Genomic DNA, 140,152 nt, shown 5'->3' with positions numbered 1-140,152 from the left:
TATTCTGAAAACAAAACAAAAATATACACAAAAAACGAAGGCTTCCCAGAGGAGGTGGGTTGCCCCCAGGGACTGATGCTGAGAAACGGACCAGAGGGAGAGCAAGCTGCCCACCCAGGACACCTGCCCTCTGCACAGACTCACAGGAAAGGACAAGCTGGGGCGGGGACGCAAGGCAGAACCGCGGGGCCTGCTCCCATGGGGCAAGGTGAGCAGGGGGGACAGCTGGCAGGGAGGGCCACTGGGCACCACTCCCAAGGCTCCGCAGGCCCGGCACACTCCTGGCCTGCCCGAGCCTGGGCCAGGCCCTGCCCTGCCACCCGCCTGTCGATGCTGAGTAAGAAGGGGAGGAACCCCACCGAGCCAGGTGAACAGCCTGGCCTCGGCAGTGGGGCTGCCAGCTTGCCTCCAGGAACTGGCAGCGAAGCTGGCAGGGGCAGGACAAAGCTCTGGGGAGTGGAACAATGTCCTTTGTGTGCGCTGGCCACTGTGGGCTTGGCTGTTGTAACTTTCCTAGAATGACTTGGGGCCCAGGGGCAGGGCTGGGGCTGCCTTTACTGAGAAAGCCTGACCCTGCCCTCCACGCAGGGGACAGCAGCCCCTGTCCCAGCCCTTGCCTCTCCATTGTCAGCCGGACCTTCCACAGCCTGCCCCACCTTGGCTCAATTCACACGCACACCCTCACCCGTGCCTGGTGCACACACACGCGCACACACATGCATGTGCACACGCGCACGGGCACATGCACCTGGGCAGGGACTACCCGGTGTCCAGTGGGTTTATGCAGTGAGGGGTTCCCCTTGTCCCAAGCAGCACCAAGAGGCCACGATGTGGGGGCTGCAGAGAAACAGACACAGAGAAAGAAAGAAGAGCCTGACGGGAGAGTCGGGGCCAGAGAGGAACAGAACAGGAGGAAGAAGAAAGGGACGGAGATGGGGGTGAGGGAGAGGACAACAGACACAGAGGCAGCGAGGGGAAGGACCTCAGAGCAGGAGCAGGGCACTGCCCCACGGGGCCCTGGGGCGCCAGTGGCGGCAGCAGTGTGCTCCGCCATCTCTTGTCATGGTCCCTCCCTCGCCCCATAGCATGCTCAGGTAAGGCATTCAGGGGTCACCCACTGCTTCAAGGGATGGGAAGACTCTTCCTTCTGCAAGTCCCGAGCGGCCGGGATCAGCCTTCAAGGCTGGGAACCAGGCCCTCGGCTGCCGCGCGGTGGTCCCCACAGCTACGTAGATGGCAGGGGCCCTCCGGCGTCTGTCCACGCTCAGACACTCACTCGAGGCCCCCAGGCGCATAGACCCCCAGGGATACCATCTTGGCCTCTCACTCACAGGAGGCCCAGCACCCAGTCACCACAACTCCATCTTCTCCCTAGAATGCATTTCCTTCCCTTTGGAGGAAAACACCCGTCCCCTGCTTTCCTGGGCCACCACGCCACCCCGACCCCTGATTGTTCCCGTTGCCTTGACTGGTCTCTTTCCATGGAGCTTAGTCTCCGCTGCATGCTCGGAGCTTCCCATCTCCTGCCTCCTTCAGACGCCCAGGGAAGCTGCTCACTGGCCTAGAAGAGTCTGGTCATCTTCCTCCTTCGTGTCCCGCCTCTCAACCAGTCCCCTCTCCCTGACAAAATAGTGTTCCCAGTCCCACCAGCAACTTGGGGGTGGAAGCCTTGCAGGGGAGGCTTAAAGCCTGACTGCTGTATGTTCTCACCTTGCCCTCGCCTGGGGCACAGGATTCCCCTGTAGGAAAGCAACCACCTTGCCTTTCTTCTAGAAAGCTAAAGTGCTCAGGGCTTCAGTGCCAGGCCCTTTATTATGAATTTTTCCAACAGGCCTGGCATGAAAACCAGACTGCGGAGTGGGGCCGGCCCTCCAAACCTCCTCTAACCCTGGCAAGGATGAGGGCTAGCGTGCACAGTGGCCCAGGCCAAGCCACCTGCTGCCCCCACACGACCTCCTCCTGCTCTCTCATTCCCCAGCACGGCCAGGGAACCGCAGAAAGAGAAGGGGCCAGGGATGGGAATGGGGACTGAGACTCGAGGGAGGGAGGGCAGGGGACAGAGATAAAAGGTGACCAAGAAGGAAGGAGGGGAAGACAGGACCAGGAAAAGACAGAGACAGAGACAGAGAGAAAGAGAGAGAGGAGAGACAGAGACAGACAGAGAGAAAGGGGGGATGGAGAGAGGGGGGAGAGAAAGAGATCAGGAGAGAGGCAGGAACAGAAATAAGAATCATAGTAAGACAGAGACAGGAACCAAGAGCATGAGCGTCCTGGCCCCTCCTGACCTCTCCAGTAGAAGTTAAGACCTAGAGCCATCCCGAGATCAAGGTGGAGGCTTGGCCTGGGGCTCGAGGATGAAACTGTCTCCCAGGAACTGATCCCACATCCCAGACCCAGCCCCAGTGGCCCGGGACAGTAGCTGGGTGGGGAAGGGCTGGGAATTCCCCTGCCGGGGCCTCCAGGAGACCGGGAGGAGAGACTGCAGGCCCTAACTGTGGTCCATGTCCACCAAGGACGTGCAAGAATGCAGCAGGAGAGACTAGGGTTAGACAACAGGGAGAACTTAGTGACAGCTAGAACCCTGGGACTCATCCCCCACAAGGGCAGGGAGGTTGAGGGGCTTGGGAGGGAGGAATCTGCGAGGAGGGAGCTGACGTCCTGGAAGGCTGGAAATGGAGCACAGGCTGCCGGTCCTCTCCCACCTCCCTCCACCCCCAGCGATGAGTCAGGGATTCCGCAGAATCTTGAATTCCTGACTTCCTTTGGTCAATGATACTTGACACTCTCCTGGGTTTTTTCTCCTGCCACAGAAGTGAAATCTTTAACCATCCTCAAAGACTCCTTTCCCCGTGGCTCCCGGGCAGGCCCCTGCCTTCCTGTGAGTCACGGCAATGCAAAGCCCCTTCCTGCCTCAGCCCAGGGCTGGCCTCCCATGGCTCTCCTCCTCCTGGCTTTGCACATGCTGTTCCTTCTGCCTGGAAGCCCCTTCCCAGAAGCTTCTTCTCATCCACCCGAAACCATGGAGACGGCGCCTGCCACTGCGGGCCAGTTCACAAGAGCCTGGCACGTAGCGGGGGTCCCTCTGGGCCCCAGGCAGGGTGAGCCTTCCCCCGTGGTCGGGCAGGCCCACGCTGCCACAAAGGAGGGGCCCAGGACACATTTCTAGGAGGGATGGATGGAGGAAAGCAAAGGAAGGAAGAGGGGGAGGAAGGCAGGAGGGAAGGAAGGAGGGAAAGGAGGGAGAGGAGGAAGGATTCTCCGGTCCTTTGGCTGTTTTTGAGGCATGCACTCTGGTTAAGGGGCTCCCTGGTGACTACAACCAACTGGGCCTTTTCCTTCGCTGCCCAGTGCCAGGCACGGGAGAGCACAGAGCATGTGCTTGCAACGTGGTCTGAGAACAGAGTTGAGCTGGAGGACTCTGAGCACCGAGAAGTCAAGCCTCAGGCAGGCCCCGGGCCCCAGCGACAAGGGTCCCTTGCTCTCCAGACCCACAGTGAGCACAGCCAGAGTGGGGAGGGGGGTGAGGCTGCCAAGACTCCAGGGTGGCCTTGGAGAGGACCAGGCAGGGCTGAGGGTCGGAGCCCTGGTGGGATCTGAGCCGGGGAGAAGGGAGAGGCTGGCGGAGGGGAAATGCCCCCACCACCCTGCAGGCGAGCAAAGCCCCGCACGCCCCCAGCCCCGCAGGAGCATCTGCGACTAGATCACGATCGCTATCTCAGGAAGACGAGTGAGTTTCCCGAGTGAATCTCTTCCATCCTCAGAACAAAACCGAAGTCCCCAGCCCGGGAACCAAAGCTGCCACTTGCTCTCCCTAAGCAGGAGACGGATCTCCTGCTGCATGTGGTACCTCTTCCCGCTTCAGGCCAGCCTGGCGGGGACGAGCCAGGACGGGAGACGCTCTCCGGAGCCTGGGCTCCATGTTCTGCGGTGGTGTCCCTGCCCCAGGACCAAATGGGGGGGTGGGGATCTAAACCCTGACGGAGGGAGCGAAAGGTCAGACTTCCTGGGTCTCTGGGGGGTAGAAGCTCAGTGCCAGGGAAGGCAGAAGTGTTGTAGGGTGACACTGGGGCTCAACAGGTCCCGCACCCACCCCATCCACCGATTCCTCAGTGGGCCACCACTGGAGAAGTGACGGATCTATTTAAGCAACACGTGTGCAGTGCACGGTAAAGCACAGGTGCCCTACAAATATTAACTCGTTGAATCCCCAGAGCAAACCTGGGAAGACGGCACCACCATCATCCCCAGTTACAGATGGGGAAACTGAGGCCCACAGGTTCCCTGACTTGCCCAACTTCACACAGCTGGAAAGTGGCTGCACCCGGATGCAAACCCAGGCATAATGCCACCCACTGCGCCCTGCTGCTGCCGTGATTGCAAGGCCTGGCCGGGGCCAGCGAAAGTCAGAGGTCGGGGGGCCGGGAGCGGGGATGAGTCTGTCCTTCAGGATGAGTCCTGCCCTTTCGGGGAGCAGGTCGGGGCCTCTCCCAGCAGGGCCGGAGCTGGGGAGAGCAGCTGACAGAACTGCAGCCGCTGGCTGGGGGCGGGGGGGGGGGGACTGGGCACAGGGGGTGTGCCTGCAGGGACAGGGGCCTGGGCCAATGGCAGGGGCCCCAGCCTGCCCCAGCCTGCCAGGGAGAAGGGAACCCCTCCCGGGTATTTCTATTACTCTGAGGAGAAAGCGAGGTGGGAAGAAAAGTTGGCCAGAAAGCAGACTGAACTCGCAACTTGGTTAATAACCAAGTCCCGAGTTGCGAGTTAATAACCAAATCCCAGTTCTCCCTGTGGGCCGGGCTCCCTCCCACTGTCCCCTGGAAAAATCCAGGCCAGGCCTGGGGCTGGGAACAGCGAAGCCCGTCCACACAGCCTGCAGCCTCCAGCTCCCTACTACAGCCCAGAAGGGGGTGCATTTCCCGGCCCCCAGCCCCACTCTGACCGTCAGGTAGAGAAAACATGGGTCTCAAAGAGAGGGAGGGTCTCAGCGACGGGCGACTGCACTTTCTACCTGGAACATGAAGCTGTGTGGTCAGAAAAATAAATGGCTGCATGAGGGCTGTCCTGAGAAATGCCGGACACACGGTCCTCGGTCCCCAAGAGAGAGGTCAGGGCAGCCACCACGCAGTCAGAATGGCCGGGTGGGGCCGAGGGGAGAGGCAGGCAGGCCACAGCCTTGACACCTCACCACTTCCAGACCACTCACACCCACACACTCATTCACACATTCACACACACACACACACTCATTCACACATTCACACACACCCACACACTCATTCACACATTCACACACACACACACACTCATTCACACATTCACACACACCCACACACTCATTCACACATTCACACACACACACACTCATTCACACATTCACACACACACATTCACACAACCCACACGCTCATACACACAATCCACACGCTCATACACACAACCCACACGCTCATACAACCATTCGCACACATGCACACACTCATTCACTCACACCCACACACTCATGCACACATTCACACACACCCACACACTCATTCACACATTCACACATACCCACACACTCATTCACACATTCACACACACTCATTCACACAACCCACACGCTCATACACACAACCCACACGCTCATACACACAACCCACACGCTCATACAACCATTCGCACACATGCACACACTCATTCACTCACACCCACACACTCATGCACACATTCACACATACCCACACACTCATTCACACATTCACACACACTCTTTCACACACTCATTCACGTACACCCACATACTCATTCACACATCCACACACTCACACACTCATTCACACATTCACACACACTCATACACTCATTCACACAAACCCACACACTCATTCACTCACACCCACACACTCATACACACATTCACACACACACACTCATACACACATTCACACACACCCACGCACTCATACACACATTCTCACACACTCATTCACACATTCACACACACTCTTTCACACACTCATTCACGCACACCCACACACTCATACACACATTCACACACACTCATTCACATAGACCCACACAGTCATACACACATTCACACACACCCACATACTCATTCACACATTCACACACACCCACACACTCATACACACATTCACACACACCCACGCACTCATTCACACACACCCATTCATACAACCATTCACACACACACTCTTTCACACACTCATTCACGTACACCCACATACTCATTCACACATCCACACACTCACACACTCATTCACACATTCACACACACTCACACACTCATTCACACAAACCCACACACTCATTCACTCACACCCACACACTCATACACACATTCACACACACCCACGTACTCATACACACATTCTCACACACCCGCACACTCATTCACACATACCCACACACTTATGCACCCATTCACACACACTCTTTCAAACACTCATTCACACACCCCCACACATTCATACACCCATTCACACACACACTCTTTCACACACACACTCATACACACATTCACACACACCCACACACTCATACACACAGTCACACATACCCATGCTCATATACTCACATACACTCATACTAATACACATACTAATACCTCCACACACAGACACACACATACACAAGCACTTATTACACATTCACACCCTCATATACACATTCACGCACATTGACACTCTCATATGCATTTATATGCACATCTACACAGGGAGACACACTAGGTGCTTCTATACACACACACACACTCATACATACATGGATTCACCCCCTCATGCGTGCACACTCACACACTGAGGCACACGCAGACACACATGCACCCTCACGTATCCCTCAGAGGGGTAGGAACAGGCTGGAAAGGAGAGGGCCTTCTGGAAGGATGGCATGGCAGGTCACTGCCAGGAGGTGGGCCGAAGCCTGGGACTGGGCGGGAGCCCAAGGGCAGGGGCGGTGCTGCAGGCCACCGTGCAGAGGCCAGGACTACGAATGAAGTGGGCACTCCTCCTGCCCTTCCTGGGCTGCTTCTGGCCAAGCCAGCCTCCCTCCCGGCATTGTCCCAGGCACCTCAGGCAGGGTGCCCAGGGCTGGCTGAGCTGGGGACCTGGCCAAACAGCCCTCCCCTGCCCTCTCACTCCCCTCACCCTTTGGAGGGAGGGGGTAGGACAGTAGGGGAAAAGGAAGCTTCCCAAATCCCTGCATCCCCAGACTACACAGGTGGCTCTAGGAGGAGCTCAGGTGCCAGGGTCTGGCCCCAAAGCCCCAGACTTCACAACTCCCCATTCCTTCCTTCCCGGGGCAGGCAGCCTTGGCATTCTAGCCCTCCTTCACCTGTCCCCTTGACCATGACACTCATTTCTACCTCCATCCCTGGTATCTCATCTGCCCTCTTCCACATGCTGGGTTTAGTCTGGGGCAAGCTCCCGAACCCCCGCGCAAAGCAATGGGAACTACATGCATTTTTTAGTCTTAGAGGCCAAATGTGCGCCTGTGTGCATGCGTGGTGGGGGGCAGGGGACAGGCACTAGTGGACTGATCTAAAGCAGCTCCTCTGAGGGCTGGCTCTCCCCTGCCTCCTCCAAGATGTCCCCCCTGCTCCTGGCAGCCTTTGCCCAGAAAGGTCCCCTCACCTGTCCCCACTGGTGCCAGAGAGCCAACATCACAGTGGCTGCACCCCAGCCACAGGAAGAGACCCTGTGGGCAAGACAACCAGCCATCGCCCCCCGACCTGGGTGGCCTCCCGTAAGGGGACTTAGACAGCACTCCCTATGGGGCCCAGTGGGGGCACAGCAAGACCACCATGCTGCCTTCACAGTGCTTGTGTCCAGGAGGGCTCCTCTCTGCCCTGGACCTGAGCCTGGAGAGCTCAGGCGCCCTCCAACCTGTCCCCTACCTAAGCCAAAGGGATATTTCCAAAACACAAATCGTATCCCATCCAGCCCTCGCTTAAAACCTTTCAAAGGTTTCCCAGTGCCCTCCCGGTAACTCCTTGATGCAGCACAATCCTCAGGGTCTGCCATTGTGCCTCACCTCCTCTGTCCCCGCCCCATGCCATGATCTTCACCCATTGAAAGGAACACTCCCCTCATTCTGGGATGCCGTCCCCCACTCCCAGCTCACTCATCATCCTGCAGGGCTCAGCTCCACCTCCCCTGGGACGTCTCCCTAGACCCACCCCCAGGTTGAAGGCGAGGCCCTCCTCTCTGCTGTCGGGGGCCCTGGGTCTCTTCTCTCCTGGCACTGATCGCAGTGTGTAGGGATGGCCCGTTTGCTCCTCAGCCTTCCTGTCTCGACCAGGGATCCAGGAGGGTGGAGATACATCTGTCTTACTTGTCATTAAACCCCTAGCCCCAAGCACAGCACCTGGCACAGAGGAGATGCAGGATAAATGCAAATGAGTGAATCAATCAATCAGTCAACAACCCATCACTACCCAGGATTTAGGGCCATTATTGCACCTCTGCTAGGGCTGGCCTGGGGCGAGTGTGCCCACACCCTCTGCGCGTGCCCCTCAACCCATAGCTTCCTACAGCGCAGGGAGGCTGGCTCCCCGCCCTCTGGAAAGAATCCCCTGTATAGATCCCCCCCATCCAAACCCCACCACCCTTCAAGGAAGGCTCAGCTCCAGCCCAGGACACCACCCCAGGAAGTCCCTGACTGCCCCCATTCCTGCCATGACCTCACCTGCTCCAAACCCCTGCACAGCCCTTTTCTGGGGCCTACAGTGTAATGTACCTGTTTGAGTGGGTTCACTGTCAGCTCCCCAAGGGCTCCTGGACTCCCCTGGAGAGTGGGGCCCTGGCAGACAGAACCAGCAGGTGCTACCTGGGCTGGGCTTTTAGGTAGGCCCTGGGCAGGGTCCTCTAGAAAGAGAGACCAGCCTGGCCCTGCCAAGAACTGGGGGTGCGGTGCAGGCTTGGGAAGCCAGGGGCTCTGCCATTTCCTCAGACCTGGAAAATGAACATAAGAGGAGGAAGGCCGCCGGGCGCGGTGGCTCACGCCTGTAATCCTAGCTCTTGGGAGGCCGAGGCGGGCGGATTGCTCAAGGTCAAGAGTTCAAAACCAGCCTGAGCAAGAGCGAGACCCCATCTCTACTATAAATAGAAAGAAATTAATTGGCCAACTGATATATATATATAAAAAAATTAGCCGGGCATGGTGGCTCATGCCTGTAGTCCCAGCTACTCGGGAGGCTGAGGCAGAAGGATCGCTCGAGCCCAGGAGTTTGAGGTTGCTGTGAGCTAGGCTGACGCCACGGCACTCACTCTAGCCTGGACAACAAAGCGAGACTCTGTCTCAAAAAAAAAAAAAAAGAGGAGGAAGGCCTCAGTATGGAAGGGAGAGGGGGTATCAGCTGAGCAGGATCGTTGTGTCAGAAGCCTGACTCCCAGCCCTGGGGCAGGAACCCGGGGCAGGGGGGCGGGGGGGGGGGGGGAGTTAGGGAACAGTCCCAGCAGGAGAGGAGAAAGTGAGTGGGAGGCTTCTCCCCATCCTCCTTGGCTGCTGCTCAGCTGGGGAGACCCTTACAGAGGTGAAGGGCTCACTGTAAGGGTAGCATTGGGCCAGGTGCCGTGGCTCACACCTGTAATCCTAGCCCTCTTGGAGGTTGAGGTGGGAGGATTGCTTGAGCTCAGGAGTTAGAGACCAGCTTAAGCAAGAGTGAGACCCCATCTCTAAAAAATAAAAAAGAAAGAAAGAAAAAGAAGGGTAGAGTTATGTGTGTGCCTGTCCCACCCCCCTGAATCCCCACTTGTCCCTGCACCAGCCCACCAGCTTCCTGGGGTGGCTCAGTCACCCCCTGCGTAAGTCACCATGCTCTCAGTACCAGTCAGCAGAGGACAGATGCCACCTAGCTCACGCTGGCCCCTGGCAACAGAAGCACAGAAGACCTGGTGCTGGCCTGACCGGAGGGCCCTTGCACAGGCGTGCTCATTCCCTTTGCACACACGCACACATTTTCAAGCTCAAGGACGGGGCTTGAGAAGGTTGTCTAGTTCCCCAGGCAGCCACGGGATGAGGACCTGTGTCCCTCACTTGCACTGGGCCATCCATGGTGATGCAGGCTGGGAAAGCCAGGTGAGCTCCTGGCTCCCCCATCCACTTGGGCGACCCTGGACAAGCCTTGTCCTCCTGTCTGTACAGTGGGAGTGATGACCCTGCTCAGCCCACCTCACGGGGTCACCATGATGATCAGATGAGGTTACGCCCATGCAAACATGCAGCGGACTTTAAAATCTGAAAAATGAAAGGTTTCTGATGATCACTCTTGTCATTATCATCTAAGGGAACAAACTCTGCTGTCTCATTTAAATACAGCAGCTTCATCTCCCTGAAGGACCCCCTTGCAAGGCATCTGTGAGCAGCTCCCTTGGCCTGTAGGATGAAGGCCACGTTCTGCCACCGAGGTGTTTGTCTGGTTAAGCAACTGCTTTCCGATTTTCTCTCCCTTAGACCTCAATCCCGGTCCTTTCAGAGTCCCCCCAACACAGTGTCTGCCTTCCTGCCTCCATGCCTTCACCCCTGCTGTCCCCTCATCCTGGAATGCCTTCCCCATTGCTACCCATTGAATTCACCTCTGTCTTTCAAGACCAAACTGTGGCACCAGCTGTTGCATGAAGCCCTTTTCTCAGCTCAGCCAGAAGTAACACCACTTATACCCAATGCCATGATAGTTTCTAGCAGAGAGTTGGCGCTCATGAAATGAGAGTTGTAACGAGCACACCCTGGGCTCTAAATACTGACTCGTTTAATCCTCATGACAACCCCATGATTGTGTACAATTAGTATTCCCATTTTTCAGAGAGAAAAACTGAAACATAGAAAGGCTAAGTATCTTGCCCAAGTGAGAATAAGTGAGTATCAGACCAGGGTTTGTACCTGGCAGACTGCCCTTGGAGGTCACATGCCTCTAAGTGCCACAAGAAACTGCACCACATCTGCTTATTTATCTTGGTCCTCCTCCGCCCAGCCCAGGACCTGGCTCAGAGCACATGCTCAGTAAATATTTGTTGGTTGCAGCATTCATACCTCAAGCCTCCTACACACTAATCTCACTGTGCCAGGAGCCCCCGAAAGGCAAGTCCCAGTGGCTGGCTCAGAGGGGACTCCAAGAAGATGGCCAAATGGCTCCACTTACCTGCAGATCCACAAATGTCCTCAGGCATCAGAATGCCAGACTAGGGCTGGAAGAGACGGAGCAGCAGCCCTTTGGCTAGCAGCACGGAGCTGCCTGGTAGCACGCTTGCTGGACAAGGTCAGTGAATAACCCCTCCCATTGTGGTCTTGACAGGGTGTTGGGGGAGCCCAGAGCAGGGTAGGAAGACAGGTAGAGCCATTAAAGTTTGAGTTCAGGGGACTCTAGGAACCAACAAATCCAACTGTTCACTCCCACTTAACAGATGAGGAAATTGAGGGCCAGGAGTTGGAATGACTTGCTCAAGGCTGAAGAGCACAGCAAAGGCCTGCAAAGGTGGCAGCATTTGGGGGCCTTTCCTTCCCACCCTGCATGAGGGCCTGGGCTCCCTCCTTCCCTCTTGCGGAGCTTGATAGTTCGCCCCATGCAGTAACCAAGAGGCCTGAGCCCTTCGGTGATCCCAGCACCGGAGAAAGGGGTGCCCTCAGACGGCTTCGCCAGCCCGCCGTGCCCCGCCAGCAGCAGCAGGCTCTCCAAAGAGCACTGGGAGGAAGGTTGGGAGAAGGCCAGCCACTAATTATGGAAAATAAATCAGGGACATCTAAACCATGCAGTTGAAGAAGGGCCAGTTGCGCATAGACGTGTTTCCTTTTGTGTTCTGCTCACCAAGTTTAACAGTTAATTGAAAGCCGTGAGTTATGTAACTTACATGGACACCAAAGAAGGAGTTGCAACCGGCTGTTGAAAATAACCCACTTGCTGAGTGGTTTGTGGGGTGAGGAGGGGTCTCAGAAAAAGCAGGCATTGGGGGAGAGCAGCAGACCCCAAGAGGACACCCAGGAAAAAAAACGGTCCTATAATGACAGTTCTCTGGATCTGCAGCCACACAATTCCTGGTGTTTTTAGAGCAAAGGCTGTGTGCTCAAGCTGCTGATTCGTCACAAAATAATACAGAAAATCAAAAGTGGTGCCATGATATTAATTGTTCAGTTTAAAAGAGGCAAAACCTCCCATATCTCTGACCCTGAGCTACAGGAGGACAGGGTCGTGGCTCCCCTGAGACTGGGGCTCCCCAGGGACAGGGCCGTGTCTCCTCCTTCAGACTAGGTCCGAGATGCATCTCCCTGAGACTAGGGTCCCCCTGGAAACAGTGACTATGTGACCCCCATCAGATGGAAGGAGGTGTTTCCCCTCTCTCAGATTAGCAACTGCCTTTGGCAGGTGCAAGGTCTCTCCATTAAATCAGCCCCCCCCCCACTAATGTGGGTTGACAAACCAGAGACCTGGAGCCACCTGTCACTGCTGGAAAATGTCAGGACACGTACTGGTGTCAGAGTGGGAAGGGTTAAGAGAAGGCTTGGAAACTGCCACTTGCAGGGACATCTTTCTCATTAGCCAGCCCTCCCCACCCTGCCCGCTTCCAGGGTTTGCTTTGGCCTCTGATGGGTTCCAGCTGACAGCTGGGCCTCCTCCATTCTGACCCAGGGCAGCAGTGTCCTGTGGGGAACCCACATGGGTATCCCCAGCCGCCTAAGCCAGGGAGGGCAGGAATCAGGACAGGGGCAGACACAGGGAGGGAGTGGGCAGCCATGGGATGGGGGGAAAGAGAACACAAGGAGTGCAGAAGGGATGCTGGGGCTCCCGCTGACCACGTGGCCCCAGGGCCTGGAGGCCCAGGGTCGGGTGGCGGGAGCTGCCCTGCTCACATGGGCTGTTTCTTCCGCTGCCACCAGCTCATGGGGAGAGGCCTCCTATAGCCTCCAGCCTGGGCAGCAGCCCATGGCTCCCCTGAGCCCATCTCTGCTCTGAGTCATTCCCAGCAGCCTGTGCAAGCAGAGGCAGCAAACCCCGTCCCACAGCCTTCAGAGAGCAGGGGACACATGGCAGGACTGGCCAGATCCAGGTGCCCAGCATGGGAGCCCCCAACCTGGTCTGGCTGAGGAGACTGAATCTCGGATGTTGAGAAATCCTTGGTTTGGTTTCCCAAACACCTTCTCCACCTTTTGCCAGCCCCCTTCCTGCCCAGCTCACGGAGATTCCGGTGCCTTGCTCACTGTTACCCTTGTCTCCCACCCAGGCCTCCTCTCAGCATCCTCAGGCCTTTTGGGACTCAGCTCAAAAGTCACCTATCTTGGGAAGCTCCCCTGTTGTCCCCTTCGCACCCTTGGTGCCGTGGCATCCTTTTATCTGCTTTCTACACCTCTTCCCTGTTGGACGAGCAGCTGCAAAAGGCAGCTGGGACTCCATTTCATTCTTTTCTGTGTGCCCAATCCCCGGCACAGTGCCTGGCACATAGAAGGTGCTCATGGTAGTGTTTCCAAAGATGGATCCCACCAGGAGTTAAATAAAATCACTCTGACCCTAATCACCAACATTTGCTGGTCCCGGATGCTTACAAAGTGCCAACAACTATTCCTGGACGTGCCTACGGGGTTCTTCACCTGGTGCAATGACCTGGTGTCACACTCCCTGAGGACCATACCCAATGGACACCGTTGACGTGCCTGAGCCCCCAGGGTGCCGAAGCTGTGCAGTGGTGTGTTGAAGAGGGGAGAAGTCTTACTCCCCTTCCATTCCTCTCTCAGAGCTTCCAAACACAGAGCTGTGGGCCCGGCAGCACACAGTAGTTTAGGATACAGCGTGTGCTGGAGATGGCAGACTGGTTCTCGACATCCATTCTACTCCTACTATGTGCCTCCCTGGATTGCAAAGACAGGAAAGAACCCAAAAAACTGCATTTCCTGGGCTGCTCCTCTGCTCTTAGGATCGGGAAGTAATTCACGTTTAGCTGATCAGATGCACTTGCGTGAGATTCGGAAGGCTGCGCTTCTGCAGCCCCTGCTGCTTTCTGAGAACAAAGGAAGGGGGTGTCTTTTTTACTGTCATTGTTGTATCATGTTGCAGTAGTACTGGCAGAGGGGTCAAGAGGGGAGGCATGGAGCACCTCTCTCCCGGGGCGGATCCCAGCAGGCGCAGCGTGGGGCTGGCGGCAGCGGCAGCTTCCTGATCATGGCACTGCAGTGTCGTTGTGCAGCTGGTGACCTCACGATTGCCGAGGGGGCAGCAGCTCCTCAGTGGCCCGGTTCTGCGGTGTGGCTTCGAGAGTTGTTTCCAAAAGCTCAATCTTGAGTCTGTCTTTGGCCCTCCCCAATAGTGCCGTAGCCATTTATTACTCTGTAAGAAACCCTTTCTACTTAAACCAGCCAGAGTGGATTCTGTGCTCTGCAATGGAACCCCAACAGACACACGATGCCTTGCATTCTACTCCCAGCTCGCTTGCATGCTCTCTGTCTCTCTTTCTGACCCAGCTCATAGTCTGCCAGAGAGCTGGTAGACCATAGCAGAGCTAGTGACGGTCACCAGCCATGCACATATCCTAACTAACTACCCTGGACCTCTCACAGGGAAGCCTTGTCACTTGGCCAGATTGTCTAACCCAACTCTCTCTTCCCTTTGCGTGAGTTCTCTCCCAGGAGTCTCCTTAGATCCTTATGCAAGTCTGAATCCCAGTCCAGGATGGTAAATAGATTTTCGTGTCATCTGTCAACTCTGATCGGTTAGCAGTGACGGCCTGGACCATCGTACGAGAAAAGCGCTGGGCTGCTTCTGGGCTCAGGAGGGAGAGCTGGGATTGGCCAGTGACGCCCGGCATGGATGCAGAAGTGGATGTCGGCAGTGGGCGCGCTGTGTGAATGCTCACATATTGGAGGAAGACATGAACAAAGGTGCGTCCTGCTTAAGGCAGACTGGGATTCATCTAGCCATCTACTCCCAGACGGCTCCCCAGCCCTAATTAGCCACCCCAAAGGTTCCCGGCACTGCCTACCAGTTTCCCCATTTTGTCAACTATTCCTAAGGCTTCCAACCTCCTGATTCCTTTTCCCCAACTTAAGCCTGCTCCAAACGACAGTTCCCAACCCAGCATTCCAAGTTCACCCTAACTCTCACACTCACCAGGGTTCTGACCTTGGGAATTGGCATCAGGAAAGAGCTGGAGCTGACAGGATTGAATCCTGGAGCTAAAGTAAGTGCACACCTCCTCCAGGAAGACTGTTGACCTCTCAGACTCCCCAAAGGCCCTTCCCCCTGTGGCCCCACTCACACATCCCGGGCACCCAATCAGTGCTGGGCACTTGGTAAGTGCTTGATAAACCCGTGGATCAGTGGAAGAATACGCAGATTGCTCAGGGCTGACCTCAGCAACCGCTGGCTTCCCTTTTCCCATCCCTGCCTCCTGCCCATTCCTGTCCTCAGACACCTTTACTGACACTGACATCTGGCCTCCCAAATCTCCAGGAAGCCTGCACACAATGGGGCGCCCTGCATCCCATCTGAGTCACCACTGAACCCAAATCCAGCCTGCTGCAGAAGCTAGCTGCTGGGTGTGCCCTTGGGGGGGCTCCAGGCTCCCCTTTGAGGGAGGGGCCCTGGGCACTGCAGAGGTCAGGGCGGGTGGTAAGTCATTTCCCAGAGAAGAAAACAACTCCTGAGCCCACCCTACGACATCCCCACTCTGGGATCTTGCTCACCCACCACGCCGCTCCTTCTAAAGGGAAACAGATGGTGTGGTTAACTGGGGTGTCGTAGTGGGCTCTAGACCGCATTAAGGCCAAGGGTGGGGACAGTAAGTGATTTACTGGGTCATAAACAGCTCAAGGGGGGCAGGTGCTTGGTGCCACGGCCCCCAGGGGCTGAGGGAGCAGTGGGCAAGCCACTGGTCTTGGGCCGCGGGGTCAGGCTGGAGCCCAACCTCTCCCTGATCACTGGGCTCCGAGCCAAGACAGCCTGGGCAGACAGAGCCCAGTGACAGCTCCTGGGGGGTCCAGATGCTCACAGCTGGAGAAAGTGAACACTGTCAGGGCAGGGGGGAGCAGGCCGGAAGCGGCAGCCGCAGAAGCCCAGGGGAGGGTGGGCAGGAGCTGCTGGAGTCAGGGAGTCCCCTAGAGGCGCAGCTGGGACCTGCCTCTTCCCAGCAGAGCCCTAGCGCCCGGTGCACACAGCCCAGCCCCAAAACGCCCTCAGAGGGGCGTGAAGGTAAGGCACAGCCAGCCCTCTCTCCAGGGGACCCCGTGCCAGGGAGAGGCGGTGGTTAAGAGCCAGGCTGCCTAGGTTCAAGCCCCAGACCTGCCAATCACTAGCTGTGTGATGCCGGGCAGCTGCCTCAACCCCTCTGTGCCTCAGTTTCCCCACCTGTAAAACGGGATAACATTTCCTCTTGAGAACTGCACTAGTTAACAGACTCAGAACAGTGCCTGGCATACAGTGCTATGTGTTTGGTTTAGGTTATTATTATTTTTTTTTTTTTTTGAGACAGAGTCTCGCTTTGTTGTCCAGGCTAGAGTGAGTGCCGTGGCGTCAGCCTAGCTCACAGCAACCTCAAACTCCTGGGCTCCAGTGATCCTTCTGCCTCAGCCTCCCGGGTAGCTGGGACTACAGGCATGCGCCACCATGCCCGGCTAATTTTTTATATATATATCAATTGGCCAATTAATTTCTTTCTATTTTTAGTAGAGACGGGGTCTCGCTCTTGCTCAGGCTGGTTTTGAACTCCTGACCTTGAGCGATCCGCCCGCCTCGGCCTCCCAAGAGCTAGGATTACAGGCGTGAGCCACCGCGCCCGGCCTTAGGTTATTATTTTTAAAGTGAAAGTCCCCATGTTGGTGAACTGGGGGGTATCCTCACCCCTCCCTGTCACCAGCACCAGCAGCCTCTCAGGAGTTTCCCCTTGCACAACCATCATTCCCAATCTCTGCATCACCTCCCTCACCCCACCAGGACCTCAAGTGATAGCAGAGACAGGGGCACAAGCATTGAGGGGCCTTTTTTTTTAAATGCAGAGTCCTAAGATCCTCCCCAGAGCTAGAGAAAGCAGAGTCTCTGCGAGTGGGATCCAAGCCTACATCTGAATAACCCAGCTGCCCCTGGCTTTGGGCTTCCTTCAACCCAGCATGGCCCCCACGGCAGACAACCGAACCACCCAGGAAGGTGGCGGAGATGGAGCCCAGCAGTCTGCACCGGTCATGGCGGGCGGAGGGACTCGCACCGCTTCTGTGCCCACCGGCCCTCACTCTCCCCTGGAACCTGGGTTCCAGCAGGCAGAGCATGGCAAAGGAGGGCAAGGAACTGTCTCTGACGTGTTTTGGGGTGGGGTGGGAGGGCCGAAGCACGGGGGGTCAGAAGAGCACTAGGTCGGGGGGCCCACCTCCTCCGTCCACTGGGGGCTACAGGTGAAATGCAGGCGGGAACGACACTCCGGGCAGTACCCAGCGGCCTCATCAACGGGGAGTGGAAACCAGCTCTGGGGGCAGCAGGGGTTTCTTTTAGACTAGCCCCACTGCCCGTTGCACGAAGGGGAGCCTCTGTCCTCTCAGGCATCTCCCCCAAACACCCCTTACTTGATAGGAGCCACCCCAGGCTCCCCGCGCTGCGGGGGCAGCAGACGCGGGCCCTCCGCGAGGCACGGAGAGGCATCGGCACACATCACATCACGCTTGGCACGGCCCCCATTGGCGGGCAGCGTGCCACCGTGGCGGCGAGCCGTCTCCCTGCAGAGCCCTTGCCGGCGGCAGGGGAGGGGCTGCCAGGGGAATCAGTGCCCACCGGGAGTGGCACAGCCCGAGGACGCCAGCCGGACCCCCTGACCGCACCCCAGGCCCCGCCTTGCCCGGCCTGCCAGAGCGGGACTGAAGAGAGGGAAAGGGGGAAGGCACTGAGGGCAGGCTGGGCCACTGGCACTGGAGATCTCGCCGCCAAGCCAGGGCTCCGGTCCCAGAGGGAGAGGCCTCTCGCTAATCGCTAATCGTATTCAGGTGATCGGAGTCTCTGAGCTGCCTGGAGATGCTGGAGAGGAAGGGGAGGGAGGAGTTCCTCGGCTCCGGGCCAGTCCACAGACCTCTACCCAGAGGCCCTGAGGTGGCCGAGGGTGGGACACAAGACCCACCATAGACCCACATTGCCCGCCCAGTCCCAAACAGCGCCCAGCCTCCCGAAGCCAGGTCCCACAGGGTAGGTAGGGGCAGCCCACAGCCTCAAGGGGGAAGCACTTCCTGCTTCTGGGACCCGCCAGTCTCGGGGCAGAGACGTGGCCGGTGTCCCTCCAGAACACCAACCTCCCAGTCTCCTCATTGTCCCCAAGCACGATTGACACTCTCCCGCTGTCCCCTCATCCCAATCCCAGTCCTTCCAGACTCAGACGGCGTCCCTCCTCATCTCCGCCAGCCTTCCTGGACCAGCACACAGCCCCGAGCCCCCACCCTGGCACTCCTAGAGCAGTTGACTTGGTAGTGGATAGACAGCTCCTAATGGCAGGCGAAGAACTCGTGCTGCCCGGGCACCACCGGACCCAGGCCTGGTGGCAGGACTGTCGCCATGCAAACATGAGACACAGTCCAGGCATGCAGGGAGCTTCCAGTTCAAGGGCATTAGGACAGACCAAGAGGATGTGATAGCACACTGCCATTTAAACATGATCTTCTCTGGGAGGCTGAGGCAGGAGGATCACTTGAGGTCAGGAGTTCAAGACCAGCCTGAGCAAGAGTGAGACCCCGTCTCTACTAAAAATAGAAAAAATTAGCCGGGCATGGTGGCACACTCCTGTAATTCCAGCTATTCAGGAGGCTGAGGCAGGAGGATCGCTTGAGCCCAGGAGTTTGAGGTTGCTGTGAGCTAGGCTGATGCCATGGCACTCTAGCCCAGGCAACAGAGTGATAAAAAAAATATAAAATAAATAAATAAACATCATCTGTTTGTGGACATGTTCACATGTGTGCATCTCCCCAGCTAGCTGGGACTCTGCGAGGGGAGGGCAGGAGCTCAGCTTAAATGTCAGACCACACCCCATCCAAACCAAATCACTGGGTTACTCTCCCACAGCCTGGGGTAATTTTCCTTCCCCAGCACATAGCACAGTTTGTAATTCTCTTTTGTTTGGGTAACTATTTGCTTTAAGTTCCCTTCTCCAGACTCTACAAGAGCAGGACTGAGTGCATGGTTTCACCAGTGTATCCTGAGCACCCAGCCCATTTGCTGAATGAATGATTGCCTCAGATGAAAGTGCCACATTCCTGTCCACACCCTTGCTCCTAGCATAGAACCTGCAGGGGCTCAGCGCTCAGACGTGGCAGGACGATAAAGTAAAAAAGGGCCCATCCTACCAGAGCTAGGAACTCAAGGTCAGCCCCAGAGCAATCCCATGCAGTCCATCAAGGAAGACTTCCTGGTGGATGAAGGCAATAAGCCGGGGCTTCCAGTGTCACGTCTGCTCTTCCTGTTTATCATCTGTTTCTGGCGGGAACTCCTGAGAGCAGAGGTTATGTCTGGGTCTCGGGCCATCCCTAGCACACCCCCACTTGAGCTGCGCATGGCTGCCCCACTGTCGACTGCCAGCTGTGACTCACGACTCCTGAGCAGTTCCTCTTGGCCAGAGATCAGGGAGAGATATTACAGCAACATTGCTAACCGCAAGTCCAAGTGGTGACCGCGTTTACGCTCAGAGAACCTCCCCCCACGCCCGAGACCAGAGTAATGACCTTACACTCAGGGGTCAGCAGCAAGCAAGGACAGTCCTGCCTGGAGACAGGGGCATGGCACGGATGGCCCTGGTCTTCCTGAGAAGCCCAGCATCTGGCCCCTGCACTCAGAGCTGGTAGCACACTCTCCCCACTTCCCCACCAAGCAGCCCAGCTGGGGCAGGGGCACAGTCCCCTGCTGCCCCCTCCCCAGGTGAATGAAGGCAGAGGGGCAGCCCTCCTCCCCCACCAGGGTGGGCTGGAGAGAGAAAGGGGAAGTGAGGGAGGCTGTCCTTCCTATCCCTGCCCTTCCTCACACTGGGTCTAGGATGCCCGCACTGGGCAGAGTGTCGTCTGAGCATGTGGCTGCAGTGGCCAGCTCCTGGCGCCAGCAGAAATCCCCAAGCCCGTCAGCAGACCCTGTTCAGACGTGTTTGCTGACCATGGCACTGAGTAAGTACTGAGAAGACACCTGCGGACTGAGGCCACGCCCCCGCCTGCCCTCTGCTCCCAGACAGGCCCTTCGTAGGGCTCCGACCACTCCTCTTCCCCCTGCCAGGACCTGAGAGGGGCCAGGGCATCCACTCCTACTGGGAAGGCTCACAGGGAAAGAAAGGAACACACAGGAACTGGGTTCAGAGCCCAGCTGCATGCTCTTAAGCAAGCTACCTAACCTCTTTGGGCCTCAATTTCCTCAACTGTAAAATGGGACTAAGACCAGCCAGCTATTGGGCTGTCATGAGAATAAAAGAGTGCACTGGCCTGGATCTGCAGAGGGAGGACAGCAGCCAATGGCAGCGGGATACAGCATTGCACAGCTGCCATTTGCAGCTCTAGGCAGTAAATACTAAGTATCAGGGAAGAACTGAGGCCTCAGAAAAGGGAGAGAACCAAGGTTGCTGGAGACAGCAAGCTGAGAAGACCCCACCTACCTACCCTATGCCAATTGGAAATTAAAGAGAATAAAGGGGTTTCGTGGAAGACACTGTCTCCCAACATCCATCCTTCCCAGTTTTTAGCGGGACACCCTGGGCATAAAGACTATATTGCTCAGCTTCCCTTGCAGCTAGATGTGACTGAATGACTGAGTTCTGGCCAATGTGATATAAGCCATGTGTGTGACTCCCGGGAGGTTTCCTTAAAAGGAAGCATGCCCTTCTTCAGGCTTTCTTCCTTCTTCTTGCTGGCTGCAGTTCCAGCAGACATCTTGGGTTACCAAGGCGACCTTGGAAATGGAAACCACACCCAGCAGATCAATAAGATAGAAGGAGCCCTGGTCCCTGACCACATGCAGCCATCAAACCATCCCAGGTATGTTTACTTCCAGAGTTCAAGCACATAAGCAAACAATGCACATGTATCTTGTATAAACCAAACTTTAACAGACACAAGCCTCTCCTCTGGTGGAGCCACCTCACGACTCACGTGTGGCTGGGTGGGGTGGATGAGGTGCCTGCAAGAGAAGAGTTGCCAGGGATGTGACATCCCACAAGGAGCACTTCCTTCTACGTGCCCCGTGAGCCCAGGAGGAGCCCTGTTGGAAGGACTTATCCAAGAGGAGCTGGGGATGAATGGATGGACGGATGATGGATGGATTTTTTTTTAGAAAGGAAGGGAGGGAGGGAAGAGCCCAGGTAAGTGGCTGAGATGAGGAGAGGAAATACCCTCGGAAAACACTTCAGTGACAGAGAGCCAGGCTGGGGGTGGGGAACAGCAGAGCAGGACAGCATACCACCTGGCTCGCTGCCAAGTCTGACTCAGTTTTCCCATCCGTGCTTTGGGAATGGGCCTTATTGCTTCACTCAGGGCAAGTGTGAATTGATTCAAAACAAAAACAAAACAAAACAGAGAATCGTTGCAGCCCATCCAATACCACCTCCTGCCACAGCCCCTCTCTGCGCCTGGGATTCCTCGCCTGTAAGCTAGGGACAGTGACGGAACCCACTGCACTCGGTTGTCATGAGGATTCAGTGGAAGGGCTCCTGTAATGCGCTCATCACAGTGTCCGGCGCAGGGCAAGTCTCAGTACGCTGTCAGAGGTGCTCATTGCTGCTGCTGTCGGAATCCTGCCCTGGGCTATGAGGGACAAAGAGCAGCCTGGAACAGCATCCCCAGCCCCTGGGGACCAAAGGACCCAGCAATGCCCTGGGAGCCCCACACCTTAAACCCACGTCAGGATCCTGGGGGCACGGGGTGGGGTGGGGGTGGTGGGGAGACCTGGCAGGGCAGGACTTTAGCCTGTGGCCCAATGCCTGGGGATCCCCCCGCAAAAACAGCTGTCAGGTCAGGCCCTGACCCTGAGCCCTCCCCGCCCAAGCCAGGTCCACATTTGATCAGGAGAAGCTGGCAAGAGGCCAAGCAAGGCCACAGAGGCCGGGTGGAGGGCAAACACAGGCCCGGGGGGAAAGGGGAAAGGAATCAGGCTTGTTCTGCCGGGGGGAGAGAAGGCTCAGGGGTGGCATCAGTGCCATCTCCAGTCCAGCAGTTAGATGAGATAATGCACAGCATGCTCTTCCTAAGACTCCCCAGAGAAAGCCAGGAGTTAAATTGTGAGTGTGACTGCTGTTCGCGATGAGCAGGGACTTTTAAGAGGGTAGCCGAGGAACTGCCGTGTCTCTCTGGAGGAGCAGAGGAGAAGAAATGGTTTTACATTAAAGTCAGCGTGATTCCGGGTGACCTACTCCCCCCTCTGCTAAATCAGACAAGGTAATGATTAAGGATGTGGATTTTGGAATCGTATAGAAGTCAGTCTGAAGCCACTTTGCACAGTTACCTAGCTTCTCTGTGCCTTTGTTTCTTCTTCTGTTAAAAAAACAAAAAAAAACAGAACTGGGCTCAGAGCGCTGCTGGGAAGATTAATTCAGTGGATGCCAGCTTAGAGCCTGGCACCCAAGACAAGCTCCATAAATATTCTCTAGTGGGGCTGCTATTTTCTCCTGTCTGGGCAGGGATTGGACTAAAAGTGTCTCTCGAGTCCTTTTCAAGTCTAGAATTTCCTGATTCCACAATCCTCTGATTCACTGATTCTGGTTCTAGGATCTGAGAATGGGGGACGACCCGGCTGCACAGCCCTGCCCCACAGGGCCCTGGCCCGCACCTGGGCACAGCCCAGCTTGTAGCCTACATCGCTTTATTTCTGCAGGTAAGCGGGCTTTGTCTCACCCATCGTGTGACCCCAACCCCGTGGGCAGCCTCGTGGCCACGGGTGGCCCTGCCAGCCGTCTCTGACCTCTGCTCTGCACCCTCACCTGGAGCTGGGGCAGCGTGAGCCCCTCTGGCTGACTCCTTCCTCACACCTACAGTCCCCTGACTATGTCACATGCTGTGGAATTTGGCAGGGCCAGCGGGGCCACAGATGCCAACACAAACACCATTCCTATGGAGGGAGAAGAGCCCATGGGGGTTATTTTTAACCTGTTGATTAGAGGCCACAGCTCTGGCCCTGGGAGGCCTGGGGCTGGGGGCTCTGAGGGGTGTGAGCTGTCAGGCTCTACCTCAACGACTCCCAAGGGCTTGGGATGCAGGGACCCCTGCCCTTACACCGCTGTGATGGAGCCGGGGACAGGGAGACACAGATCAGGACGTGCCCCATCTTGCCCCCGACCTTCAACTGGGGCCGAGCCCTGCCGGGAAGAGCAAGGGTGCCATGCACCACAGAACATTAAACCTAGAGATGGGTCCTCGCCAGTCCCTGCGTTGTCCAACTAAGGAAACCGAGGCCTGAGAGAGGAGGCCCAAGGACACACAGCTGACCAGCACAGCTTCCTGTCCCCTTGTCCACCTGAGACCTGGAGTCTGACATGGACATTTCGATCACTCTCCAAGACCACATCCAGGGTGTCACCTGGCCCCACCCGCCTCCCAGAGGACCCACCTTCCCTCGCCCTCTGCCCAGCTCAATGGGCTGAGCTCTCCACAACCTCAAGATGAGCCCCCCAAGCCCTGGCTCATCCTGCGAGGACTTCCTGGGTGCCCACGCAGTGCCCCCTGGAGGGCAGTGGCAGCAGTGGCCAGCACAGCGGGCGGCGCCATCGTGGCTGGAGGCCCAGGAGAGGACGTGCGGGCTGGGGCATGCCTGCGTGGGGGGAATAGGACCAAGCTTCTGCCAAGGGCCTGCTGCTGACTGCTGCTGAGCCTGTGCTTGCCAGAGAGGGGGTGGCAGGGTAGACAATGGACCCCACGGCCCAGCCTCCCGGCCTTGGCCCCTTGAGCTGGGCAGGCAGCTGCCAGCCAAAGCAGCCGCCTCCAATGGTCCCTCACGTAGCCCACGTCCTGCCTGCTGGGTGGCCCTTATCACCGGGTACGTGTCAGGAGCCCACATGCCCACACTCCAGAGTGGGGAGGGGACTGGGAGCCCAGGAGGGCTGGGACCAGTGGGAAGGAAGCCTCCCTTGTCCCCGCCAACTCCTGAGCAGGCCTTTGGTCAGTCTCCCATTCCCAGAGAGACCTTAGCCCCATCTTGCCAAGTCCCAACCCTCAACTACTCTTCTCCCCTGGACTGAGGAGCTGGGAGTGGTAAGCAGCGAAGAAAGGAGGGGCCCCTGTCTTCACATGAATACCCAGGGTCACCAGTTCGTGAATACAGATTATGCCTCTTAATGGACTCACATCATAAGTAGTAGCACATTATCCCCAGTACTGTTTGGGGCAGGAGGAGCACAGAGAGACTGAGGACTTCCCCACAGCCATACAGCTGGTAGGGACAGGCCAGGATTCAAACTCAGGCAGCTGACTCCAGAGCTAGCTCACTCCCCAGAAGAACGCAGCAGGAGCGGGCCAGGACTGGCCGGAGCTTAGCCCCCTTACCCCGCAGAAATGATGGTTTTGAGGTCTGGCAGACACGGGCTCGGGCCTGGAACTGTGTGCTTTAGGGCCAGTGAAGTCCCCGTCTGGGCCCGGGTTTCCCGACCTGTAAAATGGGCACAGGGATGTGGGGCAGAAGGGGCAGCGGCTTGTGCCTCCCGAGGGGAAGGTGCTCTGTGAACGCTACTCCCCTTCACTGGGTGGAGCTCAAAGTGCTTTGATGGAAAGACTAGAATGTCCCCTGCTTAGCCAATTGAAGCCACCATTCCAGCCTCCACTCCCTCAGTCCAAACCTCAGTCCGTTCCCTGGCACTGGGACTCTCCCGCAAGGCCCTGACATGCTGGCCAGGTGGCCCTCGGTTCGCCTGCTGAGCCCACACACCACCCGTTAGCCCTCTGTGGGCACTGGGTTCTCCCCGTCTGCTCTCCAGGAAGACTGTGAGCCCTGCGGTGGGGCCAGGGGGCGGTGGGGCTGGCGAGTTCCCGCCCCCTCTGTGCCCGGACACAGTCGGGCCGTATGCAGGTCCCAGGTCCCGCAGCCGCCCGGCTGGTCAGACGGAAGTCACATCCCCTGTCCAGATCCCGGCTTGTGAAGACTCGGTGAAGCCTCGTCTGTGACACATCCCCCCCCCCCACCGTGACATTTCCTCATGACCTCTGCGAGCAGACGAGGACCACGGTGGGGGGTGGTCAGGGAGGGGGCCGCCCGGGAGGACAGCAGAGACGGACATGGGTGTCAGAGAGGGCGGCAAGCAGAGGGGTTTCCCCACCCCGGTGAGGCCGCCCCGGCAGGGGAAGGAAAGCTGAGGGCTGAGTCACCCGCCATGTCCAATCTGCTGGGAATCTGCTGCCTTCCCAGCCACTGAGAGTGGGGTGACCACAGGAGCAGTCACAGGAGACACAGCTACACCTCGGGGAGGGAGGTGGCCAGGATGCAACAAGGACGGGAACTGCGCAGGCCCTGTCTCAGGGGACGCTAGAGAAAGCAGGCGGAGGGACCCGGAGCTGGCGGGCAGACCCAGCTTCTGCCCTCTGGACCCTCCGTCTGAAGGAGGAGACGATCTTTTCTCTCGGGGAGAGGAGGGAGATCTGCCTTCCTGCAATCCCCAATCGGACAGGGGAGTTTGGTCAACTTCTGCCTGAAGGGAAATCACACTGCGACGGGGCTTGAGCAAGGCCATGCATTTGTGCGGTGACACCTTCCCAGCTTCCTCCAGACCCTGCAGTCTGACAGGGGAGGCAGCCCTGCCCTCAGCCCCGGCATCGGGCAGCCACCAAAATGAAAGGGGAGACTTAGCTCCTGCCCTCTGTCCTCAGGGAGCCCTCTGTCTGAGGGGCGTCTGCACCCAGAGCCCTCAGCTTAAGCATGTGTGGAGCACGTGTGTGCATGCATGTGCATGTGTGGAGACTCTGTTCTAGCCCTGTCAGGGACCACTCCCCGTCTGCTGAGGGGAGAGGACTCCTCCCAGTAAGCAGAGAGAATCCTTGGCTGGGCCCAAGGCAGGGGGACTCCCCGAGAAGTGCTCTGGCAGCCTGGAAGACAGGGGTAGGAGACGTAAGCGCCTCCACATCTGGTCTGGAGGTGGCTGCGCTCGCTGCCCTGAACAGCTGGGCTGCATCTGGCTTCCAGACATCCACCTCCTGGTCTGTGATTCACCCCAGTCTCACATGTCCGCCGAGACGTGGGGCGTGGGCGTCTCGCTGGGCTGCACGTGCTCTCCCACACGCATGCGCGGCTCCAGCACACGGGGGAGAGGGCGGCTGGGGCTGAGGCTTAGCAGGAGCCCCTTTTTTCCTTCCCTCTGGCCCCCATGTTGCTTCTCACGCAGCCACTCTGGTGGGGGGAGAGGGGGGACCAGTTCACCCCTGAGTCACTATGACTCAGTCTCCCCGGCTGGAACCCTCACGCTCAGGCTTCGAAGGCTCCATGCAGGGACAGTGAGCAGACTGGGAGTCAGCAGGATGGAGGCCCCAGAGCAAGCTGGGAGCTCTGAAAGCCCCCCACCCACTCCTTCCAGGCAAGGAAACCTCCAGGAGAGCAGAGGATCGGGCTGGGAGGGAAAAGAACACGTCAGAGAAAGAGGAAGCAGAGAGCATGTGGCATTTCCCCTCAAGTGGGAGTTCCCCAAGAACAGGGCTATGTCTCCCATCAGACTGGGGCTCCCCAAGAACAGGGCCATGTCTCCCCTCAGACTGAATTCCATGAAGATCAGATGGGTGGCATCAATTCCATCAAACTGGGTCAGAACTGGATCTCCTTTACCATCTAAAACAGGTGACTCTGGCTGGGCACAGCGGCTCATGCCTGTAATCCTAGCACTCTGGGAGGCCAAGGCAGGTGGATTGTTTGAGCTCAGGAGTTCGAGACCAGCCTGAGCAAAAGCGAGTCCCGTCTCTACTAAAAGTAGAAAAAATTAGCTGGGCATGGTGGCGCACACCTGTAGTCCCAGCTACTCGGGAAGTCGAGGCAGGAGAATCGCTTGAGTCCAGGAGTTTGAGGTGACTGTAAGCTACGATGACACCACAGCACTCTAGCCTGGGCAACAGAGTAAGACTCTGTCTAAAAAAAAAAACAAACTTAAAACAGGTGACTCATCCACCATCTACATCATTTGGGGGTTTTCAGACGGGGAGGAGTGGGGGCTCTACTTCCCAACAAACCACCTTCCTGAGGAAGGACAATCTTGCTCACTCACAGAGGCTCTCTGAGTGAGCAGCCTGTTCCTAGCTCACCCACTCACCCCCCTGGGTGGTCCCATGGGCAGCTGGGCAGGGAGGACTCACAGGTTGTACGTGCAGGGCCTGCCTGGGCCTGGTGGGGTGAGTGTCCAGCTGAGAGACGAGGCTTTTCGTAGCATTATCTCATGCCCGGCTTCATTCATCTGCGGAGGGGGCAGTGGCCGCAGGACCATTTGAGCACGAGGAGGGGGCGGACAAGCCTGGGCATCTTAGGCCTGTGGCCTGAGGAAGCTGGGCTTGGCAGCTTCCTGCTTCCATTAGGCCAAAGCAGCACAGGAAGTGGGTCCCAACCCCCATCAGCTTCCCCTTACCCTATGCTCCAGCCCCTGGGTTAGAGGAGGAAGAGGCTTCCTACCCCAGTGGGTCACTGGGATGGGCGTCCCCACCTTGGAGTGGATGTGCTTGGTAGGGAAGGAAACAGGAAGCAGCCGGACAGACCTGGGAACCCCTCCCCACCCCCTTAACCACCTCAAAACCAGGAGCCAGGCTCTCCCCAGCCCTCCATCCCCATTCCTTCCTGCCTCCACTTCACTGCCTGCACCTTTTTCAATGAAATAAAACATAAGGCCAGGCCAGGCCAGGCATGGTGGTTCACGCCTGTAATCCGGGCCAACGCTGAGGCCTCTCGAACCAAGCAGCAAGACTGAATATTTGCCCTCCCCCAGGCTTAGGGTTTTTAATAAAAACCTTTTATGATCACGTCAAAAAAAAAAAAAAAAAAAGCATTCTGGGAGGCCGAGGCGAGAGGATCACTCAAGGTCAGGAGTTCGAGACCAGCCTCAGCAAAGCAAGACCTCTTCTCTACTAAACATAGAAAGAAATTAGCTAGACAACTAAAAATAGAAAAAATTAGCCAGGTGTGGTGGTACACACCTGTAGTCCCAGCAACTAGGGAGGCTGAGGCAGGAGAATCACTTGAGCCCAGGAGTTTGAGGTTTCAGGGAGCTAGGCTGACATCATGGCACCCACTCTAGCCCAGGCAACAAAGCGAGACTCTGTCTCGAAAAACAAAACAAAACAAAACAAAAAACACAGAAGGCCATGCAGAGACTGGGCTGGAGTGGTTGCAGTGGAAGTGAAGACTCCCGGGCCCTCCTTGTTCCACTGACAACCTCATCTGCAGGCTGGCGGGATCAGAGTCGGTCCTCCCACCTAGCCCTGAGAATGGGGCATTGCTATGGCTGAGGGTGCCCTGAGACATCAGCCCCACGATACCTATGGGGAGACCGAGGCCCACGACTGCTGCAGAGTCAGGACAGATCCTGCCCTGGGGTGACCCTGCCAGGCTTGTGGTCGACACTCACTCTGCCTGCGTCGGGGTGGCTCCTCTCCCAGCCTGCCTAGGAGCTCTCTGAGGTCAGGCATTGGTCTCCAGCTTCCTCAAAGAGGCTGGGTAGAGGACTGAATGGGGACATGCTAGGTACAGACCTGGGCTGGCCCCGAGGTGGGATTCTGCAGCCCCCTTAGCCTGACCTTTTTGGCTGCAGCACCTCCTCACCTCTGGGCCCCTTCTTGGCCCCCTGCTTGGTTCCTGGCAGCCCAGACTCCTGGTGCCTGGGGAGGGAGGATCTAGGGTGGCACAGGCAGCTGGACATCCAGGCCAGAATGAGCCCCCTGGAGAAGCCCCCAGAGCCTGGTGCAGGAGCCTCTCTCTCAGCTGGCAGAAGGGCAGGTGGAGGCCCCCACACTGTCCCCTGCTCCTGGGCCCCAGCCAGCTGGCTGTGCTAGGCCCAGCATGGCCAGGTCCTCCCCCATCCCGGGTCTCCTCTCCTCTCACCGCCTCCCCACCCTGAACTGATCCCCTTTTCAAGTACAGTCTTTGCCCCAGCTGTCTATCTGAGCACAGACTTGTCCCCAAGACACCTATGCCCTACCCCGCCGACCTCTGCTCATCCCACCCTCCATCACGCCTCTCCCCCCAGGAGTCACTTTCCCCAGGGCCACTGGGCTCACCACACTCTGGGCAGAGCTCTGACCCTCTAGGAGAGCTCGGCCTCCAGCCCAGAGGAGGTTCTCAGCAGAGGCAGCAGGGAAGGGGCCAGGATCCAGCTTCCCCAGTAACCCAGCGTGCCCACCCCCAGGAAGTCACCCAGCCCACTCTCCTAGCTGTCCCCTTTGTCAGCCTATACCATCCCTCAGGCAGCAAGTTCATTAGGTTTGGAAGCGGCCTCTCTCTTATCAAATGCCAGGAGGCTGCAATCAGCTCTCCGGCAGGAAGGGTGTCAACAAGCCCAACCCTCACACTAATTCATCCTCTGCAATCTAGATGGAGGCTCGCCACCTCGCCACAGCACTAGCCCTACTTGGCACACCTTTCCAGTCAGGTAGCTTTTAAAAAAAAAAAAACAAAAAAAAAAAAAAAAAAAAAACTTTTTTTCTAATTGTGGTAAAATGCACAGAACATAAAACTTACCATCTTAACCATTTTTAAGTGTACATTCAGTAGCATTAAGGACATTCACATTGTGCAACCGTCACCACCATCCATCCACAGAACCCTTTTCAACTTGCAAACCTGAAACTCTACCCATTAAACACTAACTCCCCACCCCTCCAACTCCTGGCAACCACCATTCTACTTTCCGTCTCCATGAACTTGACTCTGCGGGGTACCTCATTAGAGTGGAATCGTACAATATTCAGCCTTTTGTGATTTGCTGATTTCACTTAGCACCCTGGCCTTAAGGTTCATTCGCACTGTAGCATGTGTTAAAATGTTCTTCCCTTTTGTGCCTCAATGATACTTTATTATATCTATGTACCACTTTTTGTATCTCCATTTGGGTAGCTTTTTTATTTACATGTTTAGAAAATCAAAGTAATGTAATCTCACGGTAACAAGTCTGAACATATAAGGTGAAAAGTAGACTTTTCCACCCCTCTCCACTCTGCTCATGGAAAGCCATTTCTGGTGAATCCCTGACATTTTTGAGGCAGAAGGGCCAATCAATAGGTTTATATCCATTTTTTACACATACAGTGACATGCTCCTCAGCAGTGCTTCTCAGAGGTGCGTGTGCCTCAGAATCACATAGAGAACAAAGCACAGGGCGCCAGGCTCCAGCCCCCAGGCTCCTGACCCGGCAGTTCCAAGGTGGTCCAAGACTCTAGGACAGGGGTCCTCAAACTTTTTAAACAGGGGGCCAGTTCACTGTCCCTCAGACCGTTGGAGAGCCGGACTATAGTTTAAAAAAGAACTATGAACAAATTCCTATGCACACTGCACATATCTTATTTTGAAGTAAAAAAAAAAAAATGGGCAAAAACACCCGCATGTGGCCCGCAGGTCGTAGTTTGAGGACGCCTGCTCTAGGTTTCTAACAGGCTCCTATGGGGTGCTGATGCTGCCAAAGGGCATCCCCTTAGTCGAGTAGCTCTGTCCCAGTGATGTCCTGCCACTTGCCTTTCCCCTTAGTGAGTATCAACACACAAAGCTCCAGCTCACTCTTTCTAACCACTGCACACTACTCTGGTGCTTGGACTTCCCATAACATATCTATCTAATCAGTGCCCCACTGATGGGCTTGATGCTGCTTTCAGTTTCTCAGGTTTGAAAACAAAATTGCAATGAACACACGTGTACGCATACTTTGAACACTTGTGACATTTATACCTGTGTATCTGATAAATCCCTAGATGTAGAACCCTTGCGCCAGTGGCTTGTGAATTAATTCTCCTTGTGTATACTGCCAATCACTTCCACAGACGCAGGGCCTTTCCAAGGTGACTCTGAGGATACCTGCGTCCTCACGGTGAGGGGCTGCCAAGTTTAGCTGTTATCAATTAAATTGGTGAAAAGAGAATCTTCTCATTTCTTTATTTTTACTTTTTGCATTTTGACTGAGGGTGAGCATTCTCACCTGCTTGTTAGCCATTAATATCCCCTTTCCTGTTTATGTGCTTTGCCCATTTTTCTATTTTTCTTTTCCTTTATTGACATTTAAGAACTCATCTGTCATCTATGTTGGTTTTTTTTGTTTTTGTTTTTGTTTTTTATTTTGAGACAGAGTCTCACTTTGTTGTCCAGGCTAGAGTGAGTGCCATGGCGTCAGCCTAGCTCACAGCAACCTCAGACTCCTGGGCTCAAGCGATCCTTCTGCCTCAGCCTCCCGAGTAGCTGGGACTACAGGCATGCGCCACCATGCCCGGCTAATTTTTTTCTAAATATATTAGTTGGCCAATTAATTTCTTTCTATTCATAGTAGAGATGGGGTCTCGCTCTTGCTCAGGTTGGTTTTGAACTCCTGACCTTGAGCAATCCGCCCACCTCGGCCTCCCATAGAGCTAGGATTACAGGCATGAGCCACCGCACCCCGCCTTGTCATCTATGTTGAAAATGTTTTTTCTAGTTTGTTATTTGCCTTTGGACTTTAGGACGTTATATTTTTTAAAAAAATTTTTTTAAAGACGGGGTTTTGCCATGTTGCCAGGCTGGCCTCGAACTCCTGCGCTCAAGCGATCCTCCTGCCTCAGCCTCCTGAGTAGCTCAGACTACAGTCGTGCGCCACCACGCCCAGCATTACATTTTAATGTAGCCAATTTTTTTAAATAGTTCCTTTTGTGACTCCTAGGGTTTGTGTCATACTTTCCCAATCCAAGAATATATGCTTGTAGACTTTCAGATGTTTTCTTCTAGTAATTTTAGGGTGTTTCTTTTTACATTTAAATCTTTGCTCCATCTGGGATTGATTCCCCCTAAACAGGTAGCCAGTTGTCCAATTTGATTGAATTTGATTGAATAATGCATCTTTTCTCCTCTCATCTAAAATGTCAATTTATCATATATTTAATTTCCATTTGTTCACGGGTGTGTCTGGACTCTACTCTGTTCCTTTGATCTGTCTTGTCTGTTCTTCTGCCAGTACCCAACTATTTTATTACTGGAGTGTTCTACGACATTTTAGCAGCACTAGTCGACCCTTATAATACCTCTTTTTCAGAATTTTCCAAGCTCCTTTTGCTGTTTATTTCTCCAGATGAACTTTAATATAATTTGTCAAGTTCAAAAGATCTTGTTGTTTTCCGCATCTTCTAACAGATGTGATTTTCTGATTTCTCAGCGCGCGGCCAAACAGAAACAAGTTGAGAGGAATGGGGTGGGTTGGTGGTCGGCTTGAAGCAGGCAAAGAGACAGTCCCAGAAGTGCCGGCTGACAGGGAGGGAGTTGATGAAGTGATGAAGAACTACACAAAGCAGACACAAGAACTCTGAAAATGCAGCCATCAAGGAATGGGCCTTGAGTGTGGGGCCAAACAAGGCCCTGGATTTCCACCGTGTTACAACCAGGACAGTGATGGACACTTGTAACCACAACCCTGAGTCATGGAGACTCACATGTTCTCTAACCTCTGATTAAGATGACCGGAAAGTGTGTAATACCCACTAGTGATTCCTATCCAAAATGTCTCTTTTTAAGGTTTCAGATATTAACGTCTGGAAAATTAATGTGAAATGGCTCATTCCCAGGTGATGACATAAATATGGTATGCAACTGGACTCTCCATAGTTTTCCCAAAACCCACCTTCAAGTTCCAAGGAGCTGCCAACGCTGGGATTTGAATTCACTCTATCAGTGGAAACAGAGCTGAGGGAAATGTCCCCAGCCTTTCAGCCAATCCAAACACAGAAATAAAAAAAAAGTTTTACCTCGTTCTGAGCATCTGCCTCCAACATGTGAGGCATGTTACAGGCAGATTGTGCTTTAATCCTCAACAGCCCCACTAGATAAATGTTGTGCTCCCATTATACAGAAAACCGAGGCTCAAAGAAGCCAGACAACTTGGACAAGTTCAAGCTAGTATGTGACAAAGAGCCCTCAGCCACATTCACTGCCACATTCCACTGACCAGTCCCCCCCAACTCACTCCCACTACCACCACCAGGAGGTTCAAAAGGCAACCGATCCTATTGTGACATTCCTCTGCAAGGCCCTGCCACCTGCCTGGCCCAATGCCTACCGAGCTGGGGGAGGCCTCATCCCATGCACGTAAGTGGCATGCGCAGCAGACAGGTTGGAGAAAGGTGCCAACCTGGGCCATCCAAGGAAGGAAGGGACAGCCCCCAGGTGCCTACCTGCCAGCCCCAGAGATCAGGGATTCAGGAAGTGAGGAGGGTGCCCCTGGGTCTCAGGAGCCAAGATGAGGGCACTGGCTGCCACAGCCTGGCACAGCCTCCCCAGGTTATCCCAGGATGCAGACCCTGTGTTCACCATACCACATCTTTGCCAGTAGTGTGGGCAGAGCCCAAATGGGTCCTGGTCACCCCAGGAAGTAGGAGCTATACATGTGACATACAGAGGGAGGAGGTGACAGGGAAAGGCACTCCCTTGGGAATTCCCCAATCCCAGAGGAAACAGAGGTCAAAGAACTCATTGTTTTTCTTCCCAAGCCAGGCTTTATGACGCCTGCCTGGGATTCAGGTAGGATTCAGGTACGGGGAGGTGGGAGGGTGAAGGGCCTTCAGACTGAGAGCTCCTGGGGCAAAAGTAGGACTATTATGGTCATGAATACGGTCATGAATCTAGCCCCCAGAGGCCAGTGTTTTCAGTGCTCTGTGAACCCCCAGCCCTGGATCCGGCTGACTATTGGGCAGAAACCCTGAGGATGAGGAAGGCAAGCGAATGAACTCATTCCAGCACCCTGGCATGAAGTACCTACTACGCGCAAAGGACTGCGCTATAGGGGCGAAGATAAAAAGCGGCCTGGCAGGGGCACAGAGTGGAGACTAGAGCCTGGGAGCCGGTGGGGGGCAGGGGCTCGCGGCCGAGTAGCCCCGGCCCCAGCCCCTGCGCACGGAGGAGCCGCACGCTCCAAGCTCGGCGCGCGCGCTCAGGCCCGGCGCCGCACGCGCACGCGCACGCGCGCCCGCAGCCGCTCCCCCGCCCGCGCGGCTCCGGCTCCCGCGCGCGCGCGCGCACTTGGGGCCTCCCTTGTGCGTCTCCTCCATTCGCTACGTGCAGAATGGTCCGTCGGCAGCAGCTGCAGCGCCGGGTGGGAGGGGGGAGGAGGGGAGTGGGAGGCGGCGCCCAGGTCTGGGGGAGGGGCCGCGGCGTGCCGGGCGAGAGAGGGGTGGGGGAGAGGGGCTGCGCCCCCGGAGCGGGGAGGGCAGGAGGAGAATACGGGTGGGCGCGTTGCTCAACCCACGTCCCCCTGCCGCCTCCGCTCCTTTCTGCAAGGCCATCACGGCCATCTCCCCGCCCGGGCGTCCTGGACCCGAGCCGACCTAGAAGGTTTTTCTCCGTGTTGACGCCTCCCCCAAACCCAGAACCCCGACCCAAGAAAGAACCACTCTGTGTCCCCTCTCCCCACTTCCCGTCCCAACCACATGCCCAGGCTTTTGTATGAGATGACCCAACAGCAAGCCCTTCCCCACTCCGCCTTTCATGGGGTGGGGTCCCTAAGAGGTTCTGCAGTCTCACTCTCCTTGTCCTCTCTCTTACCCAACCTGGACGGAGAGGCACGGGCAGGATGGACCAGAGCATATCGCCCAGCCATTCCGCGGAGGACAGCCCAGCATCTCACATGTGCACTCAACACGGCTAAGGAAATGCTGAGTGGCCCAGAGGAGCAGGCTGCTGCCCAGCCCCTATACCCCTTCTGGAGGAGCGAGCGTCAGGAAGGCTGGGTTGCTGTGAATTCACTCGAATTATGGGGCTGTGCCCTATAGCCCTATAAGCCCGTTTGTAAAGGGCTCCCCAGGAATGTAATGATAAGGGACCACCAAGGGGTGGATCTGTAACCCTCGAGGATCCCAAACAGACCAGCTCCCCTTCCTGCCAGGAATCCAGATGTGGTCCAGATGTCCACAGCAGTCCCTCCCGCAGGGTGGGACACCAGCTATTCTGTGCAACCCCAGGATCAGGGAAGGAAAGCCGGCGATCTCCAGCTTCCCCATTTGTGCTGTTGGAAGGGGGCAACTCCCTCATCCTCTCATCCTCTCCCTGCCCAGAGCCACCTGAGTTCACCTCTCCAGCAGTCACCTAGGTTTAACCCGTGGTTTGTCTAACGTCTAGCCCTCCACTAACAGGTGAAGTCTAGATCACCAGGAAGGAAGGCACCCTGGGTCAGTTTCATTATACACACACACCCTCAAACCTGTGCTCCTGGGATCTGCACCGTGGCTGGACCCCAAAAAAGCGGATTCTCCTGTTTCCTAGCTGGTGGCTTCAGTTTTTTGACGGCTCCCTCTGCTGGCCACTAGGAAGCGCAGGAAAGAACAGGAGTCTGCAAATCATTCATGGAGGGTCTGGGGAAGGGGACAAGGGACAGCAACAAGTGAAAACTGGAAGCTGAGAGGTTCCCCTGGGCTGGCCACAAACAAGGGAGGCATGATGAAGTCCTCCTGGAGGTGGGGAGCTTTGGGCTGGCTTTATGTGGGTCTAGAGGGGCAGGTCAAGCTGGCAGATGGGGGCTCAGAACACCCCATGGGTGGCCCTTCCTGTGTGCTGAGCCCTAACCCTGCCCTGGATGGATGGCTCACACACCTGCTACCTCTGTTGTGCCCTGCCAGTCAGCGTCTATTGGGGCGGTGAGCTGGGAGGAGCAGCCATGGCTGGAAGCCCTGAACCTTACAGTCATGGCCTGGTTCCTTGGGGATGTGAGAGAAGGTGACCCCAGAGAGAAGCCTGCAATTGACAAATCTCTGCCCCACCTCACATGCACACAGGATGTCCCAAGCCCAGGTTCTTGGCATGGTGGGGCTCAAGGTAGGGAAGGGGCCTGAGTCACAGCCTGGCATGACCCTGCCCAGTCCCCGGAGAGGCCAGCTCGCTCAGAGGTAAGACTTGGGTCAACAACCCATCGCCCTGCCTCCTGCCTGCCACCAGGTATCCTCCCCATCACGTCCCACACGTGGGCCAGAGCAGGCCAAGGCAGTGCTGAGCAGGGCTAGTTCTGGGCCCCGTGCCTCAGGGCCATGGGGGAGGGCAGGAGGAAAAGAATGAAGGGGTTCTCACTGCCTAGCAGGCGGAGCCAGAGGAGGGGGGGTAGAGATAGGACGGACTGGACGGGCCCCGGGCATTTGGAGTCTCCGCCTGCCAGTGCTGGGTGAAGGAAGCAGCAGGTGCCAAGGATTGGCAGTTTCTAGGACCCGCCCCCAACTTGCTTCTCTGAGGAGAGTGTCCCAGGACTGCCCTCAGGGCCTCAGCATCTGCACGGGCCCTGCTCCCAGGTCTTGCCTCCAAAGACAGCACCTCGCCCAGCCTTCCCAGCCTCCACTAGGGCCCAAGTCCCCAGACCGGACCTCAGCTCTGCAACCCCGCAAAGTCAGAGGGCCTGGCTGCTCCTACCACTCCCAAGCAGTAAATGACACTGTGGGCTTCCTTTGTCCCCACCCAACCCCGCCCCACTTCACTGATTCACTGACTTCCACCTTATTGGCTAGGCCGCCTTCCAGACCCTGCCTGGGTGAACTGACTTCCAGGGGCGGGGAGTGAGGCCCCAGAGCCAGGTGCTTTAATTGGAGGTAATTAGTTAATTTACTCTGAAAAGCAATGGCTGCAGAGGGGAAGGGAGAGGGGGTTGTGGCCTAACGGAGCTCAAACTCTCAAAACTCTAGTGCAAGCGTCCTCAAACTACGGCCCTCGGGCCACATGCGGGCCACCTAGGACATTTATCCTGCCCACCCAGTGGTTTTTGCTGCCCCGATGCCTGTCCTGCTTAGCAGCCGACTAGTCCCAGGCCCATAGTGCACATGTGTGGAATGTGTGCCGCACTCTCCAACGGCCCTCCAACGGCCTGAGTGTCAGTGAACTGGCCCCGAGTTTAAAAAGCTTGAGGACCCCTGCTCTAGTGAGTCTATTTCTGGACCAGGGCTGACCTGAATGTACCCAACCACCTAAGAGACCCTCTCCTCTGCCCCAGGTCAGAGCAAGGCCCAGAGCAGACTGAGGTTGCCCTACAGAGAAAAAGCAGGTGCCTGGGGTGGTGGGAACAGGCCTTTTGAGGCTAAGCAGGTATGGACTGGCATGAGAAGGGAATTGGGAAAGTGGAAGGGGCCCTGGTATGGGAACTGGTCCGTCTCCTGTTACCTATACTTCCATCCTTCCCAAGGTCTCTGCCCACCCCCACCCCCACCCAAGTTAGGCACCCCATCTCCCTCCTTTGGTCAGTGACATCCCAGGGCAGCCCATCCTAAAGGAAACAGGTCGTGAAGGCTAACTTCACTCCTTGCTGCTGCAGGAAACCGTTCCAACAACCAGAGAAAGGAGGCCCAGAGGACAGAGCCCCTGCTGGGCCCCAGGGGGCGTGTCGTAGGCTCCAACGCGTCGCCGGCCCGGCGGCGTGGCGGGGACTCTGGCCGGCAGCCTCCCGCGCTCCGGAGCAGCTGACCCGCTGGCGGCCGGCCAGGTCTCGGCGGGGCCTGGAGGCAGCAACGTGCGGCGCGGCATGTCGCGGGCGCAGCGGCAGGGAAATGTGGGGGCGGGCCGGCGGGCCCCCTCCCCCCCACGCTGGCCCATTCATAAAACCTGCAGGCGCTGCCCGGGCCTGGCAGCCTTGGTCTCCTAATTGCAAACTCATTAGGGAGTTTGCATCTCATTTGCATGGAAATCATTTCCTGGCCCTAAACAGAGAAACTCCCGGCCACTCCATCGGCCCCCTCTGCCCTGCTCTACCCATCCACAGTCTGGGAGAGGAGAGGGGGCCCCCATGCTGCCTCCTTTGGCCCCCTTAAGGAATGGGGGAGGGGGTTGGCAGAACACCCACCTAGCAGAGAACCCTGCCCACGCCCCAGGTGAGCCAGCCCTGCCCTAGTGGGTCCAAGTGAGGGGAGGTGCCTGCCAAGTCATTTGCCCCCCGGCCTGGCCATGCCCAGGGAAGGGAGGAGGCGGTTGGTCGGCAGTCAGCCCCAGCAGCTGGTTGTACCTGGCAGAAGTAGGGCTGGTGGGTGAGCTGTTCGTGCCCAGCCTCACGTACATGCCCTGCCACAGGCCATGCCCCCACCCCCACACCCCTCGCCCCACAGAACAAGTGCCCAGTGACTACGGAAACAGACACCCAGTCATGGCACACAAAGGCACCCACACCAGGCCAGACATCATGGCTGCCACTCTGGCAAGCACCCTGGAGGACAGACAGATGCCTTCACAAGCCATTTTGTCATTCTCCAGCATGGTGCCAGGATTGGGGGGAAGGGGGTTCTCCTGAGACTTCCCTGAGGAAGAGGGCCCATAAAGGGGTTTCCGCGTGGACCCCAGGTGTGGCCTCTTGCCTGCCCCTCCTCTCCTGCAACTCATATTTATGGAGGCCTCCAAGGGCTGTGCCTTCATGACGACCTGCCCAGGCAAGGGGGGCACAGGTGTCTCCAACCCAGGAGGGGAAGTGGGAGATGAGGCCCCTGAGGATGGGACACCTAAGTGCCTCCCAGCTGGGCTCTGCCTGTCCTGTCCCAAGTGTGCGTGGTTGAGAGAGTGATCCCCGACTTGCTGGGGTGGGAAGGGAGGAGCATTTTAAGGCTTTGGAAATGGAATAGAACTGTGTAAAGTACATGAAATCAGTACCTGGGACACAATGTCCTCATTTTATATGACCTGAGACAGTGTAAAAAGTGATCACAAAATTTTCAGCATCAGAGTCTAAAATAAAAACCTGCTACTTGTCTGCTCCCCACCCCCCACCCCCCGGAAACATGGCTCTGCTTTTGCTTCCTGTCTGCCCACACTCCCACCTGCTGCTCCTGAAGTTTCTGCCCTTCTTTAGGCCATAAAGGGGTGGGCAAGGATGTTCTGGAACACTGACCACACATCCATCCAGAGTGGGGTTGGACTGACTCGACCCTCCCAGCTCCTGGAGCAGTTGGGTTTCAAGTGCCATGTGTGTGCTTGGTGCAGGGGTGCTGGAAGAAAGTATTAGAACACCTATTTATTTTTTATCTCATCCTTTTTTTCATTTAGTACGAGCATGTTTTACAAGGTAAACCATATAAAAATATACTGATATTACAGGTGTGTTCAACAGTTTTTTTATTGCTGAGGCACATGATCAAAGAACATCGGAGGCCACTGGTATAGACTTCAGGTGGCGCAGTTTTGGGCAGGGGATGGCTTGTCTGTCCATTGAAGTTCATGCCCAGTCATGTCTTGAAACATGATTAGCTCAGAGCCTCGCAGGGAGCAGAGGTCAGAGTCCAAGTGTTGAACGAACAAAGTCCATTCCTAGAATTGACAGATGAGGAAACTGAAATAAAGCCGGGGTGGGGAGATTGCTCAGAGGAGGACATGAGCAGGTTAGGAGTCTCTCCTTGCTACTATGTCTGCAGTCTGCCCATGCCCAACACCCGGGACCACATAAACCCCACTTCCACCCACCCCGGTGAGCATAGCTTCCCGCTCTGCCTGCTGGCATAGTGGCCTGCCTGAGCTCCTTACTGGCTCCTGATTAGCAGAGCCAGGCAGGGTTGCCACCTGCCACATATCTCTCAACCTGGCAGAAAGCTCGTTGCAGGCTTCGTGTCCTGGAAACTCTCTGGAAGTCAGTTTAGTGTGGGAGAAAGAATTTAGGCTCCAGATAGCTTTCATCCAGCCTGGAGCACAACATGTAACTGGTATGTGCCTCAGTTTCCTCATCTGTAACTTGGGACTAATAACTGTGCCTAGTATACACGGTTGCTGTGGATACTGAGTGGCCTACTGTGTGTACAAGGTGTGGCACATAGTAGGGGGCCTATAAGATTCTCAGCCCTCTGTGTGTAGCAGGTGCCCATAAAGAACCTGTTGAATTGTGGTTTGACATCAGCACGGGAAGGAGAATTCTGCAGGCAGACAAGCCTTTGCAGAGCACCTTCCTGCAGAAATTAAGCAGCCACCCCAGCAGCCTCGGGCCGTCACCAAGCTCACCCACTCCCTGTGTCCTCCCCCTCTTCTCCACCCAGCTGTTTCCCCCTTTCTGTACCGCCTTCACTTCAAGCATGAGCTGAGAGTGACACCTGGTGGCCCATCCTATAACTGCAGCACCTTGATCAGTGTCACTCCCTTCTGGAAGGACAGGAGGGCAGGTGCCTGAGGGAGCCGTTCTTTCCAACACCTTCCCTGCACCTCCCAACTTTCTCTCGGAGCCCTAAGGAGCCACCCTCCATCCTAAAGCTCTAAGCTGAAGGGCTGCACCTGCCTGATGGGCAGGGACGATCAAGGAGGTCTCTGCCCAGGCACTGCAGCCCCAGCCCTTACAGGCACCATTAGCTTCTTATCACTGGGGCCTATTATCACAAAGAGGAAACCAAGGCACAGCAAGGCTAGGCAATGTACCAGTGGACCACAGTTCCTCAGTGGCTAAATGATGAAATGAATACAGGTGACACTCAATGGGACACCAGCCAATCCTCGTGGGAACAGAGGAAGGGGCCTGCCATGGGATTTGGAGCCCCAAATTCCAACCCAGCCTTGCCCCAACTAATGGGGTGACCTCCATCAAGGGCCTTCTGCTCACCCCTCCACCCCTTGAGGCACTGGATAGAGCGGTGATTCTCAACCTGGCTGTGCGGGGGCATCACCTGGGGAGGATTTTGTAAATACCCATGGTTGCCCAGCCCTGACAAGAAGTCGAGGAGGACACGGTAGGGGTAGGGATGAGGCATGGATGTTTAAAAAATATTTCTAGGTGATTCTATATGCAGCCAGAGTTGAGAACAGGGATTCTGGGAGTTTCCCATCTTCAGACTTCCCTGTCCTCAAGAGGTGGGCTCCCCAGGGCTCCCCTCTGCCCTGGGGCTCTCCAGAGAGACTGTCTTGACTTGCGCACCCAGGCCTCCAGGACGGTCTGCCTCCCCACCCCCAGGAGACAGTGGCCCACCACCCCTTTCCAGGGAGAGCACAGCTTGAGCCTCCTGAGTCTCTGACCTCAGGCCTGGCCTCTGGTGGGGGGGTGGGGGGAGAAGGCCCCGTGAGCTTAACCCCAACAGGATGAAGGCGCCATAATTAGGGTCAGGCGGTTGGCTCAGCCTGCGGAAATCTCCAGCTTAGTGGGGATGGGGGTAGCGCTGCAGCCTGGGAGAAGGGGTCAGGGCAGAAGTGAGGGGGCAGGGGAGCCCAGGCACATGGAGAGCCCAGGGCCTAGGCCCTAGCGACCACCTGAGGGGGCCCTCTCGGGGCTCCTGAGCAGTCACCCCCACTCCTGGGTGGCTGACCCCCAGGAGGTAGGGCAGGCCGGACCAGACCCCCAACCCCAGAGGCCCTGCCACTCTCTCAGGCTGCAGTGCCCAGATCATCCCCCACCCGACCTTTGGCGGGAGGAGGAGGGCTCCAGTGGGAAAGGGCTACGTGAGCGTTCCCAGGGCGACCCAGGCTTCGCTCCTGCCCGTAATCCTCAGGCCTTGAGTGAGGGATCACTTTCCACTGTGGAATGTAACACCGAGGGGACAAAATGGGGCAGGAAGGGGGCAGGTGCCAGGGAGGGAACCTTGCTGTGGGATACTTTCCAGCCCCCAAAAGGCCCTCAAGGAGGTGGCAGCTACAAAGAGAGAAGACCCCCCATCTCCCCCACCCCTGGTACTTCCCAAGGCTGTCATCTGGGCTCACCCCAGGGCACAAGCTCTCGGGTTGGGCTGACCAGGTGTCCCGCAGCAGACCCCAACCCAGAATCGTAACCTGGGGGTGTTGGATGATCACCATTGCTAGCCACTCATTCTGCAGGGGAGGAAGCATGGCAGGGCAAGCAGAGAGCAGATGCACAACAGTCACAAGCCTGTGACAGCTGGGACCAGAAGCCAGCCCAATGGCTCCCACATTGAGAATCAACATCAAAATTCCAGGAAGCCTCCCAGGTTGATCCCCTAAAGAGCTGGCATTCGCCCCCCACACACACACAGCCTTGGCCTCCCAGGGGATGTCCTCCCCCAGGCTCAGCCCATCACTTGAGTCCTGTGTGGGCCTCAGTTCTCCTAGCTATGGGCTCTCCCCATACCTTGACCCAGGAAGCCCCGTGGGCAGGCCCGCTCGGGACACAAAGGTACTGGTCCCAGACCGGCACCACTCACAAGGAGGCTTGGGAATAAGGAGGGGCCCTTGGGAAGGGAGCGGAACTTGGCTCAAGCCATAGGACCTGGAAAGACCTCAGTGGGAAGCCATTTGAAGCGTGGTCTGGTCCTCCAGTTGTGAGGCAGCCAACTTCTGCCTCAGTACTTCAGAGATGGGAGTCTCTTCACTTATTCATTCATTCATCCAGCGAATCCTGCCCGACCATCTTCTACGGCTCGGGAGTGGAGGCAACCCAATCTATTTTCAAGGGCACTAGCTAAATCCTTACCAGATAGAGTCAATGGTCCATCACTTGTGCCTCCTAGGCCTAGCACGGCGCTAAGTGGCAGTCAAAGATGCAGATCAGCAGCAACCCCATGCTTAGGTTGCACCGTGGTGTTCACGCCGGCTTGCACACCTTGGGCTTCACTTCGGACTCACGACCACCCCCGGGCAATGTTGGCCCTCAGTGACAGGTGGGAATCGGAGACTCAGCTGGTGAAATGGCCTTGCAGCTAGAGAGGCAGGGCCAGGAGGCAGCCCAGGCAGCTGAGCTCCCAGCCCTCCACCAGCTTGGCTTTCACATGGAAGATAGGATTTACTCAGGGGGCAAAAAGTGTGATTTGGGCCCCTAATTATAATAGTAACAGTGTAGACGAATCAGAGGCCCAGCACACCGCTGAGTGTGTTAAATGCACAGGAGTCAAGTGCTAAACACAGAACCCACCCCCACCCCTCCTCTGGGCCAGGCCCACAGTGCCCCGGGCTGGCACAGCTGCACACGCCGGCACGCACATACACACATGCACACACGCATGCACGCCTGGGCACCAGGAGTTCCTGCACGTTCCAGGAGACGGGATGTCCCAGCCGCTTCACTCCCGTCTGATAACCCAGCAGCTTGCAGCAGGACAGGCACGTACTCTCCAGGCTGGCCACGCCGGGCACGTGCCAGGCCAGCTGCCAGGGCCCGGGGCCCCAGGCCGGCTGGGCCCTAGAGGGTGACCTGCTCCATGACCCTGCTCAACCTCGGGAAGGGGGGTAACTCTCTGGAATGTCTGGCCGGGAGCCTCCACCCAAGCCCGCCTCAGAGCCAGTGTTCGCTGCAAGGTACGGCTTAATGAGGGGCCTCGGGGACCCCCCCAGCTTCCTGTGGGCACCCACCCACCCAGGCTGGGCATTCTCTAGGGAGAGGCAGAGGACGAAAGAGAGGCTTGGGAGCAGGAAAGCGGGTGAAGCTGGGAAAGGTGGAGGTGTCTGTGTGGGGGAATCAAGGAACAGCGTGGAGGGGGCTCAGTCGAGAAGTGCTGGCCGGGCGGCCGGAATGTGCGCGTTAGAGACAAGACCCTGTGGCACGGGGCGTGGGCTCTGATGCAGGCAGAGCTGGGTTTGGACCCTTGTCCCGCCACTCACAAGCTGGGCGACCCTACCCTCTCTAAGCCTCTCAGTGTCATCTGCAAAATGGGGACAATCATCCTACGGAGCCTATAATAATAGTACAGACTTGTGAGAAGTGGATGAGGTCCTCGGTATAAAGGGCCAGACATCGTGTCTTGGCACACGGGACCCGCTGAGTTCACAGTGGCTGTTCTTAGGAACATACAAAAAGCCCCTGAAAGCAATCCCTGAGAAAGGAGCCACAGCCTGGCCTGGGGCCTGTTAGAAAGGAGGTTTACAGTGCTGAGGGGCAACAGAGGTTCTGGGCACAGGGACTCAGGGCAGCCTGAGCCCTCATCACCCTGTCCTTTGACCCGTGTAACAGGGTGAAGAAGAGGTAAAGACAGCCCCTGCTGCTGCCCTGCTGGTGTCTTTCCAGGGGATTTTGGAGGATTCTGGGGAACTTCTCTCATCCATTGCCCTCATTGTTCGAATGAGGGGGCTGAGGTCACTCAGAGAGTAAGGACAGAGGCAGGTCTGCCAACCTCCCCCCACACACACACCAGCTTTCTCTTGCCTTTGAGACACTCTGTGCCCTGCTCAGAAAGGGAAGCCAGGGGGCAAAGACCTCGCAACCACACTCCCTGGGAACAGAGATGCAAAGCTCTGCTCCTATTCCCGCTCAGGGCTTTGACTGAGACCTTGCTGGGGCCTAGAGAACTCCGGTGCTTCCTCCAAAGCCCAGACCAAAGGCTCTTCCTCTGGGAAGCCCGCCCTGACCAGCAATGGCGGTCCTGCCAGGTGCATTGTTTTGAAGCTTTGGCCTAGCCCCCAAAGCTTGGATGTGGATGTGTTGTTTCCCCATACTATGCTTCGAGGTTTTGAGGCCAGGGGCACAATCTTAGTCAAATTTGAGGCACCAGGTCCAACACCATGATCCAGCTTAGCACTTGTGTGTACAGAATGAAGGAATCCTGACCATGCTGGGCTGAGACCCATCGGAGGCAAGGGCCCGAGGAGTAGGGACAGGGCTCTGGGCATTGCCATCCTGCCCTGGCCTGGCTTTCCCCCTTGCCCGGGCCCCTTGCTAAGAGCAAGTTCTTGGTGCAGGCTGTACCCTGTCTCAGACACCTGGCATTTACCAAAAGGGCAGAGACAGCGAGAAGGGCTTCCTCTGTGCCGTCCACTCACGAAGGAGCCGGGCGGCCAGGAGGAGCGAGAGGAGTCGGATTTCAGTGTGCCTGAAGATGACAGAATGACAGCAGACGCTCCCCATGTCAGAAACCAACCAAGGAGGCCGGAGGCGGTGGCTCACACCGTAATCCTAGCACTCTGGGAGGCCACGGCAGGAGGATCGCTCAAGGTCAGGAGTTCGAGACCAGCCTGAGCAAGAGCGAGACCCTGTCTCTACTAAAAATAGAAAGAAATTAATCAGCCAACTAAAAAAAAACATATAGAAAAAAAAAAGAAAAGAAAAAGAAACTGACCAAGGAGCAACATCTAGACTAGACAATACAAGGAATGAGCGTGGAGCAACCAGAGGACTGCAACCCTACCCCCAAAATGGGCGAGAGAGATGAGCAGGCAATTAAAGGAGATAAGACCCCCAAAGCTGACAAGCATAAGAAAAGATGCTGAAAGTCACCAGACATCACTTTATTTCTGATAGATGGGCAAAAATGCAAAAGCTGGATAAAGTGCAGTGTTGGTGGGGGTGTGAGGACATAGGAGCCCTCTGTTCTGCGACAGGCTGGGCTGGGCAGCCACACGTGCCCTGCCATCCAGCAACTCCACTCGTGATTGCATCCTGGGGATCTCAGCCCGGTTCCCACGGGAGGGTCGCGGCAGCTGGTTCACGGTGCGAGTCGGGGGGACCGTGTGTGGCTGCACGTCACGGGGCTCCACGCAGCAGTCCGAAGCAGCAAGCCTAGGTCTCATGAACAGCGCTACGTGAACAAGATCTATAACACAGTGATATTTACCAAAGGGGAAAAAACCATGTTTACAAGACAACAGTACTCACCTGCAGGAAGCATGCAAACAGAGGCATCCGTGCGGGACTGCGAGGGGACAGGGAAGGGTGTGGGGAGGGATGAAAAGGAGTAAACCCAAACAAAACAAGAAAGGCCAGTGATGCCAGTGAGCCTGCTGTGGCCTGAGTAAGTCTAACCACACCTCGGGTCCACACCTGAGGACCACGCCTGAGGTCTGCAGGGAGGGACAGTTCCCAGGTCCTTCAGCACAGGCTCAGGCGGAGCCAGGAGCCACGTCCACAAGGGTCAGAGCTGGGGCCTGACCTTGGAGGCTGCCCCTCCCACCGCCCTCCGCGGGCAGAGGAGAGTCTTTGCTAAAGGCAAGCGCTGCACACCAAGCCCCACCCAGCCTGGACTCCCTGTATGCCCTGGAAATGGAAGATGGAACCTCAAGCCAGCGATGGGGCTGGCCTGAGCTGGGTGCCAGGAGGAAACGGGAAGCAAGTCCTACCTTCATAAAACAATGCAGGTAAGGAAAAAAAGTTCCTGGAATTCAGCTGGTTTTTAGTTTTTTTTTTTCTTTAAGGAGAGTCCTTATCTTTAGACACACATTTTTATTATTTTTTTTTCTTTCCTTTTTTTGCCATTCTAAATCAGTTGCATAGACACACATTGAGATATGTCTGTGAAATGAAATGCTGTCTTAGGTGTGCTTCAAAGTAATCTAGGGGTGGGAGCGGGAGAGTGGGCAGGGGCTTGGGTGAAACCGGCTTGGCCATGATTTGATAGCTGCTGAGTCTGGGCATGGGGGCACGGGGCTCATTCTACCTCATTCTCCACTCATGTGCGTGTTTGATAGTTTCCACAATAAAAGCTTAAGAAAGAAGAAGTTCCTGGTAAGAACTCTCCCAGGTGAGGAGACCAGCCCCTGACCTCAGGGCCTCCCCCCCCAATCTGGTCTGATAGGGGACACAAGGCCGGCCGCCCTCGGTGTGGCCAAGGCCTCTCTGTAGTGTCTCAGTCTGCCGCCACTGGCCAGTGGTCACACCATGGGACACAGGCATGGTCCTGGCCTCAGATCTGGCCTTTGGACCTCGCCTTTGTCGCGGAGACCAAGGTCAGGCACTGGAACCACATCTAAGCAGACCCGGTTCGAGGTCTAGCTTCACCTTGCATGTGGCTCTTGGCACCTCACCTGCACAGAACCTGTCTGGATCGGAGGAAATGCCCGGTGAGTCCCGGGCCATTATCGATAGGGATAGTCCCTGCTGGCCCCGCCTCTCCCCGGCCAAGTCTCTCTGCTCTTCACCGTGCTTACTCACTCTTGCTGCCTCCGCCTCCCCGTCTGTATAATGAAGAACCACAGGTAAGTGTGTGGAATCACACACTGGAATCACACACCTGGAGTCACAGGTAAGTGTGTGGATTAAATCAGGCAATGTTTCATAAATGCCCAAAGTTGGCAGGCCTAGGGGAGGGAGCTGGCCGAGGTCACACAGCCAGGTGGTGGCAGAGCTGGGTTATTCACAGGAGCAGGACCCTGTGCCAGCTGCCACCTCCGCCCTCTACTCTGAGACCCAGGAGCCTCTGACTCCCAGAAACATCAAGACCCCTGCGTGGGGAAGATGCCAGCCAGGAAGGGGAGGGCTGGGAAAAGAGGGAGGCAGAAGCCTTTATCCTGCTCTCCAGGAACACAGAGGGGCCCAGGGACATTTGTTTGGGACAGTGTGCCCAGACCCAGGGGCTCTATCAGGAGGCTGCTGGGTGACTCCTAAGATGGGAGTCTTAGCCTTGCCTGGCCTCTCCTTTTATAACAATAATAATGGTCAACATTTGCATAGTTCCTACTATTGATATGTATAGGCAGTGTTCTATCTGCTTTATGTATATTATCACATTTAATTCTCACAATAATCCTTAAAGGCCGGTGCCATTATTGTCACCATTTGACAAATGAGGGAACTGGGGCACGGAGAGGGTAAGTAACTTTCCCAAAGTTACCCAGCTTGCAAACAGCAGGGCTAGGATTTGGTCCCTGGCACTTGCTTCGAGTCCATGCCCTTAACCACCCCGGGTACTCTCAGCACAGCCTGGCTTTTCCTAAGGCAGGATGTCCCCTGGGTCTGGTGGTTGCTAATGGAGGGGGCAGGCCCAATCACAAAGAGAAACAGGCCAACGGCTGCACCTCCTACCCCCTTGGGACCCTGGGCACCCACCCCCATCTGCCCTCTGAGCTCGGATGATGGGGAGACCAGGCAAGGCAGCAGCTGACACCCTGTTTACCCCATGACCCCTGAGAGGGGGGCTGCACCCACAGGCGGCAGTGCTGGCCCTGGGCAGCACCCCTCCTCTCCCTTACTCAGGAAAGCACAGTGGGAGCTAAGCGGGAGTGACACTGTCAGAGGGATGGGTTTGAACTCACTGGGTTTTCTCCCCTTCATTTAAATCATTCACAGAAAGTCAACCAAGATCAGTAACAAAGTGCTGGGGAAGCAGCCTCACAACCAGTCACAACAAGGCCCTGGAGAATCTCCGTCCTCTATTGAATGGCAGCTGCTGGGCGTCCCCCTGCACCTTGAAACGTGTCCCTCTACAAAGAAGAGGTGGAGCGTGCAGTGGGTAGGGGCACTGGTCTCAGGGCGGGTGCTATCACTTCCAAGCTGTGCAACCCTGGACTGCAGATTAACCTCTCTGGGCCTCAGTTTCCTCATCTATAACGTAAAAATGATAATAGCATCCCCTCACAGAGGGTTGCTACAAGGTTTCAAAGACCTAAGGTAGGTAAAGCATTCAGCCTAGGGCCTGGCACATAGCAGGCATGCAACATTGGCTATTAGCATCACTACTGCTATCAGGACCAGACCCGACCTCCTTTGGGGAAGGAACCGCAACTTCTTTATCTTTCTCTATCGCAGCGTTTTCCACAGGGCTTGGCCCAGAGTAGGTGCTCTGTGTCTTAGGTCAGGTTCCCCAAAAGCAGGTCCTGAGATGAGGATTCACAGCTAAGTGACGGGGCGGTGCTCCTGGGGAAACTGGAGAGGGACTGGGGGAAGCAGGGCAGGAAAGGGAGAGGCCAACAAGGGCGTGATTTCAGGTGAAGCTCTGCAGAGGATGGCGAAAGGGTGGCCTTGCAAAAATAACAGGCCTGGTCCCTCAGGGGAACTCTGGAGTGTAAGTTCCACCTCAGGGCTGTCCTCGCCCCAGGCAAGAGCTGAGACCTCACTCCCCTGCACCCCTATGTTCCAGCAGCAGAGGACAGGGCCAGGAGAGAGCACCCAAAAGGGAAGGCACCCGGGGGCCAGGGAGGGCCCACAGAAATATAATAGAAAAGGGGTGTGGCCGGGCGCGGTGGCTCATACCTGTAATGCTAGCACTCTGGGAGGCCGAGGCTGGAGGATCGCTCAAGGTCAGGAGTTTGAAACCAGCCTGAGCAAGAGCGAGACCCTGTCTCTGCTAAAAATAGAAAGAAATTAATTGGCCAACTAAAAATATATAGAGAAAATTTAGCCAGGAGTGGTGGCACATGCCTGTAGTCCCAACTCCTCAGGAGGCTGAGGCAGAAGGACTGCTTGAGCCCAGGAGTTTGAGGTTGCTGTGAGCTAGGCTGACGCCACAGCACTCTAGCCTGGGCAACAGAGTGAGACTCTGTCTGAAAAAAAAGAAAAAAAAAAAAAAAAAAAGAAGAAAGAAAAGAAAAGGGATGTGAGGGGATCTGCCACCCTCCATAAATGTCAACCTAGCTTCTGAAGGGTCACAGTCCCCTGTGGAGTCCAGGGCAGCCCGGGCAGAGGGTAGGACTGCCAGGCAGTAGGGAGTAGCTCTAACTCAGAAAGCAGGAGGGTGCCCTGAGCAGCCACCCCCCCACTAGCTGACACAAGCAGGACTGGGACTGCTGGAGTTGGTCTTGGGAGCCCCTACTGTGTGCCTGGCACAGATGCTAAGTCCATTGCATGATAGCTCATTTAATCCTCAGAACAGCCCTAGATAATCTCCCGATTTAGAGATGAGGAAACTGAGGCATGGAGGCATGGCGTGGAGAGACCAGCTTGAGGCCCCCCAGAGAGTTAAGGGCAAGATGATCAACATCATTAGTCACTAGAGAAATGCAAATAAAAACCACAAGGAGATACCATTTCACACTAGGATGGCTATAACAAAAAATAAAATAAAAACAGAAAATAAGTGCTGGTGAGGATGTGAAGAAATTGGATTCCTCATACACTGCTAGCGGGAATATGAAACAGTGTCGCTGCTGGGGGAAACAGTTTGGCAGTTCCTCCATAAGTTAAACGTAGAATTCCCACGTGACCTCATAATTCTACTCCTAGTACACACCAAAAAAATTGAATACAGGTGTTCAGGCAAAAGCTTGTACAAGGCTCTTCATAGCAGCTGTGACTATGTTACAAAGTGCTTTGTCCAAGACCTTAACTCCACATAGTTAGATTCCTTCTAGTACCTGGCTATCCTCACTCCTGAGGGGGAAGAATCCAAACCATTCCCCAGTTCTGCCTGTTTTCTTCTTTCATCTGTCTGCCTTCACAAGGTCTGACTCACTCCCCAAGCCTAACTGGCTTGCAAGTTTCTTTTCTTTTTTTTTTTGAGACAGAGTCTCACTTTGTTGCCCAGGCTAGAGTGAGTGCCATGACATCAGCCTAGCTCACAGCAACCTCAAACTCCTGGACTCAAACGATCCTCCTGCCTCAGCCTCCCGAGTAGCTGGGACTACAGGCATGCACCACCATGCCCAGCTGATTTTTTCTATATATATGTTAGTTGGCCAATTAATTTCTTTCTATTTATAGTAGAGACGGGGTCTCGCTCTTGCTCAGGCTGGTTTCGAACTCCTGACCTCAAGCAATCCACCCGCCTCGGCCTCCCAGAGTGAGCCACCGCGCCTGGCCACAAGTTTCCTTTCAATTTACTAACTTCTTATTCTCCTTAATGACTTTTTCTCCCTCTATATTTTTCTCTTTTGATCAATACTTTCCAATCAAAAGCTACTAAAATTCTCATTCCGGTATAATAAATTCCTTTCTTCATTTTATGAGACCTTAGTTTAAATGATTTTGCTCTTTGCCGGGTTTAAGAATTTATCTGGTGATATTGGCATACTAGATTTTCAATTTTTAAAGTATATAGTACACGAGGGAAAGAATTGTCAAGGTTGGTTAAGTTCTCCAGCCCTTTTAAAAATCATTGTATTTGCTGATCTTCAAATGTACCTGTTTATCACTGTAGAAACTATGTCTTCTGCAAACTTTACATCATATTAATACTACACTGCTTGTCTTAGGCTGCATCCAAAGAGAATTTACTTAATGAAGTTTCAAAAGGCAAAAAAAAAAGGATAAAAGGTAGAAACAGGCCAGGCGCAGTGGCTCACGCCTGTAATCCTAGCACTCTGGGAGGTCGAAGTGGGTTGATCGCTCAAGGTCAGGAGTTCAAAAATAGCCTGAGCAAGAGCAGGACCCCATCTCTACTAAAAATAGAAAGAAATTAATTCGCTAACTAAAAATATACAGAAAAAATGAGCTAGGCATGGTGGCACATGCCTGTAGTCCCAGCTACTCGGGAGGCCGAGGCAGGAGGATCGCTTAAGCCCAGGAGTTTGAGGTTGCTGTGAGCCAGGCTGATACCATGGCACTCTAGCCTGGGCAACAGAGTGAGACTCTGTCTCAAAAAAAAAAAAAAAAAAAAAAAGGTAAAAGGTGGAAACAACTGAAACGTCCACCAACTGATGAATGGACAAACAAAATGTGGCGTGTCCATACAATGGACTGCTATCCAGCCATAAAAAACAATGGAGTACCAATACGTGCTACAACGTGGATGAACTGGAGAACATTATGCTGAATAAAAAAAGCCAGACGCAAAAGGCCACATGTTGTACAATCCCATTTACATGAAGTGTCCCCAACAGGCAGATTCACAGCGACAGGGTGCAGGTCGGTGGGTGCCAGGGGCTGGGAGAGGGGGAGTGGGCAGTGACTGCTAACGGGCACTGGAACCAGACGGTGGTGAGGGCCAGACAACATTTTGAATGTCCTAAACACTGCTGAATTGTACACTTTAAAATAGAAAATTTTATGTGTTTTTCACTACAAATTTTTAGGTAAAAAAATCAAAAAGCAAGTTAAGGGCAGAGCCTGGACAAGATGAGTTCCTGACCCTCCCCTCTGAGGGGCTGGGAGCTGCCAACCCTGAGTTGGGAACAGAACGAGTCGAAAGCAAGTCTGCCGGGTGCTATGCTGACAAGGACATGGGGTTCGAGCTGTTTTTTTAAAAATTCTTGTGCCTTGGCCTGCTGAAAAAAATAAAAGCCCTGACCTCGAGTTCACACAGATCTGGATGACCCGGCTCCACCACGGGCTGCGGGACCTCAGGCAAATCACTGTGTCTGTCTGGGCCTCCGTTTTCTGATCTGTAAAATGGAGATAAAAAGAAGCACCTCTCCATGCTGCTGGGAAAATCAGATGAGTTAACTCAGGGAAACGCCCTGAGCATAGTAGTGGACGCACGGTGAGGGCTTGGCCAGGGTTGGTTTCCTTCCTCCCTCTCCTCTGTCCCCGTACGTGCCCTTGGCATTTATCCCGGCCAGATTTCACCTGTGCAAACACCTGCCCGGGAAGCCACGCACACACGGCAGCACTTGTCCAGGTTCCCTTCCCATGGGGTGTTTGCACTTTCAAAGAGAAAACTAGTCAATCCACAGGAAGCCTGAGTGATAGAGGTAACTGAAGAGTTCCCGGACGCGTCCACGGAATATCTGGGCAGGGGAGCACTCCCTTCCCGCTAGCCGCGCCATTTACGCAGCCCCCTGCTTCGGCGCTATCTTCCCACACAGGCACGCACGCACGCTCGGACACGCGCACACCCAAACTCCTAACCCAGCAGCTCCCGAGAGCTAGTTTCTAGCCATGTTCTCCAGCTCAAAACGTCAGTGTAAGAATGCCTTTCCAGGGAAAGACTATTCTTTTTTCTATTTATGCTATTAAAATGTTTGTATTTTAGGATGCAATAATAGGAAATTAATTTGTAATTAACTTTATGTCCTTACTTGACAAAATAAGATGCCAGCAACCCTAATATCAGTTTTCAAAATGACTTTTTGAAATTTTATTGCCAAATCCTCCAATCTGAGGAACACAGCTCTGCACCCCCCAGCTCCAGTCTCCCCCTCTGGCAGGGAGTGAATGCTGCCACCCTGCCAGGGCCACTCTCTCCTGCCCCTCCCTGTCTCTCCCACAGTGGCAGACAGGCTCCAGCCCTCCCTCTTCCCGGGCATCACTGATTCCAGGCTGGGTACCACAGCCTTGAGAGCCAGCCTCTGCATACCAACAGGCTGGTGCCTACATCCTGGTGCCAGGGGAGGTGGGTATCATGGAGCCATCATACTCTCCCATTTACCAGACCTCTGGATCAGCTTTAAAAAGGACAGTGTGTGTTCAGAGAGAAATTTTCCTCAAACCAAAAGAGGCTGATTTACACTGTGTGGACCCCACTCAGCCTGGGCAATTCACAGCCCAAGCTCCCTCAAGAGGGACCCGTAGGCATCACTGCCCCCTCCTGGCCCTCTCCAGGCCTCTCAGGTTTGCCCAAACCACTCAAGGTATTGTCCTACCACCCAGGGTGAGGCTGAGGGCATGACCAAGGCCTCCAATACTACTGGCCAGGAACATACCCCAAACTCCCCATTTAAAATCCTGTCTTGGTGTCAGGCCAGGTGGCTCATGCTTATAATCCCAGCACCTTGGGAGGCTGAGGCAGGAGGATCACTTGAGGCCAGGAGTACAAGGTTGTAGTGAGCTATGATAACACCACTGTACCCCAGACTGGGCAACAGACTGAGACCCTATCTCAAAAACAAGAAAAAAAAAAGGGGACATGGGGCCAGCCCCTACGGCACTCCAACATGCGACCTTCGACATGCATTAGAAACCATCAGGGGACCATTGGGGCGGGGAAGGGAAAAGGAGGGGGAAGACACGGACAGGCAGGCGGGCAGCAAATACAGACCGAGGGCCAGGCACAGTGCTCAGTGCCAAGAATGCAAAAAATGAACGAGATACAACCCTCTGCGCCGGAGGGGCTCACAGGTAAGCAGGTGCAACCCAGAGGAGGAGGAGAGGTCAGGACTAACACCTATCACTTATCAAGTCTACTCCTCTCCCGTTTAGCCCAGAGAGAAGAGCCACATCCTCCTAGAGCTGACGACCAAGCCAAAAAGTAGGAAAATTACAGATTGGAATAAGCCCTAGAAGGAAACAAACAGAAAGTGAGATGAAGCAGAACAGGGATGGGGGTTTAGAGAGGGTGGTCGTGGGGGCCTCTGAGGAGGTGGCATTGGACACGAGGTGGAAGACGGGATGAGAAGGAGGAGTGTTCCAGGTAGAGGACAGCGGGTGCAAAGACTGGGAGGCCAGAAAGGACTCGGCACGTTCAAGGAGGAGCAGGAAGCAGACGTGGCCAGAGCACAGTGAGCAACAGGAGAGGGGCGGGGCAGGGCAGGCAAGGCCTTCCTTGCAGGCTGTGGTGAAGAATCTGGGCTGTGTGACAAGACCTTTTCCCCCATTTAGTAGGTGAGAAAACCGAGGCTCAGAGAGGTTAACTAACTTGCTCAATGTCACACAGCTGGCGAGCAGCCAAGCTGAGATTCCACCATACAGTCTGAGGATAAAGCTCACGTCTTCTTTCCTCTACACATTGAACAGGCACGGCCAAAATGTGGTAACCAGTAAGTAATTCATGACAAGTGGTTTAATGACAGGAGCCTGAGGGTGGTCAGTTGTTCAGGGAAGTCTTTGTGGAGGAGCTAACAACCAAACTGAGCCTTTAGGGACGAGAAAGATGTTGGAAAAGTGGGGAGAAAGTGCCCGAAGCGACGAGAATAGCCCGAGCAAAGGCCAGGGCGTGGACACATGGCTGTTTGGGAGCTGAGAGGGAGAGCTAAAGGAGTGGAGGCAGGTGTGGGAGGGCAGGTGAGCCAGATCCCTGGTAGGGACTCTGAACGCCTACCAAGGACGCCTACATTGACTCTCTAGGCACTGGGGAGCCAAGGAAGTTTCTTGAACAGTCTAAGGTGTTCTGTGCTTTGTAAGGATGACTCTGATGCAGGAGCCTGCAGAGGCTGGGGCTGGGGGAAGGGGCAGCTGAAATAAATGAGGGGACAGAGGCTGCAGAGGGAGGCCGGGCAGGGAAGGGCCCTCAAACCCCAGAGGTAACCGGGACTGCCAGCTCCCCCTGGGCAGGGGCTTATCTATCCTGATTACACGCACCTCCGCAACCTGGCTGCGGGTATTTGGGAGAACACAGGGGCTCAGGCAGTAGGTAGAAGAGCATTTTGGCAGACCCCAAGAACGAGGTGTTCCCAGCCCCAGATCCCACTGTGCTTCACTCCACTCCTGCCCCCCAGGCCCTGCCTGGGCCTGTGGCTATGGTCCATTCCTAGGCAACAGCCCCAGGCCCCGCTGCTAGAGATTCCCAGGGCTTTCTGCGCATGCCCCACAGCCCCAGGCCCATCCTCCTCCCCCCAGCCCCAGCCCCCACTCTCTCAGGAAGCATAAAGGGCAGAGTGTCAGCTTCACAGGGTTTGGGCGACAGATGCCAAGAGCGGCCAACATTTACGCAGCCCTCACTCTCAAAGGGGCCATATTTTATGTGCATTATTTTCACTCGCTTCATCCCTACAAGATGGGGTACTATTGTGTTCTAAGGAGGGGAAACTGAGGTATGAGGGACTCGCCTGAAGGATTTGAACCCTGGCAGTCTAGTGCCAGGATCAATGCTTTTTTGTTTATTTGTTTTGTTTTGAGACAGGGTCCTCCTCTGTTGTCCAGGCTGGAGTGCAGTCGCACGATCATAGCTCACTATACCCTCGAACTCCTGGGCTCAAGCAATCCTCCTACCTCAGCCTCCGGAGTAACTGGGACTACAGGTATGCAATACCACAACCAGCTATTTTTTTTATTTTTTGTGGAGACGGGGTCTCACTATGTTGCCCAGGCTGGTCTCGAACTCCTGGGCTCAAGTGATCCTCCCACCTTGGCCTCCCAAAGTGCTGGGGTTACAGGCATGAGCCACAGTGCCCAGCCTGTGCTTATACATCCTCCTGGGTGCTGTGTCTTAGGTTAATCGTTGCCCTCTCTAGACTCTGAGAGAGTCTGCTCCCTCTCTCTTCTCTCCTCTTAGTTTTTGCGATGATCCTGCCAGAGGCTCCCGCCAGCAGGGAGGGCTGCCCGGGAGAATTCCGCATCTGAGCCTCAGCCCCTCCCTCGTCAGGAACCACCTGCCTGCCTGCCACAGCAGGCGGCGAGGAGCTGGCCCTGATGTCAGACGGTCCCTCTGGGGAAGCAGGCGAGCCTATCTGAGCCCTCCCCCACCCCTGCACCAGAGATGGCTGCCAGCCCCAATGGCCAGGCCTACAGCAGACCGTGCCTGCACCCCTACCCAACCCCAGCCAGCTCTCATACCTCACCTCTGCTCCAGGGGCCCAGCCAGGCAGCCCCTGACCGGGATGTCCCGGTGCCAAGGTCTCATGTCAGCTCCAGGACTTGGGCAGCCGAGTGCCCACTAGATGGCACAGTGTGCACAGAAATACAGGTTGACCACTGAGCCTCCATCCCACCTGCAGAACCGGATTTCGCCACACACCCTTTGCATTTATCTCATCTTTGTCCCCATTCCTCATGCCAGCCCATAGCCAACCATTTGTGTGTGTTCTTACAAAACAAGTACATGTGTCTTTCAGTTTCATACTTAGTACATTATATATTTCTTACTTTTTTCACTCAGCACCATATGTTTAAGCTTCATCCGTGTAGCTACGGGCATGTTTAGTTCCTGGTGGGCACCCTCCACAGTGACCCACCCACTCTGAGGGTGACCGGTACCCAGGTTCCCTCCAACACCCTCTAACAGCCCTGCCATGATTGTCCCTGACACGATCCCTTATAGCCCTGCCTGATAGCACAGGAGCGGGACTGCTGGGTTACAGGGTATGCAGTGACTTCACCTGACATGGTACCGCCAGCCAGCACTCAACCCACCTAGTTCTTGGAGGGTCCTAGGGAAGACTCCCCGGCCTCCTGGGACGGCTCAGCCTAGCACCCCTTGCTGGGGGTGGGTAGGCCCAAACCCTATCTGCTTGGGCTCCTAGGGGAGATGGACCTCTGTCCAGAGCATCTTGTAAATACTAAGACTTCAGGTCTCCCCTAATCCTGCTCTTCCCACATTTACTGAACACTCACCAAAGGCCGGCCCATGGCATCCCACACAGCCTCGTCAGTTACAAAGGCCATTCTTTTTCTCCCTTCCCTCTCCCACAAAACTAGCCCAGTTTTCTGCATTTTCCCAAGTTCTCTTCCTCAGCCCATCCCCTTCCTGTACTTCCTAGCTATGTGCCCATGGGCATGTTACTTAGACTCTCCAAATCTCCTTATCTATAATTCGGAAACGAAGACTATTACTAAAAAGAGGCACACGGGCATAATCCCTCCCTGGCCTCCTGCACACGGCCTGCTCTCTGACCCACTGCTGCCCTGCTTCCCACACAGATTCAAGTAGCCCAAACTCCTCCTCCTCCAGGAAGTCGTCTCTGATTGAACCAGATACAGTCCCAAAGCCCTTAACCCAACTGTCACCTATTAAGAGCTCAAAATTTTTGGCTGAAATTTGAAATAACAATAATAGCTATGATGCATCGAGCACCTACTAGTGGTAGGAGTTCTTTATCCTGCTCTGTATCCGCATAAGAGCCCTGGAAGGCAGGCATCATCACGTTCATTTCTCAAATGAGAAGGCCAAGACTCAGAGAGCTAAGGTGGCTTACCCAAGGTCACTGGCAGGCAACTGTCAAGGTCAGAACTGAAATGCAGGCCTGTCTGATGTGAGCGTTTGCTCCTACCCCACACCACCTCCCTCCCTCAGAATCCCTTCCCTTTCCCCGCATCACCACACACACACAGTGTATGTGCTGCATTTTTAACTGGGTTCAAGTACACAAATAATACAGTGATACATTCTCCTTATTTAAAAAATTAAAGCACCATATAGATAGGGCTGCCTCAGTTTTGACCAGGACCTTCTACCCTCCCCAGAGGAAACCCCATTATTAGCAGTGTCTCGGGTATCATTCCAGGGTTTTTTGTGTGCATTTACATAAATTTTTCTGCATCTGTAGAAAATAAGGAATATTGTTGAGTACTTTTATTTTACATAAATGATGTGTACATATTACTCTTTTTTTTTTTTTTTTTGAGACAGACTCTCACTCCGTTGCCTGGGCTAGAGTGAATGCCGTGGCATCAGCCTAGCTCACAGCAACCTCAAACTCCTGGGCTCAAGCAATCCTTCTGCCTCAGCCTCCTGAGTAGCTGGGACTACAGGCGTGCACCATCATGCTTGGCTAATTTTTTCTATATATTTTTAGTTGGCCAATTAATTTCTTTCTGTTTTTAGTAGAGATGGGGTCTCACTCTTGCTTAGGCTGGTTTCGAACTCCTGACCTTGAGCGATCCACCAGCCTCGGCTATATATTACTCTTAACGTTCTTTTTCCCCCTCAATGACATGTCTTGAGAGCTACACCTACTTATACCTACGCCATTCTTTCCTGGAACTGTTGTGTGGTATTCCATGGCACTCACAGACTTTGCTTATTCACTCAGTCCCCCAGTGATGGCTCTTCATGTAGTTTCCAATTCTATTAAAAATGGGCTGAAACAAACATACATGTACAGACCTCTTTGTGCGATGTGGTATGTGCTCTGTATCTGTCACACTGCTGACAAACACCTCTCACAGGAGTTCTCAACCTGGGAGCCACTGGAGGCTTTGAGGGGGCCTCAAATCCCTGATACTGTTTCCAAAGTAACCTATGTGTGCCTCTGCACGTATGAACTATTCTGGGGTGAGGGTCCACAACCCCTACCAGGTTTCAGGTTTTTAAAGGGCCCATAAAAGCTAAGAAGCACTGGCCTGTATTAACTTTTGTACCTCTATGCTCTAGGTGATACCATGTCATGTGCTCAAAAGGACAAGCTGGATGGCATAAAGACTCTTCTCTTCCTTGTTTTACCAATAAAGATTCCATCAGGTGCTAAACCAAAGGACCTTTGGAGTCAGACCCAGGCCCAAATCCTGGCTCTATCCCTCACTGTGCAACTTTGGGCAACTAATTAACACCTAAGCCCCAGTTTCCACATTACAAAATGAGGCGAGTGATACCTGCTTTGTAGGCTTGTTCTGAAAAGTAAATGAAATCCCATGTGCCAACATCTAGCACATGTAGTAGGTACCACCCTGTGTTCATGCCCTGGGCTTCCTTTAGTTCTGGTCAAGCACTTTGGGCAACCAGGACCTTCTCAAGGGCAGGGACCAAGACTCACCCAGAGTCTGCAACCCCTTTGACCTCTGAGCCTAAATCTGTCATGGACAAATTAAGAGCAACTACGCTGCAAGCAGAGTCCTCACCCAGGCTCTCTCTGGGTCCTATGGCGGTGCCACTAGGAGGCCACAGGACGGGCCCTGGGCCTGGAGAGGCTCTGCAGGAGCAGCTCTGACTGAGTAGTGTGTGCATGCAAGTGTGCAGGTGTGTTGTGTGTTCATATATGTGTGTGGATGTGTGTGTGTGTGTGTGTGTTCACATGGGTTGGGAGAGGCAGGAACCAAAGGGGAGACAGGGCTTCCAGAGAGGCAGCAGGCCGGCCCTTCCCCTTGAGGAGTTTCCAGGCTGATGGAACAAATACTCGGTCACCTACTATGTGCCAAGCACTGCCCCTGTCCTTGAACACATAGGAAGACAAAAACAAGACAGTTGGGTTCAAACAATACCTTCAGGTGCCAGCATTGTTCTAAGCACTGGAGATACAAGAAGACACGGCCCCTGCCCTCTGCCAAAGTCAGACATGACATGTCCTCTGGAGTCAGACAGGTACGTCAATAAGGACAACCCTGTAGGTGGCACCCGGGAGCATAAGTGTGTTCAAGACCCAGAAACAGTGGGGAGGGCGGAGTTGATGCTGTCCTGTGCGGCAAACCCTCTGAGAGAGAGGGCGTGTCCCTGCCCAGCAGACGCAGACCCAGGGTATCTCTAGCCACCTCTTCTCCCTCGCCCCCACATGGCCACCAAGCCCCCTGCTGGACAGAACTCTCCCCTGGAGGTGGAGAATCACAGGGGGGAGCCAGTGCCCACCTGCAGTGCACCCGACAACCCAGCCCTCCCTCTTAGCAGCTGGCCCCCACCTTTCCCATCCCACCCTCCCCCTCACAACCCTCCGTGTCCCCAGGCTGCACCCCACCGACACACAAGCTTACCTCTCTGAGCGCCCAGCCCACCCACCAGGCTCAGGGAATGAGGTGCTCGGGTTCCCCTGCCTCCCCGACACCGGGGTCTCCTTCCATCAGTCACAATGGCCTCCCCACCTCCAGCTTCTCCTTCCACTGCCCCCTGCCTCCACCAACAAATGACAGGTGACCATGCTACGGTGGCACTGTGGAGGGGCTAGGCAGCCCAGCTCCCCCATTTCCTAGCCCTGGGACCTTAGACGAGTTACCCCACCCCTCTGAGCTTCGGTTCCCGCCTCTGTACCACGGGGCAAAACCCAGCGATGCCGGCAGAACCCACCTCATGAGGCCACTGGGAAGCTAAGATGGTATCAGGCACATAACATGCCTAGCGTGTGGCTTGGCAGGTAGGGATGTCCACTGAACGTGCTCCCTGTTGCTGCAAGCTCTTGGCAACAGCCACGGTATCTGAAAGGGCACAACGCCTCCATCAGATGGTCAGGAATAGAGACCAAGGACAGCGTCAAATGGTTGTTTACTTTCCCATCAATAATCCTTCAGTCTGAGTCAGGTGAGCCCCCAGAGTCCGTCTCTCTTGGGGTCTCTGCCCGGCTCCACCTGGGGCCTTGCTCTCCCTCAGGTAGCTCTGTCCGCTTCCCCAGCCTCGGAATGAGACACAGGCCACACTAGTGGGTCCCCTCTTGCTGATAACATTGACCTCTTAGTACTTACCATGCTAACACCTTCTTACCAAAGACCCCCTCACAGCGACAAGAAGAACCAGCCACCTACAAAAAGTTGCTCAGGACTCACTCCCATCCTAAAACATCTGCATGATGCCTCTAGCTACACGACCCACCCCTCTTCTTCCCTTCTCCACCCAGCTTCTTGAAGAAGTTGTTCTCACTTCCCCCATCCCCTTGTAAACCCGCCACAGACTGCCCCTGACCCCACTGCTTCAGCAGTGACCGCCTGTGGTCACTTCCATCCCCCTGCAACCCTCACCTCATTGATGAGGTCGAGGTTGATCACTTCCTCCTGGAACATTGCCTCCTTGGCTTCCAGGACTCTACTTCCCCATGCTCCTCACCCCTCTCTGACCATTCCTCTTGATCTCCTGCCCCGCTCCCTCCTCCTCCACCAGCCTCAAATGTCTGTCTCTGTTGCCTCTGCCCTTGGCTTACTGCCCCTCCCCCACTCCCCTCTCCTTGGGTGACCTCAGGATTTGAATGACCACGTATGTCCTGAAGCCTCTAAAATCTCTATCTGCTCTCCCCCCCCACCTTATGTTTAGTGTACCCCACTGTCACCAAGACACTTGCAACTCAACGAGCAGAAAAGAACTAACTCCCTTCCCCTCTTTCTCTGCCCTCCTGGGATCCTGGACTCCATAAGGAGCCTCACCTCTTTCTACCTCCAAACATTCACCAGACCCTGCCCTTACCACCTTTTGGTAAGTTTAACAATTGGGTGGCCCAGTAGGTTTAAGACTCAAAAGTGCAGGGAGGCTGGATGCACATCATTTCAAGGCCACGGCTCAGAGGAGGGGCGGCTCCTGAGCACAGGGCAGGCCCGAGGAGCAGGATCGGCACAGGGCAGCAGAAGGGGATCAAGCCCACAGCCCTAATACACAGAGCCCAGAGTGGCCTGCACCAGCCGCCCCAGGGAGGCTGCAGGCACCTCCCCTCCCTCAGCGCAGGCCTCCACCAGCCGAGCTGACCCACCCCCTCCTCGGGCACAGCCTGCAGCTTGCCCATGCTCGCCCCCCACAATCACCTTCACTATGACGTTCACCCCTCAATACCCTGACTCAAAATAATTTGGTTATGCTAGCTTGAATTTCTGGACTCCCTGCCCTGTTTCCCAGCATGACACTTCTCCATGCCAAGCTACCTCAACCTGCTGAATATCCACTTTCCCCAAACCTTTCTTGACTCCCATTCTCCAGCCCTGCCTTGCCCTGCCGTAGTACTCTTATCCTCTCTCGAACTTACTGAATTCCTGCCTCCTGCCTGGCCCCCACACCACCCCACTAGAGAGGTTCTCTGCACAGCAGCCAGGCACTCTCGATACATGCACATCTGGGATGAGGAGTCACTGGCTATTTAAAGCAAGGTGACAATGTTGAAGTCCAGCTTTGGATACAAAACACACAGCCTTCCCTGGCCCTGCCTGGCCCCTCCCTGCCTCCTCAGCCTTGCTGCCACCCTCCAGGATCTCCAAACTGCTGGCAGGTCCCAGTATATCCCACTTGGCATCACACCTCTGGCTTTGGCTGGGATGAAAGGGAGTTCCCACTTCAGTCCGCCACTTGACTGATCTTCCAGGTTCTGGGCATCTTCTCAGAGAAGTCTGACTCTCCCAGGTTAGTGGCTGTCATGGCATTCAGGCTCCTGACACTGTGGTAGAATGAAACTGCTTATGGGCCTGTCACTCTCCCAGGAACTTCTACAGTGCAGGAACCATATTTTGCCCATCTGGGCGCACACAGTAAATGTCTGCATCAGGTAGGGTCCAAGCAAGCAACAGGGGGCCGCTCAAATTGGGATAATTTGTGAAGGTATGGGCCAGCACGGTGGGTACTGCAGTGCTCTGAGGCCAAGGGCCCTGGAGAGCTGCCGGAGGGAGCTGTGACCCACAACTGAGGGCTGTGGCCAGCTCCGCCGGGAGAAAACAGGGAGCAGAGGAACAAACATGGGCATGGGAGCCCACGGATGCATTCCACACAGGTCAGCCTCCCAGGGCACAGAGTCAGATGGAAAAGGGCAAGAGGGACCCCGAGGGGCAGACTAAGATGTCCAGACTGGGGCTCAATACATGTCAGTTGAACAGAACTTCACCGAGGAGATGTCTGGGAGCGGGGCTCCACAGGATGCCTGGCCACCACTCCAGGGGGAAAAGGACATTCCAAGCAAAGATGTGCAAAGGCACGCCCGTGGGCTCGGCATGGCTTGTGCTGGGTGCGAAGGCGCAACAGCATGGACAGGGCTGGGGAAACAATGAGCAAATTGAGGCCTCTGTCTGGGACAAAACCCCACCTCCACGCTGACGGGACCAGGAGAGCACAGCTGTCTAAGCAGCCCACAAAGGACTTCCTTCACTTGGGTTTTCAGATGCGGAACTGGGTTTGGAGAAGCAGAACTGTGGCCTTTCATGGGAGAAGAGAAAGACTCACACTCTTCATATGATAATTCATCCAGCAAACACGAGAACCCACGCGGCACTGGGTGCTAAGAGCTCCGTGGTGAGCCGAGATGAGGCACCTGCCCCAGGAAGTCCCTGTCAGCCAAGTACAGAGAACAGAAGACAGAGGCCCATTTCCTTGCCAGAGTAGATGGCCAAGCTGTGGAGTGACAGAAAACAGTGCTGTTAAACAAGGCCAGGAGCCAGCCTCTAGCAGGAAGCACTCGCTGACTGGTCAGTCACCTTGGCGTGAGCTGAGGAGCTGAAGGAGCTCACCTAAGAGGCAACTGGAAGCAACTGCAAATATCCGCAGCGGTCATCGAACGGATGCTTCCGGAAAACTATTTTAGTAGCTGAGGGAGGGCACGCTACCAAGAAATACTTCCACCACAGGTCAGTGCAGCAGAGAGAGAGAGGGAGGGAGGGAGGCTACCAGGTCAGGTGGTCCTGACTTCACATCTCAGCCTGCCACTTGACGACAAGTCCCTTACCTCTTCTCAGCCTGGGCTTCCTCACTCACAAATCAGGCACAATGACCGCACGTCATCGTGAAGACTACTTGGAAGAGAGTATGTAAAGTGCCCGGCACAACACTGGTACAAAGTTAGCCTTCAGTAAACTGGTTTCCCTTCTCTGCCCCTTCAGCCATGTGCCACAGACCCAGGCTGGAAGACATGTGGCTTCTACCTCCACCAGCTGCCTCTGGTGGGCAGCTAGATTGTCACGGTCACTCGGCAGTGTGCTGAGACTGGGTTGGAGCCCTGGGATGGAGGAGGAGGTCTGCCACGTTCCAAAAGGAAGAGGAGCACCACTTCTATTATAGGAGAATGGGCAGCACTTTATGAAAAGGGAAAAGCAGGGTAAACCCAACAGTGACGCCAAAGTTGTAAGATTTGTAAGGTAGGAAGGTTGCTGGTGCAATGGCCAAGACAGTGCTAGGAAGTGAGGGCTGGGGCAGAAAACAAAGCTCTGAGAAAAGCAACCAGCCCAGGTGACCCAACATGCGAGCCAGAAGCTGAGTGCATGCGAAAGCCCATCCCCGGCTCGGGGCACTTGGACACACACTCATGGACCAAGGCCCCCATCTCACTCTGTGAGCCAAGTGGCCCCAATCCTCCGATGGCCTTGACTCTGTTGACCTATTTCTCAACCCTTCAGTAAGCTACAGTCTCTCTAAATTCTCTCTCCCCTGCTTCAGCTTTAGGGTTCAAATCATGACAATGGGCAGATAAACAACAGTCAAGTACAGAATTTCATGGATTTCAATGTGGCTTCTTCCCTACCTATAATTCTACAGTGTAATTTATGAACTATTGGTTCACTGTAACTCCCAGACGCTCTGTCCTCTTTACACACAACAGGTCCCACCGAGTCGTGCCCCAGGGTTCTCACCCTTGGCGCTATCAACACTTGAGACCAGAGGACTCTTTGTTGGGGGGTGGCCCTGTGCCCTGAAGCAGGACCGGCAGCGTTCGTGGGCTCTGCCTACTACCGTGGCAACCAGCAATGTCTCTAGATGTTGCCCAAGCTGACACCCTCTGCCTTATCTCTTGCACAGCTTTCCCTACCTCTTAAACATGAAGAGTAAAAATTTCAACTTTAGTCCATTGGTAAATGTGTATATTTTACAACCTTCTGGGTGAAGAGAGTGGGGAAACAGGTGGAAGAAAGTGGAGAAACTTTGTCAATGAGAAGCAACCAGCAGCCTGGGCACTGAGAACACTGCAGCCGATTTATGGTGACACGCTGTCACCTTCCAACGCATGCTCTCTTCCTCTTTCTTTTCTACTCTTTCTGCTTTTCTTTCTGTCCCTTGCCTAGGCCAGAGTACTGCCGACTGCTTCCATGGACATCATTTAAACCCAGTGAACTTGAGCCAAGGAGGGAGCTGTGTAAATCTCTCTTGCCTCTTCTGTCCATCCAGCAGACATTTGCCACGGCGTGAAGCAGTCCCCCCTCTGGAAGTCTGGAGAGGTAAGTGCCTCAGCTGCCACCTCGAAACCCTCCTCTGTATTGCTGACACAGCACAGGCCCCACAGAGGAAGAAAGAAAACACTGGGCCCCACTCTACCACTTACTCAGTTGTCTACCTTTAAAATAGGGACGCCAGCCCTACCTACCACTCAGAGTTGTCCCTGGGGCCTGGAGTCACAGAAGTTCAGCGGGAAGAAACTTCAACGACGGTGAAAGCACCTACTCAGGAGGAGGAAGAAAAGGCAGCACGGTGGGCTCTGAAGCTCTCAGAGCCGGCGGGGCACGCAGGGCTCAGACGCGAGGTTTCAGACCACACACCACACGCATCCACCTCCCTCTCACCCACCACCACTGCACTCCAAAACCACCCGGTCACCCTGCCTCAGGAAGTCACACTCCGCAGGGCAGCTGAGATTCTCCACCACTTCCTGCCCCTGCAGGCTGGAGAGGTATAGCCCCCAATCCAAAAGTGTTTTTCAGAAAGTTCATCAGATTTTTTAACTCAGTGGTTAAAGAAAGTGTCGAATGATGCCATCAGATGCAATGAAAAGAGCCAGACTAGGCAATCAGAAAACCCGAGTTCTTGTACCAAATCTGTTACTTTCAATGTGAGACATTCAGGGAGCTCCTCAGTCCCCAAGTCTACGTGGTCACAGCGAAGGGCCCACACCACAAGGGTGGGGATTCACTTCAGCTTTGTTTTGAAATAAACCGCTCTCAAGCCACAGGTGGGCTAACCCCAACGAAGCCTTGCCTTTGGAGAAAGGCACCCTGTGCCTTCCTGACCCTGCTATCTCAAAAGGAAAACTCAAAGTACACACCAGACTAACAGAAGTTAGTCAGGAGCACAAAGTTCTTCTTCCCTTTAAAACCTCACCACAAGCTTGAACAGAAGTAATTTATTAACTTAACACTTACTGCACACCTAGTATCAGTGAGCCAGACATTGGGACTATAAAATTAAAAGAAATAACATAACCACATTCCTAAACTGGAGGAAGGGAAGAAGACAACTCGAGCCCAGGCCACGGGGACAGGGGAGGGGAGATGAGAGCGGCAGAGCCAGAAGACAGAGGTGGTCGGCAGTGAGTGCTCCTGCCATCTGACCGTTCAGAATGCCACGGCTCAGGCCCACCTTGGAGAATGGCTGGCGAAAACACATTTCAAACACAGCTTTGGTTTCATCATCAGAATTTAAATGATAATTCCTTTCCATTTATCTCTAACATTATTTTGAAAATGCCAGATTTTAAAAAAGAAATACCCCTCATTGAGATTCAGCAATTGATAATTTTTCGGCAGACGTCAAGACTTCACCACTAAGTACTGCAGAATCAGACTTTTTGAAAACAAATACATGATCTTATAAAGGGAATGGGTGAGACAAAGATTAATTTTTATAGCTAACGAGACTGTAGAAAGATACATACATAGACTCCCAGCAAGCAATTACCTAACAAAAAGCAACTGAATGAAGTACAAAGGGAAGTCTGTGGGCCAAGAGATTTGCAGCAAAGGCTGCTCGAAACACACAGAGAACTATATATTAATAAATATTCTCTGCTAGGAATGAGAGAGAGTATTAATATAGGGACATAAGTGAGTTTTTTTGAGGTGATGGAAATGTTCCACATCTATATTCTGGTGGCGAATACAAAATGGTATGTATTGACAAACTTTGTGCTTAAAATCTGTGAATTTTATTGAATTTTAAATATATATCAATAAAGCTGATTAAAAAAATAAAATAAAATAACTATTATCAATTATGGGGACCCAGCCTGGAGAAACAAAATCCACAGATAACCCTAAAACCTCATTCCAAGCAAGGGTTCTATTCTTGTTTATCGATGAATGGATGCAACTGGCTGACACGGTGTCAGGGAGACACAAGGACAAGTGAGAGCTCCACTCCGGCCTGTGTGTGCCCGCCTCCTTGCGGTCATCAGCTGTGGCCAGCCAGGAAGGGCACTGCGTCAGCCTGTGGGGATGGGGCAGCACCGCCCACTCCCTGCCCGGGAAATCCACCGGAGGCCAGGTGCAGCAACCCTCAGAAGGCCAGCACCTGGGAGAGGAGGTGTCTCTTTCCCTCCTCTTCCTGTGCCGGGCAGCCCCTTGGGAGCTGGTGCAAGTCAACAGGGAGCCCATGGTGGGGAGCAGAGAGGGTGGCTCTGATCACACACAGGATCATCAGTCCCAACTGACCAAGGGCTGCTTCTATTTGGCATGTAAGCATTTGGCTTCAAATCAACTGCCAATCAAAGTTTCATAATATCCAAGAGAACAGTATCACAATTATTCAAGAGTTCCTGTGAAGTTCTCAAAATAAAATGTTTAATTTTCATTTAAAAAACACCTGTGCAGGCCGGGCGCGGTGGCTCACGCCTGTAATCCTAGCTCTTGGGAGGCCGAGGCGGGCGGATTGCTCAAGGTCAGGAGTTCAAAACCAGCCTGAGCAAGAGCAAGACCCCGTCTCTACTATAAATAGAAAGAAATTAATTGGCCAACTGATATATATATAAAAAAAAAAAAATTAGCCGGGCATGGTGGCTCATGCCTGTAGTCCCAGCTACTCGGGAGGCTGAGGCAGAAGGATCGCTCGAGCCCAGGAGTTTGAGGTTGCTGTGAGCTAGGACGCCACGGCACTCACTCTAGCCTGGACAACAAAGCGAGACTCTGTCTCAAAAAAAAAAAAAAAAAAAAAAAAAAAACACCTGTGCTATGTCTTAGGAGGCATCTTGTCTTAATATCAAGCAAATTGCAACAGGTTATCACTGTTCTCGAATCGGGCTGGGAACCAGTGGCTTGATGCTGAAACTTGAGAAGCAAACTCATCACTGCTTTAAACCCAGGAAGCCCAAATAATTCGGAAAATTACTAATATGTGGCTAAATAATTTGGTAAGTGTCCAAAATGCCAAGGAGAACTGAATTGTGATCCATAGCCATCCTCCAGGTGGGAAAGAATAAAACAAAGTCCCACAACTTTTTTTTGAAAGATTGAATTACAAAACTAGAGGAAGAAAAGAAATGCAGCTTCTGGTACAGAATTGAATTTCAGTTAAGCATTTGATCCCAATATCATGCGATTTTTGTCAACAACATGAAGGAACATGAAGAGGCCAAGAGCGGCAATGAGAGGACTGAGCAAGGACGCCGAGGAGGCCATGCACTGGGGGGTCAGAGCAGAAGCTGCAGGGCTCCCGCTGGCATGGTGGGACCCTGTCCCCGGAGGAGCCCCGGCTCCCTGCTGAAGGAGGGGCTCTCCTCCTCACTCTGACACAGGAGGAGGCATACCTCAGGCCAATTCTGCCTCACAGTGGCTGCTGCCCTCATTAAAACAAGGCTGGGGCTGAGAATTTCAGGAGGAAACCACCTGCTACACAGGAAGTGGCCTGCACACCTCTGCCAGAGATAGCTAGCTTGGGGAGGGGAGATGGTGGCAGGATGGCCTCTGCACACACTTTGGCCAAGTCTCCATCTCTAGCCAAGGCCTGCCTCCAAGGTGGCTGGTCCTCAGGAGGCACACCTGCTGGCCGGGTCTCCCGAGCACCAAGCTGCCATGCAGTAAGCTCCAGCTCCCCAGAAGGCTGTGGTCTGCCCAAAGCCACACAGCAGCAGGGTCCCAACTGGAACCCAGGACTCCCAGCCACAACCGCTGACCTAGAGCTCTTTCCCCCCATTTCTTTGGCAGGGTCTGGCATAAGGAGTCAAAGCAGGGGAGGAGCTGGACACTTCAGCATAGAAAGCTGTGATGAAGTCCATGAACCCAGAGAGATGAGGCACTTTGACCTGTCAGGGGCAGCTTCCTAAGGGCACAGAAGGGAAAAAAACAAAAGCAAGTTTATACTCAGAGGGAAACATAATCTGTGATTATAAATATTTCATGGGCGAAGAAAGCGGTACTGGCTGAGAGAGCGGGGTGGAGAGGGTGGACGGCAAATGAGATCCCAGCTTGCAAAGTGATAGGGCAGCTGGAAAGGCCGCAGAGCTGAGGCTATTCTGGGCTGTGCTGTGGGGGCCTGCGTCACGGGCCCTGGCCACCCAGCTTTGTTGAAACCACAGCCCTCGTCGGTCAGCACGGAACACCTTGGGAAGAGGGTTTAAGTCCACGGAAGACCAGAAGAGGGGACAACAAGGACAGAGAGGAGAGTCGCTTGGATGATTTTCGTGAACCTCAACAGCAGGAAGGCGGGTGAGGGGAAGCAGCAGAGCAGCCGGTGCCCCGGCAAGCACGTGAAAGGAAGAAAACGCTTCCTGCTGACTAAGGGCAGAGGGAGAAGCGAGCCTGACCCCAGAAAGCAAGTGACTGGAGCAGCCAGAGGGCAGCTTGGGTCAAACTGCTCTGGTCAGAGCAAAGGTCCAGCCCCTGAGCAGGGAGGACCAGGCTGAGAATAACAATTCCACCTTCCCTTTGCCTTGGGCCAGGGGTCTCTTCCTCCCACAGCCTTTGGGAAGCAGCACAAAAAGCAGGGGAATTAAGAGCCCGCCGAGTACCAGCTGCTGCAGCCGGAGAGAAACTCTCACCACTGGCAAAGCAGGGTTTTGGTGGGATTCCTCCTCCTTAGCCACATCCAACCACTGCAGCAGAGCGTGTCAGCCTCAGATTCTAAGCCCTTCCCGAGGGCCAGAGGGAAGGAGTAATAGCTCCTAAAGAACCAGAGCACCAAGGAATCAAGCTTAGTCAGAGGAGCCCTGGGGAGCAGCACACTCCTCCACTGGAAGACGTAAAACCAAGAGCCTCTGCCTCCTTGCCAAGGCTCAGCGGGCAACAGGCTCCAAGGTGTGCCCCCGGAATTCAGAAAAATAAGAACATCAGCCTCTAGGATCACAGCCAGTATGAACTAGGTCAAGATGGGAAGGATTCATCAACCACAAAAGGTGGACCCAGTATTACTGTTGGAAGACCCTGAATTGGAAGTCACGGGATCTGGCTTTGAGACCAGCTTTGCCATTTTGTTAGTTGTAGGACCCTCAGAAATCACGTTACCTCTGAAACTCGGTGTGCTTATCTAAAAAATGGGACCAATGCCTACAAAATCCAAGGACTGTAAGGAACACCAAGACCATACATATACAGGAATGTTTTCAAAATACACTGTTTTTCCAATTTAAGAGATTACTTATACCCGGCTACCTACTTGGACATCCCTCGGATATCTCTAGGCCACCTCCATTCAGCTTGCCCAAAACTTGCTCCTTCCCCATCCTCAGGCCTCCCCTAGAGCATTCTAGCTCAGTGTTCAGCGTAACCATCCAGGCATGGAAGCCAAAAACCTGACCTATCCTTGGCCTTTCCCCACCGTATTCACCCATTACCAGGCCCAGTCAACTGCACCCACTTCCCTCCACCACCCCCCCAGTCTACTGCAAAGCCCACACTCATCCATTCTGGCCAGCCATTCTCTGCAGAGTAAATCTAACCAGGTCTCCCCTCCAGCAGCATCCCAGTATCCATCCTAAGTAGGAGAAAAATCTTCTGGGGTTCTTGAGGCTGTGCTCCCCTTCCGGCTTCATCTCACACCATGCTCCTTACTCCCTGCTCCAGCCATCCTGGCTTTTTCTTTCAGTCCCTGGCACGTATCCCATTCCCTCCTAGCTCAGGGTCTGTGTATGTGATCTTCCCTATGCCTGCAACATTTCCCCCTCTTCTCCCACTTAGCTAATCCCTATTCGCTTCTTTTCACTAAGGCATAAAGCACACTAAAGCGTACAGCTCAGTAATTATTCAGATGTCTGCACTCATGTCATGCAAATCTGGATTTAGAATGTCCCCAACACCCAGAAGGTTCCCTCTTACCCCTTTCCAGCCAACACCCTCCCCATGTAACTATTACTTTGACTTCTATCACAGTACCTATACTCAGACTGCATGTGATGTGACCCTTTCTCAGGGAAGCTGCCTCTGATCCCACTAAAAAACTCTCTTTATCATAGGTCCTTGCTACACGTGGGGTTTTGCATTTGTTTGAAGAATTATTTGATTCATGTCTGTTTCCCGTGGACACTATAAGCTCTAGGAGGGCAAGGACCACACCTGCTTATACTCACCTTTGTTTTCTCAGTGCTGGCCCATGCAGTCATGGTAACAGGAAATAGATACTACTACTGAGTGCTTATTATTGCCAAATACCGTTCAAGCACTTTATAGATACTAACTCACTTAATCTTCACACCAACCCTATCAAGTAGGCATCATTATATCCCCATTTTACAGGTGAGGAAACCAAGCCACAGAAAAGTAAAATAATTTGCCCATATTCATTAAGTTGTAAGTCAGAAAGTCAGGATTCAAACCCAGGCAGCCTGGCTACAGAGCCTGTGTTTTGTTTTGTTTTGTTGAGACAGATCTCACTCTGTTGCCCGGGCTAGAGTGCCATGGCATTAGCCTAGCTCACAGCAACCTCAAACTCCTGGGCTCAGGTAATCCTCCTGCTTCAGCCTCCCAAGCAATTGGAACTATGGGCACACACTGCCATGCCCGGCTTACTTTCTCTCTATATATTTTTAGTTGTCCAGATAATTTCTTTCTATTTTTTCAGTAGAGACGGGGTCTCACTCCTGCTCAGGCTAGTCTCAAACTCCTGAGCTCAAACGATCCAGCCACCTCAGCCTCCCAGAGTGCTAGGATTACAGGTGTGAGCCACTGTGCCCGGCCTAAGCCTGTGTTTGTAATCCTTATACTACGCTGATTCTCAGAGGCCACTGAGATATTTAATAAGTGCTAAGGTATTTTAAATGAATAAATTTATAAATGAGTTGATGAGATTCCACTCACTAAAAGAACTAAGGGAGCCTCTAAATCTTCCCAAGCCGACCAACAAATGAATGGAAAATAATTTTCACTGAATCACCTATAGAGGGCCAAGACTATATCATGTGCAAAATACAAGGACATGTCCATCACTCCAGCAGTCCAGGGAGGAAGCTCTGCTACTGGGCACAAAGGAACGTTCCGGCAGACACTCCAGAGTACAGAAAGGATTTCCCCTGTCTGGACCTTACTGCAGCCTAAAGGAAATGTTCCACTAGATTAAATAAGCCCCTCTGCTCTTATTCCATAATAACCCAGTAATCTTTATAACCATTTAAAGTCTCAAGCCCTCTAACGCATAAAGAGGATATTTTTGATGAGAAAAATAAAAGCAAAAAACTTTTGGTTAGAAAATGACAGACTCCATGGAACATTCGTAAATTGGCATTTGGTTGGTACCTCAATTTTTCAGAGCCTGATAGCCCTGGATGAACTCATATCCTAGGGCCCAAACAAGAAAAGGACCCGGACCCTGGCACCAGGGATACTCCATGCTTGTGTGTCCAGATGCAGGTTGGCCACCCTAGCTGCCACTGCATCGTCTACCTCCCAACCACACCCAAGCACTCTCAGGAAGAAAACATACACGAACATGTTTATTCTCTCACAGACGCTGCTACTGCTCCCCAGCACAGAGGGGACAGCCACGTGGTTCCCGAGTTCCCTCTCAGCAAAGGTGCAATTCTCAGGACTGCTGCATTCACGAGCCCCCTGCAACCAGATGCCCGGGCTCTGCTCACACAAAGTTCTGAGCGATGGCCAGCACCTTGGAATACTCGCCTTCCCGCCGGCGCAGGCTGGCGGGGATGGGTGTCTTAATGCGGGTCCCCACAGGGTTCCCATTGTCCTCAATGAGGACCACATTGTTGGAGTCGAACCTGGGGGTCATTCGGGGGCCAGGCATGCGATGCCCCACAATGAGCGCCTTTTTCTTCTGTCCCCTGATGGCCAGCAGTATCCGGTCGCCCACCTTGCCCACCCCACTCTTGGTATAGACGTGGATGCACCGAGGAGGGCGATGGTATGGGGTGTTCCCCAGGGCGCTGTTGTCCACCACTCGCACCCGTGTCATCTTCTGAATTGCACCGAGGCTCCCAGTGGTGCTGGCAGGAGAGAAAAAAGAAGTCAGCGATCTGTATCTCCCCTGATCGGGGCGCACGGGCCTCAGAGGGGACAAGGCTAGGGTGAGAGTGCATGTTAGCAACACACACATACACACGGAGCAGAGCACAACCCCAGAGCCTCAACGAAAAGGACTTTGTGAAGACTTACCTGTACCCAAAACAGTTTCCTTACAATTGAGAGCTTCTGCTGTCGTGTCAAGATCTCAGTTTGGATGGTTTTAAAGAGAACCCAATTTTTCTTTTTTTTTTTTTTTTTTTTTTTTGCATGTTTTTACAGAAGAGACCAATTTTTCTTTTACAACGAACTTCGTAGCATTAGTTACAGCCTTTAGTTTCCAAAAGGACTCTGAAGACTAAAAGGAATCCCTCATGGGCCAGGCATCACCCACTGCCTATCCTGTAAAACCTGCTTCCCCAGAATACATCCATTCCCAAATTTTCTTAGTTATTATGTTGCTGGGAACTGGAAGTCAAGTGAGTAAGTTTGCTAAGGGAGTCCCTTTACACAATGTAGTGGAAACCGGACATAAGTCAAGGTAACAATTTTTTGTTTTAATACAGTTTTCCTGACTAGAGAGAAATTTTTTAAAGAATGCCCATTAAAGGGAGAGAAGGTATAATTAAGCAAGGTGATTACAGCGGGATTTCTATTTTCCTGATGCTGGGGCCATAAGTGCTGGTGTTCTCCAGGGTAATCCTGGGACCTCTTCTCTCCTTCTACCCTGGGCAACTTTATCCATTCCCACTGCTGCCAGCCAGTATATTCCATCTCCAGCCCCATCTCTTTCCTATAGTTTAGGCCCATATAGTTCCACTCTTCTGTACTCCCTACAACACGCTCTGTAGTTACTGCAAACTCAGTAGGTCCTAAACTACATCGTTTGCCTCCCCTTGCAAATCTCCAGCTGCTGCATTTGGTATCTAGATAATAGCTTCTCCAGAAACTCCAGTTCCCAAGCCGTAACTCTCTCCACCAGCACCCACTGGCTGCCCAGTCCTGCTGATACCACCTCCCAAGCACCTGTGTCCTTCCTCTCCACCCCCACTGACAATGTCCTTCATTTAGCAGGTTGCTTTCCTATACCAAGACTGCGACGTTAGTGTCCTAACTGGCTCCCACTGCGCCGCACTCTGCTGACAAAGAGCTCTCTTCGGAATATAAAGCTGAAGGCCAAGCACATATGTCTTGCAGTCTCAGCTACTCAAGAGGCTGAGACAGGAGGATCACCTGAGTCCAGGAGTTTGAGACCAGCCAAGGCAACATAGCAAGACCCCATCCCAATTTTTAAAAATAAGTTTATTAATTAAAATGAGAATATAAAATTGATGCCATTTCCCTGCTTAGAATTATTTGATGTTTTTCCACTTTCAACACCATCAACAACCTGGCCCCAATTTACCTGCTTTCTGAGGCCACACATCGACTCTGTGCACCAGTGGCCAAGAACTAGTGGAGTTCTCCAAGTACACCCCACCCCTCAATCCTCCCTGAAGGCCTGGACAGGATCTGCTCCCACTTCTCTTCTGGGAAAGCTGCCTCCACTCTCCTCTCTTCTTTTTCCTCCAGCATTAGCAGCTCCCCTCTCAGGCCTTCCAAAGACCTATACAAATCTTTGTTGTTATGTTCATCATTTTTTTTTTAGACAGAATCACACTCTGTCGCCCTAGCTAGAGTACAGTGGCGTCATCATTGCTCTCTGCAACCTCAAATTCCTGTGCTCAAGTGACCCTCCTGCCTCACACTCCTGAGTAGCTGGCACTACAAGTATGCACTACCGTGACTGGCTAATTTTTTCTATTTTTTGTGGAGACAGGGGTCTCACTCTTGTTCACGCTGGTCTTGAACTCCTGACCCCAAGCAATCCTCCCGCTTGGCCTCCTAGAGTGCTAGGATTACAGGCGTGAGCCACCGTGCAGGCCATTGTCTCATTTTCTCAAGTTATGTATTTTTAAGTTTGCTCCTGTGGCCAACAGTGAGTGCTCTTTCAGGGAAGGGTGCAATTCTCACCCATCTCTTCATGACCAACCCCAGGGTCAGTGCTCAGTAAACACCTCTGTGGATGACAGCAGGAATGAGGCCAGCAGGCATATCTGCCAACAGGCATGCCTCCTCCCATGCTCACTGTCCTGGCTTACCATCTGAAAGGAGGAGAGGGCATCACATTTCTATCATGCTCAAGTTTTTGGTAATAAGCATGTTAACAATTTTGTAATCACTAAAAGACTCCATTTTTAAAAGAGAGGGTTCTAACGCACCAGGGGAGTGACAGGGTCTGGGGATGTCAGATTTACTACAAGAGTCTTGTGAGGACTGGAGACTAGCAGGACTGGAGACTCCACCATATACCTTACCTATCCCATCTCCCACAGCAACATCACCTCCTTACCCATCCCCCGCCCTGTGAACTGACCAAACCCTGACTCCTTTAGCCTTCCCCAACCCCATGCCCACCTCCCTGAGTTTCCACTCCTGTTCTAATCACTATAATACCCAGCCCTGACGGGAGGCTTACTCAAAGACACAGTTTTAAGAACTTAATAGAAAAAGTTACCTGAAATAGCGCTGGCTGAGTGCTCTGCTTACATGGGCGATGGGGCCCCAGGGCCCAGTAAAGAAAGCCATGGGATCCCAAGACTGCAAATCCTGTGGGGAAAAAGGGTGGGGGGAGATTGATTTCTAAGTCAGAGCCCTTAGAGTCGGTTTTCTTCAGGGACTTGTGTGGGAGATGGCACTTCTAGCACAAGATCATTAGTCACTAAATATAAATCTTAGTGGTTAAAAGATACACAGATGATTAGATGGAACTCTAGCTCAAATTGTGCTGACTCACATTCGAACTCTGGGGTCGGAGAACTGGAATGGCCACAACAGTTCTTGCTATAAGTAATAAAACAGCACAGATAATGCCTTCTTCGTATCACTTTCACAGGCAGAGGAAAACATGAATCCTCAGTATAAATCCAGCCAGTGACTACTTCCCAAGTCCTCCATGGAGGAAAAATTGCACACTATTGCACTTGTTGACATTCATTTGACTTCTGAAACCAGCACTTTAACTCCCCAAAAGAAAGTAGGTTATCTAAAAGCAGCTGCCCAAGTTGTCTGTCATTACATCACCTTTCCCCCAAATGTAAAAGCCAGGTCACCTGCATAGCTCAAGGCCAGGAAGGGAGAGTCAAATGCTACCCTTGCCAAGTCAGTGACCAAATTCTCTGTTTGGATCAGTCTCCCAAACATGGAAAAATTGCCTACACCATACTGTAGCTAAAAGTGGACTCTGGGAAAGCAAGTTGGAGATGAAAGAGCAAACACTAACCTAAGACCCATGGCTCAAGTTTGCAGAGCCTCAACCCTGTTGCTCCCTAGCACTAACAAATGAGAAGTTGCCAGCTTTCCCAACACCTGAGCATCAGCCAGGGGTGTGGTTAAGAAAAGCTGGCACCCAACTGGTGATTCCAGCTGCAAAGCATACCTGTTCTTCCACCTCAATGTTTAGCTACAGAGGGCCTCACTGGAGAGCTCTGCTGAGAAAAGCCTCTACACTGTAGTATTTACACACAGCTTTGCTTTGCACAAGTTCAAAGCAGCTCAGATAAGATTTTATTTAATAAGGGTGAGGGGAAAACCACTATTTACTTCCCCAGGAATACCTAGACACTCCATAAATACTTAATAACTACAATTTAGCCTTAAATCCCACACTTACTCCCAAGTGTTTTCCTTAAGACAACCCATGAAGCATTGGTCAAAATGTAATTATGCTCTGAAAATTAAGTTCAAAAGAAGGCAGCTAATGTACAAAACTACTAACATCGGACACACATAGAATCATAAACTATCAGATGAGACCAGCTTTACTTTTACTAGTGAGGTGACCCCGGACAAATAACTAAACTTCTGAGCTCCGGTTTCCCATCTGTAACACAGTGATACTATTAATATCTTCTCACAAGGTGCTTATGAGTATTCAATGAGATAAGCTATGCAAAGTACTTAGCACAGTGCCTGGTTTATCTATTAGCTGTCATCATTGTCTTCTTCCTCCTCATCATGTCACATCTTATTTCACAGATTAGGAAACTGAGATACAGACAGATGAAGTGGCTTGCATAGAGCCCCACTAGTCAAAGGCAGAACCAGAACTGGATCCATCTTGGGTCCAGGTATTCCCACCACACTGTTTGCTCGCTCTGCCATACAAAACTCATTTCACACAAGAGAGCTCTAGGTGTTAAGCAGCTTTGAGGGTCATCTGGTCTCTTTCCGTTTTCTTTATAAACATTTATCCAAGTGGTTACAATGTGTCAGACAGGCTAAGTGCTTTATATCGCTATCTCATTTAAGCCTCAAAAAAGTTCTATGCAGCCAGGCACAGTAGGTCGCACCTATAATCCTAGCACTTTGAGAGGCCAAGATGGGAGGCCAAGAGTTCAAGACCAGCCTGAGCAATACAGCAAGACCCTCACTCTACAAAAAATGTAAATATTAGCAGGGCATGGTAGCATGCACCTGTAGTCCGAGCTACTCAAGAAGCTGAGGCAGAAGGATGGCTTGAGCCCAGGAGCTTTGAGGCTGCAGTGAGCTATGACGATACCAGTGCAGCCCAGGCAAAAGAACAAAACCAAAAAACCAAAATAAAAACAAAAAAACCTCTACAAAATGGGTACTATTATTAGCCTCATTGTCATATATAAAGAAATAAGGTCCAGAGAGGTTAAATAACTTGCCCAAGGTCACACAGCAAGGAATGACAAGGCTGAAATTAAAACCACCCCCCCAAGTCAGCTTCCTAAACACATGGTCTTACTCAACAGACAGTAAACGTGGCGACTTTAATTTAAATATTAATATTTTTCCAATTGTTAAATCATTCTTGTTCCATCAATAAATCTGACATCACATTCATATTTTACAGCCAACTTTGTGCTTGCTGAATCAACTGAAATGTAGATAAACACCAGGTAAAAATTATTCACTTTAATCCAATTAAGTTTTGAAGACAATTTGTAGTGTAGGCGGCAAGAAGAGCTCCATGATCAGAGCAATAACTAAAAATTGGTGCAAAAAAACCCTCTTACTTACACACACACACACACACGCACAAACATAGCTCTGAAAAGCAGTCCTTCTGGTCCAAGCTGCAGTCACCTCAAATCCCAGCCAAGCTTTCCCATCTGATGCTGGCAAGCCCTTGGGCTCACTCCCTGGGAGAAAAGAGGCTCCTCAGCGACTCCACAGATCCTCAAGATTAACCCGGCACCACCCACATTCCCTCTCCTGAGAATTGCAACACCCTGCCTCTCCACACTGCATTGCTTCCTCAAGAACATTAGTCTAAGAACTGCGTAAGTGTCTGTGGGCTTCCCAGAACTTTCCAGACTCGGGTATCATCACAGGCACCTCCCTAAATTCTGTAGTGCTGTCAGTGCACAAACCCAAATCAAGGCCTCTTCTCTGTGCCTTGCTCATAAAGCATCCCCACAACCTATGCCCATGTCTGCCCAGCAAAATCTAGCCAGCTCCACGCACACCTCCAAGAAGCCCTGCATGCAAGTGAGCATCGGCTGCTGTCCCTCCTGCACACTGGGGACATCCGGGTATCTCGCGGGAACTCCCACTGAGCCAATATTCACTATCCGAACACAGACAATGAATAAATTCGGATACTTTGAGATACGGCAGATGTCCTTTAACATTCTGTTTCTTCCTAATCATTATCCAAAACTCAGAAACCACAGAGATCCTGATAATATGGCATCTGAGCTTGCAACAGGAATTCAGGAACCACACACAGACTTAGGTGGTGAGGATTACTTATACTGACCTCAAACACAAGAGTGATACACTTATGTCCCAGGAGCACTTCCACTTTCATAAGAAAAGGCCTGATTCAGTGACTTTTCACTAGCTCTTTAGTGGATCCAAAATTGATCTCCAGACCCAGACCCAAAGAACTCAGACATCAAATGGACAGAAGTAAGCATTCCTATGAACTTGAAAGCAACAAAAGAATCAAACACATTCACTTATTATATGTCCCTTATCCCTCCAAAAAATAAAAATATCTGTTGTCCCCCCAACTTCCACCCCAGTAAAAGACCCAAGCAGGTCCTGATTAACAGCAGAAACACAGTAAATATTTGTTGAATAAAATGAAGTAGCCAATAGAAAGCAGATCCCCCACTCCCTACCCATGGCTCTACACAGAAGGAAAGCCAGACACTACAGAGCTCCTATCTGTATATCAGGAACCCAGACATTGCAGGCAAACATGTCAGAATGATGGTGTATGTTGTGGGAGGATTAACCCATGTTTTGTTTACAGGACCCTGGAATCATCTCCTGGGCCTGGTGCCTACACCGCCCACTATGGAAAAGGCCTCATTCCACCACTAAATAACTGCTTCGGACCGGAGAAGAGTAACGGAGGTAGCAATTTACCTCAGAGCAACTTTGATGGACCCTGATGTTATTTCCTGGCATAAATCCACGCTGTAGACACAGGCCCTGATTCACTTCAGACCTAAGGTCTATATATAATGCTTTGTTTCACAAGCAATGTTATTGAGTCTTGTGTTTGCACAGGAGACTGACCTCAGTGATATTTCCTTCTCTGTAACACTCTAGAGGAAGCCAGGTATTTTGGAAGATTCCAGTGCCAGAGACGGCCTTTCATGTCACTTCCTGGTCAGCACTATCACCCTCCTGTTTTAGATATGAATCACAAGCTTGCCCTTAAAAAAGAGAGAGAGAAAGACAAGGGGAGAGGGTGGGAGGAGGGGAAAGGAAAAAGAAATTACTCAATACAATCCAAGAGTTGTGCTCATTTTCCATCTAGCTTTGAGATCTCCCTTCAGTCGTAGAGGCGAGGACTGTGGATTTCAGAGACAATCAGGTGAGCTGTTCACCTGGCATCACCCTGGGTCTGGGTCCCAGTGCACGCTCTGCTCAGTGTTGCCCACTCAGGGCCCAGAACAGTGCCTGGCACACAACTGGAGCTGAGTGACTGTCTGTAAAGTAGACAGATTTGATTTACAATTCAACCTCCAGCTCCAGAAAAGCTCCATGTGTGTGAAGGGGAGTAGGGAAGGGTAAGTGGTTTTTCTTACACCCTTCACCCAGGTTCCCAGTGACTTGGGGGAGCCTCCTAGGCACTGAGAGCTCATTTTTAGCTGGCCTGAGTAGGAAGAGCAGACAGAAAGAACCTACACCTTTGATGCTTTGTAGAAAGCTAGAAAGTATCATTACTTGAATTTTGAGGACCAGCAAAATGTGCTTAGTGTCACAGATCTATATATAATTATACATTGTTTCTCCCTAAACAATTTTAATCTTTAGGTGCCTGGCATGTTACATACATTTTAAAGGCCTTTCAAGGGTTAAACTCTACAGAAAAAGGAGAAAACAAAAAGTTCAGCACAGTCACAAATGAGTGCTTAAAGTAGAATCTGTTACTGAGCAATGGAAGGGAAACACTAAGAGAAATCAAATACAAAGACCAGTCGCAAAAAGGACAAACTAGTACACAGATATAAATGTGTTTCTTAATCAAAGCAGGGAAAAGCAAAGGCCTGACACCTCTAAGTAATCAAAAAACGGGAACTCTCAGGATCCTCCACACAGTCAGTCATGCAGACACAACCCCTCCCATCTCCCGGCAGGTTTCTCCCCAGTCATTCTAGACCAGTGAGTACTTTTTCCTTTGTTGCTTAAAGGCTCATTACCAGTTGTGCCGTCAGAAGATTCCCTTTTGGGAAGTTTGTTGTGTGTGTTTTTTAACCTCACACAAATATAACATGTTACAATTCTCAAAATACTTTCACACAGATCGTTTTTCTTTGAAGATTTCATTCCTGAGCTTCCAGAGGAAACACAAAGACAAAAAAGAGCAACAGTCTGCAGGGGCTGAATATGCTAAGAATTCTGAACTATTCTGAGGGCTCAATAGAATAAGAACCATTTTGCAGATGGAGAAATGAAGTCTGAAATACTGAGAGAGGCCGGCGTGGTAATCCTAGCACTATGGGAGGCCAAGGCAGGAAGATTGCTCCAGGTCAGGAGTTTGAAATCAGCCTGAGCAAGAGCAAGACCCGGTCTCTACTAAAAATAGAAAGAGGCCGGGCGCTGTGGCTCACGCCTGTAATCCTAGCTCTTGGGAGGCCGAGGCGGGCGGATTGCTCAAGGTCAGGAGTTCAAAACCAGCCTGAGCAAGAGCGAGACCCCGTCTCCACTATAAATAGAAAGAAATTAATTGGCCAACTGATATATATATAAAAAATTAGCCGGGCATGTTGGCGCATGCCTGTAGTCCCAGCTACCCGGGAGGCTGAGGCAGAAGGATCACTCGAGCCAGGAGTTTGAGGTTGCTGTGAGCTAGGCTGACGCCACGGCACTCACTCTAGCCTGGGCAACAAAGCGAGACTCTGTCTCAAAAAAAAAAAAAAAATAGAAAGAAATTGTCCAACTAAAAATACATAGAAAAAATTAGCTGGGCATGGTGGCGCATGCCTGTAGTCCCAGCTACCCGGGAGGCTGAGCCAGCAGGCTCACTTGAGCCCAGGAGTTTGAGGTTGCTGTGAGCTAGACTGATGCCACGGCACTCTAGCAGGGGCAACAGAGTGAGACTCTACATTAAAAAAAAAAGAAAGAAAGAAAGAAAAAAAAATACTGAGAGAATTGTTGATTTGTCCAAGGTTAGAAGGCAACAAAGTCCAGACTGGAGCCCAAGGCTGTTTCTATGATACACTGCACAATACCTGTACAGCCAATATGCTGCTTTAACCGCTAATAAACTTCACAGAAACAAACATACCACATACAACAAGGCAAGCATTCTTTTTCCTTTGTCAAGGCTGCAACATAATCTTTAAAAACTCAGGAAATAAAAATCTACCTTTTCAGTAAATATCTGTACTACACCCAGCTCAGCCTAGGATCAAAGCTGAAGCTGGTTCTGATTCACTGGCCAAGGGGTGAATTTTCACATCACTATCAATAGGCAAAGCATTCCTCAACAGCAGGATGGGCTGTTTCCAACACAGCTACCAATGAGAAAACCTTATTTCTCAATTTGACTCACAAAGAAAAACATGTCCAAAGGTCCTGTCTTATCTTTGTTTATTTACCTAACTTATGCCCTATCTTTTTACAAAGTATTTAAATCAGTAGTTCTTAGATATATAGAATTCTTGATTATTCAAGCTGGTTTTTCAATGTGTAGATTTTATCTATTCTAGCTTTGCTGCCCCACCATCCCTACCTTGCAGGTGTGCAAACACCTATAATCCAAAATTAAGTTTGTAACATTCTTTTTTTTTTGAGACAGAGCCTCATTCTCTCACCGGGGCTAGAGTACCATGGCATCAGCCTAGCTCACGGCAACATCAAACTCCTGGGCTCAAGTGATCCTCCTGACTCAGCCTCCCAGGCAGCTGGAACTATAGGCACATGCCATGGTGCCCAGCTAATTTTTTCTATTTTTAGCGGTTTGGCTAATTTCTTTCTATTTATAGTAGACACAAGGTCTCACTCTTGCTCAGGCTGGTCTCGAACTCCTGAGCTCAAGCAATCCTTCCGCCTTGGCCTCCAAGAGTGCTAGGATTACAGGCACGAGCCACCATGCCCGGCCTGTAACATCCTTTGCATAGTCAAACTCAGGAAAAAATTCACAAGGGAAAGTTAATTTCTTCCTAACCACATACATATTCCCTTCCTATTCAAGGACCCAGGTGTATGGAGATGTCAGGTGGGCAGGACAGCAATGAGGAAAAAGGCAGGCCTAGGACAGGGATTGGGGGGGGGGGGGTGTCCTTAGAACCAAAGAGGAAATGCAGCTGACAGAAAGTATATCCTCTTCACCCCATCCTCTCTTCAGCTAAGTCTGTGACCCTGGAATCACTTGTCCAGGTCTCAGCAACTCTGTCAAGTATAGGTCATTGGGAGAGCAAAGAGGCATGGAAGTGCTTTAGCTTCACTCACGTAAGTAATCATTTTAACATGGACGATGCCTCTCCGATTATCCAGTAGGGACCAGGTCTGTGGGATAAGCAGGTTGTTTCCCAGATCTGAACTGAAAAAGCAGCCTCAACTCCCTGATTCTCAGGGAAGCATCATGGGTGGCTCTTTAAGATCACTCAGCCCTAAAGAGTTTTCGGCTTAGAGTGGACATGGAAAAGTGCTTCCTTCCTCTCTTTTTTAAAGACATGAGTGACTTTTAAAAGCTTTTGACAAAGGACTTTCCTACTTTGAATTGTTTTTCACTAGTGAACAATAAGCTACCTGGCACCTTTTTAAACCTTTTAAATTCAGCATATTACCGGATGCTGAACAAGGTTTCTGAAATCTGAATCGCGGTCTTCTCTTGCACACTGGCTGTCATTATCAAGACACATGTAAAATCACAGCAGGGTAGCTACAACCCAGACAAGCTATCAGCTTATAAAATGGAAGGTTAAACTATAACCTGATGTATGAGCCCCCCACAGCCATAACTATTCAAGTAACATGACAACAGGAAAAGCCATCGCAGATGGGCCCAGGTGTCATAATCCTGAAGACAGGACTGGATCAAAGTAGGTTTTAAAGCAGGAGGTCCAAAAAGTAAATAAAATAAAACAGGGGGTCCCAACCTACGGTGAGCTGTATAATTATTTCATTACACACTACAACATAATAATAATAAAGTGCATAATACATGTAATGTGCTTGAATCATCCTGAAACCATGGCCTCCTTCCATGGAAAAATTGTCTTCCATGAAAACAGTCCCTGGTGCCAAAAAGGTTTGGGACCACTGTTTTAAAGGATTCTTGCATCATCTAAGATCCTGGGAGCTGAGGACGCTCAACAGAGCATCACTTGAAAAAAGGAGTTCAGGGAAGGATTTTACCCTTGATATTCAGGAGCAATAATAAAACATTTTGGCCATTGTTCCTTCATGGATTCCACAATGCCTTTAATTTAATTCTTATTTCAGGCTTTGAAATGCTTCCCCTCCCCTCTGTCTAGAGAGTATCACTTGATGGTTCATATACTCCTTGAGGATTACTGTTAATAGGTGGTGACCCTAATTAAGCACGGGCAGAAATATCTCAGGAATCCGCCAGTTAGCTCAGGAATTCGTATTCCTAACTGTATTATTTTTAAAAATAATATATAAGAAATGTCTTCTAGGAATCCTCAGAGGTCCACAAACCAGGTAACTACGGTCTCCACTTCCATTTTCCAGATATCCATTACAAGTTCTATTTAATAAATGTTATGGTTCCACACAGGCAATGGAACACACCTGTTTCACAACGCCCAGAATCCAAGACTACAAAGACTCCTCCCACCAGTTACTAAAGACAGCTTCACCTCCAACTTGCTTTCTGTCACAAGTGAAAAACTGTCCTTCCTAATTAAGTCAATCTACTTCCTACTCCAACAAAATCCTTGCTTTTCAATTGCATGTACAATATTTCCAGTGATGAACAGTGAATACTGCCTTCTCGGGCAGTAACTTCTCTGAAGAAAGAGATCCACTCTTCTTTAGTGTATACTGCTGATATGATAACTGCATCCTCGTGGGTAATTTAAACAAGACTGAAAACTCAGGCTAATGAAGGCAAGAGGGGAAGTAAGAGGATGAATGAGATTAGTGTTTTTCAAACTTTTCTCACAGTGACACACAGAAATACACTGTATAACACCTCCTAATACTCTCACACCTGTGTACATCTTAAGTGTCAAAAACAAAAAACCAATACTTACACTAAGTATTGCAACACCCTCTGATATTTTCTATTATATTTTTTAAATGATGGCCAGGATCTACTAAACTGATTTCCAACTCACCAATGGGACTCACAGTTCGAAAAACACTGCAATAAATCAAACCTTAACAGTTGCATTCCACAAGCTACTAATAAACTCTTGAAAAACCAGCCGGGACAGCCCAGATGCTGACCAGCTACAAGAACCAGACACCCCCAGGTAGGCAGTGTCCCTCTGACCAGCACTGGCAGGGAGGCAACTCCCCACCACTACCAGCCCTGGTTTAAGTATCTCCCAAACTCCCAGTGTTTCCCAAGTAACCCAAGGTGACTCTGTCATATGCCCTATTATTAACCTTTTTATAAATCCAGTTCACTCAATGTCTTGGGGTGGCAAAGTTCATTTACTGCCCACCGTGGAAAGCAGTACTTCATTTCTGTCCCGTCCAGGAACTCGAAATTAAAACAAGGTGGTGCTCCTTGTACCTTTGTGATCTACTTGTGTGGTTGACACATAAAGTCAGTCTGTCTCCCTCCTTCAGTCTTAATCACTGGCAGGTTCGGTCTCTGGTGAGATGAGAAACCAGGGAACCCCCTGGACGGGGGGGGAGGGGGGGGGCACTCATCAGCATGTCAGAAGTGAAAGCAAGAACTCACTCCCCACGCCGCAGAAGCGCCTCGCTAACTCCTCTCCCGACCCAAGCTGGGAAAGGGGAGTGGAGAGACCCGAGGAGACGCGCCAGGGCGGCCGGCGGAGACCACCGCACGAAGGCTGGGCCGCAGCCCGCCCCTCCCCAGGCTCCGCAGCCCGGGGAAGGCAGGCGAGCGCAGGCGGCCGCGCGGGGGGCGCAGGAGCCCCGGGGACCCCGCGGGGAGCGGGAAGGAGGAGCGTGCAGCGCAGAGCCGCCCGCCGGCACCCCTCCCACCGACCCTCCGCCCCACGAGGGCCCACTGTCCTCCCTCCCGCCTCCCTCACCCACCGCCGGGACTGCGCCTCCCCTAGCGCAGGAAAGAAGGGACGAGGGTCAGGGGAGATCTGGGAGCTGGACGCCGCCCCTCGCCCCCCAACCATACCGCTCTCGCAGCCCGGAACTATCCGCCGCAGGCCGCGCGGCCCAGCGCCGCCTTCCCCCACGCGGCTCCGCGTCGCGCCTGCGCGCCAGGCCCGCCGGCGGCCGCGGGCCGCGAGTGCGCGCGCGCCGTGCGTGTGCCGGCGTCGGGGGTGGGACCTGCGGGGCCCCGCCCCTCCCCGCCCTCCCTCCGCCCGCTCCCCCTCCCCCATACGCCGCCGCGGCCGCCGCAGGAGCCCGGAGCTCGAGCCGCCCAGCGACTCCCCCTCCCCCTCCCCCAGCCCCGCCCCGCCCCAACCCAGGGGCTCCGACCCGGAGCCGAGTCTGCGCCTGGGGTGAGTACGCGACCCTTCCCCGGCCCCCTCTCTTTTCTTTGAGGATCCCACCACCACCCAAAGAAAAAACCCGGACTCAGCTGCGCGTCCCCTCCCTTCAGCTTCCTGCGGGACCCAGAGGTGCCCGGGCCCGCGGGACCCAGCGGTGGCGCGCGCTGCCCCCAACCCCGCACCATCTCGAGCCAAATGTGAGTCCTCCAGCCCCTGCCAGGGGTCCAGATATGCGCCGCCCTCTCCCCCCTGCCCGCGGGAGATCCCGAGGGGTGGGACCCCCGCCCCCGGCCTCCGAGTGCCACTCTGCTCCCACCTGCCCGGTCCAGGTGTGCGTCCCCTCCGTGCCCCGCCGGGGTTCCAGCTGCGCCTCAGCTGCCCGCCGCGGCTGTGGGGAACCAGCCGCCCCCGCCCCCGAGTTTCGGATTCCGGATTCCGGGGTCGCCAAGTCCGGTGCCCTCGGTCTCTTTTATCTTTTCTCCTGCTCCCGGGGCGAGTACCGCCGGAGCCGGCCCGGGGCAGGGGCTCGGGCTCGGGCTTGGGCAAAGGCAGGGTTTGCGAGTGCTGGCAGGAGGCTGGCCGCTGCCCCCAGCCGCGCTGGGGACTGGCCGGCGGGCTGGGGAGGCGGCTGGCCCCGGGAGCGCGTCCTCTCCTTGCGCTCCACACAGTGCAGTTCATTCATGAGCCGCCCGGGCCTGTGTTGGAGGGTGCGGTGGGGAAAAGATTCAGACGGAACTGCGAGTGGGGCAAAGGCCCTGTTGGGGGGAGGGGGCGCGCTTTGTCCGTCCTGGCTGTCTTGAGCGCCTAGAGTGGACAGTCCCAAAGCTTGGCGCCTGGAAAGGACGCTTGGGAAGTGGGGAGGAGAGGTCAGAGGGGCCGGCTGCCCTTGGGGCTCTATGCTGCCACCTGCCTGGGTCCCCCGGGCAGAGATCTGGCGTCTTTGGGCTAGCCTGAGCACTCCACCCTCCTGGGGGGTTAGGGCTTTCCTTCCCAGTACCCTACTCTGGCCTCTCCCTGGGTCTGCAGCATCCTGGGAGATGATGCTGTGCCTAACACTTCTTGAGGAGGGGCTCCCTGTCCCGAGTCCCAGGCGAGGATGAGGGGGGAGTGGGAGTGTCTGCCAGGCTTCAGGTGGGGTTGTGCTGGCAGCGTGATTGTCTCTCCAGGGCACCAGAGGGTCCAGGTCCTGGCATGCCCCTGGTGGCACATGCTGGGGCCTGCTGTTGGCTCACTCAACACTAGTCTTGGCCTGTGAGTGGGTGGGCAGGTGGGTGGGGATGTGGCGAGGCAGAAAGGAGGTGGTGGGTAACTAAGAACCTTCTTTTGGACATCATACAAGTTGTCTCCAATATAACAGCATCATAGAGACCTGGGTTCAAACCCTAGCTCCAGGCCAGGTGCCGTGGCTCACACCTGTAATCCTAGCACTTTGAGAGGCCAAGGTGGGAGGATCATTTGAGGCCCATAGTTCAAGGCCAGCCTGGGCAATAGTGAGACCCTGTCTCTACCAGAAACACACACACACATCCTAGCTTCGCCATTCTTTAGCTATGTGACCTTGACAAGTTATTTAACCTGTCTAAACCTCAGTTTCCATTAAAAAATGTGGGCACTACCATATCCTTAACAGGGTTTATCGTGGGGATCAAACAAGATAACAGGTAAAGAGCTTGGCACCCTGCCTGGTAGTTCATCAATGATGGGTTCTCTTCTCTGAACTTCTGACCATCCAGCACCACCCTCACACGCCAGCACCTCCCAACTTGCTACAGATGGATGAAGTATGTTCAAAGAGTTTGGGGACATTCTCTGCCACTCAGTGGCAAAGTCCCTAACACAATAGTCCCTAACACCCTTAGATCTAAACAAGAAGCCCACCCTGACTTGATGGGCTCTATCATGTTACTGTCGTATTAAATTATATGTTTTTATTTTATTTTGATTTTTACCAGTTTTCCTTCTCTAAGCCAACCCCTTTTATTACACATCTTATTAATAACAATAGCTAATTTTTGGAGCCCATAATATGCCTTAGACTATATTAAGAGCTTTACATAAGTCATCTTGTTTAACCCTCTTCAGAACAACCACACAACTGGATTATTGCTCCCATCTTACAGACAAGAGAACTGAGGACCAGGGTGATTAAGTAATTTGCCCAGGCTAAAAGCCAGGTCTTTCTCATCTTAGAGCCTGTGCTTTTAACGAGCAGCCTATGTTGCCTGCCTCAGAACTTGAAATTAGAAACCCAAGGCCTGAGTGGAGGATCTAAGAGCTACAAGCAAGAAAAAAGGAGCAGGTAGAAATAGGGCGTGACATTTCTCCATAGTGGTAGCTGGCATCCCTCACCTCCCTGGTAGAAGTGGCTCCTCTGTTGGCAGAGGTGGCAGAGCACAGTGGGTAAGAGCATAGATTGGAGGCCGGGTACGGCAGCTCACGCCTGCAATCCTAGCACTCTGGGAGGCCAAGGCGGGAAGATTGCTTGAGCTCAGGAGTTTGAGACCAGCCTGAGCAAGAGCGAGACCCTGTCTCTACTAAAAAAAAAAAAAAATAGAAAGAAAAAAAGTTAACTGAGCAACTAAAAATAGAAAAAATTAGCCAGATGTGGTGGTATGTGCCTGTAGTCCCAGCTACTCGGGAGGCTGAGGCAGGAGGATCGCCTGAGTCCAGGAGTTTGGGGTTACTGTGAGCTAGGCTGATACCACTCTAGCCCAGGCAACAGAGAGAGACTCTGTCTCAAAAAAAAAAAATACCATAGACTCGAGCCAGGCTACCTCAGTCCATATCCAGATCTACCACAGACCGGCTCTGTGACCTTGGGCAAGTAATGTGCCCTCTCTTTACCTCTGTCCTCCTGGGGTTGTGATGGGGAGCAAATGAGTTAACATTTGTAAAGTGCTTAGAACAGTGTCTGGCACAAAATAACACTTTATAAAGGCATTCTTTTGCAACTACTTTTAATCCTTGTGGATACATTGTTGCCTATCCCTTCGAAGTCAGTAGGGTATAGGGTGAGGATATTAATTAATATCTTTGTTACAGATTGGAAGACTGAGGCCCGGGTTACATAATAACAGAGCTAGCCTCCATCTACGTCCTCACCTCAGACCACACTGCCTTGCTAGGATCCTAAACCCTAAATTAAATGTTCCCCAATAATCCACAGAAAAAGCTTTTAATTTATAACTCCCAATCCTCACCATGCATACTCCTTAATGGTAAAATAACAGTCTTAAATTAGCTAGAAATACAAATAAAATCCTCCATCGATCTCTCTACACACTTCAAGCTAAAGCCTCAATATCAGACTAGAGAAACTCTGGGATCCAGTGGCCCAGGCACCTTTGTGGAGTGGAAGAACTGCCCTCTGCCACTCCCCTCCCCAAATATTCTGTCTCAGTCTCTCCCCTCCTCTCAGCTGCTCAGCCCAGTGCTGGCTTTGAGAGCAGCTGCCCTTGATGAAACTAAGCCCAGCAACCCCACGCCCACAATTAAGAGTTTAGAGTAACCCTTTCAGACTGGCAGAGCCACCAGCCCTGGCTCCACCCCTTACCTGTCCTGTCCCCTTGTGCAAGTTGCTTCCCCTCCCTGGGTCCCTGCTTCCTCCCCTGTAAAATGGGGATCAGATTGTGATCTGAGCATGCCCTGCCTTCTTCCTGTGCAGGTGAGAGGATAAATGCAATAAAGAGGGAGGCAGTAGAGGAGCATGGTGACTTCAGATACTAAGCATCTAGCTGGTTCCTCACCCACCCTGCTGGGGCCCCTTCAGCTAGAAGCTCCCAGAATTTTCTTTTCTTTTCTTTTCTTTTTTTTTTTTTTTTTTGAGAGGGAGTCTCACTCTGTTGCCCAGGCTAGAGTGAGTGCTATGGCGTCAGCCTCGCTCATAGCAACCTCAAACTCCTGGGCTCAAGCCATCCTCCTGCCTCAGCCTCCCAAGTAGCTGGGACTACAGGCATGCGCCACCATACCCGGCTAATTTTTTTCCTATATATATTAGTTGGCCAATTAATTTCTTTCTATTTATAGTACAGATGGGGTCTCTTTCTTGCTCAGGGTAGTTTCAAACTCCTGACCTCGAGCAATCCGCCTCGGCCTCCCAGAGAGCTAGGATTATAGGCGTGAGCCACCACGCCCGGCCTTTTTTTTTTTTTTTTTTTTTTTTGAGACAGAGTCTCACTCTCTTGCCTGAGCTAGAGTCCTGTGGTGTCAGCCTAGCTCACAGCAACCTCCAACTCCTGGGCTCAGGTGATCCTCCTGCCTCAGCCTCCCGGGTAGCTGGGACTACAGGCATGTGCCACTGTGCCCTGCTAATTTTTTCTATTTTTAGTTGTTTTAGCTAATTTCTTTCTATTTATAGTGGAGACGGGGTCTTGCTCTTGCTCAGGCTGGTCTTGAACTCCTGAGCTCAAGCAATCCTCCCACCTCAGCCTCCCAGAATGCTAGGATTACAGGTGTGAGCCACCACACCCAGTCAGCTCCCAGAATTTTCTACCTTCCTTTGGTGTGGAGAAGACAGGAGGTGGGGGGAATGATACTTTGGGGCTGGTACTCATTTCATTCTGGCCTGGTAGAGCCTTGGAGTTCAGGGACAGAAATAGGCAAGGGATGGGAATGTGCTAGCGAGAGTTCTGGAGTGCATCAGAGTTGGGAGTTGAGAAAGGGGGGCTAGTTAGAGGCCCCCAAGATACACCTATCTTTAACCTCCCCTAGTGCACCAGCGTTCTGTGCACATTACATTTACATACCCAGGTTCCTAGACACACCCACGTACACAACACCCCCACTTAGAATCCAAGGATTCTCTTCATTTCCATGGACTGCCATGCACTCACCTAGCTTCACCTACACACAGATATATGCATCAACACATGTTTACACACCTAAGCACATACATTGCCACAGCACCCTCGAGTTCTCTAACCTGAGAATATTTAGTGAGCGTTTATGAAGCTTCCATGGTCTGCAGGGTCCTTTTCTAAGCACATCAGAAAAGCATCAGGATTTCCCAAAAACTGTTCTAGCTTTAGAAAGAAGTTGAGCTAGGTTTGAATCCTGGGTCCATTGTTTTATCAGTAGTATGATCTTGGGAAATTTACTTAACCTCTCTGAGCCCCTGTGCCCTCACCTTAAAATGGCAATGACACTCACAGGATTGTCAAGGATTAAATAAAATCTTGTATATGTTATTCTTGAAACAGAGGGCACTCAACAAATGGTGCTTGCTACAATTACTAAATGAGTGTGTTTTTAAAGGCAGCTTGGGTTGGAAAAGAACACCTGCAGCAGTTACTCCGTTAGCCTTCCTAATCCAGGCTTTGCAAAGACTCCCTGGGACCAAGCGAAACACATAAACAACTCCAGCTTCCCGTCTGTCTGAGAGCTTGTGCCTCTTGCCCTGTGGTTGGAATGTTAGGAAGAGGCAGGGAAAAATCTGGTACTTGTGGGTAGGAAAAACCCTCTGAGTCACCCCAGGAGGCTAAGGGACACTTGCTCCCCAAGTTGTAGTCATTGATTCTAGGTTTGTTGTTCTCTTTGTCTGGTTTGCTTTCTTCCCTGGGGACGCCCCCCCCCCAGGTAGAACTTCAATGTTGTCAGCAGAAGGATCCCCCAGGGGCCCCCCAGTAGAACAGGGCGGGGCAGTGCTGCTGCTGCCATACTTCTGCATCCTGGGAGCTTCCCCAGGGCCTGGCTCATCTCTGTCCCCAAGTACTTCCAGAACCCCTGCATGTGGGCTGGCTGTCCCTTCCCCTCTTGCCAGCCCCATCCACACTGAGCATCAAGGGCAGCCCTGCAGTGGTTCAGCAGTGGCAGGAGACCCAGCAGCAGGGCAGTACCCTAGTTGCAGGGGGCCTGGACTGTCTAAGGGGCCCCACCCTCTCTCCCTTCCTTTGCCAATAGGAAAGCTCACTGGAGGGCAGGGCATTCCCAGCCAGCCCTGCTCCAGAAGCAGGAGCATGGCACCCTGGGAGTTGTAGTCCTCACCCACTCAGGTGACCCCTGTGCAGATAGTTGGAGAGAAGTGAGAAAGCTGGAGGGGAGAAGCATGTGGGGAAGAGGAATGAGGATGAGCAGGAGTGGCTGGGGCCAGGCAGTCCTGCTTTTTACCTGTCTTCTCACTCTGAGCACATCCTCAGACCCTTACTCTGAGGACAGAGGGGCAGCTCTGAAGCTAAACATCTTGTTTTAAAGCCAGTTATATCAAGGTGATTAACAGAGTTGACAACTCTGAGCACATGAAATCATGCTACGTTTTCTAATAGGGGTGGAAAGAGAAGATCATGATGAGGCAGCTGGCTTCTGACCCATCCTGCCCTGGCCTGGAGACCCCTCCTTTTAGCCTTGAATCCTCAGGCCTAAGACCCCTCCCTGTCTTCACTCAGGCTCGGCCCCACCCCCTGCCTGAGACAGAATGAGAGATAGGGAGAGACTGTGTCTGTGTATGGGGGTGGAGCTAGAGGAGCACAGAGACCTTCCAGGTTAGGGAAACCAGTCTCCCCAGTCCAGGCCTGGCCTCTGGGCTAAGTTCCCCAGGCCCAGGGTGGGGTCACAGCCAGAGACCAGTGAAGGTAAATCCACGTGACTCAACCTTCCCTTTCCCAGGCCCTTATCTCCAGAGGCCAGAGCTTCCACCCACCCAGGCAGCCTGGCGATATGCCGGCACTGCCCCTCCCCATAGCCACCCTGCCGGGGCCATGAGGGAGACAGGGGCAAGCCCAGCTGACTGCTCTGCGCTCTGCGCTCTGCCCTCTGCCCAGGAGGACCATGCGGCAATAGCAGCCATGCTGCCCTTCCTGCTGGCCACACTGGGCACCACGGCCCTCAACAACAGCAACCCCAAGGACTACTGCTACAGCGCACGCATTCGCAGCACTGTCCTGCAGGGCCTGCCCTTTGGGGGTGTCCCCACCGTGCTGGCTCTTGACTTCATGTGCTTCCTTGTGAGTGCCCACATGCCACCCCCTACCCTTGGCACCCATGCCCTGTACGTAGCTGGCAAACACCCCCAGCTCTAACCACCCTCCTGCCTGACCCTGACTTCCCAGGCTTAATGCAGGGGAAATCCCCATCATCCAGCCCAAGCCTCTGACCACTTGCCCAAGCCAGGGTCCTCCCCTCCTACGACTAAATTCTGGCCCCTCTCTCCTGCCTCCCAGTCCAGCAGGTGGGCAGCTTGTCCACCTGCCAACCACCTCCTCTTCCCTCAGGCACTGCTGTTCTTATTCTCTATCCTCCGGAAGGTGGCCTGGGACTATGGGCGGCTGGCCTTGGTGACAGATGCAGACAGGTGAGGATCTGGGCTCCTCCCTTCCCCTCTGCACACAGACACCTTGGTCTGCACTCTCAGGAATAGGAAAGAGCCAGCCCTCTTTCACACTCCTCTGTAGAGTGGATGAGGAAGGACTAGCTCCTGAGTGGGCTACGAGGGGCTTGAGGGCCCTTGGTGGGCCTCTGGCCTCTGTCCCTTGCCAGTCTGCAGGGACTCTCACCTGCCCCTGCTAACCCTGTCTGTTCTCTGTCCCCAGGCTCCGGCGGCAGGAGAGGGACCGAGTGGAACAGGAATAGTATGTGGGGCACCAGCCCCCTCATTCCCACTAAACCAGCTTTCCCTTTTCTTCTTCTCTCACGCTTCTCTTCTCTTCTTGCCAAGTTGCTGGTTTCTTTTTGCAGTTTTCTCCTCTGCAGGCTCATGTTTCGGATTAACGCAGGCGGTGTGCTTTGCAGAGCAGGGGGCTCCCCGACTTGTCTCTGCCTCAGCTCCCCTTCATCTCTCCCCTGGCTCCCAGCCTGGGAGAAGTCCCTCCCTGTGTGTCCCTGCCTTTGTGGCCTTGGTGGGCGGGAGGGGAGGGGCCATCCTCCAGAAAAGCCTCAGCACAGTCACGCAGAGACAAGGTTGGGCGTCACCAGCGGCTTCTTGTCCCCTAACAGCTCATTCTTCGTATTGCAGGGTTCCCTGCTCACATCTGGAGGCCTGGGGGGGGGGCTGCCCAAGGAGTTCCCAGTCAGGGCCTCTGTGGCGCTTTGTGGTCTCTCTGTAGGACTGGAGTTGGAGTTGCATCAGCTGCTGGGGTCAGGGAACAGGGAGGGCAGGGCCCTCCCTGAGAGAAGTCTCCCAGCCCCCAACCCCCAGCCTTCCACATCCTCCTGGTCCATCCTTTCCTTCACCTCCCAGTTGCTCTTTGCACAACGTTGGCTCAGTTGCCCCCGCCACCCACTGGTCAACTCTGGAACTGCAGGGCCCTTCAGCATTCTTGCTTCAACCTCCCTAGCGCGGATGATGAAGATCCCTCCTCCCTTGAGGCCCTGCCCAGCGCTGTTGCTCCCACCACCCCCAACCAGGTCCCCGAGAGAGGAAGAGGCATATTAGAGGGGGGCACGACAGAGGGTAGTCATTCCTCTCTGCTTCAGCCTCTGCGCTTTCTGTGCCTTCTCTGCCTTCTGTGCCTTCTGTAGCCCTGGAGCTCTGGAGTCAAGCTGGCGCTAGCTCCGCTGGGGCTCAGACTCACCAGGCTATCTGCTCTCTCGTCTCCCCCATCCCCAGTGTGGCCTCAGCTATGCACGGGGACAGTCATGACCGGTATGAGCGTCTCACCTCTGTCTCCAGCTCCGTCGACTTTGACCAAAGGGACAATGTGAGTGCCCTCCCCTAAACTCAATAGCCCCCACGCCCCAGGGCACGTGGACCGAGCAGTTTCTAGCTTCCAGCAGATGGAATCAGGGACACCAGCCTGGCCTTCCCCTCAGCAAGGGAAGGAACGTGCTTGTCTCGGATCCGCAGGATAACCACCCAGGCCCAGAACTCCCAGCTCCTGTCCCCTGAGTCATGGCCTCCAAACTAGCACAACTGTAACATCCATGAACTGTGGACTTTGTTTGCCACAACACAGTCCTGTGCCCACCTGGGTTAATCTGCTGGTTAATCCTAAGACCACCTGTTTTCCTTACACTTGGTTTTAGTAATAATAATGAGCCTTCCAGGCCTGCCTAGCAAAACGTCCATGATCTGTGGTGTTGCTCAGAGGTTGCAGGCTGGGGGCCCTGGCTGTGTGAGGCCAGCTGACCTGCTTGTGGATGGGAGCTGAGTGGCAGTGGCCCCGTTAGACAGTGCATGTATGTGGGAATGCACATACGTGGTGGTCCCAGCCACCCCCAGACCCTTCATATCAGACCCAATGCACAAATGTTACCTGCCTGGCCTTCTGTCATTCTTCGAGGGTAAGGGTCCTGGTCAGAGCTCTAATCCTCAGACACTGGGGTGGTCCTGGTCAGTCCAGCTTAGGCTGGGGGTCCCCGGGGTGGCAGCTCCTCTAGCAGCCCCAGCAGAAGATGGCTGCCAGCGTCCTGGGTCGGACTCCTGCTGGTAAGTGGCAAAGCGAAGTTATCACCCCTGCTAGCCAGAGCTGTGCAGATGGTCCCCAGACTTGGGTGATGTTGGCAACAAGTAGCATAGTCCTGCGTCTTGGCTGAAAGGTACCTTTCTCCTCTGTCCTGTGTTAAGCCTGGACCTTCTCCTGCTAGGAGGTTGGGAGGGTTCTCTCCGCCCAGCCTTCCCCTGAATATCCCCACCCTCTACCTGAAGGTGGGCCTGGGGGCTGGAGTATGGGAGATATCTTGCAGTGACCCTGGATTTAGGCCCCTCCAGAGACTAGAAGATAAATGGCAGAAACTCAAGAGCATGTCCCCTCCTCTGCTTTTAGCAGCAAACTATTCTTATTAGCTGGAGGTCTGGGGACCCACTACCCTACCTAGAACCCCAAACCCTACCCATCCCCACTCTGGCTCGTACAACTTCAGGTTATTTTCAGGAACCTGTAGCTCTGGACATGAGGGTCCACAGATAATCCAATGTGGCATTGGTCTTTTCCCTTCCTTCTTTGAAGGCTGGGACCTTCCCTCTCCCTCTCTCCCCCTCTCCAGGCATGAGCTGGTTCCTAGGGTATGGGGTTTTTCTTTGGGGGCTTGTGGAACCTATGCCTGGAGGCAGTTAAGAGAATGGGATGGGTAGCACTTGAGGGGGAAGGGTAGGTCGGGTTGGTGGGCTGGGGACTCCACCTGATAGCCCTCTGTCCCCTCAGGGTTTCTGTTCCTGGCTGACAGCCATCTTCAGGATAAAGTAAGTGAATGGTCTTCAAGCTCTAAAGAAAGAGAGAGAAACAGAGAAACTTCAGAACCTCTCATCTCCCTACAAAATCCAGAGACCAGCAGCTTTGAGGGCCTTAGCGCTCCTAGCCAGCCCAGCACCCTACTTCCTGCTCCGGGAGGCCAGGCCCTGGGGGCCCAAGCCTCTGTTGTCCCCCAGATGCTCGCTTTACTCCACAATCTCCTGTGCGACCCCCTGCCAGGGGTGGGGAGCAGCTGTGCCCTCCTCTCCCTCTGCCCTCCCACCCCGAGAGAGCAGGGGCTGGAGTGCCCACCTCAGCCTCCGTGCAGCCAGCGGGTGGGGCATCAGTAGGCTGGGAGCAGCCAGCCAGCAGCAGGCAGGAGCCAGAGTCCGACAGGCAGAACTCAGGAGCTGCAGCCAGAGTCCGGCAGGCAGGCAGTGAGCGCTGAGAAAGGCAGGAAGCTCGGACAGGTCAGCACTGCCACCACCCACTCCCCCAGGCCCCAGACCCCTCCCCAAGGGTCTCGTTCACATGCCAAGCTCAGCCATACCCATAAGGTGCTGCTGCTCCCCCTCCCCCGCCGTCCTCCCTCCCACTTCACCAGTCCTCCTTCTGGTCCTCCTGCCTCTTCCTCCCTTTTCAGATCTTTCTCTTTTCCTTTCCCTTTTCTCTCCCTTCCTCATTTTTCTTCTTCCCCTTCCGCTCTGCAGTCCTCTTTCTTCTTTCACCTCCTTCTTTCCCCCTAGTCCCCTCTCCTTCTCCATGCATTCATCCCTTTTCTCCCTCTGCTTCCCTTTCTTTCCTCCCTCCCCTCCCAGAAAACAGGGGACCAAGAAGTCCCATTTCAACCCCATGCTGCTCCAGATCAGTAGGGGCTAGGGTGGATGTGGGGTGGGGGCGGGTCAGGGAGGCGAGTTGCACCCCATCCCTTGCCCTGGTCCTCACCTAAGTCCTCTGTCCACTGCCCGTGGTTGCAGGGATGACGAGATCCGGGACAAGTGTGGGGGCGATGCTGTGCACTACCTGTCCTTCCAGCGGCACATCATCGGGCTGCTGGTTGTCGTGGGCGTCCTCTCCGTAGGCATCGTGCTGCCCGTCAACTTCTCAGGGGACCTGCTGGGTCAGTGAGGGCCAGGACGGTTGGGGCAGAGAAAGGAGGGGGTCAGAGGGGACGTGCCCTGACCCCACCATCATCCTCTCCCTTTCCCACCCCCCAGAGAACAATGCCTACAGCTTTGGGAGAACCACCATTGCCAACTTGAAATCAGGGTAAGGTTGGGAAGCTGGCTGGTGGGGCCAGGGTCTGTGGCCAGAGTCTGGGCTGTAAGGTGGGTGGGGAAGAAAGGCGGGCACGTCTGGGGGAGGGGCAGCTGAGGCTGCAGAGATGGCTGTGGGTCCCTGAGGGCTCGGGTTGGGGACGGAAGAGGTAGATCCCTGCGGAGGATCCCCAAGGATGACCCGATACAGAAGAGGAGGGTGAACCTTGGGAACCAGAGAAGGTGGGCGGGGCAGTTGGAGGGCACTGTGGCCAGTGGGTAGGACATGAAGACATGACTTCTTAGGGACATTTGTGTTGGAATGGAACAATCTCAGGGTCTAGGGGGAGTGGGGTGTGGGCAGGCCCTGTGAGGGGTCAGTGCCAGAAGACTGGTGGCGGTAGAGGGGCCCTGTCTGTATCAAGGGCTTGACACGGGGAAGTTGGGGCGTCTGAGTGTGTCCTGACCCCACTGGCTCCCATGTATCCTCTGCTCCCCACAGGAACAACCTGCTATGGCTGCACACCTCCTTCGCCTTCCTGTACCTGCTGCTCACCGTCTACAGCATGCGTAGACACACCTCCAAGATGCGCTACAAGGAGGACGATCTGGTGAGTGGAGCACAGCCCAGGGCCCTCCCCAGCCTCAGCCTCTCCCTGCCCTCCAGGCCTCTCTTGCCTCAGCCATAAGGGGTGTTAGCTGCAGAGGTAGGCCAGCTGGGTTTGAATCCTGGCAGAGCAACTCAGCAGCCCCCATCCTGCAAGTTATGTAACTCCCAGGCCTCAGTTCCCTCATCTGTAAAATGGGATAACAACAGCACCCCTCTCCTAAGGTTGCTGGGAAGGTGAAATGAGGCAATGCATGGAAGCAGCCATGCTGTGCCTGGCACTGGGGAAGTAGCTGCGGTTGATGTCATGGTAATAATATTCCCTCCCCTTCTGCATTTACTCAGCAAGCCAGTACTGCCTGCCTTCTCCATGCCAGCTGCTATGCTAGGCCCTCAGGATCTAAGGATCTCAGAGTGGTCCCCTCTCATCTGCCTCTGTAACCCCTCAATGAGCAAGGGACTGCTTGGCTCTCATTAGGCTCACTGCCTGATCCCTGTTAGAAATACTCCCCCTGTTTTCCCTGGGACCTGTCTTATCCCTAAGGCCTCCTCCCACCCCTGCCTGCTCCCCACGCCCTCAAAACAAAGCACCCTTCTCCAGCACTTCCCTGCATCCTCTGGCTCCTCTGGGGTTGAGCCTCAGTAAGGCAAATCCACGCCCCTCTCACCCAGGTGAAGCGCACTCTCTTCATCAATGGAATCTCCAAATATGCAGAGTCTGAAAAGATCAAGAAGCACTTTGAGTGAGTAAGCCACCCCTGCCCCATCCTCAGGCCTCGCAGACCCTCCTTTGCCTTCTAACTCTGAGAACATCCTCGCACTCCTCTGACTTGGAGCTCTGCAGTGGGGGCTTGGGGGTTAGATTAAGCAAGAAATCTGACTCCAGGGCGGTCCAGCACTTGCGCTGGGTGAGAGACCCCTTTAAGTAAGAACAGGGTAAATATGACAAAAACTTGAAGAGCGAGTCGTTTGTTCCTCCCTGCTCCCAGCCTCCTCCTGGCTTGGACTGAGTCATATAGGTTGCTGACCAGGGCCCCCTTTGAAGTTTATGACATCCTCAAAATTGTAAGGGACATTCTGGCGTTTGTGTGCAGGCATGGCAGGGAGAAAGCTCGTCGACTTTCAGGGGATTCCCGGGGTGTTCAGGAGAGCCTGGACTGTGTATTCTCTGAGGCTTTTTCAGCTCTGGAATTCTGTCTTATGAGGGAGGAGCCTCCAGGGCTGCCAGGTGACCAGAAACTAGAGAAAAAGGACGTGGCACTAAGGGGCAAAGAGGGAGCTCACCCGGTCACCCATGGCTAAGGGTGCACCTTGGGGCGGAGCTTATGGGGTAGGGGGATCAGAGTTAAGGGCCCATCTCTGGGGATATGTAAGGGCAGTCTGTGCACTATAGGATTAGGGGTCCCATCACATTCCTCTCTTCACTCAGCAAACTTTCTCAAGTGCTGTTAGTCATAAGTTACTGGGGTAGGTTTGAGAACTATAAAAAGTATGTATAAAAGACTATCAGGCTCTCTGGGGGCTTCGCTGTAGGGAGATAAGCTTTAGGAGTTAATCCAGGGTCTGATCAGAGATTGGTCTGAGGTCAGTGTGTGGTCAGAATTAGGTGTTGGCCACTAGTCATGCTAAGGGACGTTGGTGGTCTGGATGAGGGCTCAGTCTGAGGTTGAGATTGGGGCTCAGCCTGTGGTCAGAGTCAGGGTTTAGTCTGAGGTCCAGACTTGCTGTCACTGGGCCTGAATCAGAGTTCAGTCATTGTCCTGGATTAGGCCAGTAGGGGTCCAATCAGAGACCCTACTGGTCAGGGTCAGATTCCAGAGCCCTGTGTTACAGGATTAGGGACTGGTTTGCAATCAGCATTAGCAGATGCGCACTCAGTCACACGGCATGCATTTATTGATCACCTTCTGTGTGCCAGGCATAAATAAATTAGAAACAAGCCCTACGCAGCTTACAGAACAGCAGTGAAAATTAAGGCATCCTTGGGCAGTATGAGAGAACTATTCGGGGTCACATCTGGGGTTCAAGCCGTGATCAGCATTAGGGGCAATCTGGGTCGGGATTAAGGACAGTGTGTGCTCAGAATTAGGTGACACCTTAATATTGCCATCCAGTTGGAGTCAATTGTCAGCTAGTACTGAGATCTATTCTTTAATACAAATGTTTTAATACCATATAAAATTACAATCTTATTTGTATTCTTAATACAAATCTCTAGCGAGCACCTGCTATGTGCCTGCGCTGGAGTGGGAGCTGGGGTTTTAGCAGTCTGAACAACAGACGAAAAAGCCCTGCTCTCGTTTGCTTACGTTTTAGTGGGCGGAGGCAGACAATGAACAAGTGAACTAGTAATAGACACTGTGCCGAGTGCGGGCAGGTGCTAAGAAGAAAACCAAGGCGGGGAAGGGGGCAGGGTGAGAGGGGCTGGGAAGGGCCGCTATTTCTGATGGGCTGGGCAGGGAGGGACTGTGACAGGGTAGCATTTGAGCAGAGACCCGGGTGCAGCGAGAGAGCGAACCCTGCTCGTCAGCCATCCGTTCATTCAGCCCACATTTGTTGTACACCTACTATGTGCTTCCTACCAGGGAGGCAAAGAAGACCCAGACCTGACTGATGTCCTTGAGGAGCCCAAGATCCTATTCCAGGGATTGGCCTGTAGTTTTATTTAGGAAACAGTGTGTAATTAAATCAGCGGTCAGCCCATAAGCAGGGGTGAGGGAGATTCTAGTCCTAATGTGAGTTTGGGGGATCGGTGAGATGAGCATTATGGAACAGCCACTTCATTGATCCATTCATTCAGCACATGTTCACTGAACACCTACTGTGTGCAGGCTGTTGGGACACGGCTGGGATGTGGTGATGAACAAGAAGCAGCCCTCGCCCTCATCAAGCTCTTGAGCTAGTCCTCAATGCTAGGCAGGGCTTGGGGTCCGAGTCTGGGGTCTGTCTGGATGGGAGGACTGTCTCAACAGAATTAGGGGATATCCTGTGTGCAGAATCAGGGAGCCTGTGTACTTATGTTGAGAGGATTAGAGATTAGTCTGGTGAGAGTGAGGGCTCAACGCTTTCAAAGAGGAAACCTAAAACGGTTTGAGCAACAAGTGTCAGAGGAGAGGCCTTTAGCCTCCTGGGAAGTGCATTTTCAAGGAGCCCATCCCAGGTGTAAGTTTCCAAATTCTCATGAGATTATGAGGTCCATCTTCAGAACCATAACTCATGCATCTAATATTTGGTGGTCCTTCATTAAAAGTTTTTTTTGTTTTATTTTTTAGAGTCAGAGTCTCACTCTGTCACCCAGGCTGGAGCACAGTGGTGCAATCATAGCTCACTAAAACCTGGAGCAATCCTGCCTCAGCCTCCCAAGTAGATGGGACCACATGCTACCACATGCAGCTAATTTTTAATTTTCTTGTAGAGATGAGATCTCGCTGTGTTGCCCAGCCTGGTCTCCAAGTGCTTCTCCCACCTCGGCCTCCCAAAGTGCTGGGATTACAGGTATGAGCCATCACTCCCAGCCCTTCATTAAAAACTTTAATAAAATAACTGGGCATGGTGGCTTACACCTGTAGTCCCAGCTAACCAGGAGGCTGAGAAGGAAGGGTCACCTGAGCCTAGGAGTTTGAGGCTGCAGTGAGCTATGATCCCACCACTGTACTCCAGCCTGGGTGACAAATAGGACCCCATCTCAAGAAAAAAAATACTTTTAATAAAATATAAAAAAAGATGGGAACTCAGTCTAGATTAAGGATTAGGACCAGGCATGGAGGTTTATGCCTATAATCCCAGCACTTTGGGAGGCTGACATGGGAGGATCACTTAAGGCCAGAAGTTTGAGACCAGCCTGGGTGACATAGAGAGACCCTATTTCTTTTTTCTTTTTTTTTTTGAGAGAGTCTTGCTTTGTTGCCCAGGCTAGAGTGAGTGCCATGGCGTCAGCCTAGCTCACAGCAACCTCAAACTCCTGGGCTCAAGCAATCCTGCTGCCTCAGCCTGCCGAGTAGCTGGGACTACAGGCATGCCCCACCATGCCCGGCTAATTTTTTCTATATATATTAGTTGGCCAATTAATTTCTTTCTATTTTTATAATAGAGACGGGGTCTCGCTCTTGCTCAGGCTGGTTTCGAACTCCTGACCTTGAGCAATCTGCCCGCCTCAGCCTCCCAGAGTGCTAGGATTACAGGCGTGAGCCACCACGCCAGCCAAGAGACCCTATTTCTACAAAAAAAAAAAAGAGAAGAAAAAATTAGCTAGATGTGGTAGTGTTTGCCTTGTAGTACCAGCTACTCAAGAGGCTGAGGCAGGAGGATCACTTGAGCCCAGGAGTTTGAGGCTGCAGTGAGCTGTGATCATGCCACCGCACTCCAGCCTTCGAGACAGAGTGATGCCCTGTCTCTAAGACAAAACAAAAGGATTAGGATCAAGGAACAGTGTGATCAGATTTGAAAACTGTTCCTTCACTCAGTCAGCAAGCACTCTTTGAGCCCTGCCAGGTACCAGGTATTAGTGAGTCAGGGACATTCTATCTGATCAGTCTCAGGTCAAGGTTGGGATCCATGTCGGGTCAAGGTTAGGAGTTCAGTCTCAGCTATGGGTTATTGGTCAGTGTGGGGTAGGGTCAAAGGTCAGTCTTTGGCAGTCTCACCGTGATCAGGGTTCAGGATTCATCTCTTGTCTGTCTTGGGCCACAGCCAGAGACTGTTCTATAAACAGGGCCATGGGTTGGTTGAGGTCAGTCCGCATTCCAGGTGAAGTGTCAGACCATGGTCCGCGTGAAGGGAACAGCATGTAACTGGAAATGGTTTCTCTCCACCTAAAGCCACAGCTCTGGACCAGAGTCAGGCCGCAGGGTGGGCTCCCCTAGCCCCACACTCCTGCTGCATCGGCCCACCCTACACTCACAGTCCCGGCACCCTGCACCTGCTCCCCCACTCGAATAAGCACGAGGAGGAACTTTAGAGTTTCATTTGTCGGACACTCTCACTGTTTAGACTAAGACAGGGGCAGCTTGAAGTGGGGATGTGTTTGCTGAGGGAGGCGGGGTCGCGAGTGGCAGTCAGGGGCAGGCGGGCAGGTCCCCGCAGAGGGTGACGGGCGCGCTCCGTTTCAGGGAGGCCTACCCCAACTGCACGGTTCTTGAAGCCCGGCCCTGTTACAACGTGGCTCGCCTCATGTTCCTCGATGCAGAGAGGTAACTAGGGGCAGGGGAGGGTGACACCGAGGGCTCCCTGTCCCTTGTTAAGGGCGTCTTGGCTGCCACACGGGAACCTGGCTCCCTTCCTGGTGTTTCCCAGGGCACTCGATTGTAATGCAGCCTCTGGAGTGCCTGTTAGTAAAGCTCTGCAAACAGCAAGGCCTGGAGGTTAGCGTCTGTTGTGAGAGAAAAGGGGTCCCCACCCCATCTGAGGACGTGTCCTTCTTTGGCTACAGGATGAGAAATTTAGCCCGAAGTAGAGGAAGAACTTCTGGGCCTCAAGGGATGGGCGGGGAGACCCTGGGCTGGGGGCATAGCTGAACCGTGTATCCTAAGCAGATTCAAGAGCAAGACAGCCCCTGTCCTCGGGGAGTGGGCTAGACGACCCCCAGGCTGAGCTCCCTCCCCAGCCCCAGCCGGGCAGAGGGTGACTGGGCACCCGGGTCCCGCAGGAAGAAGGCCGAGCGGGGAAAGCTATACTTCACAAACCTCCAGAGCAAGGAGAACGTGCCCACCATGATCAACCCCAAGCCCTGCGGCCACCTGTGCTGCTGCGTGGTGCGAGGCTGTGAGCAGGTGCGGTGCGGGCTGCCTGCCGGCTCCCCTGGCCCCCGTGGCTGTGGGGAGGAGCTGGGCGGGTCCTGAGGGGGCGAGGCTGGGGTCCCTCTCTCAACGGGTCCCCACCCCTCCCTTTGAAGCCTCAGTTCCCACTGTCGGGTTCGTCCCCTGTCCCTCCGGTGACCAAGTGTTCAAGCCCCAGATTAGGAGAGGTCAGCCAGAGGGGAAGTGCCGTGCTGGACTCACTGACTGTGGGGCCTTGGGCAAGCTTCTGACTGCTCTGAGCCTCAGTGTGCGTGTCTGTAGATGGGGCTGATTGTCCCTGCCTTGTGGGGGTGTGGTGAGGAGCGAGTGAGTGAACACACGCAGAAAAGCTCAGCGTGGGCCGGGTGCTGCGGGCACCGCCCGGCTCCGACCAGAGTCCCCTGGCCCTGGCCTGGTCGCAGGTGGAGGCCATTGAGTACTACACCAAGCTGGAGCAGAAGCTGAAGGAGGACTACAAGCGGGAGAAGGAGAAGGTTAACGAGAAGCCTCTTGGCATGGCCTTTGTCACCTTCCACAATGAGACCATCACCGCCATGTGAGCCCTAACCCCGCCCGCCCGCCCCAGCCCTCTTCCCCAGGCAGCCCGCCGGGGCTCCCGGGTCCCTGCGCTCGTGGCCCACTGCTGGCAGTGGGGTCCCCGGCTGGTGCCACGGTAACCGGTGCCCGCTCCCCCAGCATCCTGAAGGACTTCAACGTGTGCAAGTGCCAGGGCTGCGCCTGCCGCGGGGAGCCACGCTCCTCCTCCTGCAGCGAGTCCCTGCACATCTCCAACTGGACCGTGACCTACGCCCCCGACCCCCAGAACATCTACTGGTGAGCGGGGTGGGGGTGGCGGCAGGGGCAGGCTTCTCGAGCCTGGGTGGGCTCGGTGCGGGGAGGAGAGGGAAGGCCTAGGTGTCACGGGGGCCAGCTGTGCCCCCAGTGCCTGGAGCGGCCCCTCCCCTGCCTTCCCAGGGAGCACCTCTCCATCCGAGGCTTTATCTGGTGGCTGCGCTGCCTGGTCATCAATGTCGTCCTCTTCATCCTCCTCTTCTTCCTCACCACCCCGGCCATCATCATCACCACCATGGACAAGTTCAACGTCACCAAGCCCGTGGAGTACCTCAACGTGAGGCCAGGCCCCGTGCACCCCACCCCTCCACTCCACGGCGTGACAGATGCCAGGCCCGAGCCCTGCTTCCCTGCCCAGCCTAGCTCCTGCTCTGCTGGTGCAGCCCGGCCGCACCAGGCAGCTCCGCACAGCCGTGAGCTACAGACCCCTCTGTGGCCCGCCCTTGGGCTCCCCGCCACATTCTCCATCGGAGACGCCACCCCTGGGTTTCCAGCTCCTGGAGAAACACCCAGGGAAGAAAGAGAGCCTGGGTCCAGTCCTGACCTCGGATAAGTCCCTTTCCTCATCCCTCAGTCTCTGCAGCTGAAAAACAGAAGGGTTACACTAGATCACCGGCTTTCAACTTAGATTCTGATCCTTTAATCCACATGCAACCCACGGTGGGAAAGCAAGGCTGCTCAGAAGACAGTAGGGCGGGGCCTGCATCTGCCCGGCCTCCCCTCTCTCTCCCTTTCTGCCACGCACACGCCTGCCTGCTTGGGACTTCATAGGAGGTTCATGGGATATTATGCTATTATCACTGAGTTTGAAAATATCACTGATAATAGCATAATAGATAAGACCCAGAGCACCCGAGTTCAAATCCTCACCCCACTCTTGCTGGAGGGATAAGCTGCTGAATCTCTTCTTGCCTCCGTTTGCTTATCTGTAAAATGGGGTAATATCATTGTTTGGAGGATTTATACATAGAAAGTGCTTCAACAGTGCTTAGCACATAGTAGGTGTTTAGCAAGCACTATCAGTACTATTCACCGTGGAGTAGCATATGTGGCTGTGGTCCCCACCCTTGCCCCTGGCCCTCCAGATGTTCTAGACTTCTGACATGGGGCCCTGAGAGCTGTGGAGCCCAGGGCTCAGTGGGGGAGGAGGCAGATAAGCAGAGCAAGCCGGGCCCACTAGACCGCCCCGCCTGACACGCCCCCCTGTGCCCCACTGCAGAACCCCATCATCACCCAGTTCTTCCCCACCCTGCTGCTGTGGTGCTTCTCAGCCCTGCTCCCCACCATTGTCTACTACTCGGCCTTCTTTGAAGCCCACTGGACACGGTGAGACACCTGCACCTGCCACACTGACCTGGGGGGGTCAGTGACCTCCCCTAGGTGTACCATCATCCCCGACGGGCAGCCCTCTGCCATTCCGGCCCCCGACTCTGGGCAGACCCAGAGCTGGCAGGGAAGGGATGGTGCCCAGGATCCTCACCTTGGGAAGCCCACCCCTTCCCTCGGGCCCCTCCTGGGACACTGTCCTGACTGGGGGAGCAGGTGTGAGGGCTGGGCTCACCTGACCCTTACCCTGTGCCCTGTTTCCTGCTCCCCTTCCCACCAGCTCCGGGGAGAACAGGACCACCATGCATAAGTGCTACACCTTCCTCATCTTTATGGTGCTGCTCCTGCCCTCACTGGGACTGAGCAGGTGAGTTGCAGAGGATGGGACAGCAGCCAGGGTGAGGGGACTGCAGGACAGGGAGAGGGGAGCAGTTCAGGCTCCCCACCTCCCCTACAAAGCAAGGGTAACGAGATCAGAGAAGCCTGGCCATCCCCACGTCTGGGGGAGTGAGTTACCCACCCCGTGTCTAGAGGTCTCCCCAGAGGCTCATAGAAGGGGGACTCCCCAATCCTTGGGTGTTCTGAGCCATTCCAGCCCGTACCCCACTTCTCTCCTCCCCTCCAGCCTGGACCTCTTCTTCCGTTGGCTCTTTGATAAGAAATTCTTGGCTGAGGCAGCTATTCGGTTTGAGTGAGTGCCCGGGGCCCCTGGGGAAAGAGACCAGGTGGCAGGGGCGGGTGTGCCCGGGAGACATTACCAGCCCCATGGGAGGGTGCAGCAAAACTTCCAGTCCCTGGAGCGGGGAGGAGGAGAGACAGGCTGACATCACTCACGGGTCTGGCAGGGTCATTCCAAAGAAAACACCCCCAGAGTGTCTCAGGTGTGTGCCCAGGAGAAGTCCCTGGCATCTGGGTTGGGTCTCACTCCCTGGTAGCGTGTCTGGATGCTGCGATCACCCTCATTTGGGGTTTGGGGGATCTTTGGGGCACATATTTGGGACTAACTGTGGGAGTCTCTGGAGTTTCGCTTGCGAGGCTTGGGGAGGTATCTGTCATGGGATCCTGGTCATACCTAGGGAGTGCCTTGGAGGTTACTGGGGTGTCCCTGAAGGTCTCTGGAGCAGGTATTTGGGGATCCGCTCTTGGCCTTACAACTCTGGGAGTGTCTCCGGGGGACTCTGGGGCTCACACACTGGGGTGTTTATGGGGTACAAGTTCTAGGAACATCTCTGAAGTGTCGGGCTCCTGTGCAGAGGTGTGACTGTGGAGTTCATTATGGGGCATCTTCATGATGTATGTGTGGGCACAAACCCTAGGCGTCTTTCTCTGTCCCATCCTTGGTAGCCTTGGACTCACACTTAGGGCATCTCAGGCGTTGGTAAAGGATCCTGGGCTCCCCCTTTGGAGGTGTCTGGGGGAGGGTCTCTGAAATTCGTGGAGGCGTCTAAGGCTCATACTCTGGGTTGACTCTGGCTAAGCTCTAAAAGAGGGAGCTCCTGGGACCCACACCCCTCAGGGTCTTTGAGGGTCTTCCTGGAGTTGTCTATGGAGATCGCAGGCGGTTATGCTATAAATATCCCAGCGGCCTTACGCAGTCTGTATGGGGCGCCAGTTCTAGGGGTTCCTCTGGGCTCACACTCATGCTTTGAGGGTATCCAGTGCTGACTCTAGAAGTATCTGTTGACACTCCGAGGGGACTGCAGGGAGCTGGGGGTGTCCAGGTGGAGGAGACACACTGGGGTGGCCGCGTGGTGTGCTGTCATGCTGGCAGAGGGCAGGCTGCCACCGGGTTACCCCAAGGGCACCTGGTGCCCGCAGGTGTGTGTTCCTGCCCGACAACGGCGCTTTCTTCGTGAACTACGTCATTGCCTCAGCCTTTATCGGCAACGCCATGGACCTGCTGCGCATCCCGGGCCTGCTCATGTACATGATCCGGCTCTGCCTGGCACGCTCCGCCGCTGAGAGGCGCAACGTGAAGCGGGTACGGCCGCCCGGGGCAGCCGCGGCCTGCACAGCGCCCCCTGGTGGCCCAACCAGAAACAGCAGCCATCACGCTAGGGTTGGGGGCACAGGGGTGCTGGGACTTGGGGAGTCCAGTTCCGTGGCCCTCGGCCATCCCCTTGCTATCTGGGCCCTCAGTTTTCCCATGTGTACCGCCATGAGTAGACATAGGAAACCCTGAAAGCCCCTGCGAGCTCTGACAGTAGTGTTCTAAGATAGGAGTTGGGGAGATCTGGGTTCCTAGATCTAGGTCCCTCTGTCCTACCCCCACAAGAAGGCTCCGGGCACCCCATTCCCAAGTCCATCTCACTCTTGCCCCCCACCTACCAGCCCCTGGCCCCTCAGAAGCCCCTTCCCATGCCCTGTCACTGTCCCTCCCTGGCCCCCTTCTGCCGTAGCCCCCTCTCCCTCTGCTTTGCCCTGCCCTATCCTAGCCATTAGGTTTCTGTTCCCCATGGCTTCTTCCCAGCCCCAGAGGTCCTGGCCCCTCCCCCTTCCCACCCACCTTGCCCCCCTCCAGTCTGCCCCTTGCCCCCTAAGCCATCCTCCTGCCCATCTCCCCCCCAGCATCAGGCCTACGAGTTCCAGTTCGGCGCAGCCTACGCGTGGATGATGTGCGTCTTCACGGTGGTCATGACCTACAGTATCACCTGCCCCATCATCGTGCCCTTCGGTAGGCACCGCCGCGCCGGGACCTGGGCCCTGCTCGGGGGGACCCGGGACCTCACCCACTCACTCCACTCTAGGAAGGCAGGCCGCCCCGAGTGGACAGGGCCCCGGCTGGGAGACCGGCCCCTCGGGGCTCCCGCCTGGTCCCTGGCTCAGTCTGGGGCCTGGCCTGCGGGGAGGAGGGGTAGCGCCATCTCAGCTCAGGCTGGACCCAGCTGGTGTGCGGGGCCCCTAGACACAGCCACCCCAGCATGACACCGTGCCCACCCACACCGGCGCCCTCACTCGGCTGTGTGCACTTGGACACACACCACATGCTGGCTGGCGTGTTCACACACACACAGACTCACACGCTCCTGCACGGACAGCCATGGGCACACTTGCACACTGCCCTGTAAACTCAGGAGAGACCTTTGGATTCCAAGGTGGGGATGGGTCCTTGCCGCTCGTGGAGATGGCCCGCTATAGCTGAGCTGTGTGGCTTGGGCAAGTCTCTCTTCACTTTTGAAGGAGTTTAGCAAAGTTTCTCTTTAACCATCACCCCCACCGGTAGCCTCTACGTTCCCCCACTAACATCCTAACCCCTTAACCACCCTCCCTGGTTACTGAAGGCTCCAAACTCCCAAACTAACTTCCTCATCCTCGTTTGAAACTGCCATTTCCTCAGCCTCCAGGAAAATAGAACTCATCACTTAATTTATACTCATCTGTTTAGGGACAGGCATAGGGAGAAAACAGTGAGAGTTTCACGAGGATGCTTGTGGATCCAAGTGAATGGGTTTCCCGGAGTAGAACTCCTAGCGGGGTCTGCAGAATGAAGGGGTTGGCGTGGAGGAAGCTGAAGTTCTGTGGCCGTGCTGGGGGTTAGGGCGCTATGCTGTCCTGGGACAACCTGTGACGAGCACACAGAGGTCCGGTGGTGCGCGTTCCGAGGTCAGGGCCCGTGTGGCTTCCCCCAGGGCTCATGTACATGCTGCTGAAGCACCTGGTAGACAGGTACAATCTCTACTACGCCTACCTGCCGGCCAAGCTGGACAAGAAGATCCACTCGGGGGCTGTGAACCAGGTGGTGGCCGCGCCCATCCTCTGCCTCTTCTGGCTGCTCTTCTTCTCCACCATGCGCACGGGTGAGGGCCACCCACTCCTCTCAGGGAGCTGGGGGGCGGGGCGGCGGGGACTCCACCCGGCGTCCAGGCGGAGCAGGCACAGGAGGGGCTGCCGGCCGGCCGGGCTGGCAGGCAGGGAGCCCCGGGGAGGTCGGGGCGAGGCTTGTGGCGCACAAGCGGGCACTGCATTCAGGAGGCACCAGAAGCTCGGGGTGGTAAGGCCCTGGGGGCCCAAAGGAGAGGTAGCAGCCCCGTTCTTTGCCTCCCTCCAATTCCAGGGTTCCTAGCCCCCACGTCCATGTTCACATTCGTGGTCCTGGTCATCACCATCGTCATCTGCCTCTGCCATGTCTGCTTCGGACACTTCAAATACCTCAGTGCCCACAACTACAAGGTGTGGGGCGAGGGGCCTGGCTGCGGCCGGAGCTAGAAGGGGGCAGGGGTGCGGGGTGCTGAGGGCAGGGTCAGCAGGGGTGCTGAGAGGGTGTGGGGCTGAGGATGTGCCCCCCACCTCCTGACTCATTCTGGGCCCCTCAAGATTGAGCACACAGAGACAGACACCGTGGACCCCAGAAGCAATGGACGGCCCCCGACTGCTGCTGCTGTCCCCAAATCTGCGGTGAGTGCCCCGCTCCATGGCCAGAGGCGGACAGGGGCCTCTGACGGAGACTCGGCCCCAAAGCTGGATGTCACGTCAGTCCTCCAGAAAGGGCAGCCTGTGCCAGACCCCAGGGGCAAGGAGAGATGTGGCTTAGTGGGGGGCGGCCCCCCGCCCCTCCCTGAGAGCAGATCTCTGCCCTCCCCTAGTGTCCTGCATGCCCCACTGTCCTCAGGCCCACGGTCCCCTACAGACAGACCCTGACGTTCCCCAGGGCTCCCCTGACGCACCCCTCCCACGGATGAGGGGCAGCCGTTCGCCTTACCCCCCACGCCTTTCCCCCTGCAGAAATACATCGCTCAGGTGCTGCAGGACTCAGAGGTGGACGGGGATGGGGATGGGGCTCCCGGGAGCTCGGGGGACGAGCCCCCGTCGTCCTCGTCCCAAGATGAGGAGCTGCTGATGCCGCCCGACGGCCTCACGGACACAGACTTCCAGTCTTGCGAGGACAGCCTCATAGAGAACGAGATTCACCAGTAAGGGGAGGGAGGGGCCCTGGAGGCCACGCCCTGCCCTGCCCCCCACCCCCCACGGACACTAAAACGCTAATAATTTATTAGATCTAAGGCCCCTTCCTCCCCCATCCCCTGCTTTCATTAAGGTATTTAAACCTTGGGGTTTTGCTGCTCTCCCCTGTGATGGAGGGAGGGAAGGAGCCCCCCAACCTCAGTGAGGAGAGCCCCGAGCTGGCCCCGGGGCAAAGAGGGGTGTGGAGGGAGTTCCCCCATATCCGTGTCTCCCCCCCAGCTAGTAGTGTGGCCAGGAAAGGGTTAATGAGAGCCAAGAGGGGTACCTGGTGCCGTGGCTGGAGACCTGGGGGGCAGGCGGATGCGGGGCTGCCCCTCAGTTCTTTCCTCCCCCCAGTCCCCCCTGGGACCTGGCCCTCCAGGGAAGCGGAGCCTCCAGCCCCTGCGCATGCATGAGAGGGGAGGGGTGCTGAATGGGAGGAAGAGTCAGGCCCGCCGGGGGGTGACCTGGGGTTGGGGGTGGGCAAGGCTGACACTGGAAAATGGGTTTTTGCACTGTTTTTTTTTTTTTCCTTTAAAATAAAAATGAAGAGAAAAGCTCTGAGGCAGGTGTCTGACTTGTGCTGCTGTCCTGGGCACAGAGGCTGGCCTCCCCACCTTCCCGTTGGCCTGGTGTGCCTGTTCCGGGTCCCTGCATGATCCTGGACAAGGAACATCTTATTTGGAGTCTCATTTCTCTATCCGGAGAGGAGAGTGCGGCCAAGGAGAGACTTTGCAGGGGTCTCAGAGGCAGGAAGGGCCGGGGATCAGGTGCCTACCACACCAGCCTCACCCCCTCTGACCCTTCCTCTGAATCCCTGAGTGACACACACAGGACAGAGACCTGGGAGGCTGAGGCAGGAGGAATGCTTGAGGCTGCAGTGAGCTATGATGATACCACTGCATTCTAGCCTCGGTGACAAAGTGAGACCCTGTCTCTAAATAGAATATGTAACTAAGTAAATAAAAAAATAAAGAGATCCAGGAGGGAAAGGTTGTGCAAAGACACAAGTGCCACATGGTCCAGGAAAAAGGCCTCCTGAGCATCTCAGAGTGAGCCTGGCCCCAGCCCATCTGTCCGGTCCCCAAGAGTGCCTGGGCCCCTCCCTGAAAAGCCCCTCCCCACTGCAACCCAATCTTATCAATTCTCAAAGACCCGACTCAAATTCGCGTTCTGTGCGATCCGCACCTGCGCCCCCACGCACAGTATGAGCCGCGTGTACAGCGGCCAGGAGGCCCACACTGCAGTCCTGATCCGGTCACTGACTCGCTGTGCAGCCCTGACAAAGCTGCCTCTCTGCACCTGTGTCCTCCTCCGTAAAACCTGGGATTATGACCAGGCGACTCCCAAGGCCCCTTGGAGCCCCCTCCTGCCCGGAGAAGAGAAGAGGCCTCAGAGGAGGAGAACCGGGTACCACAAAGTCCTGTAGATCTGGGGTCCCCAGCCCTCAGGCTGCAGACCAGTCCCAGTCGTGCCTGTTAGGAACCAGCTGTCCCCAACACCCCTCCAGACCCCCCACCCCCGTGAGCGCACAGCAAGCAAGCTTCATCTGCGTTTACAGCCACTCCTGTCGTGTCCCAACCCCATCGCCCCATCACCCCCCAGCCCACCTCCAGTCTTCCATGAAACTGGTCCCTGGTGCCAGAAATGTTGGGGACCACTGCTGTAGTTATTCAGCAAGAAACCACCAACAGTGGGGACAGCAGCCAGGGCACCAGCAAGGGGCAGGAGCAAACTGCCTGGGGTCCAGGCTGCAGAGATACTGCAAACACGGCTTGGAGGGCCAGCGTTTTCCGGGGGCCGGCTGTGGGCGGAGGGGCGGGCCAGTTACAGCAGAGATGAAAGTCAGGGCCTTGTTCCCAGCCTTCACATATATGTCCAATCTGCAGCCTCTTGAGATGTGACCTCCCAGGTGGAGACCCCAGAGTCCTCGGAACAGGGAGCTTCCAGGCCATGGGTGGGGGAGCAGAGTGCCTGGAGGGTGCAGAAATTGGCGTGGCTTTGCAAGGAGCACCCTGGTTGTGTGAAGGCTGCCCGGTGCCCCGGAGCTGTTTTCTGCATGGGCGGGCGGACACACCACTGCCATTTGCTGTGTGCACAGCCTGCCCCGGACAGACCTCAGCCCTCGCCCTGCTCAGCCTAGACCCCCTGGCTCCTCCCCTGCCCAGTGTGCCTCCCCTACTGTCCAGGGACACCTCCCTAACCCCTCCTGGTGGGTCTCCTGGCAGGACCTAAAGCTCAAAACCAGGTTCCCACATCTCCCGATGTGCAACTCCAGATCATGCCCAAACCACAGGGAGCAAAGGTCCTGAGGAGGGCCCTGCCCCAGGTTGGGTGGCTTTAGAGAGGAGAGCACCCACGCCCACCCATACCCTGCCCCTGGCGTCTCGTCACAGGCAGGGCTCAGGTTACCGTGTGAGTGCCCAGCTCTGTGCGAGGCACTCCAACAAGCACAATGGTGGAGTCACAGAAGAGGGAGGAGAGCCCACAAAGAGCCCCAAAGTCCACTTCACATCCTCATTTTGCAGCTGGTGGCAGCAGAAGATAATGGACAAGAGGTGAGGCTTTAGGTTCAAATCCTGGCTCAGCCACTTATAAGCTGTGTGACCTTGGGTAGCTTATAGCATCCCTCTGGACCTCAATTTTCTCATCTATAAAATGGGAATAATGATACCATTCATTATCCTCAAGCTGTTTTAAGAATTAAATAAGTGGAAAGCTCTTAGCCCAATTTGGTATATAATGAGAACTTAAATTATTAATATAATTAATATTCTTATCAGTGAGGAAATTGAGGCCCAGAAAGGGGAGTAGGGGAGGACTGGCCCAAGGTTGGGTGGTGTCAGAACTTAGAACAAGGCTCTGCAATTCCATCTGGAGTCTGCTCTGTGCCTGATGAACTCCAGGCAGGGTGAAGGGGTCTGGAGCACCCTCAGCAGTCTCTGCTCACAATAATCGCAGGTACCGGTGAGGACTGCTCTCGGGAGCACGGTCCCGGCTCCGAGCAGCCCCCTTTCTTACAGAGAGCCACACACAGCCAGACAGTGGCCTGACCGTGTCAGACTGTGGCTAGTCAAGGAGAATGTTGTGAGTTGACTTGTCCCTCAAAAAGATATGTTGAGGCCGGGCGTGGTGGCTCACGCCTGTAATCCTAGCACTTTGGGAGGCCGAGGCGGGCGGATTGCTCAAGGTCAGGAGTTCGAAACCAGCCTGAGCGAGACCCCGTCTCTACCAAAAATAGAAATAAATTAATTGACCAACTAAAAATATATATACAAAAAATTAGCCAGGCATGGTGGCGCATGCCTGTAGTCCCAGCTACTCGGGAGGCTGAGGCAGTAGGATCGCTGAGCCCCGGAGATTGAGGTTGCTGTGAGCCAGGCTGACTCCACGGCACTCACTCTAGCCTGGGCAACAAAGTGAGACTCTGTCTCAAAAAAAAAAATAATAAATAAATAAATAAATAAATAAAAAATAAAAATAAAAGATATGTTGAAGTCCTAGCCCCCAGTACCTCAAAATGTGACTTTATTTGGAAAATAGGGTCATTACAGATGCAATTCCTTAAACTAAGATGAGGTCATACTGAGACAGGTGGGCCCCTAGTCCCATACTACTAGTAAGAAGAGAAAGAAGGCTGGGTATGGTGGGTCACACCTGTAATCCTAGCACTCCAGGAGACCAAGGCGGGAGGATCGCTTGAGTTCAGGTGTTCGAGACCAGCCTCAGCAAGAGCAAGACCCCAGAGACACTGTCTCTACTAAAAATAGAAAAATTATCTGGGTGTGGTGGTGCATGCCTATAGTCCCGGCTACTCGGGAAGCTGAGGCAAGAGGATTGATTGAGCCCAAGAGTGTGAGCTATATGAGTTATATAGCTCATTGCAGTAAGCTATAATGATGCCACTGCACTCTACCTGAGGAGACAGAAGAGACTCTCTCTCAAAAAAAAATAAAAATAGAAATTAGGCCAGGTGTGGTGTATTCCTAGCACTCACGCCTGTAATCCTAGCACTCTGTGAGGCCAAGGCGGGTGGATTGCTTGAGGTCAGGAGTTCGAAACCAGCCTGAGCAAGAGCCAGACCCCATCTCTACTATAAATAGAAAGAAATTTCCCATGCAGACCTCAGGCTAAAAAAAAAAAAAAAAAAGAAATTAATCGGCCAACAAAATATACATAGAAAAAATTAGCCGGGCATGGTGGCTCCTGCCTGTAGTCCCAGCTACTCGGGAGGCTGAGGCAGGAGGATTGCTTGAGCCCAGGAGTTTGAGGTTGCTGTGAGCTAGGCTGATGTCACGGCACTCACTCTAGCCTGGGCAACAAAGTGAGACTCTGTCTCAAAAAAAAAAAAAAAAAAAATTAGAAATTAGTTGGGCAACTAAAATAACAAAAAATTAGCTGGGTGTGGTGGTGCACTCTTGTAGCTATGGGAGGCTGAGGCAGGAGGATCTCTTGAGCCCAGGAGTTCGAGGTCTCTGTGAGCTAAGCTGACACCACAGGACTCTAGCCTAGGCAAAACAACAGAGGAAGACTCTGTCCAAAAAAATAAATGAATAAAGAGAAGAGAAGGGAACAGAGGAGAGTGCCATGTGAAGACACAGAGACATAGGAAGAACGCCATGCCAGTGGCTTTTGGAAATGAGAAGGCTTTCTGGATGAGAAGGTTAGGTTGGTGTGTCAGGGACAGCCCCTTCCTGGAAGCCTTGGGCTGAAAGAGAGGGACTCGGACCTGCCATGGCCATGGCCGATGGTACAGTGAGGACGGCCAGCCTAGTGGAGGTCGCCCGGGGTGGGAGTGCCGGGTCCTCTGTCTCTGAGGCAGGGGCGACCTGGGCTGGGGGACCGAGACTGGCCTGATGGGAGGAACTGAGTTGCTGGCAGCACCGGTCTGTGGGGGACAGATGGGAAGGGGAGAACGGGAAGGCAGCTGTTAAACGGGCCACTGACCTAGGAATCCCACTGCAATTAGAGAGTTCTGGTGGGGGGGTCTCTCCGCCCCCTCCCCCCAGAACCTTCAACTGTCAGGCTCCATGCTAGCCGCCAGCATGCTGCAATTCCCAGGTGGGTGCCTCGGGGCAATAGCTCACTCCTGCACCCCTGCAGACCAGGGCCTCCCCAAGGAAGGGCTGTGTCTCCATCAGACTGGGTGCCCCTTAAGGATGGGGACTTTGACTCCTCCATCACACTGGGTGCCCCCTAAGGCAGGAGCGGGGCCTCTTCCTCTGACTGTTTGGGAAGGAGCCGGCCGCTGACGGCCAGAGAGGGTGGGAGGCCAGGGCAGGAACCTCCCTCCTTCCCTCCACTGAGGGGCTGGAAGTGGGAGAGGAGCGGACCTGCCCGGCCACTGTCATGGCTGCCTGGGAAAAGGGCTTGCGTGAGGAAGCCCAAGCAGCCATTAGAGAAGAAAACAGGGAACAGAGGAAACCTCGCCCACGCCTAGAAAAGCAGTCCCTCAGTCCAGGCAGGTCAGACCCCAAGAGGGTGGCCGGAGGCCTGGAGGCCGGACTGCAGGAGCTGGGGGAGTGTGGGCTCCCGGGCGGGGCAGGGCTGGGCCCAGCTGAGTTGTTCCTCTGGGGGCTGAGGGGTCAGAGGGCGGCCAGGCTCAGCCAGTAGAAGGGCTCAGCCCGGGGCCTCACCCTCAGCATGGGGCATGGGGAGTTGAGGGGGGAGCTGCAGTTCCCCTATAAGGGGCTGCAGCTTCTAAACCAGCCCCCGCTATTTACCACCCCAGGAAGTAGGCACAGCCAGAGACCCCAAACCAAGTCCTTGCTCCTCGGAAGTTTCCTGGGACAACATCTGAGTTTCCTCCCAGCTCTGGAAATTGAGCTGTCCATAAATCTGCAGGTCCCCGAATAGCAGTGCACTGTATTTTGAAAATCACTAAGACAGCGGATTGTAAGTCCTCTCACCACAAAAAATGTTGAGTATGTGAGGTCATGCAGATGTTAATTAGCTCTAGGAGTCATTCCACAATGTATCCGTATTTCAAAACACCATGTAGTACATGACAAATGTATACAATTTTTGTTAATTAAAGAAAAATAAAATCGATGTAGTTTTAAAAAAATACAGGTGCCCAGACCGATGGGAAAGACAGTATATGCACCGAGACAGAAAGCCTTCTACCCATTCATGCCTTTTAATATTCAGTAGTCCCCCCTTGATCTTCAGTTTCACTTTTTTGTGCCTTTATTCACCCGCAGTCCACTGTGGTCTGAAAAAATATTAAGATATTTTGAAAGAGAGAGAGACTACATTCATATAACTTTTATTACAGTATATTGTTATAATTATTCTTTTTTATTATTAGTTTTGGTTGTAAATCTCTTTCTGTGCCTAACAAGTTCAACTCTATCATGGGTATGTATTTATAAGAAAAGACATAGCCTCTGGGAGGCCAAGGATTGCTCGAGGTCAGGAGTTCAAAACCAGCCTGAGCAAGAGCAAGACCCCATCTCTACTATAAATAGAAAGAAATTAATTGGCCAACTAATACATATATAGAAAAACTTAGCTGGGCATGGTGGCACATGCCTGTAGTCCCAGCTACTCGGGAGGCTGAGGCAGCAGGATGGCTTGAGCCCAAGAGTTTGAGGTTGCTGTGAGCTGACGCCACAGCACTCTAGCCAGGGCAACAGAGTGAGACTCTGTCTAAAAAAAAAAAGAAAAGAAAAGAAAAAGAAAAGACATAGTGTATGTGGGATTACTATCCACGGTTTCAGGCACGCACTGGGGGACTTAGAACCTATTCCACGCAGATAAGGGGGCTGGTGTATTGCTCTGGCCGTCGGCCTGTGCTTCCCGCAGGCACCTTGGTCTGTCTGTCTCAGCTCGCCCATGCCCCTGGACCACGTGACGGGGCTTTGCTGGGTCTCCCTCCCTAAGGAGATCCTCTAGAGTTCTTGATGACATCTGTGGTGTTGCGTGTGGGCGTGTAAGTCTTCCTGCCGTTGGAGCTGAGGCAGGAGCTCGGCCCCTGCACGTGCAGGTTGTAAGCAGTGGGAAGTGAGTGCTTGGGCTGGGTGACGGCCAGGGTGCAGAGGGCTCCAGGTAGACAAGGAAGGCACGATGGAAACTTTATTGCCTTGGCCTGCCCTCGGATGTTCTCTGCACCCCTGGGAGAGCTCCACACCCCAGTGCTGGGGGCAGCCAGGGTAGAGAGGCCTCTTGGGAGTGATCCCATAGTGAAGGGCATGGAGCAGTTCACGTCACTGTGTGGGTGGCCTTAGAGGATCCACTTAACCCAGGTTTGTCAACCTTGGCACTTGACATTTTGGGCCAGAAAATTCTTTGCTGTGAGGGCTGCCCTGTGCATTGTAGGGTGTTTAGCAGCACCCCTGGCCCCTACCTACTAAATGCCGGTGGCTCCCCCAGCCCCAGTTGTGACAACCAAAAATGTCTCTAGACATTGCCGAGTATTCCCTGGGGAGCGAAATGCCCCCTCCCCCATTGAGAGCCTCTGACTTAACCTCTCTGGGGAGGCCCTGGCCTCTACCTAGGCCAGATGGGCATGGTCATTCCTGACCCGCCAGCTTCGCAGGTAAGGATCAGAGGGTAAAACCGAAGTGTTCAGTCCTCACCCCTCCCCCACAGCACTCCTCATCTATGGGGGCTCCACTGTTTGTCCCCCATGGTCCCCGCTCTCGATCTGTTTGGACAAGGAAATAAGCCACTCACTTACCCTCTCCTCCCCACACTGTGCCCCCTACACACATGCACACACTCGTATTCCTTTTCCCATAGCCTGAACAACTGAGGGAGCTTCCTCCAGGTTTTCTGAGAGAATCTGAGGGCTTGGGTTGCAAGAGAGAGGGTTGAGAAACATGGAGAGGAAGGTGCAAGCGAGAGCTCCCAGATTCTGGCTCCACCCACCCTCTTCCCCACTCCCCAACCCGATTCTTCCAGAACCAGGAATTCACAGTGCACCCACCACTGGGGAGGGGGGGATGAGCTCAGAGCAGGGGAAAGGGACAGTTACCCCCACACGCACACCTCCCTGATTATTCCACCCAGCCTGGGGGCCTCATTCCCTGGCACCTGCTGTTCCCTATCTCTGTGGCCCATGGGGCTGAGCCTGGGGAGGGGCCTCGTGGGATCTTCTCCGAGCTCAGGTGGGGGTCTGTCTCCTCAGTTCCCAGCCCAGAATAAATCCTCCATAAAACGTGTCTGAGGTGAACTGGGGTTTGCTCTCAGGAGCTCAAACCTAGCAGCAGAGACAGACAAGCACACAGATGACCCCAGTTGTAGAGCAGTGTCCCTGTTGTCACTAAGTCCTATGAGGGAGGGTGCGTCTGGGGTGCAGAGCAGGGGCTGTGTGATCCTCACAGGAGCTCAGCACATACCCGTTGACCAGCTAGGTCAGTGGGAGACGACAACTAACGTTCTCCAAGTGCCTGCTAAACGCCAGTCTTTTTCACACATGTTGTATTATTTAATCCCCAAACACCCTCCAGTTATTAAATATAAAGTAGCCTCTTTATTTATTTATTTTTCTGAGACAGAGTCTCACTCTGTTGCCCAGGCTAGAGTGAGTGCCGTGGCATCAGCCTAGCTCACAGCAACCCCAAGCTCCTGGGCTCAAGCAATCCTCCTGCCTCAGCCTCCCAAGTAGCTGGGACTACAGGCATGCGCCACCATGCCCGGCTAATTTTTTATATATATATCAGTTGGCCAATTAATTTCTTTCTATTTATAGTAGAGGCCTGCTGGCCTCACTCTTCCCTTTCCAGACAGCTCTACCTCCCCTGTGGCTGCCTCCCAGCTGGGCGGCCAGCAGGATAGGCAACAGCATGCAGCCATCTGCCCACCGAGCATGGGGCCACAACCTATCTGTGGCCCAGTTTCTGCACCTGTAGCAGGGAAGTGGTAACAACAGGCCTACCCGACAGGGTTGTGGTGAGGATTCAGTTGAGCTAATGCAGGTAGAGTGTTTGGAGTGGTGCCAGGCAGGTGGTGAGCCCCCAGACACTGCTAACTACTGTCATTCTCACAAATGCCACGTAAGTGCTAGCTGCTCTTACAGCTGAGGGAAAGAATTCCTAATCTCTTCTCATCATGGGACATGGGCTCTGCGGAAGCAGCAAAGGACAGGATCCTGGGTCCCTCTTCAACCTGATTCCTTTTTTTTTTTTGACAGAGTCTTGCTCTGTTGCCCAGGCTTGAGTGCCGTGGCATCAGCCTAGCTCACAGCAACCTAAAACTCCTGGGTTCAAGTGATCCTTCTGCCTCAGCCTCCCGAGTAGCTGGGACTACAGGCATGTGCCACCATGCCCGGCTAATTTTTTTCTATATATTTTTAGTTGTTCGGCTAATTTCTTTCTATTTTCAGTAGAGATGGGGTCTCGCTCTTGCTCAGGCTGGTCTTGAACTCCTAACCTCAAGCCCCAGGGTGCATGTGCCAGTAGCACAGATGGCGACTCTGTGGCCTCCTCTTGCTCCTCCCTTACTCTCTTCTCCTCTGGCCTCTTTCTCTTCACCCGGGTCTGCTGGTGGGGACGGGGGAGTCAGCTGTGTGTGCGTGGGGGGTGGGGGTGATCCTCAGGAGGGGATGTAAGCAGGGTGCAGTCCCCCTGGGGGCTGAGGTATGGCAGAGCTCCTGGGTCCCCAGGCTACGTGCCTGGCTCAGGGTCTATCAGCCAGCCTGACTTTCACCCGCCCCCGCCCCTGTTGGGACATTCCCTAACTCGCCCACCCACCCCCTGCAGCCCTGCCCCCGCCCTCCTGCCCTCTACACTCCATTGTTCCCACTCTCCCCAAAAGGCAGTCTCTGTTTGGGTGGTCTGGAAGCTATTTTTTTTAACAGCTTCATTGAAATATAATTCACATACAATACAATACACCCATTAAAGTATCAATTTCATAGCGTTTAGTATATACACAGAGTTATGCATCCATCACCACAATCAATTTTTAGATCATCTTAGATCATTCAGATCATACCCTTTAGCCATCAACTTCCAGTTCCCCATCCCCCTGAGCCCTAGGCAATCTACTTTCCATCTCTATCTAGATTTGCCTATTTCAGACAGAGTCTCACTCTGTTGCCTGGGCTAGAGTGCCATGGCATCAGCCTAGCTCACAGCAACCTCAAACTCCTGGGCTCAAGCAATCCTCCTGCCTCAGCCTCCCAAGTAGCTGGGACTACAGGCATGCGCCACCATGCCTGGCTCATTTTTTCTATATATATTAGTTGGCCAATTAATTTCTTTCTATTTATAGTAGAGACGGTTCTCGCTCTTGCTCAGGCTGGTTTCGAACTCCTGACCTCGAACAATCCGCCTGCCTTGGCCTCCCAGAGTGCTAGGATTACAGGCATGAGCCACCACGCCCGGCCTATATCAGACATTTTATATAAGTGTAATCATACAATACCAGGTTCTTTAGGACTGGCGTTTTCAACTTAGCATGTTCGTAAGGTTCATGCATGTTGCAGCATGCGTCACTGCCTCGGTTCTCTGTGTGGTTGGATATCACTCCACTGTTTGTACAGCCCCCGTTTTGTCCATTCTTCAGCTGATGGACATTGGAGGTTTTTCCCATTTTTTTGGCTATTATGAATAATGCTGGCTGGGCGCGGTGGATCATGCCTGTAATCCTAGCACTCTGGGAGGCCGAGGCAGGCTGATTGCTCGAGGTCAGGAGTTCGAAACCAGCCTGAGCAAGACCCAGACTCCGTCTCTACTATAAAGAAATTAATTCACCAACTAATACGTATAGAAAAAATGAGCCAGGCATGGTGGTGCATGCCTGTAGTCCCAGCTACTTGGGAGGCTGAGGCAGCAAGATTGCTTGACTCCAGGAGTTTGAGGTTGCTGTGAGCTAGGCTGATGCCACGGCACTCACTCTAGCCTGGGCAACAAAGTGAGACTCTGTCTCAAAAAAAAAAAAAAAAAGAATAATGCTGCCATGAACATTTGTGCATAAGTTTTTGCATGGGCATATATTTTCATTTCTCTTGGGTATATACCTAGAAGTAAAATTGCTGGGTCACATTTATGTTTAAATGTTTAAGGAGCTGCCAGATATTGCTTCCAAAGTGGCCACACCATGTTCAGTCCCATCAGCAGTGTATGAGGATTCCAATTTCTCCACATCTTGGCCAACACTTGTTATTATCTTTTTGTTATAGCCGTCCTAGTGGATGTGAAGTGGTCTCGATTTCATTGTGGTCCTGATTTTTATTGCCCCTACTAATGATGTTGAGTATTTTTTTATGTGACTACTGGTCATTTGTATATCTTCTTCTGAGAAATACCTATCTGGTGTTTTAATTGGGTTATTTGTCTTTTCATTATTAAGCAGAGTCCACTTTTCCCAGTAAGGGAATGGTGGCTCACATAAACATCACTCGACTCAAGGCTAAGGGTGTGGGCCAACACCACAATGCCCAGAACTACGGCAACCAGAGCTTTGAGGAGCTGCAAGCAGCCTGTCTGAGGAAGGGGGAGCTGTTCGAGGACGCCTTATTCCCTGCCAAACCCAGCTCGCTGGGCTTCAAGGAACTAGGCCCCGACTCCAAGAATGTCCAAAACATCTCCTGGCAGCGGCCCAAGGTGGGCACTGGAAGGCGAGGTGCAGGTGGAGGGGCTGGTAGTGACTCCCAGTCATTTCTGTAATCTCTAATCCCCACCACCCTGTGCTGACCCTGGCACTGGGCCCCACCAGAGGCGGCTGGGTGCAGCAAGCACCGTTCCCAACAGGCTGAAGCCAAACCTCCCAGCTAACCCTGGGGAAGCCACTCACCCACCTTTGCTATCACAAGCCATGGCTATGCCAAGCTGGCCCTGCACCCTCTCCCTCTCCCCGTATCTGTGCCCCTAGAACTTGGGGGTAGGCACCCTTCCCCGGTAAAGGCGGGAGGGAGGCGGGGAGGGGGTGTCCTGGGTCCTGAAACCTTTATTCCTTCCCTGCAGCACATCACAAGCAACCCTGTATTCATCACCGATGGGATCTCTCCGACAGACATCTGTCAGGGGGTGCTTGGTGAGTGGGATGCAGGAAGATGGTCTCTACTGTTGGAGGGGTGAATCTGGGAAGGGGTTAGGGGACAGGGTTGTTTTTTTTTTTTTTTTTTTGAGACAGGGCCTCACTCTGTCACCCAGGCTAGAGCGCAGTGGCGTCTTCATAGCTCACTGCAGCCTCCAACTCCTGGGCTCAAGGAATCCTCCAGGGTATCTTCTGAGGCTGGAAAACAGAGAACCCCCCCCCCGGGTTCAGACAACCCGCTTCTGCACCCTCCCTGCCCCTCCCAAATCTAGATGCCCCCCCCCCGCCCCACTGCAGTCCGGGTCTGGGGGGGAGCTGGAGGGATATATTGGTTATTTGTGGCTACATGATCAATTACTCAAGACTTAGTGGCTTAAGTCACAACACACATTTCTTATCTCACAGTTTCTGTGGGTCAGGAATTTGGAGGCAGCAGAGCCAGGTGGGCCTGGTTCGCGGGGATCTGTCACGAGGCTGCAGAGGAGATGCCAGCTGGGCTGTGGTCGTGGGAGGCTTGGCTGGGGCTGATGCATCTGCTCCCAGATAGCGCACTCACGCGGCAGGAGGCCTCAGTTCCTTGGCATGTTGAGTGCGCACACAACATGCGAGCTGGCCCCCCCAAAGCGAATGGTCCAAGAGAAAGGACAAGGCAGAAGCCATAATGCCTCTTACGACCTAGTCTCAGGAGTTGCACGCCATAACTTCCGCCATATTACATTCGTCAGAAGTGAGCACCGAATCTGGTCCACAGATTCGGTGCTCACTTTTGAGGGGAGGTTGGTCAAGAAATTTGTGGACATATTTTGAAACCACCACAGGTGCTAGAATCAAACAGAGGAGCCACAGGGTCCACTCAGCCCACTCCCCCCAGGCTCCCGTAGACAGCCCTGGGACAGAGCCTCCTGCCTGCGCCTGGTCCTGGTCCTCAGTTTCCTCCAAACCCTTCATTGCCTCTTTAGGGAGAAGGCCAGGGTGGGCTTCCTCCGGGACAGAATTCTGTGGCTGTTCAGGCTGAGAAAATGGCGGGGTGTGGGCAGGGCAGAGGCCAGGAGACCTCACGCCCCAGGGCTCTGCTGAGGCTCACTGGTTGGAGAGGCACAGTGAGGGCAGGGCTATGGGCAGGGAGAAGCTACTGGCTTCTCGCCAGTCACCTTGATGGTGATGGGGACCGGAGCATCCTTACCCTTCCTTTCGCGCCCTCTGCCTCCCCAGGCAGCCAGGAGGCCACTTGGTAATGGCAGCAGTTTCCAGTGCCCTCAGCCTCAGCCTGGCCTGAGGTGACCACCAACCTTCCTCACCCCCCTACCCCCCAGTGAGGGCTGAGATGCCCAGGAGATAGCTGGCAACGATGACTCACGGCACTCTTGCCCCACAGGCCAGGAACACTGCCCCTGTGCCCCCATCAGTGCCCAGCTCCAGGGACCCCGCTGAGGTAGAGACTGAGTCCCGAGTCTCCAATATAATGTGGTGACGTGGTGGAGAGACGTCTGGGACCTTCACGGCCTCACCAGTGTACTCACAGGGGTAGGGGTGGGGGGGTCAGGGAGCAGTGACTGCATTTGTTCAAGGGATGGGAGAGTATCGGCTCTCTCCCACAGAAAGCAGGTTCCAGAGCGGGGAGCAAGACCCTGAGGCCCGAAATACCTGCTCCCCAAACTCCAGAAAACAAAAGCACGTGGCTCTCATTTGTGAATCTCTCCCATAAATGGAAACGTACAGAGACTCACCCGCCCAGAGCCTGTCTCTCCAGCCTCAGCCTTCCCTGTTTGCCTCCTTCCGGAACACTCTTTACAGGGGGCCTAGGGAAGGCGCGTCTCTGCTGGGCGCGGGGATGGGGACAGGGACAGGCTCCTGCTCCTCCGGGGCTTGGATTCTGGGCGCCCCACACAGACGGGGCGCTCAAGGGGCAAAGCCCTGCTGTCTTCCAGGAGACTGCTGGCTGCTGGCTGCCATCGGCTCCCTCACCACGAGCCACAAACTGCTGGGCCGCGTGGTGCCCCGGGGCCAGAGCTTCCGGAAAAACTACGCCGGCATCTTCCATTTCCAGGTGCAGGGCGATTTGACAGCCAGAGTGGCTTTGTGGTGTGTCTGTGTGTGTGTGTCTGTGTGTGTGTGTGGTGTGTCTGTGTGTGTGTGTGGTGTGTCTGTGTGTTGTCTGTGGTGTGTCTGTGTGTCTGCACATCATCTGTGGTGTGTCTGTGTGTGTGTGGTGTGTCTGTGTGTTGTCTGTGGTGTGTCTGTGTGTGTGTGTGGTGTGTCTGTGTGTCCTCTGTGGTGTGTCTGTGTGTGTCTGTGGTGTGTCTGTGTGTGTGCGTGGTGTGTGTGGTGTGTCTGTGTGTGTCTGTGGTGTGTCTGTGTGTGTGCGTGGTGTGTCTGTGTGTCGTGTGTGGTGTGTCTGCGTGTGTGTGGTGTGTCTGTGGTGTGTCTGTGGTGTGTCTGTGTGTTGTCTGTGGTGTGTCTGTGTGTGTCTGTGTGTTGTCTGTGGTGTGTCTGTGTGTGTGTGGTGTGTCTGTGTGTGTGTGTGTGGTGTGTCTGTGTGTGTGTGTGGTGTGTCTGTGTGTCGTGTGTGGTGTGTCTGTGTGTGTGTGGTGTGTCTGTGTGTCGTGTGTGGTGTGTCTGTGTGTGTGTGGTGTGTCTGTGTGTTGTCTGTGGTGTGTCTGTGTGTGTGTGTGGTGTGTCTGTGTGTGTGTGTGGTGTGTCTGTGTGTCGTGTGTGGTGTGTCTGTGTGTTGTCTGTGGTGTGTCTGTGTGTGTGTGTGGTGTGTCTGTGTGTGTGTGTGGTGTGTCTTGTGTCGTGTGTGGTGTGTCTGTGTGTTGTCTGTGGTGTGTCTGTGTGTGTGTGTGGTGTGTCTGTGTGTGTGTGGTGTGTCTGTGTGTGTGGTGTGTCTGTGTGTGTGTGTGGTGTGTCTGTGTGTTGTCTGTGGTGTGTCTGTGTGTGTCTGTGGTGTGTCTGTGTGTGTGTGGTGTGTCTGTGTGTGTGTGTGTGGTGTGTCTGTGTGTGTGTGTGGTGTGTCTGTGTGTCGTGTGTGGTGTGTCTGTGTGTGTGTGGTGTGTCTGTGTGTCGTGTGTGGTGTGTCTGTGTGTGTGTGGTGTGTCTGTGTGTCGTGTGTGGTGTGTCTGTGTGTCGTGTGTGGTGTGTCTGTGTGTTGTCTGTGGTGTGTCTGTGTGTGTGTGTGGTGTGTCTGTGTGTGTGTGGTGTGTCTGTGTGTGTGGTGTGTCTGTGTGTGTGTGTGGTGTGTCTGTGTGTTGTCTGTGGTGTGTCTGTGTGTGTCTGTGGTGTGTCTGTGTGTGTGTGGTGTGTCTGTGTGTGTGTGTGTGGTGTGTCTGTGTGTGTGTGTGGTGTGTCTGTGTGTCGTGTGTGGTGTGTCTGTGTGTGTGTGGTGTGTCTGTGTGTCGTGTGTGGTGTGTCTGTGTGTGTGTGGTGTGTCTGTGTGTCGTGTGTGGTGTGTCTGTGTGTTGTCTGTGGTGTGTCTGTGTGTGTGTGTGGTGTGTCTGTGTGTGTGTGTGGTGTGTCTTGTGTCGTGTGTGGTGTGTCTGTGTGTTGTCTGTGGTGTGTCTGTGTGTGTGTGTGGTGTGTCTGTGTGTGTGTGGTGTGTCTGTGTGTGTGGTGTGTCTGTGTGTGTGTGTGGTGTGTCTGTGTGTTGTCTGTGGTGTGTCTGTGTGTGTCTGTGGTGTGTCTGTGTGTGTGTGGTGTGTCTGTGTGTGTGTGTGTGGTGTGTCTGTGTGTGTGTGTGGTGTGTCTGTGTGTCGTGTGTGGTGTGTCTGTGTGTGTGTGGTGTGTCTGTGTGTCGTGTGTGGTGTGTCTGTGTGTGTGTGGTGTGTCTGTGTGTCGTGTGTGGTGTGTCTGTGTGTCGTGTGTGGTGTGTCTGTGTGTTGTCTGTGGTGTGTCTGTGTGTGTGTGTGGTGTGTCTGTGTGTGTGTGGTGTGTCTGTGTGTGTGGTGTGTCTGTGTGTGTGTGTGGTGTGTCTGTGTGTTGTCTGTGGTGTGTCTGTGTGTGTCTGTGGTGTGTCTGTGTGTGTGTGGTGTGTCTGTGTGTGTGTGTGTGGTGTGTCTGTGTGTGTGTGTGGTGTGTCTGTGTGTCGTGTGTGGTGTGTCTGTGTGTGTGTGGTGTGTCTGTGTGTCGTGTGTGGTGTGTCTGTGTGTGTGTGGTGTGTCTGTGTGTCGTGTGTGGTGTGTCTGTGTGTGTGTGTGGTGTGTCTGTGTGTGTGTGGTGTGTCTGTGTGTGTGTGTGGTGTGTCTGTGTGTGTGGTGTGTCTGTGTGTCGTGTGTGGTGTGTCTGTGTGTTGTCTGTGGTGTGTCTGTGTGTGTGTGGTGTGTCTGTGTGTGTGTGTGGTGTGTCTGTGTGTGTGTGTGGTGTGTCTGTGTGTGTGGTGTGTCTGTGTGTCGTGTGTGGTGTGTCTGTGTGTTGTCTCTGGTGTGTCTGTGTGTGTGTGGTGTGTCTGTGTGTGTGTGTGGTGTGTCTGTGTGTTGTCTGTGGTGTGTCTGTGTGTGTCTGTGGTGTGTCTGTGTGTCGTCTGTGGTGTGTCTGTGTGTGTGTGTGGTGTGTCTGTGTGTCGTGTGTGGTGTGTCTGTGTGTGTGTGGTGTGTCTGTGTGTTGTCTGTGGTGTGTCTGTGTGTGTGTGTGGTGTGTCTGTGTGTGTGTGTGGTGTGTCTGTGTGTGTGGTGTGTCTGTGTGTCGTGTGTGGTGTGTCTGTGTGTTGTCTGTGGTGTGTCTGTGTGTGTGTGTGGTGTGTCTGTGTGTTGTCTGTGGTGTGTCTGTGTGTGTGTGTGGTGTGTCTGTGTGTGTGTGTGGTGTGTCTGTGTGTGTGGTGTGTCTGTGTGTCGTGTGTGGTGTGTCTGTGTGTTGTCTGTGGTGTGTCTGTGTGTGTGTGTGGTGTGTCTGTGTGTGTGTGGTGTGTCTGTGTGTGTGTGTGGTGTGTCTGTGTGTGTGTGTGGTGTGTCTGTGTGTCGTGTGTGGTGTGTCTGTGTGTTGTCTGTGGTGTGTCTGTGTGTGTGTGTGGTGTGTCTGTGTGTGTGTGGTGTGTCTGTGTGTGTGGTGTGTCTGTGTGTTGTCTGTGGTGTGTCTGTGTGTGTGTGGTGTGTCTGTGGTGTGTCTGTGTGTGTCTGTGGTGTGTCTGTGTGTGTGTGGTGTGTCTGTGTGTCATCTGTGGTGTGTGTGTGTGTGTGTGTGGTGTGTCTGTGTGTTGTCTGTGGTGTGTCTGTGTGTGTCTGTGGTGTGTGCGTGGTGTGTCTGTGTGTTGTCTGTGGTGTTTCTGTGTGTCTGCGCATCATCTGTGGTGTGTCTGTGTGTGTGTGGTGTGTCTGTGTGTGTGTGGTGTGTCTGTGTGTCATCTGTGGTGTGTGTGTGTGTGTGTGTGTGGTGTGTCTGTGTGTTGTCTGTGGTGTGTCTGTGTGTGTCTGTGGTGTGTGCGTGGTGTGTCTGTGTGTTGTCTGTGGTGTTTCTGTGTGTCTGCGCATCATCTGTGGTGTGTCTGTGTGTGTGTGGTGTGTCTGTGTGTGTGTGGTGTGTCTGTGTGTTGTCTGTGGTGTGTCTGTGTGTGTGTGGTGTGTCTGTGTGTCATCTGTGGTGTGTCTGTGTGTGTGTGGTGTGTCTGTGTGTTGTCTGTGGTGTGTCTGTGTGTCTGCGCATCATCTGTGGTGTGTCTGTGTGTGTGTGGTGTGTCTGTGTGTCATCTGTGGTGTGTTTTTGTGTGTGTGTGGTGTGTCTGTGTGTGTGTGTGGTGTGTCTGTGTGTCGTGTGTGGTGTGTCTGTGTGTGTGGTGTGTCTGTGTGTCGTGTGTGGTGTGTCTGTGTGTCGTGTGTGGTGTGTCTGTGTGTGTGTGTGGTGTGTCTGTGTGTCGTGTGTGGTGTGTCTGTGTGTGTGTGTGGTGTGTCTGTGTGTCGTGTGTGGTGTGTCTGTGTGTCGTCTGTGGTGTGTCTGTGTGTCATCTGTGGTGTGTCTGTGTGTCGTGTGTGGTGTGTCTGTGTGTCGTCTGTGGTGTGTCTGTGTGTCATCTGTGGTGTGTCTGTGTGTCTGTGTGTGTGTGTGTGGTGTGTCTGTGTGTCGTGTGTGGTGTGTCTGTGTGTGTGTGTGGTGTGTCTGTGTGTCGTGTGTGGTGTGTCTGTGTGTGTGTGTGGTGTGTCTGTGTGTTGTCTGTGGTGTGTCTGTGTGTGTGTGTGGTGTGTCTGTGTGTCGTGTGTGGTGTGTCTGTGTGTGTGTGTGGTGTGTCTGTGTGTGTGTGTGGTGTGTCTGTGTGTCGTGTGTGGTGTGTCTGTGTGTTGTCTGTGGTGTGTCTGTGTGTGTGTGTGGTGTGTCTGTGTGTCGTGTGTGGTGTGTCTGTGTGTGTGTGTGGTGTGTCTGTGTGTCGTGTGTGGTGTGTCTGTGTGTGTGTGTGGTGTTTCTGTGTGTTGTCTGTGGTGTGTCTGTGTGTGTGTGTGGTGTGTCTGTGTGTCGTGTGTGGTGTGTCTGTGTGTGTGTGTGTGGTGTGTCTGTGTGTGTGTGTGGTGTGTCTGTGTGTCGTGTGTGGTGTGTCTGTGTGTGTGTGTGGTGTGTCTGTGTGTTGTCTGTGGTGTGTCTGTGTGTGTGTGTGGTGTGTCTGTGTGTCGTGTGTGGTGTGTCTGTGTGTTGTCTGTGGTGTGTCTGTGTGTGTGTGTGGTGTGTCTGTGTGTGTGTGTGGTGTGTCTGTGTGTCGTGTGTGGTGTGTCTGTGTGTGTGTGTGGTGTGTCTGTGTGTGTGTGTGGTGTGTCTGTGTGTCGTGTGTGGTGTGTCTGTGTGTTGTCTGTGGTGTGTCTGTGTGTGTGTGAGAGAGAGAAAATGCATTTGTGCTTTGAAGTGTACCTTTTTCCCTTTTGAAAAACAATATTTATTGGGGTGGTTTTTTGCATAATTATTCAAGAAATATCTGTTCACAAAAGAAACCATGTAAGCCAATTATTTTAAGCCCCAAAAGAAAACAATTGTTATCAGTTTGGGACCCTCCTTCTCCCTTTTCCTTCTCTCCTGATTAATTATGTATGTGTGTGTGTGTATGTGTGTGTGTGTGTGACATTGGTAGTCTCTGTCACACAAATTCTGTTACCTGCCCCTTTCATTTAGCAACATGTGGACAAATTCTCCATGGCATAAAATATTTCTGAGAATCATAAGAGTTTTTTGGTTGTTTTTTTTTTGAGACCGAGTCTCACTTTGTTGCCCAGGCTAGAGTGAGTGCCATGGCATCAGCCTAGCTCACAGCAACCTCAAACTCCTGGGCTCAAGGGATCCTCCTGGCTCAGCCTCCCACGTAGCTGGGACTACAGCCACCATGCCCGGCCCTTAAGAGTTTTTAAGACCTCAGAGATCCTAACATCCAGCTCTTTTTTCAGAGGAGGGCCTGTGGTCAAGAGGTGGCTGGGGTTCACCCGCAGGCCGTGGCAGAACCTGGAGAGGAGGCTGGAATCGGGGTTCAGGCTTTTCGCTGCCTTCCCCTCACCAGTCAACCACTCTGGGCAGTGGGACCACTGGCACTGGCGTGTCACCAAGCCTGGCCACCAGGAGGCGCTTGAACAACAAGGTTTCCATGCAAGGCGTGTGTGTGTGTGTGTGTGTGTGTGTGTGTGTGTGTGTGTGTGTGTGTGTGTATGCATGTGCGTGTGCGTGCACGTGTGTGCTGGGGACCCTGGGGTAGCAGATGCCCCTGCCCCGCTGAGGCACCCTTGCCGCCCACAGCTCTGGCAGTTCGGGCAGTGGGTGGACGTGGTGGTGGATGACCGGCTGCCCACGAAGAATGGCAAGCTGGTGTTCCTGCACTCACGTGAGAACTCTGAGTTCTGGGCGGCCCTGCTGGAGAAAGCCTACGCCAAGTGAGTGCTGGGAGCCGGGGACAGCTGGTGTCAGGGGAAGAGGCGGGTGGGGGGAGGGGCGGGACACATCTTCACCACACCCTCTGCTGTCCAAGCTGTCACCTCATCCCAAGCCCAAACGATGCCCCCTCTGTGCCCACAGGCTGAGTGGGTCCTATGAAGCGCTGTCAGGGGGCAGCACGATGGAGGGCTTTGAGGACTTCACAGGGGGCGTGGCCCAGAACTTCCAGCTCCAGAGGCCCCCTAAGAACCTACTGAGGATCCTTAGAAAGGCCATGGATCGATCCTCCCTCATGGGCTGCTGCATCGAAGTAAGCCAAGTGTGCTCCTGCCTCAGGGCCTTTGCACCTGCTGTTGCTTTCACCCAGGAGGCTCTTTCCCCACTTACCTGCCTGGCTAGCTCCTCCTTCACATTTCAGCTCAACTCTGCCTTCCTCGGACTAGCCTTCCCTGCCTCCCAGTCTAAAGTAGCCCTCCCCACCCTGTTTACTTTCTACTTGGTTTTGACTTTCTCCCCGACATTTATCATGATCTGAAATTATATTGCTATTTTTTCTCTTAAAAGAGGGCTGGGGGGAGGAGGGAGGGAGGAGCCACCTCGCCTATCTATGTGTCCATTCATAGCCCATCTTCTCCGGACGGCACTCACACTCCACGGGGGCAGTGGCCTTGTTTGGCTTATTCACTGCGGGGCCTTGGGACTTAGGAAGGGGCTTAGCATCCAACGGGCACCCAACAAACATTTGTTCGCATAAATAAACGAGCCTACGGTGCTGCCCTATGTCCCAGCGATTCCATTCTTGGGCATTTACCCAGAGAAATGAAGACTTGTGTCCCCAAGAAGCCCGTACGTAAATGTTTATGGCAACTTTATTCACAATAGCCAAAAATGGGCAACAACCTAACGTCCTTCAACAAGTAAGTGGTTAAACAAACTGTGGTGGCTGTACACACGGACTGAGCTATGCTATGTGCAGAAAACTAGGACAGCTCTCAAGGGAATTCTGCTGAATGATGAAGAAAGCCAACCCCAAAAGGTTACACACTGCATGATTCAATTTATGTGACATTCTTAAAATGACAAAATAATAGAGATGGAGAATAGATCAGTGGTCGTCAGGAGGCAGGGCAGGGGCGGGGTAGGGAGAAGAGGTGGGTGTGGCGGTACACAGGGCAACATGAGGAGGGATGCTTTGGTGATAGAAATGTTCTCTGCCCTGACTGTGTTGGTGGCCATGCGAGATTACACATGCGACGAAATTGCATAGAACACGCACAAATGAGCACTACCGTATTTCCCCGAAAATAAGACAGGGTCTTATATTTATTTTTCCTCAAGAAGACACCCTAGGGCTTATTTTCAGGGGATGTGTTATTTTTTTCAAGTATGGTACAACAATCTACGTTTATTCAAATATAGTTAAGTCGTCTTCCTCTGGAACATCATCATAACTCTCCAAACCCCGAATTCCATCCTGAATTTCTTGCGACTCTATTTCCTTTAGAACCATCGGCTCCAATCTCTCATGTCGAGCAATAGAGCTCTCATGGGGCAGATGAGAAGGGCTGCTCGTCTTCTTTACCACTCAGCGACGAAATGCATGGGTTGTGCAGATAGGCTGCGTAGCCACGCCCATCGCTAGGTCTTATTTTCGGGGTAGGGCTTCTATTGCGCAAATGCTTAGAAATCCTTCTAGGGCTTATTTTATGGGTAGGTATTCTTTTCGGGGAAACACGGCAATAAAACGAGGGAAATGCTACTAGTAAAACTATTCACAGCAGCACCAGGGCAGTCTGTATAAAGTTGAGGGGTTATATCAATAGCAACATCCTGGTTTTGATATCCTACTGTAGTTTTGCCAGATGGTACTGCTGGGAGAAACTTGGCACCACTGCGTGTGGACCTCCAATTATTTCAAAATAACGGTAATAGTTTTTTAAAAGATGAAGCTGGAGAGTTCTCACCTTTCTTCAGGCGCCCCTGTCCCTCTGACCAGAGCCTGAATGTCCGCCCTTCCCCCTGTTCTGCAGGTCACTAGCAATAGTCAGTTGGAGTCAATGACCGAGAATATGCTGGTGAGAGGACATGCTTACTCAGTGACTGGGCTTCAAGATGTGAGTCCTGGCAGCCATGCCCTGCCCTCAGGGCCACCAGAGGGGAGAGGACTTCCCCCGACACTGTGCCCACTGTGCCCTGACCTGTAACCCACCCCACCCAGGTCCAATACAGAGGCAGGATGGAAACACTGATTCGGGTCCGGAATCCCTGGGGCCGGATTGAATGGAACGGAGCCTGGAGTGACAAGTAGGTGCACCTGACCCAGGTGAGGGGCGGGCTGAGGACACAGTGGACACCTGGAGCAAGGCAGTGCCACGGAGGGATGGATGGCGTCCCGTCTGTGAGGATGACCTGCGCGCCAGGGCGAGCCTTCCCTCTAGAGTCTTCACCTAGCTCGGGACGCCAGTGGGCAGGCATGCTGGAGTCCCGCGGGGAGGAAGGAGGTGCCCCCGGCCCCCCACCCCTCTCCTTCCATGGCCTGTCTCTGCTCCAGCTCCAGCGAGTGGGAAGAGGTGGCCCCAGAGGTCGTGACAAAGCTGCTGCACAGGAAGGAGGACGGGGACTTCTGGTCAGTGCGGCTGGCTTGCTACTCCACCCCACAACCCGTCCTTCCTCTCCCTTGCCGCCCTCCCCACTGCACCTGCCTCAGAGAGCAGGTTCCTTTCAAAGGGGAGGGGGTGCGGGGGGGCGGTTAGGGGCAGGGCCTGCCTGCAGGTGCGAGTGTGCTCCACCCACCCCCGCCCCAGGATGTCCTACCAGGATTTCCTGAGCAACTTCACGCTCCTGGAGGTCTGCAACCTCACTCCTGACGCGCTGTCCGGGGTCTGCAAGAGCTATTGGCACACCACGTTCTACGAGGGCAACTGGCGTAGGGGCAGCACCGCGGGGGGCTGCAGGAACCACCCGAGTGGGTGAGGGGGTTCAGAGGGCCGGGGGTGAAGGAGGGACCCCAGACTCACTATGAAACCAGGCGTGGGGCACAAGGTCACAGGGGGCAGGGTCCATGAGGTCAGGGATCAGTTAGATCCCACTACCCTGTGCTGGGGGGGGTGTCGTGGGGGAGGCCTGTGGCTGGGGAGGCCGGGTCCACCCATGGTCAAGGACTATCCCCAGTGTCACCGTCCTGACCTGCTTCCTCCACAGACACATTCTGGACCAACCCCCAGTTTAAGATCTTTCTCCCCGAGGAGGATGACCCGGAGGATGACTCAGACAATGACGTAGTCTGCACTTGCCTGGTGGCCCTGATGCAGAAGAACTGGCGGCATGCACGGGAAGAGGGGGCCCAGCTGCAGACCATTGGCTTTGTCATCTTCTCGGTGGGCGCCTGGCTCCCCCAGCCACTCTCTCTCCCTCATCTGGCCTCAACCCTTTTAGGACCCTTCCTCCCCAGGGTCCCTGCCTGCCTGAGAGTGGGACGTGCCCCAGCAGGCTCCACAGCCCTGACTCTTGAGTGGTGCTTTGTGACTCTCTTCTTCTTGGAACAGGGTCTCATCATAGCTCAAGCTCCTGGGCTCAAGTGATGCTCTTGCCTTATCCTCCTGAGTAGCTGGGACTCCAGGCATGTGTCATGCCTGGCTAATTTATTTTGTTGTTGTTGTTGTTGTTTTTGCATTGAGTATTCCGTTGCTATAAAATTTTTAAATTTTTGGTAGAGATGAGTCTCACTATTTTGCTCAGGCTGGTCTTGAACTCCTGGCCTCAAGCAATCCTCCCGCCTCAGCCTCCCAAAGTGCTAGGATTTAGAGGCATGAGCCACAGCTCCCAGCCACTTTGTGCTTTTTCTTTTTCTTTTTCTTTTCTTTTTTTTTTTTGAGACAGACTCTCGCTCTGTTGCCCAGGCTAGAGTGCTGTGGCGTCAGCCTAGCTCACAGCAACCTCGAACTCCTGGGCTCAAGCGATTCTCCTGCCTCAGCCTCCTGAGTAGCTGGGACTACAGGCATGTGCCACCATGCCCAGCTAATTTCTTTCTATTTTTGGTAGAGACGGGGTCTCGATCTCGCTCAGGCTGGTCTCCAACTCTTGAGCTCAAAGGATCTGCCCGCCTCAGCCTACAAGAGTGCTAGGATTACAGGCGTGAGCCACTATGCCCGGCCACTTTGTGTTTTTTGAAGCAGGGTCAGCAGTTTTCTTTTCACAGACTTTTTTTCATCTACAACACTTAGCTGGCACATTCTTTGTGGCAGACATTGTCCCAAAGACCTTAAGAACACCTCTGAGGATGAGGAAGGAGCCTGGGGGCCAGAGAGGTGAGGTCACTTGCCCAGGCTCACACATCCAAGGGTCAGGGGCAGAGCCTGTGTCCTGATTCCCAGGCACTCCGAGACTCCTCCACAGACCCCAGAAAATGTCCCCCCAGCTGCCCCACCAGCAGCACTCACTCCAAGTCCAGGGGCAAAAAGAGATCCCTGACAGGCATTTCCTATACCAAACTATGCTTTGCAAAATTCTAGAAATGGCCATTTGTTCATTCACCTACATTCACTTACATAAACAAGTATCTATGGAGTACTACTATATATGCCAGGCCTCTGTCCAGTCTCCAAGAGTTCAATAGTGAACAAAAACAAATGCAAGCCTTGCCTTCTTCCTAGGCCACTAGGCCACCAGGCCTAGGAGTGACATGCCTCAAGACAACATTCTCAAAGTTAAGCAAGTCAGGAAAGACTCCATCGAGCCTGAGCTCTGCAGTGCACATAAGCATATGGAAGACACTGACAAACCAACCCTGCAGTAGAGCAACCTATTTAGCTTGGTTTAACTTACCTTTTTACAAACTTACTTGTCCTCAATCCTCAACTTCAACAATCCCCTACTGACTCCCTGCAGCATCTTAGCGTTCCCTGAAAAAGTATTCTGGAAAACGCTCTCCTAGATTTCCATCCCAGCTCTTTTGTTTTTTAGTAGTGCGAGGTTGGCCAAATCTCCTCACCTCTTTGGGATCCTGTTTCCTCTCCTTGGAGTGATAAAAATCTACCCCTTTATGTAAATTGTACTGAACTATCCAGAGGTGAGGGATCCTTTTGTTTTTTTTTTTGGTAGAGGCAGGGTCTTGCCATGTTGCCCAGGCTAGTTTCAAGTGATCCTCCTGCCTTGGCCTTCCAAAGTGCTGGGTTTACAGACATGAGCCACCATGCCCGGCCTGAGGGATTCTTAATGCCAGAGCCCACGCCTCACCACATCACCGGCGTCCCAGTGCCCTTAACACCCCCCACACACACACACCATGCACACCCCACCTGGCTTCCAAAGACCTGATCCCCTTCTCCACCCTGGGGATCTGACCCTCCTCCCTCTTTCCTTCCCAGGTCCCAAAGGAGGTATGGAAGATGAGGACGTGGAGCTTGCTCCTGGGCAGGCACCCTCCCCACCCCTGGTTGCATGTGGATTGGCAAGGAAGGGGTGGGATCTGGTGAAGGGCTCTGGGGAACATGGCTTAGGATTCCAGCCCCTCAGGCTCCTGGTGGGGGTCGGGAAAGGAAGAGACCATATTGGGGTTGCCTACCACTTGGGTGGGGTTCAGGCCAGGCCAGTTGGCGGACATACCTACTTCCAAACCTGCCCAAGCAGGCCGTTCACCTTGGGGGACCCTCTCTCCCTGACCACTCGTGCCAGCCCTGTACCCACCTCCAGGGCACATGTAGTTTCAGACCATCCAGGATATCCACTTGAAGAAGGACTTCTTCAAGAAATATCAGGAACACGGCTTTTCGGAGACCTTTGCCAACTCGCGGGAGGTGAGCAACCAACTCCGGCTCCCTCCGGGGGAGTATATCATCATTCCCTCCACCTTCGAGCCACACAAGGATGCCGACTTTCTGCTTCGGGTCTTCACAGAGAAGCACAGCGAGACCTGGTAAGGGGCCACCCCTCACTGCGCCAAGGCCCCTAGGCCAAGAGCTGCAGGAAGTCAAGCTCAGGGAGCTGTCTTCTGGCCCTGCCCAACTTCCTCCATGTTTTACAGTCAGGGAAACTGAGGCATGAGGAGGCGAGATCCCAGTTAGTAGCAGAACCAGAACTAGAACTAGCACCCAGATTCCACGTAGCTGTTCTATGTTGCTTCAGATACATGAAGCTCCCCCGGACCACCCCACTGAAACCCCTGTCTCCCTGACCCCTGGTAACCCCGAGCCTTCAATCACTTTTGCCCAGGGAACTGGACGAAGTCAACTATGCTCAGCTGCTCCAAGAGGTGAGGGGAGGCCATGGGGTTGGGGGTTGGAGGGAAGCATCGGGGGGTGTGAAGGAACCTTCTGGACTGGGTCCCTCCCCACTCCCTTCCCCCCAGGAGAAAGCCTCTGAGAGAGAAATCGAACCGGACTTCCTAAACTTGTTTAAGATAGTGGCAGGAGAGGTGAGCGGGCCACGGCTGAGGGCTGACGGGAGGCAGACGAGGGGCTGAAGGGGCCAGAGCGGGGCTCACGGTCCCCCTCCCTAGGGCATGGAGATAGGCATGTTTCAGCTGCAGAAGCTGCTCAACAAGATGGCCAACAAACGTGAGTCTTCCGCGCCCACCACCGCAGCGCCCCCACGCTGCGCCCATCATGACCACCCCCTGTGTCCCCCACTGTGTACCCCGTTCACTCCGTCTCTTGCTTCTACCCCTTCCCTTCCTCACAGTCAAAAGCCTCAAGAGCAAGGGCTTTGGTGTGGACGCTTGCCGCTGCATGGTCAACCTCATGGATGTATCTTCCTGTCCCGTGGGCAGTCCTGCCCAGGGCCCTCCCGCCCCTGCCCCCTGACCCGCAGCCCCCCCAGAGGTGGCCACCCCTGCACCGCCATGCCCTCTTCCTGGTAGGGATCAGGCTCCGGGGTGGCAGAAGAGTCCAATTCTCCTGGTTGCTCCTGTATGGGAACCCCAGGTCTTGGGCTTCCTCGGTGAGCCCCTGCCTTCCTCCACCTGCAAGCCACACAGAGATGCCGACTGCCTGCTTCCTGTCCCCCAGGACACCCTCTCCATTCCCTTCTCTGCTTTCCTTGACCACTCCCCCAGAAAGACGGCTCTGGCAAGCTGGGGCTTTCAGAGTTCCAGGTCCTGTGGAAAAAAATCAAGAAATGGACGGTAAAGGGCACTGCAGGGGCAGCCTACGGGGGTGAGAAAAGGAGGGCCTCGAGAGGGATGGGACTAGTAGGGGGACAGCTAGAACCAAAGGCCCAACCACACACACACATAGGAAAAGGGTCTGTTGGGGTGCTGGTATATTAGCTAGTCAAAATATTTAATAACCAGCATAGCCCAGATAGCAGCTGCCATAAGGACGCAGGCAGAGAGCACTGGGCAGGGTGCCAGAGGCCTCCTGCTGTGCCCGGACTCAATCCTTCAGTCGCCTGATGATAGGACCATTGGGAACCCCAGGGGCGGGGGTGGGGTCTTGTGCAGCTGTCGTGAGCCAACGGTCCTGAAGTATTTCATTATTTCAACCACCATGCCATGCACATGGCCCTACCGCCTCTGTCTGTCTATTCAGGACATCTTCCGAGAGTGTGACGAGGACCACTCAGGCACCTTGAACTCTTATGAGATGCGCTTGGCTATTGAGAAAGCAGGTGGCCAGGGTTCACGAGAGGGCTTTGGGGCAGGGAAGAGGGTGGCAGCAACCAGAGGCCTGGGCTTTCCCCCTCTGCACTTCTCTCTCTCCCAGGCATCAAGGTGAACAACAAGGTAATGCAGGTACTAGTGGCCAGGTATGCGGACGATGACATGATCATAGAGTTTGACAGCTTCCTCAGCTGTTTCCTGAGGCTAAAGGCCATGTTCAGTGAGTTAGGCACCTGCCCACTCCCCAGCCTAAGCCGGGGCCCTCTCCCATATACCCAGCCTGAGGAGCTGCTCCCGAACTGCTCCCCGCTTCCACAGGGCGTAGGTGAACTGGGTTCAAATCCCAGCCCCGCCACTTGCTGGTGCTTGCTGGACTTGAGCCGTGACTGTCTCTCTGTGCCTCCACCCCACCGCTGTAGAATGCGGATAATAACAGTACTGCCCTCATAGGATTGAGGTGCAGATTCAACGACTAGTCCATGGAAAGCGCTCAGAGCTGAGGCCGGCTCGCAGCACGGCTATGGGAGTTGTAATGAATTCCTTGCTGGGCTAGAGGATTTATCTGGGGAGCAACAAGGAACAGCTTCTTTGGCCCTTTCTGACATCCTACGTAGTTGGGAATGGGTCTTTCAGACCATTGGCTCAGCTCTCATCCTCTCTCCTCTTCTTCCTCCTCCCTAAAACAGCATTCTTTCTAACCCAGGACCCCAACAATACTGGCCATATTTGCTTGAACCTGGAACAGGTACGAGGGGATGGGTGGGAAGGCATCTCCGCTCTCCCTGGCCACCCCGCCGCACCCCACCCTTCCCATCCCCTGATCTGCTTCCTCTCTCTGGACAGTGGCTGGAGATCACCATGTGGGGGTAGAGGCGCTGTGGGGGCCCCCTGCCACCACCAGGAGCAGGGGTTCTGGCCAAGGAGGGTCTCAGGCCTCTGCGGATGGAATGGGCCCCACGTGGCAGTGCTGGGCCCCAGCTGCTGTGTCTACTGCAGCAGTGGGACCTCCGTGCCCGCCCTCCCAGCTCAGAGGGCTTCTCTTTTGCCCCAGCCAGACTTCTGGCGGCTGCATTTCCCCCCACCTTCTCTTCCTCTTTCTGAGTGTATTTTACTGAAGTGTAAGTTTCGCTTCCCCAGTGTCCCTGTGGCTGGGGAGGCCACGCATAGGGAAGGGGCTTGTAGCCCACCTCATGCCCTCATGCTTTCTGTCCTGCTCCCACCTGCCCGCTGACCACCCTTCCTGGCACAGCCTCTCTCCTCTCCCCCTCCCCATGGACGTTATAATAAACGGCACGTGTCACTGGCTTCCAAGGCTCTGTGTTTCTGTGCTAGAAAAAGACTAAGGGGGGTGTGTATGGGGGGGGTCACTTCCCCAGCACCAAAGGCGACAGGGTAGCTCTCAGTGAGGGTGATAGGGAACACTTAGAAATGCGTGGCAGTCACAATAACCAGGGGCCCCTGGTGGCGTTTATGGGCAGTGCCAGAGTGCTAAGTCCAGGGAGGAACCGAGCAGCATCTGGGGGCTGAGCTGGGGCTGGCAAAGGCAGTGGCCCACAGGGCCCTGAGCCTCCTCATCCTCCCTCTAACTGGGGCCCCCAAAGGTGGCCCTGCAGGGGTCTCAAAAGTCATACTGGGGCCTGGCAAGGTGGCTCACACCTGTAATCCTAGCACTCTGGGAGGCCAAGGCGGGCGGATTGCTCGAGGTCAGGAGTTCGAAACCAGCCTGAGCAAGAGTGAGACCCCGTCTCTACTATAAATAGAAAGAAATTAATTGGCCAACTAATATATATATATAATTATCGGGGCATGGTGGCGCATGCCTGTAGTCCCAGCTACTGGGGAGGCTGAGGCAGCAGGATCGCTCGAGCCCAGGAGTTTGAGGTTG

The 140,152-nt window shown here is 54.0% G+C and overlaps 3 protein-coding genes across 11 annotated transcripts; 2 read left to right on the top strand and 1 right to left on the bottom strand.

Moving 5' to 3' along the window:
* Positions 1–72,318: 72,318 nt before the first annotated feature.
* MRPL14 (mitochondrial ribosomal protein L14) lies at positions 72,319–86,720 on the bottom strand. Of its 7 annotated transcripts, XM_012743391.2 has the most exons (6): positions 85,687–85,819; positions 85,099–85,207; positions 79,455–79,594; positions 78,685–78,853; positions 75,412–75,503; positions 72,319–72,838 (listed from the first exon to the last, which is right to left on the bottom strand). In XM_012743391.2, exons 4-6 carry the CDS (start codon positions 78,733–78,735, stop codon positions 72,472–72,474), a joined length of 510 nt encoding a protein of 169 aa, XP_012598845.1. In that variant the 5' UTR covers positions 78,736–78,853; positions 79,455–79,594; positions 85,099–85,207; positions 85,687–85,819; the 3' UTR covers positions 72,319–72,471. The 7 variants fall into 7 exon arrangements, with proteins under 7 accessions (XP_012598845.1, XP_012598846.1, XP_012598852.1 ...); XM_012743392.2 differs by lacking the exon at positions 85,099–85,207 and having other exon boundaries at positions 85,687–85,815; XM_012743398.2 differs by lacking the exons at positions 78,685–78,853; positions 79,455–79,594.
* TMEM63B (transmembrane protein 63B) lies at positions 85,906–111,428 on the top strand. 3 transcript variants are annotated; one of them, XM_012743401.3, is made up of 25 exons: positions 85,915–86,017; positions 86,119–86,205; positions 92,764–92,946; positions 93,214–93,293; positions 93,532–93,570; positions 94,548–94,638; positions 96,082–96,119; positions 97,086–97,228; positions 97,326–97,377; positions 97,867–97,975; positions 98,644–98,714; positions 103,080–103,160; positions 103,616–103,739; positions 104,168–104,301; positions 104,442–104,579; positions 104,721–104,874; positions 105,817–105,923; positions 106,204–106,290; positions 106,549–106,614; positions 107,742–107,904; positions 108,492–108,597; positions 109,553–109,720; positions 109,978–110,093; positions 110,238–110,318; positions 110,646–111,428. In XM_012743401.3, exons 3-25 carry the CDS (start codon positions 92,788–92,790, stop codon positions 110,835–110,837), a joined length of 2,499 nt encoding a protein of 832 aa, XP_012598855.1. In that variant the 5' UTR covers positions 85,915–86,017; positions 86,119–86,205; positions 92,764–92,787; the 3' UTR covers positions 110,838–111,428. The 3 variants fall into 3 exon arrangements, with proteins under 3 accessions (XP_012598856.1, XP_012598855.1, XP_012598857.1); XM_012743402.3 differs by lacking the exon at positions 86,119–86,205 and having other exon boundaries at positions 85,906–86,017; XM_012743403.3 differs by lacking the exons at positions 85,915–86,017; positions 93,532–93,570 and having other exon boundaries at positions 86,026–86,205.
* Positions 111,429–115,835: 4,407 nt separating this feature from the next.
* Positions 115,836–139,340, top strand: CAPN11 (calpain 11). The gene is made up of 22 exons (XM_012743404.3): positions 115,836–115,925; positions 122,163–122,416; positions 122,777–122,846; positions 124,778–124,896; positions 130,536–130,669; positions 130,812–130,980; positions 132,701–132,784; positions 132,889–132,974; positions 133,222–133,296; positions 133,475–133,635; positions 133,872–134,047; positions 136,037–136,048; positions 136,373–136,584; positions 136,881–136,920; positions 137,017–137,082; positions 137,167–137,224; positions 137,349–137,413; positions 137,722–137,790; positions 138,197–138,275; positions 138,371–138,487; positions 138,954–139,012; positions 139,111–139,340. The coding sequence occupies exons 1-22, from the start codon at positions 115,895–115,897 to the stop codon at positions 139,135–139,137; spliced, it is 2,163 nt and encodes a 720-aa protein (XP_012598858.2). The 5' UTR covers positions 115,836–115,894; the 3' UTR covers positions 139,138–139,340.
* The last annotated feature ends 812 nt before the right edge of the window (positions 139,341–140,152 follow it).

This window comes from Microcebus murinus, chromosome 5, assembly GCF_040939455.1.
Source record: "Microcebus murinus isolate Inina chromosome 5, M.murinus_Inina_mat1.0, whole genome shotgun sequence".
Taxonomy (NCBI): domain Eukaryota; kingdom Metazoa; phylum Chordata; class Mammalia; order Primates; family Cheirogaleidae; genus Microcebus; species Microcebus murinus.
Note: the sequence above shows the minus strand (reverse complement) of the source record. Positions and strands in the feature narration are given on the sequence as shown.

Coding starts and splice junctions, on each gene's coding strand:
- MRPL14 (XM_012743391.2), bottom strand. CDS start 78,735: ATGAAAGTGGAAGTGCTCCTGGGACATAAGTGTATCACTCTTGTGTTT. Junction 75,504..78,684: donor GTATCACTCTTGTGTTTGAG/GTCAGTATAAGT, acceptor TTTTCCCCACAG/GATTTGCAGTCTTGGGATCC. Junction 72,839..75,411: donor CTCAGCCAGCGCTATTTCAG/GTAACTTTTTCT, acceptor CTCTCCTGCCAG/CACCACTGGGAGCCTCGGTG.
- CAPN11 (XM_012743404.3), top strand. CDS start 115,895: ATGCTAGCCGCCAGCATGCTGCAATTCCCAG. Junction 136,585..136,880: donor GAGAAGCACAGCGAGACCTG/GTAAGGGGCCAC, acceptor ACTTTTGCCCAG/GGAACTGGACGAAGTCAACT. Junction 138,276..138,370: donor CTTGGCTATTGAGAAAGCAG/GTGGCCAGGGTT, acceptor TCTCTCTCCCAG/GCATCAAGGTGAACAACAAG.
- TMEM63B (XM_012743402.3), top strand. CDS start 92,788: ATGCTGCCCTTCCTGCTGGCCACACTGGGCACCACGGCCCTCAACAAC. Junction 92,947..93,213: donor TTGACTTCATGTGCTTCCTT/GTGAGTGCCCAC, acceptor CTCTTCCCTCAG/GCACTGCTGTTCTTATTCTC. Junction 105,924..106,203: donor TTTGAAGCCCACTGGACACG/GTGAGACACCTG, acceptor CCTTCCCACCAG/CTCCGGGGAGAACAGGACCA.